Here is a 121896-nt window from a genome sequence, read left to right on the forward strand (position 1 = left end):
TCAATGACAAATTATGCTAACCTGAATACGCGAACACATAAACACATGTGTACACATGTGCAGCCCAGACAGGAAGGACAGGACTAATAAAAACCTGTCCAAGTGCAAGCTCATACATATAGCACTCACAAAGATAAATGATAATCTATAACCCTTTCAGAGCTACCAATCTTAGCAAGAAATGTGCCAAGACATAATAGCCAGTGAATTTTTCTGTGGCCTAGTGACCAATGCAGTGACAGTTTGGGGCCCAGCAGCTGAAATTAGAAAGCAGAAATCAACAAACGGTGTAGTAAAACGCACTTGCTGAAGATATCACCTTGATGTGTAGCAAGCCAAATGAAACATGACAGCCATGCACTGACCGAAAACCTTGGCAAGCTTGTTCTGCCTCGCAAGCTGCAGAGCACAAAGGGCACTCGAATCACAGCCTTTGCAGGGGGGAGGCACTGAGCAAACTTTACTGGGCCATGGCCAGGTCGCGATGCTTGTGTTAGGTATGAGGATTATTGCTTGCTCCCCTGGAACTGTCAGACACATGACCAGAGATATCAAGTGTCAGACTGAAAAGCAAAATAGAAAAATCATTAGCCATGGTGCTACTTCCACAACGCCTGGGCAGGCGTTGAGCTCCTGTGCGCTGCTCCCTATCCTGCAGCCAGCTTGGCTGGCTGGTGCAAGCAGCAGTCATCAAAGCTGTGCACAACAGTCTTTGCTGCCAATTGATTTTCCCCTGGAAGATATGCCTGTTCTTGGTAGAGTACACAGAGGTGCTCCCATACGTTCCCAAAAATATTCCGATCCTGTAGGGCTCCCCAGTTGCCACTGGGCTCTGGCATTATTACAGGAACCCATCACGCCAAAGCCACAGAAAAAGAGAGGGAGGCGAACACAATAAGCTGCATTACTTCAAAATGATGATATTCAGAAATTAGACCGGAGAAAGTGCTGCAACGTTAGTTCAGCTTTATGGAAGAAGATTGGTACCACCCCAAACAAATATGAACGAGATTTCAAAGTCCAGAACAAGGAGGACTTAAAGGAGTTTATCAAGGGAAAAGTGACGGATGCTTGTGGACTGAAAAACAATGGATAAGTAATATTTTCCACATCAATAATAAAGACCTTTCACTCTATGCTTTTACCTGAGCAGATCAATAGAGGTAACAAATGTTCAGAATAAAGCAATATATTCTACCCTAAGTTCACTCTTTAAAATGCCAAGAGTTTAGGCAGAGAGCCAGGTTTAATAAAAATGAAATAGAATCCATGCTTTGAGTAAATCATTTTTTTGAATATCTAGACAACATTATTAAGTGTTAGTGGCTATAGTAAGGAGCACATAGAAGGTATGATTCATAGCTGTTTTACTGCAGTTGTACACTGGCCTAATATCCCTGAACTCAATAAACACTACAGTGAATCAGACATGAAGCTTGTTAAGAAAGAGGAAAGACAAAATGTAGTGATCTTTATCACTAATATGATAATTGCTGTAGTATGTGGATCCTGCAGTACGGGATGAGGGACCTATCTGTCAGGCACATGGTTATCAATCTTGGGAGTTGACTGTGATGTTTGTGTTCTTTGCTGTTCTTCCTGAAGCCTTCCTGTTCCTCTGGTGATTAAATAAGAATTTGTGCATTTAAAAGAAAAAAAGAAAAAAAAAAGAAGTAATCTGGCCCTCATACAGCTGCTGGAAAAACCTGAATAATGAAGTCTTGAACTGCAAGAGACAAATAAAAAGGAAACCATGTTTTTATCATTACTGTTTTAAAACTCTTCTGATTTTAAGCTATGATAATCCTTGGAGGCCTTGATTCACTATTTTATAGAGTCTGGAGTACCCACTGACTTGGCATATGTACGGTCAAGGTTTAGTATTTCACTGTTAGCTCTTGCCTGTTAGACTCTGAAACAGTAAAGTTAAAGGAGCATGACCTAGATAAAGGTAGCAGAGGTCAACACGGAAAACAACAAGACAAACCAGTAGCACAGATCTCTACCTTGATGATTTAAAACCTCACTTTGCCGGATTTATTGCTGTGTCCATTAACTGCTATGGCCAACTACAAAAACTAATGAGACCATTAAGCATAAAACTAAGGAAAGACAGAGATTACTTGACTTCTTTTGTAACCTACTGCTTGTAACCCAATTGTTAAATTGTTAACACTGCCATTTAGTATGCATTTACTGCATTTAGGTAACCTGTTGGCTGGACTTCGGAGCTGTTAATACTATAGAATGGATGGATCTTGAGTTAACACAGAAAAAAAGAGCTTGCTGTGCAAGGAAAAATAACAGCCTGCTTCTCATGATTAGAATCATGCTAAAGGCCCTGACTCCCATGCTGAGAGAAATTATAGGAAACATTCAGCTAATTAATTCCAGATTAGTGAGTTATCAACAGATAGTTTTGGAAGCAGCCTGTTATTAAGGAAAAAACACATCTGACAAATAGTTATCATCAATACTGACTCATGATGCAGTCCACAGCTTGTGACTAAACACTTCTGCTCATACTGTACACAGTCCGCCACCTTCTCCTAGCATAAGATATTCTGATTTTCTGTGATGTTCCGAAGCAGTTTGGTCCAAATTATTGTTTCCAGGGCATGTTCATGCTCAGAAGGTTTTCAGTGATGTTGTTTGTAAGAAGTCTGCTTGGGACATTTGCAGCTCAGGGAGCAAAGTCAGGATGAAGACTCTAAATGTGATATATAGCCTGATAATCCTGAAATGACTTGCAGAATGGGTATTTCAGAAGGTTAACACTAAACTAATGTTTTTTCTTCTGATCCTGAAGTTCTGATCTGAATGGTAACACTCAGATATATACTTAGAGCTCTCTGAACTGTAATATTCCTTGCATGCTGCACACTCAGTGCATACATTTCAAGCTGTGCACGAATCAGGGCATTAGTATTCTCACACAAAGCTAGATATCATTTAATGTCTTCTTATATATTTTTGCAAATGAATTTTAAAGCAAATCTTCAACTCTAACCTGTTCTGAATGCTTCAAGTGACATTTGTTTTGGTCCTGCTGGAAGTAAAAAGGGACAATAAGTAGTGCTGTGCTGGGTTTCCTCTTTTGATAATAGTTTCTAGTAACTTTGGAAATTCTGCAGTAAACATCTATATTTATCTACATCAATATCTACATCATATCCATACTGAAGGATGGAGAAGCAGGCATGCATAAAGCCTCCTTAGCTCATTCAAGTGCACATATTTATCCAGAAGAGTGCAGAATAGATGTTTGCTCAGCAGTGTAGTCGGCAGTGTCATTGCAGGAGAGAATTAAGTAATGCTGGAAATTGCACAGTCTAAGCATGTTCCTCCAAGCAGCTAAACATGTCCATGCTATTCTAGATGTTAAATGCTGCTGAAAGTGGGTATGATATGTCTAATAAAAACAAAATCTTGCCTGTAAAATTTTATCTCCATATGCAACAGCCTTATTTTTTTGGCAAGATGTTTTTAATCTTGCTGGCTGCCATCAGCCACCAAAACTTTGTCTATTAACTCACAGTGTTCAAACACGAAAGCTATTAGAGGAAAAGTAATATAATTTGATGGCTTTCTACTTTGGAGGAGAACAAAGATTTCTATTTTTTCCTGACTATTCCTGCCCTGTTTAATTCTAAGTATACCAAGAAGAAAGATTTAAGTGTACTAAGGAGAAGATTAGCAATGAATACGTCAGACACATTCACCATTTATTCCATTTTTTTGAAGAAATTAACTTCAAGTTTCTGCCTTAATGGCATAAAGGCCTCATTTATAATATCTACAGCATATAAGGGAGAATGTCAATCAAATGGCAAGACTCTGTCAGATGCTTTAGAAGACATCTTTTCTAAATCTTCTTTATAGCCAGCTTCTTACTTTGGTCCTTGATTTGCAGAGAAGATATGAGATGACAGGCGTGGTTGTCACTTTCGGTTGACAGTGCTTTGCCAGGTCAGCAGCTTCACGCTTGCAGGTTTGTAGCCAGAGTGGGCAAGTCAAGACCCTTCGCTGTCTCATTCTATCTCTTCAGGAGGGCAGGGTTCAGCGGCTTGGTGGCACTTTTGCTGTATTTGCATCACTGTTCTCATACTCTTTAAAGTACTTCCAACTCAGGTGGAAGTCTTTTATCAAGGCTCTGAGAAGGCTCCCAGGTAGCCTATAGACCTTCTGTAAACAAAGTGAATACGTTTCTCTGTATTTATAGCTGTAAACAAAGTAGTCATAATTTCTAAGATTTGTATATCACTGATAAAGTTGATGAACCTTCAAAAAGTGGTGTGAGCAAAATGGAAAGCTTGCAAGGTGTTTCTGTTCAGTTCTTGAAGCTTGCAAAAGGCCACTTGGCTTCTTGGTTTCATTAGAAAACAAAGGTCCAGATGTATGTTCTACATATGATTCTTAACAAATTTAGTCTTTATTTCCTTCGTAACAGGAGATAGACAAATCAAGCAACCTTTTACGATCTTGTCTGTTTAAAATGTTTTTCTTTATCTCTACATCATATTTACCTCCTAGTGGTACAGCAACCCTCAAATCAAGGCCTATTTGCTTTCTTAGAGAGCCAAAGATTTTTTTTTTCCCAAGCACTTAATGAAGAGAACATCAATCGGTGATCAAGATGTTCTTTCTGCCAAACAATACCATCTGTCACCATCTTGTTCCTACTGCAGAAGTTGATGATGGAACTGAGATCAATCCATAATGAAATATTTTATTTACATATAAACAGGAATCTTGGAGCATAGGCATAATCCAGGCGCTGACGTTGGGAGGACGCCCTTCTGAGCCGGAGCGGAAAAAGGCTTCACCAGAGGACAACGCAATGCACCTCACAGTGCTCAACTTCCCTTCTGAATTGCTCTCTGTGCATTACCTGCACTCCAAAAAGCTTTCTAGATTTTTTTTTTTATAGAATAGGAATCAAAGCCAAATATCCTCAAGGATCAGCAAAAGAATACAGCATTCCAATACCTATTTATTATTTCTGTCAGAAACAGGGGTTTAAATAAATGAAAATATTCTGAGAAGACTTTTTAATTTCATTGGAATTATAAATTAACAAGCTATCCACAAATTAATTTCTGCAATGTTGAAACAATTCATTTTGACTATTATCATTCCAGCTCTTCTGCTTCACATAACATATATTTTCAAATGTTTTGCTATGTTTGGTTAATTAAAAATGTGGGAACTCCTGCAGAGCAGGACTTCTATATTCCAAATAGTTTTAGAACTAGGTCTCATAGATGTGTAAAATGAGGAGGAAAGCCTCTTCAGAAAGTACTTCTTCGGGGAACAGTGTTTAAACAAAGCAAGCATATTCCCAGAAATGAACTCAAAAAAAAAAAAAAAAAAAAGCCTGGAAGACAATGTTTATGGATTTATTAAATCTGAGTACTGTAACTAGACTGGTGCAAGTTTAAACTCTACCTGAGTGTATGCCGAACATATTTCATGCCCAGCTTTGCAGAAGTGTGCATCTCCCATAAGGCACGAGGCTTTACCTGCATGGACTTTTTCTTAAGTAAAATTTGAAGGCTTTCATGGCCCTGGAAAAGACCACCAAGACCTCTCTGGGCTAGATCCAAACTTTCAAAATGCAGGCATTTATCTGGAAAAAAATCAGTAATGTAGTGTATGCCTTCAGTCGCTGATTCAGAAGAGCACAAGCTCTAGCTCCTGTCCATGCATGCACTAGCAATGCAACTAGCTTTTCTACTGCCCTGAAAGGAAATTCGGGTGGCAGAGCCCCTCTATCACTCTGCATCCTGCACAAAGCTCTCCAGAAACTGCCACTGCTGCCTGCTGCTCTGTGCTGTCCACGTCTGAGGCAGCTCTATAGACATACAACAGAAAGGGAAAACAGGATGTTCTCCATTCAGATCTAGATACCAAAAACCTCTGGTCAGCAGCTAACTCACTCATACAGGTGCATTTGGCCCATTTCAGAGCCACAGGAAATATGCAATTGCTCTCTTAACCAATTCTGAAGAAAACAGAAAATCCAATCCTTATTGTTAGGAAAGGTTGGCATTGTTGAGGGGGTGGTTTATGAATGGCTGCTCTCTCAGAAATTATTACATTATTGTGGAAAACTGCTGGCTGTGTGTGCTGTGCTGTGTACTGAGATGGAAAAAAAAAGATCAGAGTCAGAGCTGGAATGTGTCATAAAGCATTTAATTACAAAATCTCTGACTCTCAGTGTCAGAATTTTGATCAGCTCATCAGAGAAAGAAGTTAATATTATTGCTGTAGAATTAATGCTGTTTTAGTTAGAAATTATGCTTTAATTAAAATGATGATATATTTCTCATTGTACAAGTGCAATGATTTTATGCCCTCAAAATATTTGTGTTGGAAAATAAATAATATTATACTAATATCTGGTTTTTATAAGACACTTTTTTACCAAGAAATCTCATTAGTGTGATGCACTACTAGGGGATACTACTAGGATGAGCTTATAAAAACATTTGAAAGCATTTATTAAATATTAACAAATACTGTACATAACCCTTGGGGGAAGATATGTGCTTTTATCACTATTTAACAGTTGGATAAACTAAGGCAGGTAGTTTATGTAAATTATTAAAAGTCGATAAAAAAAGAAATAGCACCTCTTTCATCTTGAATCTTCATGTCCTCCAATGAATAGCTTCCAGGCCCTTTCTTTGAATTTTTATTTTATCTAAGCGCAGTTAAAAAAAAGACTTTTCTAAAAAGATGCTGTCACTGCTCCAAGCAAGGTACTATCTGGAAAAAATATGCAATACCTTTATTAAATATGAATAGACTCAAACAGCTGAAATACCAGGCAAGCATAACAGTTCTATAGAAAGTCCATCTTCAGAGCAGTGGAGGTGAGGCACAGGTTATAAAGTGGAAAGATGAATTAGCTGGTTATAAGAGAAACTTCAGTTCCACATCCACCTTCTAATTTCATCCTATATTCCTCTTTTTGTTGTTTGCATAAAAAAATCAACATAGTAATGAAAAGAATAGCCTGCTACCCAAGCTTAAACAGAGCTCAAAGAGTGATAATTTGATGTACAATCTATTACATCTGGAATCTGATAATAAATCAGAGGCACTGGCAGTTTTCCCATTCTGACATTGTACAATAATATGGATAGAAAATCCTTTGAGATTATTATTATTTTAATAAATAAGAAGAGGCAGACTGTGTGGATGCCTACGTATTTATCTCACTGGAAAAAATTCTTGCTGTGGAGCAGCCCTTCAGCATCCTGGCACTCACTGCAGAGAGCGCAGAGGGGCTTTGGGCATGGGGAGCACTGAGGGCTCTCTTCACAGCAGAGCTGCAACGCTGCTGGTCTTTCTGAGTGCATCTTATCCAGCCAGACAATTTGTTTAATGATTTATAAAACCACCTTGACAGAATTTTAAAATTTCTTCTGATCTGTAAGTGAAGTTATAATTTCAGAGCCACTTTAATCTGAGATAACAAGCAGCAATGTTATGGGCCAGTCTGTAGGTCTGTTTGACGAGCAGGAATGGTGACATTTTTGAAAGATTGTCACAACATTAGTTATTTAATATTGAACAGAAGTCAAAGACGCTTGCTATGCACGGATACGTTTCTATCACAGATTTGGCATACTAAATAGAGGATATTAAAGGGATTACTAGCAGTGGAAAATAGCAATTAATTTACATTTCAGGCATTGAGCAGGGGTGTAATAAGAAAACCTTGCTGATATTTTATTTGTTGAATATTCAGTTGTAGATGTTAAGATAACCAGCAAGCAATTAAAAAGATGAATCACTCTCTCAGTAGCTATGTTTTCAGGTCATTTTTAAATCAATCTTAGAAGAGTTATTTTTGTGATTTTTAAAACATAACCCAGTTAGTTAAACATAAATTAATGAATTTGTCTTCAAGAAGCTTTAGACAATTGTTTGGAGAAGATGACATATGCATGGAAAGTACTTAGAGGTTTGACAGTCACTGTAATCCCTTTTCTCTGGTAAGAAAAAAAGCAACATTCCCTTCTATGTTGGACAGAACATACCAATAAATAAAAAAACACCCCAAAGTTCATTCATTTTCTGAACTGTGTCTGTATGAAATGGTCGGTAGAAAGTAATCTTGGCTTCTTGAATTCTTGCAGATGCAAGACATTCGTGTCTTTAAATGTAATGTCTCTGTATTTGTGAATTGTTGAGATTTGGTTAAGTCCCAAAGGGTAAGCAAACATGGAAGATAATATAGTCATATTTTAGTGAGGAACTGCCATTTCTCTTGTCTTCAGCAAGCCAAATCTAGCTCTTCAAATCAAAGATACATCTTACCCAAAGTAGCCATATATTACAAAGTAAGCCAGACTGACCACTTGACAAGTAAACTAACAAGTTTACCTACTAGAATAACAATCAAAATGAATATTGTAGAAGAGTAACCTCCAGAAACACCCTTAAGGCATGATGGGATTATTTTACTGGGAACAATATAATTACATAATACCACTATGAGAAAGACAATTGTTTTATTAAAATTATTCTGGCATCTGCCAGATTTGTTACAGTGTCTTTATTAAAGCAATCAAAAATTATATTCCATATCATCTTGAAAGCATACAGTCCAATTCAGCCACGGCTTTCATCCCATCGACATCAAAGGAGTCACTCAGTGAACCTCATCCATGCTATCAATCTCAAAGAAGCAGGAGAAGGGAGAGACAAAAGGCATAAGGTATCTTGGAAGACACAGTGATTTGTTTTTAGGATAAAATCAACAAACATGCCTAAAACTCATTGACTTTCTGTGAACCTACTGTTCCTTAGTGCTTGATACTTTTAAAACAGTAAATAAGTCCTTAGGTGACCTGAAATTTTGAAATATTTACACCTGTCTCCCATTAGCCAAGGAACTCCTTTTTTGCTGCTTTTTGGTTAAATGGGAGAATTGGAGTAGAGAGAAGTAAATATAAGGATTTTTTTTTAAAGACAGAATATCTCACAAAGAAATTCATCTGGCATATAGAACACTGATTATTCAGATATAGATGCATAAAGCATTTTTGACAAATCTACAAGGCCTAGAAAATAATTTTATTATAGATGGAAAGAAAATTATTTTCACAAAGAGAACTAAGCTGGAACAGAGCATACCATAACCTAATGGGTTTTCTTCTTTGCGTTGTGAAACTCAGGTGGCATTGCCCAATGCCACAAAAAAAAAGGAAAAAAAAAAGAAAAAAGCCTGCTCAGACATAAATTCATGTAAACCAGAGACCCATGATAAGGTGCACAAAAGCATGAGAAAGTCCCACTTGTACAAACAACAGCATGAGAAATCAGATGAGATGGCTGAAACAGGGAGAAGAGGGTATCTGAAAACAAAATGTCAGAACCTGCTTCTACCATAGCACAGTTAAATGATATGCCAGGTTTTGAGTTTACACAAGCAACATATTTATCAAAAAGAGCTAAGAACATAAAGCAAGGATGAGAACAGAGGCAGGTGATATTCAAAAGGCAGTCATGCCAAGCCTTGCTAAACCAACAAAATAGCACCCAAGAAAGTTTAAATAAATAAATAAATACTTTCTGGTCCTAAGAGCTTAACATGCAGTCTGAAATTGTTTTAAGGAAATTATGGCAAATGTAAAATCCTTAGTATTTTCAAGCAGTAAAGTGACTATCCTATAGGTTTTTTAGGTCACAGAGCAGCTTGAACCCTCTAGGAGAGGTGGCCAATTCACATTTTCCCATTTCCCTTGTGTTCAACACTTTCAGTGTTTATATTTCAAGTGTTACCATTTATAATTTCTTCAAGTATAAGACTTATAAGACTTATTAATGCCTTTTCTGAAAGAGCACATTCTCTCTAACAGAATAATCACTATTCCATGAAAGAGGAAGCAGGTTAATTACATTCAAAGCTATTTGTATCACATTGTTTTCTGATAGGGTTTTGTGTGTGTGTGTGTGTGTGTGTGTGTGTGAGGCACTTATTCGGTAAAACCATTTCACCTTTCAAAATTTCAGAAAGCAGATCACCAGATATCTAAATGATCTTTGCTTTTTCCCAAAAACTCAAAACGTTTCAACACTGTCCCTATACAAACAGCTCATGAAAGCTGTAGCTATCTACTGAATGTCTCCAGTCTCTGTTGCCCAGTTTTTCTAGCTGCAACACGTAATGAGTCCTATAGCCAGGACCTCATACAGCAATTCGGTAAAAGGAAAAACACCAAGGGAGAAGCAGTTTGTTTAAGAAGCCCACACAACTGAGGACTTTGGAGTATGAAACATGCAGACTACTGCTCTCCTGAGATACTCGAGGTATCAAAACAAATCAATTTTTGAGTGAAAACATGAGTTTCAGTTTTCATCAAAAGACAGGACTTTCATTAAGAAAAATAATTTTCCAGGCAGCTCCAAAAACAACAGTCTGGTGGAGTACACAGTTCAATGGTTTATTAAAACTGAAGTGGGGAATCTGAATGTTACGAAATTGGGGTATGTCCAGGACATTCTCGGAAGAAAAGAACCAGGGGACCTTTGCTAATCTTTAGCACATGGATGCCAGTGATAACATCCCATCCAAAACCTGTTACCTCCGCAGTGCCGCACCTTCCTAGGACTCTCAAGTATGAAATCAGGAAGGATTCAGGGGAAACATAGCAACTAATAAATGGCTATTATTGCCAAAGCTGAGAAAAAACTCTTTCTGCTGCAAATAAACATATGATTCATCATGCATACCTCCTCCTTAATCCATATTAAGGCAGATTAGTTTTTACTATATTTGATTGCTAGTGTCATTAGTAAACACTGAGTCAACAGACAAGGTGCATATTAACAAGAAAAGTGTCCAAAATATACAGCACACACAACTAGAAGCAATTTCCCCAAGCGCATCTTTGAAAACCCAAAAGAGCTGAGTAGAGCAAGTTAAAAAATACATTACAGGCACTATTAAAATGACTTTGTTCCCTGAACATCAGGTACCTGTAGTTGTTTACCACTGAGAGATTTACTGGCAACTGTGAACTTTTAACAGGTCTCAGAAAGTGGGCACTACCTTAGTCTTATATTGCAGCACTTAATGAAGCTTTTCCAGAAGAATATTTCTTTCCTCTCAGCGATTTTTCAGCAGCTTCTGAGTGTTGTCAGGGGTGAGATAGAAGGAAATGACAAAGCCTCCAATAGGATGCCTGTAGTAGTACTACCAGAGGGTGGGAGACGTCTCAAGTGCAGCAAGACTAAAACAAATATGCTAAGTTAGTTCAACCCCCGACTTGTTCCCTGCCCCAGTGCTACATACTGTGAAGTAGTGCAAGGGAAAGGCAACAGGAACATATAGACATGTCGCAATGTGGTCATGGGCTCTGGCTGTGTTTGCTACAAGAGTCCTTATGTTTCAGCAGCCCTGGGATGTTAAAAGGCTGATTGAGGTATGTTGAAGAAGGATTAGATAACCGAAACAGTGGCTTGCCAAGAGTAGAAGCCAAATCCAAAGAGAAAATCCTGTAATAGCTGGTTAAATCTATATAATAGGTCAAAAATCTGCAGGAAAAAAATACCCCATTAAGGGATTACAGCTACAGAGCTGCCTAACAAATTGAGGAATATCTGAACCTTCCTACATAACTTGATATTACTTTGTCTAGGCCCATTCAAATCTCTTATCCTGATATTTTTGCCAAAGTTCTGCACTAGACAAGCAAAAAAGGAATATGAGAAAAGGTGCAAGAATAAGGTTAGAATTATTAATGGTTTGTTTCTAAACTATCTAGTGTTTGGTTAGCTGTACTTTAAACTAGAGTTTATAAAGGGAGCAATGATTTTATATTTAATAATGGTTAGTTCTGTTCATTCCCTCCTTAAGAGATTTGATAGACTCAGACATCTTTCCTAAAAATCCTATACCTCAACAGATTTACCTTTCCAACGTTCCTCCAAGCAAGAGAAACTCCTAAAATACAAACTTATGATGGTCCCCAAGTGCTACATGAGAGCATATCAGTACAGTATTCCCTATAACCCAGCTGTAAATATCCAAACCTTTATTTTTTGTTAACAGAAAAGACAAATATCAAACCCCACATTATCTTTGACTTTCTCAGTTGCTTGGCTACTTGGCCTCTGCTTATGCTGTAAGATCAAGATAGGCTTGCAAACAAGCATAAGGGCATGAAGCCTCATGTCATGCTATCCTTCCATGGATGGATGCTTTCACTGCCTATTATTTTCACTCAAAGGACCCCTGCTTATCGAAATCCAAGAATAAGCTGTGGCTGTAGACTGATCCAGGTAGCATGACCTCCGTTGCGCTCATCTGTTCGGAATACCCAAGAGTGCACAAGGATGAAGGCAATGAACATACTCAAGCTTTCCTCCTAAAATCCACCTAAGCACACAGCAAAACGCATAACTTGGGTCTGCACAACATGGAGGCTGGGCTTGAGCAAGAGCAGGAAACTTAAACAGCAGGTTGCACATGTCAATGATATTCCTTCTACTCCACAGCTTCTGCCACAACAGGGTATATGCACATCACTCATCCATGCCCACAATTACTCAGGGAAGAGCAGAATTCTGCAAAATCTACTCTATTTGCAAATGCATATGAAGAAGCTCAGTGAGGCACAGCAGAAAAAGTATTACTTGGATGGAAATTGTCATGAATTCTTCTATTTGCCTACTGCAACAATAAAAAAAAATGCAACATTTGAGTGAAATTGCTGACTCTCTAGTCTTTTGTTTTTAAAATATAATATTGATATTGACTTTAGATCTTGCCTGATTTACTTTAATTTGAGCAGGATCTCTACAGAAACCTGTTGCCTAGGAAACAAATGCTGTGCACCATAATAAGGAAAATTGCTGTTGAAATAAATAGTAATTATGGGCCTGATTTCAAAAGTATTATCTTTCTCTTTATTTTAAACTATCTTTGGGTAAGTCTGTAAGGGCTAGCTTTGTTCGGTCACATTGTCTCATTACACAGTAGCTGGGGGAAGGAAGATGGTGCATTTACCCTTGCTTCTCCTCTCTACTCCCCTAGCAGCTCCAATTCTGTATATATAGATATTTTCAAAACAATATTTATTTCCTCAAGGGTACATCAATACAAAGTGTAAAATTCCCATCAGGAGAAGGTAAGGGTTAACATTATATCCATTTAGCATCACTTATAAGAATTGCTTACAGAGAAGTGCCTTAAGTAAGCTTTTGCTTACCCAAGATTTCACAATCTTTTTCGTGAACTCGACAGAGTCTTGCCTTGACTTGGGGCCTTACATACCAGGTCATATCCATCAAGCACTGAATTTGTTTAGCCTATATGATTCTCTGTGTATTAGCTCAGTGATTCACAGACAAGTACGAGCTCGAAAGAGGGCAAGGACTGAATAGCGATGTCATGCCTAACATTCATGCATTTTTGTATTCATAAAGCAATTGCACTGGAAAAACAAACATGGGGATGCAATTTGGATGACTACTTTTTCCTTTGTTCACCAGTTTTTACTTGAGTGTGGCTCACCTCTCATAGCACAGGACAAGCTGACACTACTGCTGCTGTGGTGCCTCTGGTCCACTGCTGGAGCAACCAAACCACCAAACCACAAGAGCAGTTTGCAAGGTGTATTTGCCACACATGAGACCTTGTGGTCCCATCACAGATGTATCTGGGCTTACAGGGAACCATCAGCAGCATCAGCTGCGAGGAAGGGGTATAGAGCCTTTCTTCTTACACCTACTGCCAGCCCATCCAACAACTATGCATTCCATGGATTTCAGCTGATGCTCCCAAGGTTTCCATCATCAAGGATTGTGGCAGTGGAAAACAAACCTGCTCTGTAGATGTTCAAGATATCTGTTTGGAAAGAGCTAAGGCAAGTCTGTCCCTAGATATACTTGTTAGCTTCCACTGAGACCAAATTTACTGGACTGCAATTCTGTTTGAACTAAAAAAGACAAGCTGTGTTCTTCCAAGTTTGGTACAGCTCTCAAGTGACAGCACTGTGTTTACAATAGCCTTAATAGTTTAATAGTTTTAATAGTTTTTCTGTGATTTCCCTCATGTTTCCGCCTTTGCCATATTGCTTCCTAGGTTGCTTCCTAGAGCTTACAAACATTCATCCTGATAAACTACCAGAAATTCTAACTTAATGAAACTGATGTTACAGCAGCCAGGGAAGTGAGAGGGTGTTAATAAAAATATTTATTCAGCCACTTTGTTGAGCAAGACAATTTCTTTCCACTAGGAAGCGCTAAATCCTGGGATGAGGGTAGATTTGGCCTTGGGCAGAGGGGTAAGGCAGTTGTCCTTCTTCAGCAGCCTTAAAGGATTCAGTCCCTTGGACAAACCCTTCCATAATCATCTCTCGCATCATTTTTCCAGCATGCCTCAGGCTTGGTCCAGTTCCTTTAAACGGGGCTGTTAGGACATTGTATGTATCACTAGTTCTGGTGAGATTTGCACACATATTCAGAAATTCAGTAGAAGTTTTGAAAGTAAACTGGGCTGGAGCAGTAGGCATTATGGCTCAAACTCTGGGCCACTGTCCAGGCCATGTATGCAGTCAGACTTTAAAAAGGGCCGTGATGAAAACAAAAGGAGCAGTCATGAAAAGTAAATTTTAACAAACTTTGGCTACTTTGTTGAGACTTCCAAAAAATGTTCAGAAAGCAGGTTCACTGTTCCATGCAGAAAGAATGTCCTTCTCTAGAGCTCTCAGCCTGGCATTTTCAATAAGTCCTGAAACCACTTTAAATGTGCTGCTGTGCGTGCACACGCAAGTATGTACTGGGGGGCAGGGAGGCAGAGAAAATCAGAGACATCTTATCAGAAAACATGATCCTCTTCTTGACGCACAGAATTTTAACTAATTATTCAGAACATTTAACATCACCAACTCCAGATAAAAATCTCCCTCCTCCACTGCCCTCTCTTTGATGAAACATAATACACAGAGACTAAAATGGCACAAACCCCTTTCAGTGAGCTTTAAGAAGCAAAACGACAGCTCGTGACCTTTGCCATTGATTGCCAGCCAAGTTACATACATCTAAGGCTCCCCGAGTGCCAACATCTGTCACCGCGCTGACAGTGAAATACAGCCCAGCCCGTTGTTGTGCAGAAGTGTAAAAGTAACCTCATCCTCGGCCCGGGGTGAGGGGGCGGCTGGCAGGGTGTTGTACCGTGTTCCCCAGGAGAGCCTGATGTGCTGTGTACCCGGAATAATCCATTGCATTCAGGAAAGGCCAAAGCAGTTGAAGTGATACAAGAGCCCATCATTTAGTACATCTTTGGAAATAAGGAGTTCCAGCATCACCAGCTGAGAAAAGGTGAACAAGCTTCATGTTTTGAGAAAGACTTTTTTTATAGCCTGGAAGAAAAAAAAAAACTAAAAACAAACATTCTCACTAGAACATGGTATTTCTATAGTCACTGCTGCTCGTGAACCCTGTGCTCTCCACAGTGGGGATTGATACTCTCTCCTATGTATATTTCAGAGGAAAGTAACTGAATCAGATCATGTACATGGGTGTAGCCACTCTTTCACTACTCTGTTGGCCAAATCTGTCTTGTAGGCTTACAAAAATTGCTAAAGGACTAGCAGACTGTTAGGCAGCCATTCTTTACCATTTTGGGGCCACAGCCAAACAGGTACAATTAAGCAGATGTTATGGACTTTGCATTATATGGAACAGGCATGCACATAGTCTAAGCAACTGGATTCTTAATCCAGTTTGTGCAGCATGGCAAAGCTCTTTGCCTCCGATACCTTCATAAAGGGCCTTCAGTTTCCAAACCATCTTTTGAACACCCAGATTATCATCCCTCAAATCTCCGTTTAATTCGGGAGGCACAAACAAAACAAATAAAAAAAATCCTGCCTTTCTTCATTTCTGCTTCTGAGTATCCCTAGAAGCATCTGTTTTAGCAGCACCAAACTGTTTAATCACACATCTTTCATTTACTGTTCTATACCTAGTACCCAAGTGGGTCCCCTAAACAAAGGTTCTCTCCATTCTTCTCACTTGAGGATTCTTCTGATTATACACATAAAAGAGGAGGCAGAGACCATCTCCCCTTCAGCCTATGTGAATGCTGCTGTTGTGGGTCTTACAATGCTAAATATTAAGCAGAGCAGAACAGAGGCAGACATATAACTAGGACAATGGCACCAAGGAAGCACCGAGGAAATGGGAGCTCTAGGTTTCGAGCCTGAACGCTGGTCACCCTCATGCCTGTCAAGTCCTTGGACAGCCAAGTTACCAAACAAAAAGGTGAGGAGAGGTGTCAAGCAGATTGCTGAGAAACAAGGTATAGGGACTCCAGCTCCTAATCGAGCCAAGGTTTCCAGGTTGGCAGGCTACCAGGAAGACACCTTGAAAGTGGGATCTTCCTTTTTTATCATCCCAGGCTGCAAGATTTATTTCATACGCAATTCTATATTTGAAAATGCACAAATGCATATGCTTTGGTAAAAGAATAGAAGTGTTAATTCTAAGTTCAAATATTTGTACTTCTGCTTCTAAGCACTATGGTATTTAACACTGCTCAAATTAAAGCCTTAAACCTTAATCCGAAGCTCTAGTAGCATCTGTATGAATACAAGCTTTCTTTGTTTTCACAGTGACCTTAACCATTCTCTCTCTAGAAGCAAAAAAACTCTATGATGCCTCCATGTTTTCTGACCTATCAAAGGAGTAGTGCTGCAATAAATCCATCAGGAACTGTCTTGTCGCATGTTGCAAAAAAGACTGACCATTTCTCTTTTTTGTGTTTAGCCATATATCATTGCAGGCTAAGGAAGAAAGGGGTTGTGTTTTTCTCTATCTTGGTCACTGTTTTTTTCACTGGAAAATAATGGTGGGTTTTGTAATTCATGTTAGTATTTTTTAACTCTAAAATTAGCTCAGTAAATTACCTGCCCTGAGAGAGAATTCAAGTAATTTCACAATAGAGTAGAAATCAGAAAAATATAATAAATGATGTACTGTGTCAGATGGATAGGTCTACCTACCCCAGCATGCCATCTGAAAACAAGATAATGTCAGATGCCTGTGAAAGGGCTGTTAAAAAGGATCAACACATAGTAATACGTCTTCAGGCTTCACCAGCTTGCAGGTGCTGAGCTTCAGTTTGCATTTAATAGATCTTAGAAGGGTTTTCTTCCGCAAGTTTTTCCAAGACAAAGGTCATTCATTAGACTGGAAAATACATTGAGGAAACTAGACAAATACCAGGACTCTGCTAAACAGATTTAGATTCGAATAAAACTCGAAAAATTCGAGCAAAAGTAAAGATACCTTTTAAAATAGACTATGGAAAGGCAGAAGAAATCATCCTGACTGGAATTAGCAGAAATACAGCACAGTATTGTTTTATCCATCTCCAAGCCTATTTCCAGCCTCAGCACGTAAACTCTGATTACACTGTGCTTCTCTTACATACTGTTAAATAGCTACACTCTTTAATTTGATTCCATTTCAGCAAGTGCTTGGGGTGCTTCTATCACATAAATCCTATGTCGTGTAGCAGTATATTTTGCATCTTTGTTTCTGTTTGGATATCAGCCAATATCTCCTGATTTCTATGTGCATCCTATATAAAAGTGATAATAATAATATTACCATCAATGTACTCTGTGGGTAGGTATGGCAGCAAAAAAAAAAAAAAAAAGGAGAAGTCCAATCATTTCAAAGAAGGCAGCCAGAGGATGTCAACTTCTCACTGTGCACTGAGACGCAGAGATGATGTTCAACACCCCTTGCCAGGCCTGTTGGCCTCATGTGAAGAGAGGGTGCCTGTGGTCACCACCCCATGCAGTCAAATGCTCCCTGGCAAGTGGGGAAGCAGGTAGAGCACCTGGCTTGTAACTCAGCCTTGGGCACACTGCAGAAGTTGAGAGGAGCCAGCAGGAAGCCTGGTAGTCATGGATGGGATAACAGGAAAGTGGCTAGATGGTACTGCACCTGATAGCTAAGTCTGTATCAGCTTTTGTGCCATGAGTGGTGTCAAGCAATAGGACAAGAAGAAACAGGTACAAATTGAAAAAGAGGAAGGTCAATTTGAACATGAAGAAAAACTTCTTTACTGTGAGAGTAAGAGAGAACTGGACCAGTTTGCCTAGTAGGTTATAAAGTCTCCTTTCTCAGAGATATTCAAAAAGCTGTCTGGACGCAATCCTGGGCAATGTGCTCTAGGTGACCCTGCTTGATCAGGCGGATTGGACTAGATGATCTTCAAAGGTCCCTCCACCATTCTGTGATTCTGTGAGTTTCAAAAGGTTCATCTGCAATCTATCTCCTTCTGATGATATCCTGGTTGTTGCCTTACTCTTTCTATTGAGAATTATCCAGTCAGAGCTAAACCAATGAGAAAAGGCTAGAGGATTATGTTACGATAAACATGACACAGTAAGATGTATTTTTATTTTCACGGTGCAAAACTGAACTGTGCTGTTCTCCTAAAACCAGTTATATATTCATGTAAGCAACCTAAAAAGTAACATCTAGAGAAACGGGAATATGTGAGTTCTGAATAGCTTGAGACAATATAATTACTTCTCCACTATATGCACTGTGAGTATTCCCAGGCAAGGTATCCGAGCTGGCTTTGTCTTAGCTATGGTGAGCACTTATAGCAGTAAAATCAAGGAGACATGGACTGTAACAGGTCAAAATGATTAAGGTTCCTGCCGTTTTACAGTTTGTAACGAATCTCATTACATCAAGTTCCCTGCTGCTGGAACACAGATTATCAATTTGCATTGCATAAAACCTGATGAGGCTGGCTACCAGCTAGCTGTAATCAGCTATTAACTGCTGTCTGCTGAAATGATTTCAGGAGTTTTAGCTCAGTTTCAAGTGAACATGTTCAGACCCCAAAAGCGTTGTCACACCTTGTACCTTCTCATGTCTAGAGCAGTTTCAGACGCAGTCGGAAAGAACAGGCCATCCTTGAGAAACAGTTCCTCCATTTGAGCACTACAGCTCATTGGTGCAACAGTGTTAGGAATGGTGTAATTATGTTCTTTAGAAAAAAGAAGAAATCATACTTACAAGGACATTGCTTCAGGGAAAAATATGTGCACCACTCCACCCTGTTTCAAGGCTATAAATAACTTTAAACATTTTTTTCTATGACTGTATAAAGTAATATGTGTCGTTCCTTACAGTAGCAATAATGCTTCTGTGAAAAAGAGGACAGGATATGCAATAGCAGACAAAATGTTGTCCATGGACTTAATTGGGTTCTTACAGCTGAAATATATTCAGAACTTCAGGCGTAGAAAATGCCTCCAAATAATAATTGCATGACTAGATTATGTACAGGTTCCTTACAGGTTCAAACATAGCCAGATTATTTATGTAACTATCTATCTAGAGAAATGAATCTTTTAAAGACTACCTATGCATAAATCTCTTGATGCTGTTTCACAGAAACTCAGGAAGAAAACTCAGGTTCTCTTTAAACTGAGACGTCTCTTCTGCCATAAGGAAAAGACTGGATTCAATCCCCATGAATAAAATGTTGACTCTTCATGCAGGTAGCTAAGAAGAGAGACTTACAGGTAATTAAGTCTGCCAAGACTATAGATAATAAAGTTTAATTGCATACAGCGTATTTTTTTCTGTGCATATTTTCCGGTGTTTTCTGGAATATGAGTCAGAATATGGCATGGAAGGTCATTGTTATAAATAGCTAATGATTACCTGGATCTAGACAGAACATCAAAATGGTAAGATCAGACTTGAAATGAAAGCAGTCATCCTTTTTCAGATACACTTGTAATCATTTCAAGTAATCAGAAATTACCTAATATATAGTCTAATTGAAAAAAAAAATGAGTAATGATAAGCTCAGGGAATCCATCTTTCTAATTCTTGTGTCATCTTTGCAAAAAACAATGCTCTTTACAGAAATTAGGAAAGTTTATTGAGGAGAAGCTGTATTTTCTTCCAGAAAAGAATCTTTTGATTATATGAGAAGACAAATCACAAACATTCGTTAACTCATCCCTCAAAACTCACTTTTCAAAATGAATATACATTTTCCAATTGTCCAGATTTACAAACTTTCCCTCCTAAAATGAAGCTCTACGACGTATAATAAAACTACACAGTTGAATTTCATAAAGCAAGATGATGAAATCACTTCTAATGTCCTTCTAAAACAATTTCCAGGTTTCAAAATATCCTCAAATACTGTTTAAAGATCAGATGTTTATCATGAAAATTTGTCTCTGTTATCAAACTCTGTAACCAATCAGTTTCCTGACTGCCTAATCATTTACAACCTGACAGGTTTTACCCACAGTGTTGTCTCTCTTTGAATAGTTAATTATAACTGTAAGTTTCAAATTCTTGAAGTTTTGTTTCGTTTCGTTTTCACTTCTGTCTGTAGAGTTTTGTCTATTTGTTAATTTATTTTTGCATTTTTTTATGCCACAAGATAAGGTCTCCTTCAGAATTTCCTGGTGTCATCCTGCCTACAAACAGAGCTGCAAAACATCTTTCAACTGCTTGAAGTATTATGGTAGGTACTTCAGTTTAGGAGAAGAGTGGCTCTTTCTATCTTGCAGTATTGGGAGCTGACCTCCAGACCAGAGCCCACATCCTCTGTAGAAGTCAGCCATGTGAAGACTATTTTGTTGGTAGTCTTAACCTGCAGCAGAGCCGTGTAGCTTCTAAGCATCACAGACTAAAGTAGCTTTGGAGTAAGGGAAGTTATCCAAGATGAAGCATCTGCCTTTTGGGGATGCATCTGCCTGAAGGGTATCCAAGAAATAAATTTATGTTCTGCTTCCGAGAAACACCAACATAAGGCTGAAGATGCAAAGTAGTAGAGCTGTATACCACATTTTTTATCTGCTCTTTAAGAACCACAGCTGATTTATTTTTTTAATTTGCATCTTTTTGGGTTTTACCTTTTGTTAAAAACTTAAGTTCTGAGCATGATTCAGTTCCTAGACTTTGCACTTCAGCTGAGGGCTGTTAAAACCAGACTACGGCTACATCAAGGAGAATAATGTGACTGGCCACATCATGTTTCAGATTTCCCCTTAGGTTTCCTGTTTACTGAAGCAGTCCTGGCCCTTAATAGGTAAAATTGTTTTCCAATTGAATATCAGTCCAGTATTAGCTGTCAGGATAGGGTTCACCCAGGATCAGCTCTGTTTTTCTAAATGCAAACTTCACTATTGCTGTCTGGGTACAGACGGCATGTTAAAGCTGAAGTCAGAGATATACTGAATGGTTGGTCTCAAGATGGAGCCACTTCTTTTCACTGACTACAGATGGGATTTGCCTTGTTTATATTGCATGTCAGGCTTTCACACTCCTAAAATTAGGAGAGGTGAATCTCATTTTCAGCAATTACAAGAGCTTCAGCTTTATGTTTTGAATTCTGAGGTGATGAGCTTTATGAAAAACACCTCATCAACAAAATCTGGGGTCCTGTGTCAGCTCAGCATAATCTGTGGAAATCAGCAGAAGCCAGGCCCAAGTACTTGGCTTCTCCTGAAAATCCTGCTCTATACCGAGACAGTGCTTAGCATCTTTTGTCTTTACTCCATCTTCTAATACAAGTCTTTTCTGGACAATCTTCTTTCTATTTCAATAACTATTTCAATAGCTGTTTCAACAAATAGCAAGCATAGTAAGGGTAATAATAGTAGCATTTTCAGAAGGTTAATAAAAATGTTCACCAAAATACCCTATAAAGACACAGCAGAATAGACCAGAGCTCTTATTCAGTGCTATACAAACAAACAAAAAATCCCCCTCATCCCACACTGGAAGTATTCTGAGAATACGTAAGTTCTGCAGACTAAAGTTAGGCACGTATTTTGTCTTAACCTTGCATTTTGCAGCAAGGATGCAGACAAGCTCAGTTGAAAGCTGATATCTGCCAGCACTTTCTTTCCCATAATTTCCCTTGAGGGATAAACAGATTCTCTTCAAATTGAGAAAGCACAAAGGGCTAGGCATTACGCAACCAGATAGATACAACAACTTGTACAAAGAAGAAACAATTAGGCACATATGGGTGTGCAGTTCACACCCAGCTGGCATTAATTTGGATTTCAGACCTGAGTGACAATCTCCAGGGCTAACTTTGAAATGAAAGCAAGAGAAACCTGTATAGTCACAAAAATATGAAACATGTTAAACTAGGAAAGGTCTTTGATTCTTAAAAGATTTTTTTTTTGTGGGCTTTTGGTACCCCTGTTAAATAAAACATAGTAGAGCTAGAAAAGCTTTTGAATAAGGTGACAAGGATGATGAAAGATATGAAAAAAAAAGAAGAAGATTAAAATGACTAGGATGCTCCAGAGTACAAAAGGACGAATGACAGGAAAATACAAGCAGTAAAAAACAATTCTAAGCATCACAGAGAAAAAATGAAGGCAAAATTACTCATTATTTCTCAAAAAAAATGCAGGAATAAGAAGAGATTAAATGAAAATAGGATGCAGAAGCATTAAAATAGACAGGAGGAAGTGTTTGGTTTATTTTTTCTCACACAGATTTTAGTTAAACAGTACAGCTCATTGACATGAGATACTGTGAAGGCCAGAAGTATAAAAGAGTACAAAAGCAATAAGAAAATCTCGTGGAAGAAATAAATGTCCATCAAGAGCAATCAAACAAAGGCTTGAGGAATCAACAGCTGGCTCAGGAAGTCCCCCAGCCACACACTGCTGGAAACTGGGCGTGTGTGCTGGGGAAAGACGTCACTCTGTGTTTGCCTTGCTCGTATGCTTCTTTTCCAGAGATATGCCTCGTGATTGCCAGAAATTTGAGGGGCTTTGGGATTTTTGCTCTGATCCAATGCAGCAATTTTTATGTACTTCAGTAGTCAGTGACTCCTTTTGGCTGTCTCCTTCGTTGCTGTAGTTATAATTGCTTTCTGAAGTTTTCCAGTATAACTTCACCTTCAAAAGTACATTTTGTCAAAGCTGTTGAAATTTCTAATACTTTACAGATTCATTTTTCTAAAGCTATCTATTGGTCTTTGTCTCCACAAATTCACTAATTTTGTCATACTAAGGACTCTGATCTATATTTCTTGATACAAGATTTCAGATGTAATGAGACTTCCTCTTCATATATATTATTTCATAAACCTAATCAAAATAAAATGAATACTTTTTGTGAGAGAAATAGAAAAATATATTTAGTGATATTCCTGCCAATATTAAACAATCAAACTGCAGTAATGAGTAAGCATGTTATGAATACCAAGTAAGACTAAAGCAATGATTAAAATAAATAAACGGAAAACTCCTTTCAGCAAGTTAAGGACCATATTTGATGCAATGCATTATTTTAACTAGCCAGCAGAAGTGTGAGTATGAGTAAGATGCAAGACCTAAAAACAAAACAATAAGTCAGTGTTCTGACCTACAGAAGAAGGAAGCATGAGCAACTTAAAAAGCAACTGAAGGGTAAATAGAGAAAATAATAAATGCAAATAAATCACAGCTGCAGAGGGAATTACAGAAAGTTAAATGTTTGATGATGTGAAATCTAAGTAGTTTAATTTTAAGTGTTAATTATTTCAAGTGCCTTTTGCAGCATGCTGAGTCTAGTGAAACAGTATGAATCACTGTCTAGCCTTAAATATGAACCATAATGCAGTTTATGTCAGTCATGGTGCCTGTTTTCCCATATAATTTTGCATAAAGCAGTCTTCAGGCATGTTTAGTTAAGGGCTTTAAGCCCCTTCCCCTGATTTCTGCTTTGCCTTTATATAGCATAACAGTCCTTCTTTCACAACTGTCTTCATGCCTGATTTTTTAAATAGGAAGAAGTGTTGTTACTCAATCTCCTAACTGGGTGAGCTGTCTCTATACAAATATTAATCTCTCTAGTTTGTTACAGCTATTTTTAATAGTTTGCTCTTGCAACAGATTAATGCTGCAGCAACATTTAATGAGAAACTCTGCTGCAAATACTGACTGCCACAGTTAAGGGATTTTGCCATCCAGGTGTAGTTCCTGGTGAATTCAAAAACCATGAGAGCAGTAAAGTGGTCATTTTTCCCCCATAGGCAGTCACTGGTGATGCACAGAAGGAATGGTGCCAGGCCTTCAGACAGACTCTTTGTTTTTCACTCTTTTCGCTCTTTTTCCTGATTCATTTTCTCCAAGAGAATAATGCATTTCCCAGCCTACATTGTTTATGTACCCATGCCCCATAGGTGAAAGGAATCCGGGTGCACATGTCCCTTTCTTGAGGGTGAATTAGGAAATCCAGTTTATATTACACTAAACAATTACACATGAACAAGACCTTTGCTCCTTGTATTCCTGTAGCCTTCAGTGCTATTTAGAAGAGTTCACAAGAACTCTTCAAGAGTTCACAAGAATTCACAAGAATCTCTATACCTCAGGATACCATTAGCTTTCACTGGTGGTAGCTGAATAGAACTAAGTGACGAGTTTAGACTAATATTGTATTTAAAAGTACTACTTTTATGTAGTATGGGAATATGCCTCTTAACTCTCCAACAGAAAAGAAGCTTCGAGAACTTAACTTGTCTAGTTGCTTATATAAATCACAATAAGGTGTCTGTCCATACCATTAGAAGCTTAAATTTTTCCAAAAGAAAAAAAAAAGAGAGAGAAAGAAAAATAAAAAGGAAAGGCTGCTATGTTAGAAGCTTAATTTTTTCCAAAAGAAAAGAAAAAGAGAGAGAAAGAAAAATAAAAAGGAAAGGCTGCTATGTTGCAAAAATCTGTGGGTAAGAAAACAGCTATTATTTGGCCATGAAATGCCACATGTTTACGTCACTTTGTAAATAATGATGGTCAAACCTTGTCTAGATATTATCCCAGAAGCCACGAGGTGGCAGTGTCATAGTTTTCTTAGTGTTGCAAACTAAAACATCAATTTCCTTTAAAGTATTTAGAGTAGTATTATTAGTAGTATTTATGACCTCAATTTAAAAAAAAAATAGGAAATTGAAATAGGAAAATTTTCAGACTTCATTCTTGAAGTCTGAAAATTTGTTGTTATAAGAAAAGGTAGAAATTGTTTTATAAAGATGAGGAGCCCTGCATCTCTGAGGCATGTGCCATCTTAGTCTCTGTTCAGTGCTGGGAGGTCTAAGCAGGCTTGTGAAGGATGCTGAAGTCAGAGATGATCATATAGTGCCCAGAAGTCAGCCCAGATGCCTTTGTCTCACTCTGAAATCAGCCAGTCTATTTTCTCCATAGTCTATTTTCATTTAAAGTAGTATAAAATAAAATAATTCTGCCAGGTTCTCCCTATTTCAGTTTTATTTCAAAAGCCTTATTCCTCTCTGACTGTGTTACTTAGCAAACCTACTAAATGTTTGACCAACAGTAACTGATATCTGATCTCTTTGATGAAAAGTTTCCCCTTGTCAGAAAAGTGGAATATAAGATATAACTCTGCAAATGTTCTTAAAAAACATATCTGCATTATATTTCTTAGAATTTTAAGAATGAAGAAATACTAAGAAGGTCAAAAGTGAGAGGTACTGTTGCTCTATTGTAGTCTTCCGAAGCATTAAGGGAAAATACAAATCCTTGCTGTAAATAAGGAAGAGGTCATGCAGAATTTAGCAAGTAGTTTCCACTGAATTTCCTAGCTCTTGTTTGGTCTGCAACCACTGAAGTGTGGCACACCAGTGATCCTAATTCAGACATTTTCTCTGTCCCGGGGCTGGGGTTGTGGACATCATTCCTATCGCTGACTTTATGCCAAGGTTGAGTTGTGCGGCCCAAGTGCATTCACCATCACGTTGAAAAGATTACTGCAATTCCATACATCACCTCTGTCAGGGTCTGTTAGAGTCCCAGGAGAATAATTAATTAAAGCAATCTTATTCCAAGACAATATGTCAGCTCCGAATTACTGCATATCCAGTGTGAGCTTTCTTTCCTTATTCTAGCAACCCTTCAATAAATGCTGGGGTTGTGAGACTATGACTACACAGATGGAGCTGTCCTTACCAAAGCTGGCACTGCAATTTTCCTGGCCAGTTCTCAGAGCAGGGATTGCACCTTTGACAATCTCAGCTTGTCAGCTATTCTTAAAATGGCCAGTCAAGCTCCATGGTAGCTACAATCCTCATTTTGAAAATGCATTTTTGTTTCACTTCTCTGATTTTACCTCCTCCCCCTCTTTTGATCATTCCACAGTGTGACCTTTTCCTCTTTCTTCTTCCAGCTCTCCACACAGCTCCATCTCTTGATCTCCTCTCTTAGGGTACTCTCACCCACAAATAAAATCTCAGCTACCATCTCAGCTACCCAGCTATTCCAGACTTCTCGAGTAGAGTTCGGCTCACTAATCAAGATACCCAACTGTAAGTGCCTTCTGCACGTGAGCTGGGTGCTCAGTTCATGTTGTATGAAGATATGATTAATACTGCCAGTTAGCCTTAGAAAGATGAGGACATCTGAAATGATGAATACTACCCCTTCTGTCAAAATTAGTAATGCTTTTTCAAATGTGTCATTTTGGAGCATGAGAAGCACCAGCATCACATGCCTTAAGCAGTCTACATAATGGTCATCATCACTTCAGAGCTGTCTCTAAATGCTCATACCTGGCCTGTCCCTGCATTGCAGATTCAGTCTCAGTAAGATCTCTACAACCTTCAAATTTATCCATACATATATTCAAAGAAATGGATTCTAGCTCTAACTTGAGCAGGAGCACCAGGACAGGTAGAACCAGCACTGAAGCTCTGTGAAAGGCATGGTGACTACTTCCTGCCCCAAAATAACAAATGTGTGTAGTTTACACTCAAGCCAGTGATAAAATACCAGGGTTTGATTAGGAAATCCTTTATGGGAAACGTTCTAACTGAGAAGTGGTGATCCGTTCCACGCAAGGGGAAATACTCTTCAGATTCTTGAAACAACCAGGAGAGGAACAGCGAAAGAGAAACAGTAGAATCAGTAAGCCAGAATCCCTGCTATCTATTAGGGGTGATTTAGGAACGAACTCAGAATCTACTGTAGTAGAAGTAGATCCAAGTGTCTCTCAAGTAGCTCCACATGTATCTTTCTAACCCAGCCTTTAATAAAATTTGCAAATGGAGAAGAATCAGAAGTGGTGAAATTACCCTGTATATTTCCTGGCACCTTTATTCTTAAACAAGAAACAAAACTCTACGGTGAGATCTAAAGTGGCCTGTCATGACCAGAAAAAACAGCAGCAGTCTTGAGCCAAACTGGAGGACTTTATTAGCTCCATTAGGGTTGCTTTTTAATTTTTTTTTTCTGTGCATTTCGTCTGCATTTTCTCCTGAAACAAAAATGAACTGCTTCAAAAACTCTTGGACATCACTGGAGATAAAAAATAAAATAAAATTGCAAGAGTGTTACCAGTGAGACTCAATCTAAATTGTTAGCTTTGAAGTTTGCCCCTCTTCCACCTGCCTCAGTGTATCTCTCCCAGGGTCCAGGCCAAGAGACTGGGTTATTCTCATCTGATTGATGGCAATGAACTGCGATATCCACATTAGATGCATTAGCTGCCTTATATTTTGTATCTAGCAAATGAAGAAAAATAAGGACATTTTAGATTAACCAAATCAGGTTCTCAGACATTTTTCTCTTTCCCGTCATTTCCTATAAAAGGAGGCTAGGTTAGCAAGATTCCCACCCTAAGCATCTCAGTATGTATTGAAGTTAAGCGAGGCAGCTATTGCTGTGGTGACTAACGGGCACCAGGAGCTGGGGAGGGAGAGGGACGCACGTCCTTTGGGGAGCTGCTCCCACGGGGTCAGCACATGTTGGCGAGAGGGCAGTGGGGGCGGGAAGCAGCTTTTCCTCCTTACATCCAGCGACACCCCCGCCCCAGCCGTTCCCCTGGCGTGTTTGCCCAGAGATTAGGCTCCTGCCCTGATTAATGCTCATGGGATGTGTGAGATGAGACTCTTCGCAGGGTGGTGAGATAAACAGCGTTAATAGTTATAACGTCACTAGTGTCACTAAAGAGTGCTAGCATATACTAGCAAAATGTTTACATTTTAGCTCCAAGGAAAGCAGCAATAACTACGTTAAGATTTAAATGATCTAAGCCTACCTGTTCAGTGAAAATTAAAAGCATCTAAACTGAGGAGAATTTGTGCAACTTACTTCCAGTGTAACTTCTGAGGGTTTCACAGGATCCATCCTTTATTTCTCAGCAAGCTGTGGTGCCACCTGAGGCCACCTGGATGCCTCGAGTGATGCCGAGCACCCAGGTTGATCTGGCTGAGAAGACCGAGGTGACCCAGGCACATCTCGTGGCCAGAGGCTCCAAGGCAGGTAAACCAAATAAAGCTGATTTTTTGCCTGTTTTGTAAGAAATGCTTGCATACAAAAATCTCTGCATTTCTAGGCAGTCATGTGAACAGCTGGCTATGCACACAGGCCACTAACGTATACATTAATTAAAAAAAAAATGGCAAAAGGAAATATTCTCAGAAGTAGCTTCATAACTCAAGAGCCCACTTTTCAGGCTGTCATTTAAGTTTTTTTTTTTTTTTTTTTTTTTTTTTGCATGAGGCTTACTTCCCCGACCTATTTCGACACCAATGTTTCATAGAATCACAGAATCCTTAAGGTTGGAAGGGACCTCTAGAGGTCTAGTCCAACCCCCCTGCACACGCAGGGTCACCTAGAGCACGTGGCACAGGACTACATCCAAGCAGGTTTGGAAGATCTCCAGAGAAGGAGACTCCACAACCTCTCTGGGCAGCCTGTTCCAGGGCTCTGTCACCCTCACTGTTAAGAAATTTTTCCTTAAATTCCTGTGGAACTTTTGGTGCTTCAGTTTCTGGCTGTTTCCTCTAGTTCTATCAGTGGCCATCACTGAAAAGAGGCCAGCACCATCCTCCTCACTGCCTCCCTTGAGGTACTCATAAACACCGATCAGATCCCCTCTCAACCTTCTCTTCTCCAGGCTGAACAGGCCCAGCTCCCTCAGCCTCTCCTCATAGGGCAGATGTTCCAGGCCCCTGATCATCCTTGTGGCCCTGCGCTGGACTCTCTCCAGCAGCTCCACATCCCTCTTGTACTGTGGAGCCCAGAACTGGACACAGCACTCCAGATGTGGCCTCTCCAGGGCTGAGTAGAGGGGCAGGATCACCTCCCTCGACCTGCTGGAGACGATCTTCTTAATGCACCCCAGAATCCCATTGGCCTTTCTGGCCACGAGGGCACACTGGTGCTTCATGGTCAACTTGTCCATCCACCCTGATACCCAGGTCCTTCTCTGCAGAGCAAGAGCAATTTCCTTTAGGATTTGAGAACCTTTGGAAAAATAATTCCATGTTAGACCTTCTTTCCTTGCTCAGGTTCTCTAGAGGCTTCCTTCTTATCTTCCCTTAGACAAGACAGTGGTTTTCTCCGTTCCTCAGTCCCATATCAGTAAAATGAGGATAATATCTTCCTATCTCAGCAGTAGCTTTTGGGGAAGATGAAGACAGCAGAGTCTGAGATGTTCTTCAGCATGTTAACAAGGGAGACAGATATAAGGGAGGAAGATGTAAGAAAGAAAGAAGAAAGAAAGGGTAAAATCCTTCTCGTCTCTTCCTCGAGAGCCAAACTTTGGGAGTTAACGTGGGAGTCAATCAGAGCTGGATTTGTCCTGATGGTAATTGCAGCTTTTATAGGATCATTTAAATTGTCTGTCAAATGAAAATATTTCTGTATAATGAGCACGCTATTAAAAACACTCCTGCTAACCTGAGGGCAGGCAGAGTCACCATATCAATGAGGGACTGGAATACACCTACAGCTTCAGCCTCACGCAGTGCACAAGCCGCTGGCCTTCCTGAGCTCGCCATGATGAGGCTGAGCAGGCAGACAGTGCAAACACCTCACTTTAATTTAAAAACACACATCGGTTTCCAGTCCCTCACTCAATATGTAGCTACGTCTTCTGAGTTGGATGGGTTTTGTCCTGATGTTCATCTCTTCCCCCGCTGCCCTCTTGGTCCCATTCTTGGTGTGCTGCTTTTGCTTCTTATTAGAGGCAAAATTAAAACCAAAGTGACCAAAATCAGGAAGATGTCTTAAAAAAAACCCACACATTTTAACTTAGAACTTTGTCTCGAGGCAGAGCTTCTGGATACCGGATACAGGAAAGTGAAACATAAAACTGCAGTGCTGGAGTAACCACTTTTAGTCTGGCCCAGTATTACTTAGAAACTCTTACTTTCTTTTGATTGTTTCTTTGAGAGTGTTCCCAAACACAAAGTTAAACTTTAAACTCACCTGAGCCCTTGCTTGTTAAATTTCTCTTCTCTGTGGATGCTATGCAACAGCATTACTAGCTCCTATAACAGGTAAAAAAAATCGTAATAGTACAAGGACAGTCCATTTTTATGTGAAGAAATATATTGCTATGGTTATGGGTATACTGTTCCGGCACAAATATTTTCTGGCTATATAATATGGGTGTGCTCCTGCCTAATTTAATGTAATAGATTTTTAATATTGACTTAATTCTCAGTAGTATTAGACATATAATCAGCACATGTGTCTAAATTATGAAAGTTACTGAAAAAAAATAATTTCCTATCAAGACTTGTATGAGCTGGGCTGTATTCTAAGCCAGTGTTATGAAATTCATTTTTTGGCAAATATCACATACTTACATCATTACAGAAAAACAGTGTTACTCAAAGTGTTAACTCAAAAATTCAGATTCCTTAATGATAATGGATCAAATCCAGGTTTGGCTTACAAAAAAATAATGGCTTTGTCAGTGAATACATTTTGTTATCTTTCAAAATGTATTAACATAGGTATTGTACATAAAAAGTAACACATCCTAAATGACAGTTGGGAAATAGCTCATATTAATGGTGTCAAGTGGAAAAAAAAGAACTTTTTTAGAACTATGTTCTTTTACACAGCCATGTAGAAGACATTTTTTGGATACAGTCATATGAACATAAAATCCAGATTTTACAAACTAACCAAGAATTCTGTGTAAGCCCCTAGAGATGGGAAAAGATGCTGATGAAGCCTAGATACAGTCCCCCAAAACTGAGCATGCCAGACCAATTTTCACTATAAACTAAATCAGCCTGAGGCATTGCCAAAGATCTCTATTTTCGTTGTTAGGGACAGCTAGGAAGTAAGACCCCAAAAATGCAAACATTTATGTATGCCATTAATTTCATTACTATGCACTGTCTTTAATGCCTTTCCTTTCCTTTGACTTGAAGCCTGGTCGCTGTTAAACAAACAAAATATAAGTAGATATAGGATGTACTTCTCCGTGTGCTTCTTTACATTTAATTGAGGTTTTACATTTATATTTTCTGTTTTTTTAAGTTCTTTGCCCTCTCACATATGTTGGGAGAATGTTAGGAGGAAAAATCATCCAATTAATCTGATAGCTGGCGAAGTGTAAAAATTGCAAGAAATAAGCCAATAGAAGTAAAGCTGGGGGGATGTCCTCCACTGTGTCTCAATTTCACTTCTGAGAAGTACTTCATATGGCAGCATCTCCTTAGGCAGTGGTGCTCTGAGACACTTTCGGATGAAGGAGACATCTGAAGGTGACGGGTCCGCTTTAAACTTAAAGGCACTTCCCCAAAGTTATTAGTTGCAATAACGGCAAGCTGCAGAGCCACGGCAACTCTTAGCACAGAACCAGGTGGCATTTGCCCATGGCACTCTGCATCCCAGAGCTTAGGCAGGTGCCTACCTTCATGCATGCAACCACCTCCAGCGAAGCTGATGCCCTTCAAGAGCAGGCACGTACAGCAGGGCCCTGCCAAATTAGGGCTGTGCTGCTCTCCGATGTGTTGGTACATTCACACCCTTCACCTGCTCACCGTGTGCCCACGTAGCTGGAGGCAGGGTTTGTCCCTGCGCTTTTCAGTAGGCAGATTTTTGATTTCTGACCTGGGGAATGATGTGTCTGCTCTGACCTCTGTAAACACAAACAGCAAACTGAAGGGGGAAAAGGTTGCACCATGAACCACAGGAATCAGACTACGAAGAAACTTCTGGAAATTTTCTAATGGTTGGTCTAAAGATAACCCTGTAAAGCATTATGATGCTTGGATCATAATCATATTTTTTTTTCACGCAAGACAAATACAATATGCTTCTAGTTAAACTAAGGGAGAAATGCATTTAAATTGTACTGAAAAATATGTCAAGAAGCTGTAATAGCTGTCAGACCACTTTAAGGCAAGTGGAATTCGTGTAGAATACCAGTGAATATGTAATATATAGCAAATTCCCCACTTTATAAATATCGTACTTTTAAATATCATGGTGTTTGTTTCCAGTTAGCAAAGTGGCACATGTACGATACTACTTTCATTTTTTGCCAGTGTGCTGCTTTGCAGCATTGCACAATGAGCTAAAGCCCCCTACAATGTTTGCTTAAAAGCCTTTGCTTCTGTTATTTGAAACCATTGAATGCACTGAGGGCTACTGCGGTTGTATCTGCGTGCATGGGTGTACATAAACAGGGATGGGAGCATAAAATCTTAAAGCTCTTACAGTTCTTCATCTGTTAAAGAATGTCTTGGTTTTGCACGTTCTGAGATACTCATTCAGGGATTTAGCATATCTCAATAAATAACGTGAGGAAGGGAGGCGAGGGCTGAGGTGGGGAGCAGTGCTGCGATCCACACCACCTCCTCCCAGTTTCCCCGCTCCTTTCCAAGGGGTGAGGTTCCTCCGCCGGTCAAACTAATGGGAATCGCGGCTGCTGCAGGCCCACCCTCCTCCTCCGGCTCTGACCCTGTGCTTTGCAAGCCCTGGTGCTCATGTTACGGCATAGCAGATGGATTTAAAGGCTGATCTGCCTGAAAACCAATCTTCTGTTCTTTGGGGTGATTATTTTCTGCCTGGAACTTGCTGTAGGGGCATCCCACATGGTCATAGGGATGCTAGGGCTGGCACGGCAGAGGGCACAGACCCAAAGCAATGCAAATTCAGATGTGCCTAACTGCATCCACATGTTCCTCCAGTCACAAGCAATCCAGTTAATTGATGCTTACAGCGTTCCCTCAGGTTTTGAACTCAGTTGTGGAGTTCAGTTACCACATTATAACCGGAAAGACAGATAAGGAGAAAAATGCCGTCAGGTTAACAAAGGACTTCCCTTTGCTCAGTCAATAAATACAGAAATCACCTGGGCCAAGCAGTGCAATTAGTGGAAACATGTCCTAGTTAACGATCTTTGTTTCGAACTGGTGTTTCCATACTAGTGGAGAACTGCCCAGTGTGGCTCAGTGGCTGGAGATAAGGACTTCTACCCGGGCAATTCTATTTCTGGCTTTGTGAGGGCCTTTTGCAATCTCCAGCCACAAGCAGAAATTTCTCCTAGGGCCACTGTTTACCCTCCTACAAACAGGCATAAAGTACCTGTTTAGTTTCAGAATCGAAGAGCTTAGTTAATAAATGCCCACATATTTAATAAATAGCCATAAGTTGCAGTGACAATCCAGTGCAGTTCCTTGGAGCCTACACTTCGAGTCTCAGCTGTGGCGCTTTGCCTGGCTTCCAGAGGGAGAATAACCGTCACAGTTCTGCTTTCCCTGCATGCCCAATCCACCAGTCAGCTGCATCTATTCTTGCCTGCTGGGTGCTTTTTGAGCTCTAGAGAGGCAGAGGTGGGATAGATTACAGCAGAGTTACTTGAAAGGACAAAATAATCACAGGGTGATGGGTTCAGGCACAACCTCTTGCTTGAACTGCCCCTGGCATTTTGCAGCTGGCCAGCCTTTCAGTAAATGAAGATCTGCAGAAATTAATGTTATACATTACCCCAGCAGGTTGCTGTACTGATTCTTTACCTCTGAATCACTAGTTTTCAAGGCAGTTGGGTTGGGTGGCAGCCTCTATGCCCTTTTCTTATGCTCCCACCTCCAGGGAGCCTCAGAACTGAGCTGCTGTCAGTATGGATCAAAGTCCACTGCTGCAGAAGTGGAGGGAGCCAGCACTAAGCTCAGGTCTAGAGATCTTTCTCTCCCATTTTCTTAAGCATTAAATTCAAGACTGTGGGTCTCGTTTCCACTGTCTTTCCCCTTGTGAAATTCCTTTACTTGTGAGCTAAGTCAGAAGCCTCTGGAGTCTCACAATGACAGTGGTATTTTGTGTTCTCTTCCAAAGGTGTGACTGACTGCGGGAGAGGACACAGATCCATTGATGGTGCTATATGGCTACAGTACCATATAGTTTAGTGTGGTGCCACAGGAATGCACAGTTTATGCATTTCTGATTCTGCAGGTTTCTAAAGGTGCTCAAGTCCAGAGTCACAGAGCTATTTAAATATTTTCTCTTTATTGAAAAGGCTTAAAAGTTGGGTACCTTACTGAATCTGTTTTTTAAGACCCAATTCAGCTACTCGTTGTTAGGATAAATAATTCCTCAAGCTGTGAGCATTGCTCGTAATCAAACCAGAATGACTGAACTGGATCCCTTAGGTACCCTTGTAGGTACATCAGCAATAATGCAAAGAAATACTGATGGGTATGGCTTTTCAGTTCTCTTTTTTGCATTTGAAAGATCAACCTAGTCTTGCAATTCATTTCCCTAACTAATCACTTCAGAGAAGTGACTGTGTTGCTCTCTATCTGGAGACAGGTCCAGGCTGGGGAGCACATGACCGGTACTCTCTGCAGGGCACACCAGTTCTCCAGCTAAGTAGGAGAAGATCACTCCGACAGATTCTCCTTTGCCCTTTTGAATTGTTTTTTTGTCCGTCAGCTTTCTGAAATGTGCCATGCTATCATATTTATTCCAGCCTTGCTAACAAAGTGCAGACTAGCAGCTCATCTTGGACAGGAGGCAGGAGCAAAATAAGTTACAAAAAAAAGCCTGGTGGATAGAGAGAGGTAGCAGAGCGGCTGCTTCACCCCTTCCCAGCACCTTGCAGGTGCTGCAGGCCTCAGAAGCTGTTTATGGTGCATGCATGGCACAGCGAGAGCAGTGAAACGAGCATCAGAGGATTACTAAAGCCCTGCTGCGCTGAACTTGTCTTGTACAGCTAACCTAAAAAACATGGCATCAGCATGGTCAAAATGGAAAGGAAACATCTGTTTCTCCTTTTTATGTTAGTGACAATCCATTTGTTAGCTTTAGAATAGCACAGACTGCTCCATTGACAACAGCTCTGCTGCTGGCTATTCAGCCCAAGCAGGTGCATCAGGAGCTGAAGAGCAGAGTAAAAGCAGATAATATGTGGGGCTATCCTTAGGAGGAGGAACACTGGGCTGAAGTCTTTTCTTCTTTCTCATTCCCTCTGAAGAGTGGAAAGAAAGAGTCGCACATTCTGGTGCAACTGTGTGTCCCCGCACAACAACTCATCAAGAAGAGAAGCCCAGTGGCAGGACAGTCTTACCGAGCCTTGTTTTTGTCTCTAAGCAGTAGTACTGTATGTTTTACCTCTCAATCTTCCTTTCCTAAGTATTAGTGAGTATTAATTGAAGTAAAGGTCACTGAAGTAAACGGACAGATTTTCAATGACTTCAAACAGACCAGCCAGAATGCTTGTATTGCTTGTTCTTTTTCAGCAATTTCATCTTTCAGGGAACAGGAGAAGGGATTGTTTTTGTTTTCCCTTTGCGCAATTTTTAGTGTGTTGTTAATATGTATTGTATGAGCAGGCAATAAGTATAGCCTGTCCTGTAACCTTTTCTTATTGAACGGGTTATTTCTCTCTTTTTTTTTCCCCCTTCAATTTATTGTAAGCAAGAAATACTGCAGAGTAAGAATCTCACAAGTTAAACACATAGAAGGTTACACACTGCCTCAATTACACATTGTTTTTGCAGAGAATTATTTTCCATCTAGGTTAGATGTCTTTATCACTGGTGCCAAAAAGTCCATAGGAAAGAGAGACAGATAAACAAATTGTGAAAGTGCTGCTGATGCAGATTAGTGGAAGGTTGGCTAACTGCTTTTAAAAAGCATTTTGCTCTGATGTACAGCTTTGTCTATATACATATCACAGTGACATCCCGGGCCTAGAACAAATACATGCAATACTTTATTTAATTTTCCTTTCAAAATGCTGTGGTGCAAGGTCTGACATTTTTCCCATGGCTAATCATGAAACTGGGCAATGTTTCTTACAGTTCTTCTCACTTCACTCATGCAAAACACTCGTCAGTTTGAATGGTATGATTAAGGGGAGCAGAACTGGGGCCAAAAAAGGAAGCATGCACTGGGAAAATAGATTCTCCAATAACTTCTATCGGACTATATAGCCTTTCACTTGAAATCTGGTTTAAATCAGTAGCTGCTGAAACTCATTACCACCGAGATGGGTCTTCTGGTTCAGAAGACTGTCAGGCTCTGATCAAGCTTCCCAGGGTACATGACCCTGCTCTGTGCCTCAGTTTCCCAGCCCCCTCAACACTTGCAAGGGGGAGGCCCCCAGCGCTTGCTGTTCCGTGCTCAGCGGGAAACACCAAGTGCCACTCTCGATACGTAGCTCTTTGATGGTCTATGTGAAGTGAGCTGGTTTAAACTGAAGCACACGTGGCCACATGGCTCAGAGCACAGCGTGCACTCTAGCAGTGCGACATAGGCAGCATGGGCTCCGCTCATCCTCCTCTACACACCTCGCTGTGTCCAGGGACGAGCCTGGAGGTGCCAAAGTCTTGCGACTGACCCAGGCTGAGACTCCCAGGTCCCCCTGACTCCCAGGGTGAGATTTTAACAGGGCTCAGGCAGGAGCCCCCATCCGTGCCTGAGGAGCAGGGGGAGGCTGAGCCTCACACCGCCGCGTGCCGGGAGCCGTCGAGGGGCCCGGGGCGGGCTCTGCCCTTCCGAGGAGCAGCAGCAATCGCTGGGCGAGAGCCGCCGGGGCAGCCGGCACCGCGTCGGGAGGGACGGAAGAAAGGAGGGATGGAGGGAGGGAAAGAGGGATGGAGGGAAGGAGGGAGCGAGAGGGCGCCTCCTTCCCTCTGCCGCACGCCCGGGCTCCTGTGATGTGGTGAGTCACAGGCAGGTCAGGACCGCGCCGGAGGGGCGGAGGAAGCGCGGGGACCGGCTGATTTACCGCTGGGAGCCGCCAGCAGCGCGGCGGAGCCGCCGGAGGGAAGGGCTCGCCGCGCCGCCCCGCAGCCCAGGTGCCGCCCGGCAGGCGCGGACGGGGCGCGCAGCGCAGCGCAGCGCCGGACCCGCCGCCCCAGGTAGGGACGCGGGGCCGGGCGGGGCCGGCGCCCGCAGCCGCGGCGGGATCGGCGCCCGCGGGCTGGGGCGGGGGGTCTCCGCGCGGGCTCCGGGCTCAGGGAGCGCTGGCTCTGCCGAGGGGGGAGCGGAGCGAGCGGGCGCCGCGCCCGGCAACTTCGCGGAGCCTCCTCGCCGGGCGGCAGCGCGGGGGCGCGCAGCTCCGCGCCCGCGGGGCCCGCGGGGCAGGTGAGCGGCTCGGGGCGCCCCGCGGAGCCGCCGTCCCCGCTGCGCGGCGCTCGCTGGTGGCGGCGGCGCGGGGCAGGCGCGGCCGCTGCGCCCCTGGCCGCCCGCGGGCGCGGAGCCGAGCGGAGCTCCCGCCGGCGCGGCTGGAAGTTCAAACCGCGAGCGGCGGCTGCGGCTGAGGTTTGCGCCGGCGCTGCGCAGCGAGGCCGGGCGCCGCGGGTCGCGGTGCCAGCTCCAACTTCGGCGTTTTGCCCTTGGTGCCTCTTCAGCGTTTATGGCCTCACTTGCAATCATGTTGCCTTTTCCCCATTTTTTTCCTCTTTTTTTTTCTTTTGCATTTTTAAAAACAGATTTTACTTTAAATGATGAATGATTCCCACCATATAGTGACATTCCACCAGTGTTTCTGTGTCAGCGTTAAAGCAGATGGTCTTTGACTTTATAAATATTACATGTCCTCCTTAGGAATTGTAAGTTTCATACATACATCCTAAAATGGGGATTAATAATTGAGTGACAGTAGTGCTTAACAACCTGTGCCTTTGTAACCTGCAGGAGGTTATTCGAGCTACCATGCATTTTTTTTCCTGAAGAACCTTTGCTGTGTGTGGTAGTTCGTTTGCTTTCATCCAAAAGGTATTTCTTGCATTGTCCAATAACAAAAATAGGATGGTGATTTTTTGAGAGAGAGAGATCTGAGAGGTTGAGATTCATAATCTGGCATGATGAAGTGTCTCACATGTTTCTGTAAGAGTTGGTTCAATGTTTACAGACTATACACTGTGAGAGCAAAAAGCTGGCCTTTGGCAGGAGCTGCATATTGAAAACTTAACTTAGAGGGAGAATGACAGTATCACTTGTTCTTTGTGTGCCCAAATCCTCCCTCAGCGATCTATGATTCTTTTCCAACTGACTCCTAATACAATCTGAATCATTTGAAGGAAAAAAAAAAGAATATATTGTAAAACATTCATCTCTATTTCTAGAAAATACAGTCGCTTTCTTTTCCTTGTTGGTGTGATGGAAGTGAATTGTCTTTCTTTATTGTTCTATAGGGTGTTTTCTTTCTCCATAGGATGACCGCTGTAGCCGTTCTTTATCTGTAGACCGAAGTGCCCTTGCTGCGCCTGGGGACTGTTTCCTAGAGGTGATGTTAGCTCGGGACAGATGGCAGTGCTGCCTATGGATGGGTAGGAGACACTCAGGGCAAGGCAGCCAGAAACCCAGAAGTCAGCAGAGCTTCTCTGAACAGCTCACATCTGCAGAGCTGAGTGGCAAATACTTTCCTCCCACAAATGCCTTCCCCATACTGACTTTCCTGCATTTGGAGTGTTTTTGGCTTCTTAGCTGCTGACCTGCAACCCCCTCCTGCCGGTCCAGTGCAATAGAAGGGGCCAACCCACCTATTCTCATACTTTTGTGATCTGCAAGTGCCTGCTCTGTATATTTTTCAATTCACAGGAGAAAGTCTGAGCCCGGTGTCTCCCAAACGTGCCCTCCAGGAGTGGGGTGAGCAGCTCTCACCGTGGGCTGCCGGCAGCAGCAGCGCTCCTGCCTGCACAGCTGCCCAGGGAGCCTGATGGCAGCAGCCACACGCTGCGCTGGGCAGACAGAGCCTGAGCTGTAGCAGGGGGAGCCCCAAGTGATCAGCCTCTGGATCACCGTTTGGTACCAAGATTCCTCCAAGGTGCTGAGGTGTCCAGACTGCCCTCGCTTCAGATAGAAAGTAAGAACAGGGATCATATATTCATACGTATTTCTGCATTATCTAGCATAAGGGAAATCCTGCTTAGGTTCTACAGAAGTGCACATCACTCCTGTTGACTGAGAAAGTAATAGAGTGGAGAGCATTCTCTGAAACTCCCTGAACAGGAACATAAAACACCAGAAAGGAGGTCAGGGACCTCAGTCTCAAGATCTGTTTGGTGCAACAGAGAAGGCATGGCTTGCAGGGTGATACCTCAGTTTTTGGCTTGCACCCACACCTTTGTGGCCAGTCCCTGTGAAAGCCTGACCACCCCATTTCCCACTCCCTCCTCCTCATTATTACCTCTCTGCCTGACCTTGAAGTCACTGCCACAATTGCGTTTTTCATGGCCTGTTACCATCAGTGGAGCCATTGACTGGTGCTTCTTGTCTGCAGTGGCCACAGCCTGTGGTTGCCTCCCACGCAGAGTTCATAGCCAGTAATTAAACCCATGTAACTCATGGCTGCTGGGATTGGCACACCGGCTCCTGCCCCTGGTCCTGAGCCACCAGCAAGGAGATGGACCCACAGCTCCAGGGTGGACCCTACCGCTGGTGTCTCCTCTTTGCTCATTCCTCCCTGCATGACCAAGCCAGGAGGACTGTTCTCACCTTGTAAAAATGTTGTGTTTCTCTTGGCAAGAGTTTTAGCAAACCTCTGTCTCATACATAGCAACTGGTGTAAGCATGTTAGCAGAAGCCATTTTTAAATCAGTTTCCTCACCCAGGGGAAATGTAGTATAGACAGGGCCTTCAGGAAACGAATAATTAGGTGACCTTTTTCCCCCCAGAATATCAGGTCTGTTTTATGTAGAGCTGTTTGAAGTCACACAAATTCTCATTACTCTCAAAATCTCTAACCTTGCCTTGTTTAAGATACCTTTTAGGAAATCAAATCAGTGTTTCAATCTAATTTCTAAAGGCATTCAAACACATGGTATGTGTGCTAACTTGTTTCCCTTAGCATTAACAAATCTAGCAAATTGCCAAGCTATTTGCCTTCAGGAAAACTATTATGTTGTACATGAAGATAAAATATTTTTTCTTCCCATTTTAAATATGAAAAAAAAAAGAAAAGGTGAAGTTATCCGGCCATGTTGTTGTGGGCTATAACTCCTTTGAAGGAAGCAGCATCACCAATAACTGGGAATTTTCAGGTGTCTGATTTATTTATATGATCTGAGATTTTTTAGTTGTGATCTTTTTCAGTCACTTGAGATGACTGAATGGTGACCAAGTCCCTTGGGCTCGAGTGGGCCTTTCTTGTGTTGGTTGCCATTGCCAGCACCAAATGCCAGAGATGAAAACTGAGGTGGGGATTGTCGGTCCCCGAGTTGGTGGTCCCAAAGTCTGGTGCAACAGTGGCATGGACAGAGGAGCGAGGAAGGAGAAGCAACAGCCTTGAGAGCCCTCTCCTCTGCCTCTTGACTCCAGCGTTCCAGTCTCCAGGGACATCAGTGCCTGCAAACATTTCATTTTTCAAGATGTCGATAACATAACATGTTTTGTAAGGCTGAGGTGTATAAAGCTCAAAATACTTAAACAAAAGGCCTTTTTTTTTTTTTTTGGTGATTCCTACAGCCATATGATAGTCTCTTCTGCTTGTCTCAAGAAAATTAACACAAAAGACAGCTTTTGTATGGAAGGTAACAGAAGGGATCTTATTTGAATTCATGATAAATTCCATTGCAAATCACGTGAAAGGAAAATTGCCTAGTGCTTTCAGAAGATTTTCATTTTGTTCAAGTGTTCACACCATGGCCATCACCATGGTATTTGATAGCTATCCATTTTATTGTGCATGCTGCAGCTTTAACCTCTGTTTTAAGGGTCACATTGGCATATTTTTTCCCATAGTCACAGAAGAATAACAATTTCTATGTAAGTTGCTTTTCTTTACCATAGCTCCTTCATTTTGACGTTCATCCAAGTAAACAGTATTAGAATCTTTTTGACATGGACTAGTATCATTTCTGCTAAGGATCAGTGACCTAGCTTGATAAATTTTAAAAATAAGCAATGTAACTAAATATGTGACATTTATTGAAATTCATTCTTTGCCATGGAGCTACTTTCTTTCAAAAATATTGAGAATAGTAAGGGATTGCAGATGCAATTTGATTAAATCTACAGTTGTTACCATTTGCCTTCTGAAAATTGATTCCCTCCCCCCCAGCTTGACAAGCTTATTGATTAAAAACTCTGCCCTGGCCTAAGACAGCGTTTGTTTGTGCTCGGGTGCCTCCTGTGCAAGTTGCAACAGGCTCCCAACTCTCTAAGCTCACGATTCTCCTGAGCTATTGGCATGGCAATGTTACTTAGCAATTGTTTTAAACTATATGATGACACATCTTTGAACCCCATTGTATGAAGGAAAAATACCTTCTGACTGGAGAGAGATTTCCTGTTTATGTGTGTGTTTGCTGGAATTAAGCCTTCCCCTGTGTGTTGGCTGAATATTTTTTGTAATCCAAAATGGTAACAGGGCAAGTTACCTACAGAGTTTATTTTTTGGACAGGATATGGGTCTTTTTTATTTTTATTTTTTCAAAATAGCATTGCTTTAGAGTTGATGATGAGGCATAGGGGCTACTCAAGTACACTTCTGCAAGCACCCCCATTTAAGTGAAGCGTCGTTACCAAGAGAGATTTGGGCAACAAGTAGATATTTTGATATTTCTATGTAACATAAGTTGATCACTTCCCACGCAGAAAGTTTTTGACTGTAGACAGATGTTCTTTCAGCATAAGGATACAAGATTTGCCAAACATATAGTTTATACCATAAAATAATTGCATTCATAGCTTTTGTTGTGACTGAAGAGAATCCTCCCTTACATTCTTTAGGTTCTCTTTTTATATCGAGAAGGGTATCCCAACTGGTGGCCTCTGGGCTAGAGCCGGAGGGCAGGAGGATTGTGTTCAGGATCTGAAATGCTCTCAGCTGTGCAGGATCCTATGGGCAAGTGCCCACAAGGCAGAGCAACTATGACAGTCCTGCAAAGCAGCTGTGACACTCCTGCTGCTTGCTGCAGGGTCCCAAGTTTGGCCGTGACCTTGGCACTCATCCTGGCACCCTAGAGCTCCAGCCAAACCCCCTTGAGATGAGGGGAGAGCTGCTGCCATGGAACTCAAAATGGACCTTACAGTTGTCCATGGTTGGACCACTCTGAATCCAAGCAGTAAAGTTATGGCTATCTATTAACGTCAATTTTAAGATTTCTGGTTTACTTTACGTGATGCCAGTCCAGGACTGGCAGGAACCTGGGCATATGGGCTGATCATGCTGCAGGTTTGTGGGGTCTCAGAGCCACCAGCCTGTCAGGGACACATGGCAGCCCAGGCCATGTTTGTGCCAGCAGAAGTCTGCTCCTTTGCTTCCACTACGGAGGCAAGGACCTGCAACACAGACGTGCTCTCTTTAAGCAACTTATTTTTTATTCTCTATTAGTTACAGCAAGAATCCCAGAATTACTCTGGAATTTTGTTTTTTATTTATTTTAGAAAGTTTTTTTTCTTTGATTTTACTTGTTTGTTTGTTTGTTTAGGTTGAATTAGATATTGAACCTTGCAGTTCATTTGTATTGTTTTTTTCATATTAAAAATATTCTCTTATCTATCTTTCAGCCTTAGTATAGAAGCCTTGCACATTGTGAATTATTAGTGGCATAATCTTTACTTTTTTTTCTTTGCTTTTGTCATGAATAAAGTGTGTTTTGGACTGCTTGGCCTTAAACTAATCACCACAATTTCAAGATCATTAAAAATATTTGCTAAGAAATTGAGATTTACTCTTTCCCCCATGAATGATCCTATGAAGATAAAAGTTGCTCAGCAAGTTTCTGAAGAAAAGTTTCTGACTTTGAGAAAATTCCTATATCTATAGGTTGTCCCAAATGCATGACTAGAGAAGAACATGTTTTGCTCTATTAAGCTGAAGTAACTTCATGAGCTTTCACAGTCTTCAGAGATATGCTGTTGTATCTGAATCTTGGATTCATTTGTATCTTGATGACTGGTTATATAGCTAAAATAGAATTAGGATTTCTGTTACAGAAATTCTGTTTCAGAATTCAAATTTCTGTTGAAATTATTAACACTTTTATCTGTTATTATATGCCACATATAATAACATAAATATGTATACTTTTTGTGTGTATCTTTGTGACATGTATCTGCTCATCTAAAAATATTTTCTATCAGCCACCCCTGAGAAACAGGGATAAAGAACAGAGAGACAGTTTTCTTAAAGACAATGATAGGTGTCACTAGCAGAATTCATGTCAGAAGTAGATTAATTCCTCTTTCATAATGTCATTGAAAATGTTAAATGCATTACTGGACATACATTCAGTTTTCTTGTCTACTTCTAGAAAGTGGTTACTAATCTTAAATATTATAATTTACTGGCCCTGCAAAGCCTTTGTTAAACTTGTTAGGTTCTTTGTTCTTTGGACTAGAGGCTAATATCTTCTTTTGGGAAAGTATTTTTATTAATATGCAGTATTTGATGGCATTCTTACAGATGCCCAAAGCTGTAGTTTAAAGAAAAAAAAAGAAAAAATACAGACAATCAAACTATTAATAATGCTTTAGAAAGTAGGTAGAATGCATGCAATATCGGACTCCAGTCAAGCAGTGAGCCAGTGTGGAGCTCACTACATGATTAAGGACTTCTGCATCAGAGAATATAATTCAAATTTCACCCTTGAAAAATGTGCTTGCCTCTCATCCAAGTCACTGAGACTATGCGTATCTGAGGATGCAATTTAGCACACAAATTTTTTCTTAACTGCTGTTTAACCCTTCTGAGGAAGGCAAAATTTGGAATGTGCTTTCCTGCTACCTTCCTGTGCACATTCACGGACAGTGTTATGTGACAGTGAGTTTTATCCTTGTCTGTACATGCAGTGCTTCAAACTAGTAAATTGGTGTGTTCATCTCACCAGGATGTACGTTTCTTTATTTAAATTTAGGGTGTCTAGATACAAGTTAATCCCATCACTTTCAGTGCAAATTATACAAGTGCTGAGACCAAGTAGAAGACCCACACACTTGTATGAATGCTTTATTTCTACGTATAGTTTTGCTGTTCCTATTTCTATAAGTTTAGGGTTTTTTTCTAGCATTTTTATAGTGAGCATCTGAACTTCCCAAGTGTCTATTTTCCTAGTATCATAAGTACTGGATTTACGCAGGAATTGCCTGAGAAGACCACACATAGATGGCATTTCATGTGTCCTTTTGCTTCCTCAGAGGATCCAGCAGCTCTTCCACAGTGGATGTCCTCTTCCGTGGCATTCCCTCAATCCCACTAGGGCTCCCCCTTGGCTCATCAACCAGATTGCCATGGCAGGAAATGCCTCGTGAAGCTACTCAAAATGAGAATGTTACTAAAGTTGTTTAACTATCCTATAAAATTTAATACTGAAATCCATTCTTGCTTTAGAATTGCAGTAGGACAGAAATCCATTAGATTCTGTGTCCCATTAAATCCCACAATTCTGATCTTACTGTACAAAGGTGACAGATTGCTGGACACATCCAGTTCTGGGAAAGGGATGATTCCTGACACCTTCCAGTGAAATTCAGAAAGACCTGAAAAACAACAGCTATCTTTTTTTCCTGGGTAACTCTGGAGGCCTCCATCAGAAGAGAAGTTCTGGATTCAGAGCATGCTCATGGGAGCTAGGAAAGATGAGAGCCAGACAGGAGGTATGTCAAGTCAGCACAGAGTGCATGAAATCACATAATTCCTAAATGACCTTCTAATTGCAGGACTGAATCCCACGTTTTTCCTGCAGGGCTAAAAAGAAAAAACATGGTGCATTGTCATTATCAGTCCGAAGGACTGTTTCCCAGTTCTGAATGTTCTCAGAGTTTTTGTTCATTCTGAAAACATACTTACAAAAATAAGTATATGTTTGTTCCTTTTAAAATGTAAGCTGCCATGATAAAAACAGCCTGTGGATAGCTCAGCAACATCTTTGCTGCTTCCTGAAAATTATTATATGTTTTTCTGTTTGTTTTCAAAATGAGAGATTTTTGCATAACACGCTTTGAAATAATTACTTTTATGCAAATAATACCACCCTTCTCTTATAAATTAAACCTAAGCTGGGCCAAATTCTGCCTGCAGATAAGCACGCATGGCTTCCAAAGTTCCCCAGACTTCAGCGGGAGCGCTTCCTGCTTATCTGAGGAGAGTATTTAGCCTGAAATCCCTTCAGGGCACAAAAAAAGGTAATACAACCGGTGAATTGTTTTCACAGTACAAAAAGCCTTTCAGGAAACACTGCTGAGCGCTGAGATGACTAAAGAATAAGAAAGTACCTGTGTCCTTTCTGGGATATTGGTGTACTTTTGCATTTTTTTAAGGCAAATCTGAACATATGTTATTTCTTGAGACCCGCATTGCTTGGTATTATGGTGGGTAAAAGTCTATCATCAGTTAAATAGGGCATCATCAAATAGGCAAAACCAGGCATTGTTTACAGGGATTTTAAAGACATATGAAAAGATAGTGCCCCTATCCATTAGCTGGTTACTTGGAAACACTGTGTCTTTTTTTTTTCAGACTTTCTTTAAAGAGTAATGATTTTCTTCATTAACAATATATAAGATTTTTAAAGATTTACTCCTCTGCACCTATCATCCCTGTTAAGTTATGCCTTGTACATCTCAGTATTTATCTTGCATCATCCATTGCTCATTTTAAATTAGGTAATATTGAGATTCTGTCATGTCAACAGTCCTTTGCCTTTCAGGCTGTTTTACGCAACCCTGTTTTCTAGTTCTTACTCAGCTAAACTATCACAGGAATCAATAACAATATTGTTTGCATAGGGACTGTGAAGTCAACTCATTACTACCTGGAAAAGGTGGCAACTTTGCAGTAAGGAATGTATCTTACCCAGACAAACATTAGTTCCAGAAAGAGGCTTTTGTGTGAAAATCTAAGGGCATAACAATTTAGATGGTCCCATCATCACCCCAACAACTGAATTATATTCAGGTTTAAATTGCTCAAGTGAGTAATTCTTCATCTCACGAGTAGCTCAGGTTTTTTGTCTGTACATGGTATACAGGGTACTGTAATATGAACGTCTTAGGTAGGAACAAGGATATAAAAGATAACAATTTTCTTACATGAGAGTGATCTTTGTTCAGTGCCTGAATTTGATGGTGTCAACTGGTTAAGCAAACCTTATGCTCAAGAGTAAATTGCTTTAATATGAAATCCTAAATTAAAAACATGCATTAAAGAACATTCCCAATTTTACCACCACCATTTTATTTCCTTTTGGATAAGCAAACCATTTTTTAAATTATGACAAAGATCCGGAGAGGCTACTTTGGCATCTGATATGGGGTTTCGAGTGAGTTCAGGGCATAAGTCCAAGAATGAGATCCAGAAAACTAATGTGCTGTGGCCACAAAGCTCTCAGGTGCTTACATGAACTGGTGTCTGCACTTTGTTCTGAATATTCCGTAGATTTCACCTGATCTTAAGCTCTGCAGAAGGAAAAAAAATAGCATGTGGAGCAATAAGAGGCCTTGGTCCTGGCCAAGTTACAGCTCCAAGCTGAACTCCTTTACAATCCAGACACAGGCAGACCTTTAAACTGCACGATCAGCTTAAGAGGATTCATGCCTCTGCCTTCCATTTTCTAGATGTCAAACGTGTAAAATAGCAGAAGAATGGGAGAATGAGGGAAACAGAAAGGAAATACATGTGGATTGGTACCTCGCCACTGATGTCTCCCGCCTGCAGGCAGGAATTCACCTCACAGAAGAAGGCACCAGCGCGAAGGGAAGGAACCCGTCTGCACCCCTGTAGTGAGGGCATCTAGCAGAGAACTGGGATAGCTAATTTATATTTAGTCCTAACCTGCTCATGAGGGAGTGAAGATCAAAGTTTTAAACCATACCCTTTACAAAAACTTTCTTGAAGTAAAAACTTTCTTAAAGCTCAGCATTGCTGTCGGTTGTCACAGATAGCCAGGTTTTGCTGTTGCAAACCTTCCTATTTTCAAGCCACTCTGTAAGAATGAGCTAATCTATGCTCATGTCACCCTTATGAGAAAGGTAAATACAACCTGAATTTTGGAAATAGCCTCTTTGCTTATCTTAAAGACTCATGGGACCTGGACCTCTAGCTCTGTATTTCCAGAGGAAACATGCTGGAGTCTAAACAAGAAGTCGGAACGTGTGTGAAACCTGGTACAAGACACTTTATAAATAACCAGTGAGAGCAGTGCATGTATCCAAGCTCCCCAGGTGTCCCCAAAATGAAGGGAGGGGAAGGGATGAAAAAAAGTGAAGCCTCTGAAAAAAAATCCATTCAGCAGAAAGACCCCTTTGGTAAGGAAAAACTCAGACCACAACCATCCTAGAACACCCTCTTCAAACCACTGAGCTTTTCAATATCTTCTGAAGGTCAGCACAGTATTTCAGAATAAAAGCCGTAACGTATGGACCCTCACTGAGGGAGATTTGGAGAGAGGGACTGAGGTTGCTCCAGATCAGCCACTCTACTGATTGCAGCTGTGACGCTATTGCCTCTGGTGGGAGTTGGTGTGTCAGATTGGCTGGTGCCAGGCCATTTTGGGATTTATGAATACCAGTACTGTGAAGTCCTTGGAAGCAGCTCATGAATCACAGGTTCACAGCAAGGCAGCGGTCTAGCCAATAAGCTACCATTAACTCAGTTTCTAAACTGAGTGAAAGTAGGGCATCAGTTAAAGTGCATTGCAATAACATAATCTTACAGTGACAAAAGCGAGGTCAGCATTAAAAAGAAAGGGTCATAACCTCCTAACCAAACGCAGATGTGAAATGAACACTACCCCTGACATTGCTCCTGCTTGATTATCAAAAAACTGCTAGGAAGATAAGTAGACCATCAAATTATTAACTTTGGTATCAGATAAAGGATGTGCTTTGGTAAGTTAAGACATAAATATAGACTTTATTACTTCCATTGGCTGTTTTACAAATATAGTCAATTCAGCTTTATCTGTAGTGTTCCATCACATTTTTGCATGGGATAAACACCACAAAGCTAATTTTGCATAGAGGCAGTTTGTGTTTGGCAGGGCTACTTATCGCAGATGCAGCATTGCATTACCGTAGCTATACTGCTTTTAGAGCCAGCTTGAGCATCAATGGAGGTCAATCTACTTTATAGCACTGTGATAAATATAATAGATATGATATCAGCAGAAGAGGCTGTGCCAGACCAGACTGGTGTCTGGAGTCTTGCAAAAATTCCCAGAACCAAGGAGCAGGCTTAGAAGCACCTGAAGGTGCCTGTGCAGCACCGGGACAGGACCATAAGCAGTGTTTTTTTTTTTTTTTTTTCTTTTTTTTTCCATGGTCAAATAGCCCAGCCCCTGGTAGGCTAGGTAAAGGAAATCTGACTGTATCATTTCAGCCCTTAGGCAAGCTATCTGAATCGGGTCACCAGCTCATTCTTTGAGATGCACTGATCTCACTGGGACCCTGAACAAAACTTGACCATGACATCTTGGCTTACTGAGGCATGTATTAAGCAGGATGTCAGCAACCTTGATCCTAGGTTTTGTCTATAATTCACCTCATGGTTCCGTGAGACCCATTGACTGAGACCCATTGACTGAGAATGTGAAGTCATGGTACCCAGTGGCATGCTTTATGGGAGCCTATAGAGCAGAAAAGCAGCTGCCTGACATTATTCTGACAATTCTTTCAGGGAAAACAACAGAGCCAGCACAATTTCTCTTGCTTTGTATCCTAGATATTTGTATCACACCTTGGAGGAATTCAGGGAGTTGTGGGGTTTTGTTGCTATTATTATTATTATACTTTCTGTGACATCAAAAGTAAACATGGTTATTTGATATGCATGTAGTACGCTCTTCAGTTATGATCACTCTTTAGTGATGCAGATAACTTCTTTTTCTTTTTTAGAGATTAATATTGTCTACAAAAATTTATGTCTCAGGGACTGCTAAGAACCATTAGCACCAAATGACAACTAAACTGCAGGAAATGCCCTGAATCAAGATCATTTATAATTGCTGTTAGAACATTTAGATCAAATCTGTATGCTGTCTTGGTTACTCACAGATATCTGCCTTTTAATCTTTTTTCATTTTATGACCCATGCCATTCTTTTAATTATCACAGTATGGAAGGCTGTTAGCTTTACTACAAGATAGGAAAAGCTTCCAAAATCTGCTCTGCATTTCAATCCAAGAATTCAGGTAGATGTTATACCATAAAGTAAAAAATCTAAATAAGTGCTCAGAGTAGTTAAATGAATAAAGATAAAACTGTGCTAACAGCCAGGTTTGCCAACTTGGCTCTTTAAGAAAGGAGGAACTACATTCCAGGAAAATTACACTGTCCCCATTCTTTACAGACAACCACAAAATGTTTAGACTCATGCAAAAAGTTGATCAGCAGCTCAGAAGTACAAGGAAACTGCTTTCTCCTACTGTAAGATGTTTTTATATGTACCAAAAGAGGTCTTAAATTTTTATCTCATGTTGTATGACTTCCTTAGTAACCAGGGCATATGTCTGTATTTATGTTCACTGCTGGGAGTCAGAAAACATCTTTGTTTTGCTTACACAGTAAAAAGACACCAAGAGGTGAATTAATCTATCCAAGCATATGAAAAATTGGGCATGAAACCCCAATTTCTCTCTACTCACTCACCTGAAACTGAAGACCAAGCTTACTATGCATCATTATCTACGACACATAAAATAAGGAGCATGACTTGCTGTGCTGTCTCTCATAGTAGCAGCTCCTTTTCTGCTGGAACTGAACACTTAGACTGAATAAGATATCCACATGTCAGTTGTCTCACTGAATTATTTGCTGCAGAGGCAGTTTAAGTCTGTGTTTAGAGCTGTATTTATTTTACTGCTGATGGAAATGGTAGAGCCACAATAGCACCACAGGTATTTTCTTAATGAATGTCCATGAATGCTGACTCGCATTTCAAATGGATTGAGTGGATCAATAGTGTTATGCTGTTCAAAGTCTACCTTCTGTTTTCCCACTACTGCTGAACAGTAACATCTTTTTAAAAAATCCTCCCATCCTTATGCATCCAGAGGTGGAAAGCTGCTCACCTTTATTTACAAAGCCAGATTCATCTGGAAACATAAGCATAAGCAAACAGTGAAGAACAACCTTATTATGCGTATTTCCACACAGATTTTCAATTATTTTTGTATATTTTGAACTTCTTTTCTAGTCCCTGTTCTTTATGGAACTAATTTATCAGCCTTTAGAATGAGTGACACTTCTTCATATGATAAAGTCATTGAACTCCAACAAATGCTGTGTACCACCTTTTAAATTAAACTTTTTGAGCAACCTATAGCTCTTGATCTCCTCCTCTTATTTGTAATCAGAATTTGTAATGTATCAGTGAGTGTTTGCTGAGGTTCATTACGAAAGCCTGTAGTGCCATTGTAGCCTATCACAACAAAAAGCAATTAAATAAATCCAAATGTGCTACAGACCCAAGACACGAGTTGGCTTGAGGATGTCAGGATCTGCAGCAGGTTTCAAAGAAAACACTGCACTGTGTTTCACTGCAGGACACTTACAGGAAATTAATGCTAAATGCGTATAAGAATAACATTTTCTCCATTGCAAAGGATACACTAATGTTTTTCTGTTTTAATGCCTGTTAAAAATAACCCTGGCAGACAAAAAAATGCTTCTATTGTAAGCTGATGTGAATCACAATAGTATATTGGACCTAAGGATGGGTGTGCATATTAAAGAGTATTCTTTAGGCACTGAGATTTTAGATTCTTTTTTTATGTTTGAACATGGTAAGAAAGAGCATACAGATCAGCTGAGCATGTTAATGAAAGCAGTTTCTACTGATACAGGCTGCTGCACTGGGGACGTAGACTATTTATTTATCAGTAGATCCTCCATCAATTGCCCAGGCTATGCCCTGCTCACCAGTTCTTCACTGTAATATATACCTTGCCCCATAATCATGCATCTGCATGCTTGCACACACTGTAACTGTTTCTTAGCATACCATTCCCTTACAAACATATTTACTATCAAAATGAATGAGATGATACATCTTGGTAGTGTGTGTATTATACTGCAGAAAAGTTATGTTCCTATCCTACTCAGGATGAGTGACCTAAATTGGGAAATATAGGTTAGAATAGTTCAGAAGACAAGGGACCATGTGTTTTAACTCACATTAGCCATTTGAATTCAATCCAAAGATCCCTTCTATGTTTGATCGTGACTTACAGACCTCACAAATTTCCTTCTTCTTTTTGTGTTTTAACACCAGACAGACAATTTGGGTTAGCAATCCCAAATTAAGAATATTTTTAATTTTGTGGACATAGCTCTGGAAAATAGGTTAACCTCAGTAAGCGTTTTAAATATAACTGATCTTGTCTACAGATGCAATCAGGTAATTGAAAAGCCTGATGAAAACAAGTCCACTGTGAGCTCAGTCTGTTGAAGCTGATGCCAAGGCTGTGACAGGCTTGCGAGAACAGATTCAAATCGAATGGCTGAAGCTGTTATCATCTTCTCCCTCCATTTGGCCTCTTCTGTTAAATGGCCCTGCTGTCTCCATGACAGGGTGTCTGATCTACAGAGAATTAGGCCCTGAATTGGCATAGTTTTCAGTCCAGGATAGTAAGGCAAACTGAAGTCTCCAGAGCAGTAATTGCTATGGCTATCCTATTCAAATCTGCCCTACAAGTCTGTCAGCGGCCGTGGTAATGAGAAGACATACCAGTGTATTGGGAAAAAAAGTACAGAACTGCACTATCATGTGTTTCCTAGAGAAATGGGAAAAGCTACCACTTGCTGATCAAAGGGTTTGTGAACTATGAAGTAACATCGCTTTATTGTATCTAACCTGAAGTGACCAATCTGAAGCCTAAATATATTCTTGTATAAACATGCTGCTGTATACTGTATATAGTAACACACAGGACTCTAACATATCCTTTTAGATAATAAAGCAAGGAAAAAGGAGATTTGCCAGACAACCTGCCAGAGCATTTCTTTTGTGTCTGTGTGCTCTCTTAACCTGTGCTGTTCCGTGGCAGGCTTTGTGGTCAGGCCTTAAGGAAGGACCCATGTTGTCAAACAAGGGCTAGGAAAACAACCATAACTGTATTTTTTGGCTTCCTTGCAAGAACATCTTGAACATCATTCCACAATGGGTCCAGGCCTGACTTGTCAGTGCAGTGACAAGCAACAGCATGGAGTGACATGATCTACAAATTGTTGTCCAGGCCACAATTAGGAGAGTGAAACTTGATTAAAATTGAAAGTTGCCATTAGGAAGTCATTAAGGGTTGTTAGCCACTGGTACACAAACACTTAAGAAGAAACCTGATGGGCAAGTATCAATCATAACACTTGAGGCTTCTTGGCATACTAGATTGACACTTGCAATGGTTGACCAATATCCATTTTCTTATTATGCAAGGTAGGGTCTGCTGAGTAATGGAAAAATGAGTGCATTGTGATACAGGCTTTGAAAATATCTCAACAAAAGACCATCCATCTACAGCTATAGCTTGATAATAGTCATTACAGACCAAAGCTCACAGATCTTCATTAGATACATGAAAAAGATAAAGACACACAAGTCAGGAAGGTCACAAAACCACGAACAGCATCCATCATTCAAATCAAGTAAAGAAACAAAGACATTACTTGTTTTTCTTTAGAAACTGAAAGCTAGCAACTAGTTCTTTGACCTGTGTTCGAAAAGAAAAATGTAGTTATAGCTGAAGTGTTTTGATTCTAAGTCAGCAAAACTCTTAAGAGCTTAAGTTCAACTGAAATTATGTTTGAGTGTGTGCTTACTAGAACTGTGGCTATGGGACTTCTGAAGAGACATGGGATTGAATTTTTTATTCTCTGAAGTTTTCAAATGCTTCTTCAAGATACATTCAAGTGAAGTGCTTTGCAATGACCTGGTTTGGAGGTTGCAAAAAAGCAACTTTGTGCTGGAGGCTGCAGCAGTGAAAGAGAGAAAGACTCTGGGTCAAATGCAGATAAAACGAAGCACTGAATGCCACTGGCATCTCACTGGGCAGTAGTGGTGCTTATATGATTTGAGGACAGTGAAAAAATGAACACCTCAAAAAAGGAGGAGCACACTGTACTTTTCCAGTAACTGCTATGTCCTCCCTAAGTTATAACCCTACACTATATATGTCTCCCAGCAGAGCACATCTTCTGATTCCAGACACAGTGAGGAAGGGTTCCCAGCATGGTGGAGACATGCACTGTGGGGAACCACCTTCCATAGCAGCCATCCATAAACACTGAGCCTGAGGTTCACATAGGTGGGAATCAGTGGGTTTCTGTTCAGACAGCTGCTTGACGCACATCAAATGCGTACAATGGGAGGCACAATGTTGTACCACTGGTATGACAGCTGAGTTGACTTGGTTTTCATTTACGACCCTTTTTTAAAACTTTCTCTGAAAAGTGCCATGTGCATATTATTCTGGGCATCTGTTGCATTATACTGAGTCCTCCCTTGGTCTTGGTGTTGATCCAAAACTCTTCGCTTTGGATTTCATTTGTTTAAACAGTAGGGAGGATTTTTTTCTGTCTCAAGAGCCCAGATTCAAATAAGTGCTGTCTCACCAAATGAATGCGAGCAGAGTAGTCTACCTGAGGATACTGGCCTCACATCCCAAGCTATCAATTGTTGCAAAGAATAAGTCAGTCTCTATTTATGGCTCTGAATTCCTCTGAAGTTCCCACTGGTGTTTAGTCTTGGACAACTAGGGAATCCGACTGTCAAGTAACCTTGCATCTTTATTCCTGTAATGGTGGTCGATCGTCCTTATCTTCATCTAACTATTGTCCCACTTGTTATTTTATCTCTTGATTCTAAAGTTCCTCCGTCATTTGGATTTAAACTCATTGCAGCAGAGAATATACCTGCCTCTATGTTGTGTCAGAAATAGGGCACTTTGGGAATTCTGTGCATAAACTAGTATTTGTCAGAACATGTTGACTTGTCAGAGCTGATTCTTGCAAGAACGTATCAGTTTTAACACAGCTTCTCAGGATGGAAGTGCTGGCTGCAGGGAGGCTGAGAGGCTGACTCGCTTTGCACTCCTCAGTGGTGGGACACTCAACTCAGCTCACTTGAACCTGCTTGAGCAGGGATTTGAGAACCTTAGTTCTTGGGTGGAGGTGTCTTTTGGGTGCTTCACTCAAACTTCACTAAGTGTTGGGTTCATCTCAGTACAGAGTGGAAAAACCTTTGTAAAAGCAAATTTCTTGGGATGAGAAAACTGTCTCCACTCCTATAAGATACAGAAACATTTATTCTATGCTGCAGCTGTTTTATGATTGTAACAATAGCTCTGTTTGTTTGGGTTTTGTGTGTGTGTGTGTGTGTTTGCTTTTTGGACTTAAATCCATGTTCTTACTAGCTAATACCTGCAAACAGCCTGTGTTCTGATTTTTATCCCTCAGTCTTGTTCATGATTCTTATCAGGTAACTGGAAGACCAGCACTTTGTTTCCAAAATCTGTTCTTTTGTGTAGATTACAGAAGTGAGCCACAGAAAGAATTCAGTAGACACTGAAATAAGAAGTCATTAGGAATATAGGAGATTTATTGATGTATTGTTTTAAAATAAATCACTGAGAATTTTGAATTTACATACAGCTGAAATAGTTCTGGTTTGCAGTCATCCTTTCATGTTGCCTAAAATCTTGATTATATAAAATGTTAAAATAGAGTTCCTGATTACTGTTATTCATTTGCATTTTTCAAGGTTGTTTATTTTAAATCTATATGTGAGTGATCATAAGCATTTCTCTATTAGCAAAAAATTCTTAAATATAGTCAAACTATTAAGTGGTTTCCCAATGTGATCATATTGCTGTTTGACTGTATAATTATTTTCTCTGTGAAGAAGCTAAATTTAACCTAACAATGACTGTGTCATGGCATTAACAGAAAATGTGTCCTGTGATAGGGCACTGTGTAGACACTGCACCAAAATACAACCACAGTTCATTTAATTCATCTTCCAAGAGGGGTTAAATATCACACTAGTCATTTGCCCTTGATTTTTAAAGCCACATCAAACAATTGTGTGGAAAGGAAAAAAAGGAAAGTGCTAGGTTTTTTGATTTCATCAGTTGATGACTTGAGGTCACTTGATATCCCTTTGTTTATAGTACAGTGATATGTCTGTATCTTCTAAAGGTTCACCAGAGTGACTTATTGCTGTGGTACAAGGTCTAAATTTAAACTTGCCAGGCACATGCCAGGCACCACATGATGCATAAAATATTCTAGCAATATATTACAAAACTTGTCAACACTGGAGAAAATGACTATTCCAAGAACTGGAGCTGGCCGAAAAAAAAAAAAAAAAATTCTTATTCCAAAATGGGCACTCATGAGGAATAGTGATTCCAGGAGCTAGAGAAAGAGAAAGAGGGGTTTATTCCATCGTTCTTATGGAGGAAAAAGATCTTCCTTGGTTAATGAAGAAAAGTCAGCAGAATAGAGACATAGAAAGGAGAAGCCAATTTTCAGTTGGAATATTCACTTTTTTCATGTCTTTTCTATTTCTCATTTCTGAACATCTATGCTAAGAACCATCCCAGCCCCCTAAAGTGCCTGTCAATTATATTATATCTGGGCTCTAAAGTGCTATAATTGTTTTGGTTGTGTTGTGAGAGTGTCCTGAGCAGACTTGCTTTCAGCTACCCATGCATGATCTTGTTCTAAACCCAGATCAGCCTGAGTGCCTATGGAAGTAGTCTGAAACAGTCTCACTACTACTATTGTACAATAAACCAAGGGGCCTTGCAAAATTCATCATAATAAAATCCTTTTGTGAGATGTTCTCCAATCAGGGAAATCAAAACCCACAAAGAACAGTAATAGTAGCAATTTTTAGCACGAGACTATTAAGGACACCAAGCAAGATTACAACACTCCTTAAGCCGAAAAAGTTTAGCTAACACATGCAGCCTAGAAGCAGATATTTGTTGACTGATAAAGTGATGCTTTTCTGTCTGAAATATAATAACTCTTTATCTGTATTTTGACAGGTTCAGTCTATGACAATGAAGCCTGTAACTGCATGTCCTTCTGGGATTATCATATTCTTATTTGCATTGTTGCAGAGGAGCCATGGACAATGCAAAGAAGCAGCTAAAAAGTCAGAGATGAATCTGAGTATAAAATACGATCTTCCTAGCTTCACCGCAGAAACACCGATTCAGAATGTAGTTTTATATAACCATCATGTTTATATTGGAGCAGTCAATAAAATATACGTATTAAATGAAGCACTTCAGAACATTTCTGTGTACAAGACTGGGCCTGTTTTGGAGAACCCTGGCTGCACACCATGTGAAGATTGCAAAGATAAAGCCAATTTATCTAACAGCATATGGAAGGATAATGTCAACATGGCGCTGCTCGTAGAAACCTACTATGATGATCAGCTCATCAGCTGTGGTAGCGTGTCTGGAGGCATTTGCCATCGTCACATCATTCATCCTGACAACCCTGCTGATATAGAAAGTGAGGTGCACTGCATGTACTCTACACAGATGGATGGAGAAGCAAATAATTGTCCTGACTGTGTTGTAAGCACTTTAGGAACTAAAGTCTTAGTGACAGAAAAGGACAGGTTTGTCAACTTCTTTGTTGGAAATACTGTGACATCTGCAATTCAACCACCATATGTACTGCATTCAATATCAGTTAGAAGGTTAAAAGAAACACAGGATGGTTTTGAATTTCTCATGGATCAGTCGTACATTGATGTTCTCCCTCAGTTTCGTGATTCTTATCCAATTAGGTATGTCCATGCCTTTGAAAATAATCAGTTTGTCTATTTTCTGACTGTCCAGAGAGAATCTCTCGACTCCCAGACTTTTCACACCAGAATTATCCGGTTCTGCACCGTAGGTTCAGGGATGCGCTCTTACATGGAAATGCCTCTTGAGTGTATTTTCACTGAGAAGCGGAGGAAGAGGTCCATTCGGAAGGAGGTGTTCAACATCTTGCAAGCTGCCTACGTGAGCAAGCCAGGCGCAGCCCTCGCCCACGAAATGGGCCTTGGGTTGAACGATGATATTCTCTATGGCATTTTTGCACAAAGTAAACCAGATTCTTCTGAGCCAACAAACAGGTCTGCTGTCTGTGCTGTCTCTGTGCGAACCATCAATGAGTTCTTCAACAAGATTGTCGACAAGCAAAACATGAAATGTCTTCAGCACTTTTATGGAAAAGATAGCAAATACTGTGTGAACAGGGTAAGTGACAATTATTTCTGTGATATTTGAGGGTGACCTCTGCAGTTTTTTCTTTGCCTACTCCACTGTCATGTAGCTATCCCCTCAATTACAGTTATGAAATGTAAGTAAGTCCCTAATCATTTCAGATTATTTAGCATTGCTGATGATTCATCTTTGTAAGAACTAGTTCCTGTAAATTGACTGTGAAAATCACTAATGTCCTTATGGTAATAAGAAAGTACTAACAGAACTGGAAAAAAAATCCATATTTTTTAACAAATAATTGTTTTTCTTTTCTCTTGAGAAGCTGTGATGCAGATAAATGGAACATTTAGCAAGTTATTTCTTTCAATAACATAAAAAAGTTCATTAACATTTGTATCTTTGTGCACAGAGGAGTCCCTGAAAATATCACTCATATTTTAAACTGTTAATGCTGAATCACTGTCCTCTTTAGAAAAATGAAAGAGCTACTTTGGAGCATGCCATGAAGAGCCAGATTGTAATACAATTACTCATGCTTAACACATAAACGGCCCCACTGAAACCAGTTCTCTTAATGAAAGAGCATCTATTAAAAGTGTCCTGTGAATTAGAGTAATGGAAGTTTCAAATGAGAAGAGTTGCTTTTCTGTACACCAAGCGTTCAGGTGATAGCTGTTTTGCAGCCATCTGGAATTCTGCTGAGTGGAGGAAGCACAGAGATTATTTCTTCCCTCCTGCTCAGTGCCTGTGCTCATGTCAGCTCTTGTAAAAAGAATACAGAATCTGGGAAAGAAGTACTTTCCTAATTTGTTTTGGAATATAAGATAGTATAAGTTTGAAGTGCACCTGCTTTTGCCTCAAGGCCTAAGTGGAGCCTTTTCTGTTTTTTTTTGAATAAGGGAAAGCTTATTGGGAGATGGCACACTGCACTGACCACAGGGCAGGGCCAGAGCAGCAGCTCCCCTAGCTTTTCAACTGGAGGGGACCTGATGTGTCCTGATTGTTTTGGATGTGGAAAGGGCAACTTTCAGGAACGAAAATAAAATTACAAAACACTCATAAAGTAACTTCTTCATATCTTTTCTCACTGCATTATTGTTCTCTTAATTTTTCATTTCAAGCCTCAAGGCTTTTTTTTTCCCCCGTTTTTATTTTGTTTTTCACAGCGAACACTGTTTTTCTCTGAAAGTGTTTTTCTTTTCCTTGTTTTTTTTTTTTGTATTTCGTTTGTGAGTGAATATGTTTAAAGCTTGTGGCCTTAACTTATCTCATGCTGTTCTTGCTTATATACCTATTTCATAAGTAGATCTTTTCATAGCAAAGTATACTATTAAAATATTGACAGAATAATTTGCCACTTTTCACATGCTGGGAAGTGCTTTCCTCTTGCAAAAGCTTTTCCAGAGTCTGCTGCTGCTTTGCATATCAGAACTGAATGTCTTACACTGCAGAAGGTTTACTATAGCTGCCCATTTTCAAGAAATGTCATCAGAACTCTGATTTCTGCTACATTGAATGCATAAAGAGAAAACATATTTCTGTGATTTTTTTTGTGTGTGCTTCCTTTAAATGCCATAAACACAGTCAGAAATTTTGTCGCGATTGTTTGCTTCACACCAAAATATCCAGACTGTCAAGCTTTGCTATTCCATTTTCTTTGCTTTATTCCAGAGGAGTTGTGAAGACTCCTATGAAGTGTCTTGAAAGCCTTTTCTGCTTTCAGCTGGCCAAATAGATTGGCAAGAATTTGTCAGGCCTTCTTTATACACCTGTTTTTTTTTTCAGATGTGCAAAATAGACCTGCAAGTTTGGGGGACAGAGGGAGCAAAAGAGCAGGCAAGCAGAAATATATTATTTCTTCTGCTTATACTTGTGTCAGGGATGTCAAATCCAATCTTCTTTGGTATTGCTGGAGATTGAAAATAAAATTTCAGCTCCCTGAAGTCTTCTTGTGCCCTTTTTTGTGCGTATTAAAATGTACCTAAGGTCATGACCCATTTTTTCCTCTTTGTAACTCACCTTCAGCTTGGAAGAAAACTTTCTATGAATGGCTAGAGTTTGTCACAGTTTATTTTGGCAAAATTCAGAAGTTGATTTTCATAAGGTAGCCAAGATGATCTTTCTCTTTGTTGTTATGAGGGAATGAAACCACAGATCACTGATGCAAGTGAAAGCTACTGACGACCATTAAGTCATAGGAACTATCCTATGAAACAGGATACATACTATCCTATGAAACAAGTGAAAACAGTCCAGCAGTGAATATGACATGTCAGTAACTTCCTTTTTTTCCTTTTTCGTTTTTTTTAATGAGCCTTAAGCAGTATTTCAAGGGAGTGCTATGCTATCTGAAATTTTTTCAGATTGATGAAGGCCATTCCATGTTATCAAAGAGTCACATGGACTAAATTGTTGCATAATTTTCTTCAACTTCAGTGTAGTCTATCTTTTTTTGAGTGAGTGTCCCTCTGTGCTCTGTTTACTCTAAGGCTGCTAAAGTTAGAAACAGACCAAAATAAACCAGAATAACCCCCCCAAAACATCAGCCACTCCATGTCAGATTTTGAGCATGGGCATTAAATAAAAATACTTCATCTCAGCTTGATGCAGTTGACAAAATTTATTAGTTTTCAGCCTTATTTTTAGAGGAATTGGGTTTATATGGTTGTGCTGTTGACTACCTATCTTTCTGTTAGCCTTTCTAATAACCTCAGCAATGAGAGAGATATATGTGAATCCAGATGTGAATCTAGAGACAGCTCCAATATGTGCTCAGGCTGTGCAAACTGATGAAGTATAAGAATGCTCTTTATAATCTTCAGAGAATCCACATGGGCTAAAGCAGAGTCCGCAGTTACCCATGGGAAAAGTCTTTGTCAAAACTTAACTTGGACAGCTAAGTCAATCAAACACAACATATAAATCTCAACAATGCTGTGTTTCACTCATTCCAGTGCTTGTGCAAAGCCTTATAAAGTCAAAATAAAATATTTCCAGTTGTGTTTAAGTGAAACACTGTAGAAGCCAAAGCTTGGACTCATTGAAGCCAGGGTTAGGAAAAGTCAATCAAATGGTACATCTGATTGATTTCAGATGTACTTCAGTGGAGCTGTGCCCAGTTAGCACTTCCTGAGAATTTTCTTCAGTGAAGCGCTGGCTGTCACTTCAATGGCAATAAGGAGAAAACAGATCTTGCTTTAAATTAAAAGAAAAAATGTGGAGTAATAGTGTTTTATTGCCCAAGTCAGGACAAAGAGGTGGCTGCTGTGGAGGGTTTCGAATCACTGTTCAGGAATCTCCTCACCCGCAACAAAGTGGGAACTGGATATAGGCTCTTAGCAAATTTTATTTGGTGGCAATTAGTCACTTTCAGGCATCGTGTTAGAATGGAGAAATACTTAAAGAGGCAAATGCAGCAAAGCTCATTTGCAGAAGTGGTCTAAATAGGATTTTTGAAGCGAGCAAGGTAGGTTGAGTTTAGCTTTGACAATCTCAACTATGCAGGGCAACCATCTTTAGTTAGATTGTGGTCTTATGGGAGTTGTTTGCTCTCTTCCTAAATCTATGGCCCTTATGCAGCAAACTGTGAGGCAATTTCTCCTTTGATACCCAGCTACAATCCCCATGGATTTCCATGGAGGGGTATCTCTAGAACAACTCTATTGTTTTAGAGTTCCTCTAAAGCTCTAGAGTTTCTCTAAAGTTTCTGTGGTTTGGTTGCTTCTATGCGAAAGTTCATAAGGACTCCTTTCCATTTACAGGAAAATGGAGAAACCACAGGCAGGCCTTTGCTACTATATTCCCAGTAAGTGTCTTAAGGCAAGACAAACTGGTCACCAATCCTGTCAAATGAAAGGCACAAACAGATGAAAATCAGATTGGAAGACTGTGAAATGAAAACAGAAGATCACCAAAACAAAAGATAAAGTGACACTAGAATAAACACATGGTGATGCTTCTTTATTACCATTACATAGATGATAGATGGGTAAAATTGGGTTATGCTTATATTGTAATGGAAGAAAATAATTGCTGCCTTCTATTAGGAAACCACAAAAGCCCTTATTGATCTGTCATCCTAAGGGTATGTCTAGGAATATTTAATAAAATAAACAGAGACAAGTAATTCTTTTGAGGCCCTGTAACCATAATCTCCAACACCATTTGCCTTAAAAAAATTGGCAAGATTAAAAATAACACTGCAACTCCTCTGATTGTGAAGGTTTGATGTGGTTCATTTAGATAATCTTGCAGCATGGAAGAAATGTTTTTTATACTGTGAGTATAATATGCCTGAATATTTTCCCTAAAACTCAGGCACCAGAAACCATCTGATTGGTTCAGTCATTTCCTCTGGAAATAGTATATCAAATGGCATAAAGTACTCTGCCTGGGCATGAAGCCTGCTCCTGTCCATGCAGATTTTCTGGAAGCTTTTCCATGGGCTCTGACATCTCAGAAGAATGCACAGGCAGGAACTGGTCAAGGGAGAACGTGCACCAACTGATTGTAGAGCACTCTAAAATAGGCTTGAACCATAGCAGTAAGGCAATAGACTGCAGCTACACTCCTGTTCAACGCCCACTGCCTGTTCTTACTGCAGTCTGAACTCCTGGGAAGCCTCATGGGAGGAAAAGCTGGGTGTAGGTTCAGCAATACCTGTGGATGTGGGACCAGGTTGGACCATGTTCGGCAGGGAGCTATAGCAGCAAGGTCTGCCTTCTGGCCCTGGGATTCACCACCGGGCATGGTCACAAGGAAGTTCCCAAGACAAGGGAAAAAAAGACAGGTTAGGAGGGTTCTTTAGCTATTACCACATTGCCCTTAATGGGAGGTATCTTCAGAGACTCCTCTGAGCCCTAAGAGCTATAGGGCTTCGGGACTAACCTATTGCTCTCTGAGTTCTGCAAGAAACAGAGGCAGTTTTCCATCACCTGAACTCCTGCTAGGGGCATGTCTCTGTCTTCCACTTGTGCTTATTGATGCTTTATCATTTTCTCGATGAAAGCTGTATTTCTCCGTGAAAAAGTGGTACCGTTAAACTACCATTTTCTGGAAAGGGCACTGCTTTATCAGCAAAAGCTACTAATAATGATCCATTTCCAGACTTTTAAATCAAATTCTTCTATTTAAGACAGGATTCCCTATTGGTTATTAGTCTGAGAGACTGACTGTCTGTATTCTCTGGAATTGCACAGAAATCATTTCATGCAGAAAATATTTCTTATTTCTTTATTATTAATAGCTGGATTCTCTGGTCATGTGTATTTTATTTCTCAAAATTTCTCAAGACCCTTAAGTTACTCCAAGTACTAGAACTGGACAGAGAGTATTTTTCTCATCCTGTGCAAGTTTGCAAAATTTGAAAAACTTTACTGTCCCAAAATAAGACAGCTGCAAAATGTAAGCTAGCGGATTTGCAGCTGTGAGAATTTTCATTCACAGATGTATAAGGTTCATGTCTGTGACACTTTTCCTGGGTTCAAACTGAAGTGTAAGTGTCCTTTCACCCCAGTTTAGATTTTGCTCTACTCTACTCATGGTTTTGTGCAATGGGACTTAGACCCTCTTGAGAGAACTGTTCAGATTGTTTTTATATATATAATTCCATTCTCCAAAGAAAAAGAAGCTAATTTTTTTAGTGCATTCCATGCAGATCTTGCTAGCTTTAGTAGAGAGTTAAGACATCTAAGTTAGGAACTGATTTCCCTCAGGTTCTGGTATGAAATTATAGAGATACCTCCAGAGGGTCTCTATCTCAGATACTGCATTATTTTCAGAGTCCTACAGGCTTTCCATTTTTGTCTGTCCATGACTCCTTTTTACCCTTTTTTTACCCCTGACGTAAATCCTGACAAAAGATATGACTGCCTTTCAGCTCACTCAACACCAGCCTAACCTCAGCAGTTTCTTTGCTTAGTCTGATCTGGCTCAGGTTCCTGTCCCACCTTCCTTATTGCTCACTAAAACAACAGTAGGTAATTAGTATCCAAGAGACAGTTGTGCTACTTGCACTTTCTAGGTGGCATGTGGGTTTCTGATCTCATGCTGCTTTTACATCAAAGTTGAATTACTCCCGATTTCCATGGACAGAATTAAATCCTGAGTCAAATCACATGCTAAATAAAAAGTGTCATTAAGAAAGAAGATTTGTAGCATAAATGGTTCAGCAAGTAAATGTAGGTAACAAAGAAATATAAGTAGAGCAACATATGCAATGAGGAAAGTAATGAAAAGGAGGAATGATCTTGGGGAAAGCGAGTAACACCTTAAGCAAACGTCATTCAGCTTGTATATAAAATGGTGTAAATTAAGGCAAATTACATGATTCCCTCCTACCTTCTGGCCTCCTTTCTATCTCACATATCTCTTGCACCACTGTTTTGGCTAGACATGCAGCTGTTGTGCAATGTTATCCTGGAATAAGAGTCTCCACACTTGGCATTATGACACAGCCTCTCTTTTCCACCACAACTTCCATGCAAACAAGGACTTCTGAGGAAAAAAAGGATTTCATGTACAGTACAACTGTACAGCAAAATTGTTTTATCAGCATCTCCCACGCCTTATTTTATTTCATCAAACTGAATAATTAATCAACACCTCTCCTTTGATAACCTGTACACTAAGTTAAATGTTAAATTAATATAAAGGAAATGGGGAAAATACAAAGATTACTTAGGTCCATTTTATCTGCTAAATCAATAGGATTTACTTAGTGCTAATGCACTAACCAGATTATGAAAACTAATGCACCAATGTTCAATGACAAAAGCAAATAACTCTTTGAATCATCTTGACAATAGAACATGTAATCATTTTAATTTGTATTACCTAATTACATTTAACATGGATGTCTTTTTACCTTATTACCTTAAGTGAAGCTCGCTCCAGGAACCTCCTTCCCCACCTCATTGGGGCAGTTAAGTAGATCAAAGCAACAATTATTAGGAGTAAGTGGGATGACACTGTGTAAATTTTTACATCAGTGGAATTCCTTAAAAGAATTCTGTTTCTCTGGAGGTCAGAATTTCTCATGGAATCTTTCCATTGACTTCAGTGAGTTTTGGGCCAAGTCCTTAAAGCTGAAAGTGTAGCTTAAAGCTATTTTTTTTCCTCAATAATTTCATCTTTTTCCTTATTTTGCAACACATACTGTTTTGAAGGGTTGGTTTTCCTATGTGCAGGCAGTAGCAACATCTAGTAGTGGCTACTGTGCAGTTATGATGGTCTCTGAGCGTTTCCATCTGAACGGACTCTTTCCGCTTGCTTGTTTTTTCTTCAAGTCTTTTACTTTGCAGCTGAGATGTGGAAAGTTGTTTTTGATTGTTTTTGTTTTTTTGTTTGTTTGTTTTTCTCAAGAGAAAGAGATCTAATTCCTCACTTTCACCCAACAGGACACACTCAAGAAAAATGTAGTTTATTATTAATACCAGTTCAGATCAATATCTCTGCAACAGTAGAAGTTTAAAAAAAAAAAAACCCCACTGTTCTGGAGATTGCCTAAATGTCTTCTACATTTTAAATTGGCTTGGAAACCAATCTGGTATGTAGAATCGGCTGTTCATTCACCGTGTGCCACTATCATTCTTTGAAAATGGACGTTTGTCATTTGCCAATTTCCAAAACCAGCCCGTCTGGCATTAGCTCATTCCCATGGTACATTTTATGCCATAGAAATGCTCGAAGAAGTGTTCTGTGATCTCCTTTTGGATGCCCATTTGTCTTGAGGGAGTCATGTCTTTGAGCTAGATCCAGGATCTGTAACAGAAAACAAGAGATGATACTTAGGAATATGATTCCTGAAAACCAGCAAGTCATATAAGCTAAGAAGAGCATATAACCTGTAAGAAATGAGACCCCTACCTATTCTAATTTTTACTTCAGTTCTCCCTCCAAAATGGAATATTCTGTACTTGATATTAGTAAATTCTATCTAGTCTATTCAGTCTGTTTCTTCAATTTGTCAAATTAATTTTAAAATCTAATGCTGTCCTCCAAATTGCTTGCAGGACAGCATAAGATGTAGTACAGCAATAAAAAGTCATTAATCGCTAGTTTATTTAAGGCATTAAACTTAATTTCACTTTCTAATTGAGCATGGCACTTAATTAGGAAGAGTAGTTTTTGGCCAGCTCTGGAAAAAAAAAAGACGTGGAGGAATGCTTACTGAACTGTTTCTTCCAATTGCAGGCACTTCAAATATCAGAAAAATCTCACAAAAAAAAAAATCTGTAGTTGAAATTTCTGATTTTTCCCCAGTGTCTAGTTATTCATACCAGCTATTTTCAGTTCTGACACTTACCTAACTTGATTTCATTTGAGGCTTTTGTTTTGCATCAAGATTTGCTCCCTGCTTTGCACTTTTGATTTCGACTGTGCAAATCCTATTTTTATGCCAACTAAATATGATGCATAAATCATCAGTTAACTGCCAAGCCATGACAGCTCCTGATAGCCAGCTCAGAGATACCTAAAATCTTTTTTTTTTTTTTTTTTTTTTTTGGTATGTTTGTCTTCCATGGACTGGATCCAGGCTAAATTCCCAAGCACCACAACTTCCCCTATGAACAAATATGATAGCATGTGTTATCTCCTGCCGTTTCTGGGCACGGGCAGCCCGTGCCCACACCTCGCTGCATTCCTACACCGAGCACCGAGCCTCCTCGGTGAATCACCCATGCAACTGGCACCTCCAATCGCGCCAGAGCACCCAGCCCTATCACTTACCGTCCTCTCATTGTCCATTTCAATATTTGTGTGATTTGTCACTGGAACTTGGCGTAATATCCAGCCTGCATCATCTGACATCAGTTATTTTTCCACTTTGACAGCCAAATGGATACTTATATGTGTACTGGGGTGGAGGGAAGAGGGGGAGAGAGAGACTCAGACTTCAAAGAGTTAATTTAAAGCAGCTTCTTTTCCCAACTGCTTTCTGTGTTATCAATCTTTCTTTAGTTTTCTGAGTAGCCTTTTAATCTCTGTATTCTTTCCCCTAGATCAAAGCATTCATATTTCTGAGATAACTAACCTTACATTATAGTTAATCCATGAAGCACCAGGTTTTGTAAGAAAGCCATATGTGGAACAGTTTGCAGGTCCTTGGGCAGACACCCAAAATTACAGCATCTCTGAGGAAGGCTGCCCTGACTTTGAGGAAGCTGGGAAAGGTGTCAGGGCAAGGAAGAAAATCGAGCCACTTGCTAAAAAGAGATTGAACGGAGATTCATGATGACTATGAGGATGTTCAAACCGTTGTAACATGACCACATATGAGAAAGTACTTTTTTTTTTTTTTTTTGAAGTTAAACACACAGAAACATGTTTGCTTTTTGGAGAAAAGACCTTATAGTGAAGAGCAGAGGTCCCAGGTTGGGGGAGGGAGAAATGAGAGCTCTGCCTCATTTCAAAAAGAATGAAAACTGTATATCTTTCTGCACTTGAACTGTGCATACTCACTGTATGAGTAATCTTTGTGCAGATGTTTCACAAATACTTTTAGACTGGATAGGATATGAGTGTGAAAGAATAATGCTTTGAGCTTGTTTGGTGGCCAAAATGAAGAAAGGCTAAATTTGTCCCCTGTTTATGTGTTAGTCAAATACTGGGCTAAGAATATTTCAAGTATATTCAATGATTATTAGTGGGCCTTCTGTATGGCACCATGTCAGTTCCTGCCAAGCAAGACATACCATACAGTAACAGTTAATATCAAAACTAATACAGCAACACTTAAGCATATAGCTAATCACACCATTAAGTCCCTGCTATATCAGATCTAATATAGTACCTCTCTTTTTTAATATCAGTAGATCATGTAAAGAGATCTCAGCTGTTCTTCTTAGATCTTATTCTGCATTTTACCTAAATGACACAGTTGAAACACTTGGACAGGGCATCAGGAGAAAAGCTGGCACCACTGCTGACTTCTAAGGAGCACTTGGCAGTGCTGCTGCTGTGCTCAGTTCAGAAGCATTATAATTCAAGAGATTGAGATATTAGATTGAATATTTTGTTAATAGCATTTTCAATGTCTTTTGTTTTTTTTTCCAAAGTTCACCAGAATTAAAACGGCAAGAAATTCTTTATTTATTTGCTTTATTGCTTTCTTTCTCATACTACTTTGATTATAAGTCATAGAAGGAAAACCAAATCCAGAAAATAAGAAAATAAAAATTTAGTCCTGCTTATTCTTTAAGAGCATGATCCAGATCTAATGAGTTTAGTGGAAAGACTATGATTAACTTCAAAAGGCTTGATTCAAGCTTTTAAAAAGACTTTTAAAAATATATTTGTAAAAACCGTCAATAAAAAGGTAGGAAAAAATCAACCTCTGTATTGATTTTGCCAGAGGAAACCATCAAAAGATCCCTTATACCCTCCCTTATATGTTTATTTATAGATTATGTTACAGGGGAGCATACTAGATGACTTCCAAATTTAAACTGGTTAGAGATCCTTTAGGTGGTTCCTGGTTATTATCTGTGCAATCCCACCAAAACGGATGATGTAGTATCAGCGGTAATGGAATTATTGATTAATAGATTACTATTGAATCACCAGGACAGCAGTCATAATCTTCTCTAGAGATAACTTAAAGTGCATTGTTTAAGAATTATTCCAATGAAAATTAAAAACGTGTATTTTCTATTCCCAAAATGAAAGAGGAGAACCTGCAAAAACAGCAAATATTAGCACGCACTCAAGATACATACAGATTGGTCAAAATAGTGCATAAGCAATAGCTGATCCATATAACAGCCTAAGAAATTGTAAAGACACAATAGTGTCATTAAAATACACAATCAGAAACATATTTTTTCTCGTTTTATCTCCCTCTTCTCTTTATCCACCATTTTTTTCCTCTTTTCTATACCCTCACTGAAAAAAAAAGAGTGGTGAAAAACAATAGAAAGAAAAGAGGATTGGAAAATGATATTTTTATGCAAAGAAGCTGAGGGGGGAATAAAACATGTTTAGAGAATTGCTTTTCTAAGCATAGGAACAAATAGATTGCTATGCAAGCTTTGAGGTTAAAGAATTCTGAGACCCTTGGAAGCAAAGCAGTATGGAAGTTACTAAAAATCCCTTATAGGTATATCCTTTGGTTAAGTAAGTTGTTATAGTCTCATTCCTAATGACAGAATATAAAAGGAAAAAGAAAACATTCCTATAACATTAAGAAGTCATTGCTTTCCTTTTGGAATATTATAACTGATGAAACAATTAAGTTTGAAACATTTAAAAATACTTTTGGCCAAATGCATTTGTACTAAATGACTTCACTCTGACAAAGATCTATTCCTACTCATAAAGAGAGCACTCATCTGTACTTCATTTTCAAACAGGCTTTTTCAAGAAATGCTTCGTACTGCAGAGCACAAGATGATGAATATCGCTTAGAAGTCACAACTCCTTTGCAGAGGGTCGACTTGTTCATGGGCCAGTTCAACAATGTCCTGTTAACTTCGATATCTGTCTTCACCAAAGGGAACCTTACTGTTGCTAACTTGGGAACATCAGAGGGCCGCTTCATGCAGGTAAATGTTACTTGCAATCAGAAACACGCTGTATTTCAGCAGAAGAGTGAAAAATGAGGGGCAATATAACCTCAGTATAACCTCAGTATAACCTCAGATTAACAGGGCATTATAAAACTGGAATTGCTGAGGACCACTGTGCATTTGGTATTCTAGATGTTTGCATGAACCTTGTGTTTTGGAACAAATTCTGTGATCACCACTCACTTCAGGCTGGTTCTGCTCGTAGAGCAGTTTTGGTGAATACAACCAAGATTGCTTGCAAAGGAAACAAAACTGAAAGCTCCATCCTGAGTAAGAAAGCTCCATCCATCCAGCTCCATCCTATCAGACATGCACCAAACACCAGCTGGGGCAGAAGGGTGACTGCTTCCTCAAACAGCTTCAAATATGAGCTTGCTATGGTCATTTGGTAATGGTCAAATGACTTGAGAATAATGACTTGGGAACCAGATGAAAGCTAGTCCAAAGTCAAATGTCCAGACAGGTTATAGTGAAGATGCAGAAGCCTCAGCATGAGTTGTTTCTGTCTGCTGATCCATTCCTGTGGTACCAAATTATTTGCTAACATACCCCTGTTAAACTGTGAAACTGAGATTATCTCCTCCTTTGTTTTCTTTTGAATTACTCTGAGTGCATCTTCTTATATTCTAGGGCTTTTGCTCATTCTTCTCTCTGTCCTTTCAGACGGCAACACATTCCGTCCTCAGACAAGATTTCTGTAGGTGGATAAATCACACTCTGGAGAAGTTTGTCTCCCTACACTGAGTACACTACTAACTTATTTAGATTATACTAGATGCTTTCTTTACAGGAGACTAAAGAAATACATCCAACCCATAAGGCCAACAGTCTTTTGAAAATTAAACAGGCAAAATACAGCATTTGAAGACAAAATATTTTGAAGGCAACAGGGGATCTTTCTAACCATCTATCTTATTTCAAGGACTGTCATCCAGCAGTAACCTCCTTGGAGGTCTTGGCTTCTCCAGCTGCTGCAGTGACTGGCCTTGGTACATGTCTCAGCCTGGATCCCTTGTGCACCCAAGGACATCTTTGTCTTTTTTTCTGTCAGTGGGTTCTCTTGAGTGTTGGCCAATCCTTGACCCTTCTTGGTCTGAAGGCTGCAGAGAGTTATGAAAATTAGCAGTGTTATCCCTTAACCATCATTAGGTGGAACCTGCTCAAAAGGCCATCATGAGTTGCTGTGCCCTTCCAGGTTTTCCATTTCTGGTAATCCTCCATTGAAAAACACTTGGGCACATGTATCTTTTCATAGGCATCTTTTTTCACCTTTTGTGTTTTGTACCTCATCAGATAGGATTAGAAAACAAGCTTTCTTTTTTTTCTTTTCTTTTCTTACTTCCATTGTCTGTATGCAGGGTATGGGAGCATACTGCTGAGCATAGGAGCAACCAATTCTTTGTTCTTAAAGGTAGCTACTGGTTCACACAGTCAATATGAGCAAGGTGTTTAATCCTTCTAAAGCCATTTCCTTATCTATGAAATGCAGTTAATAACAGTTGCTGTCTTTTTCATAGCATTTGTTCTGGGCTTGGACAAAGCTTTTAGAGAACTTTGGTAGAAAGAGCAAGGCAGCATTATTTTTGTAAGTAACTTTCTTTGAATTATTCATTCAAGTCCTGCACCAGACATTTCATTCAGACTTTTGTCCAACTCTTGGAACAATTAAAATATTTCCAGGATACATTTCCCATTCTAGGCTCAGTTACAGATCAAAAGAAAGGCTATTGTGTGAATTGCACATTGCCATTAGCAGAAATATTCTCATCATTGAATTAGATTGGCTTGAGTTACAGAGGGAAGTTAGCATTGGGCTCATATTGTAATAAGTATGAGCTCTTGCTTGGAGGGCTGAGTGCAACCGGCAAGAAAATAAGCACATAGACTACCTAAAATGACACTATTTCCAACCAAAAAAAGTTACAACGGGGGATTTTTTCCCTTTTTTTCCTTTTCCTTTTCCCCTCAAAATCACCTTGGAAAAGATCCTGGGTCTCCAGGGTAGAGATGACTGACTTTCCCGAATTTAATATTCACTTACATTAAATCTTCTTTTTTTGCACTCGTACTTATCTAGGAAGTGCTTTCAAACATGTTCATTAGCAAATGCCCAACTAAAGCAGATTTGCAATAGAGTTTCTATGGAAATACAGCTATTAACTGCAATGAGATGTAGATCATTAAAGACGAAGCTAGTAAATTAGCATTACTGAGTTATAATGGTTTTAAAAAAAGCAGGATAATCTAACGATGACTTAATTCATCAAACCAATATCCCCAACCCCTTCCACATATTTCTTAACAAAGACATGTAATAATGTTTTTATTTGTTTTATTCACAAATTTACTACAACATAATGAAAAGGAATCTCAATTTTTATCTTTTTTAATGCCCAAGTTTTGCAGAATTTTTTTACACTCATATTTTTAGCTTATTGTTATTTACACATGGAAAAGGTTGAGTTTTTATGTGCAATCTACTTGCAACTATCCACAGTTGATTATTTCCCTTCAGTGATAGAATTGCTTTCAGAGGTAATTAGTAGCAAAATTCTATCCCTCAGGGGCTCTCTTTTAAATCCTGTTATATTGTGTTAATATCTTTAAAAGACCATATTTTCATAGCAATTATTTAAAAGCAAAATAACAAAATATTCACATATAGATGCCTAAAGTTAGAAACTCAGTTTGACTCTTGAAGTGTATCTAGGTGCCTATTTCCTCTTGTATTTAGACCCCCAGATAGGTGTATTTGAAAATGCTTCTCATATTCTGCCTCTATACTTGCTTATACTTGTCTAGCAACCAGATACTTGGTTCTTTCTTTCCTTATTCTTGCTTTCTTTCCATCTACTTTTTCTTCTGCTCATTAATTGCTGCGTTCCTACCAATGTCTGGTCTCTGATTCCATCTATTTTCCTCTGTAAATTACACAGTTACAGCACAGCATTACTGCAAAACAGAAAATTTAATCTGTAGTTTTTAAGACCAGAATTTTTATTCTTTAAATGACAGATAAATGATTCTGGCTTTCGATGTATCTAGAAGTGGATCACAATGAATAGTCCCTATATTTACAAGTGATTTCATTGAAGCTCATGGCATTACCCATCACAACTGTGATAATGACCCAAATCATATTTGAATATAGCCTGTATTTTGCTTCTTTAATAAAAGCATTTGAGATGACAATATTTGGAATGCAAAAGCAGGTATCTTTTATCTGCCCAGTGAATAAAACACCTGTCATTTACTGATAGTTCTTTTAGTTAGAATAAACAGAATTATTCATTTTAACGGGTCTGGAAAGCACTAACACAGGAAAGAAAACACAACCTGCCTCACTAAGAACATATATTTTTCAGCCAAAATCTAAAACTAAAATCATACTGATCTGGATGGTCCAAATACAGAAGATTCATGAGCTCTTTTAAAGACGATAATTGGGGCCAGGAGGTAAATTTCAGAGATCTGGAGAGTAGTTTCAGCACATTGACATACTGAGCATGTTTTGGCTGAATTAGAAGTGTTAAACCTGTATTTGGCCATGAAAAGATTGAAGTTTGTAGTATATTAAATACTGTGGAGTTTCTGTTACAGAAAGGAGCAAGTAATCATTTTTCTAAGACAGCTGACATGCATGAGTCGGATAAGAAAAATGGTTTTACTTCCTTCCTAACCTGGAGTCTGACAACAAGTTTTTCTCTCTCCCTTTCTTTTTTTTCTGTTGAGAAGTTGCAGCTGTTTCAACCCTTCTTATTGCGCTTGTTTTCAGAGTGTGAGTGGGAACGTAGGCTAGAAGTACAGCTGTTGGGTGCAAAGTGAATCAGGTATTTCACAGTAATTATTTGACTAGAAAATAGCACACAGTCACACTGCTATAGTTGTGGAGTCAGGTTTTCAGTTAGTGTAAATCAGTGTTACTCCACTGAAGTCAAAAAGGCTGCTCTGAGAATATTATTCATTACTGGTAAAGACACTTTCGTTACCAGACATTATTTTGGGGAAACTCTAGTTTATCGCAAAAGCCCCAGAAAATATTGAGCTAGAATACTTTCTACTTTTGCTGAGTTCCAATGTGAAATTTTCTTTCCCTGAAGTTTTTTTCAGAGAGTGATTTCTGGGTAATTAAGAAAATGGCAGTGTTCTTCAGGAAGGAGCAATCTTTGTGATAGCTCTGAAAAGAGTGGGAAAACAAGATTTGTTCTGAAAAGCTCACATTTGTTTTTCTCTCTATAAGCAAGACATTGATGCCTCTAGTGTAAGCAGAAGCTAGGTTTTGGTATGATATTACCAAAATGTTTGCAAATAAGAGTATTGTACATGCTCTCATGACTGAAGATGGCCTCAGTAAGACAAAGTCCAAGCAAGTATGTTGCTTGTTGGTGACCTACCTTAGGACAAAGGAAATAGGAAAGTTTTCATCGTAAGTTTTACAGTTATTTTGGCAGATGCTTTCTTCAGATGAAATTTTGGCATGAGAGTTGGATCACTCAGGGACTTTCTGATTATACCAGTGAAACTGAGTGTGCAGCAGGGCAATGGGAGCCCTAGCAGCGCTGTTCTGGGAGCTGCCCATGGAGTAAGAAGCGGCCCCATGGACCCGCTCATCTTCATGGTGCAGGAGGAGGTCCATTCTGTTGCTCCTAGACAATAGGAAAGTCTTGTCCCTGGCAAGACATAGGCACTCTGAGGTAGAGTCAGCCACATGCTGGCTTCAGCCCTGTCCCATGTGCCTGTGAGCTAGCTCTAGCCGGGAAGCCAAGAGTTAGCAGAACATGGTCACACACTGTCTTGTCTGAGCTGCTCCTGGACTAAAAATTGCTTGGAGCACAAGGACCGAAGCATGAGCAGGGACACATGATGGCACAGATATGCCTTGCTCCCTTGAGGCATGTCTCACTCAGTGGGGCACTCACCCTTCTTGGGGCCTCTCTGCACATCTTTGCCCAAAGCTTTATTCATAGTGCTCATTCTATCCCAACGTTTTTAATCAGATTTTTCACATGAAAAGGTGTGCATGGGGTTAGAATTAAGGTTCAAGGAGCCGAATGTGCTATCTCTGGGGGGGGCAGGGTGGTTAAGGGAGGAACATGAGGCAGGCAAACACAGAGACACTTCTCCCAGTGCCCTCCTGCTTCCGGCACTGTGCAGCCCAGAGATTTCCTGAGCTGGACATTGTATCCACATCTGGTGTTTAATAGACCTTGATGGACTTCATTTCCATGGATTTTGCTTACTGCTTTTTGAAATTATTTGTTCTTTTGTCCTCCACAATATCCTGTGACAATGAGTCCTATAATTTCATTATGCTCTGAATGATGAAGAGCTTCCTTGGGGGTTTTCTTAACCTACTGCCTTATCATTTCATTTGGTCCCCCTACTTCTTTATGACAATATAGGTATAGGGACTGGAATCTCCCAAATCTGTGATCTGGGAAATATTCACAGGCAGAACACAAATCTATCAGCTTTCATATCCGAATGGACCACACGCTTAATAGCCACACTGATTTTCCAGGAATACTTATGATTAAAAACAAACAAAAGCAAGACCAAACTGTAAGACATACATCTCATTTCCCTGACAAGGGATAAATTAGCATGTGTCATAGCTGCTTTCAGAGGTTAGATTCCAGGGAATATAATACATGTTGCTGAAATGAGTATGGACAAAGATAATCACATCTGCTTTTTATTTGGTAACTGCACTCAGAGCCTGGCAAGCTGTGTCCCAGAATTCAGTAAGAAGAGTGCCAACTCTTCAGTTGCGCTCTCCTCTTGCAAACAGCTAAGTGGCAAGGCCTTGCTGCTTCAGGAGTGCTTCAGGAGCTTGTGCCCACAGTGACTATTAACACCATGAGTTGACTCAGTGGAAAGGAGCACTGAGCTTTGCATCTTTCAGCACAGTAATTCTAACTGAGTTCATACCCCTGCATACTGGAAGTCATTTCTGCCTTCAGATTGATCAGACTCCTTTTGATCTAGTTCATTTCCTACTAGACAAATATAGCCATAACAAAACCCACTGGTGTAAACGGCAAGCCACACTGGAAGCAAGCGTGGGGAAGCCAAGAAATAAATGAGCATGGGGCTTCATTCTGACAGGGCTGGAAGGAGGAAAGGGCAATGGGGTAACAGTGAAGTCATCGAAAAGGCTTGCAGTGCCTGTTTCTGTTTCTCAGTGGACCAGTTACCAACCTGGCTTTTCAGTACTGGCAATCTGAGCTATTTATGGCTAAATGCAAAATACAAACACATGATTTACAGGAATGTGCAATTCTTTCCCCTTTACTATTTTAAACCATCAGATATCAGTGTCAAAATCTACATAAATAACATTTCTGTACATAAGGTTCACTATCTAACATGCTTTATAATAGCAGTTCTTGCCTTTGTGGTGAAGAACATGCCTTCACGCTCCCAGAATAAAATATCCAATATTCCTTATTGCTAAATCTATAGAGTCAAATTAAAATTAACACCTGGTGCTGAATAACTGTTTTGAAAGCACACGTTTTAATATTCAGTTCCAGTAGAAAAGCCTACACCCTTCAGAGCAGATCCCTTGTACTCTCGATGGATTAGGATGATATACAGTGTTCAGCAAGCTACATATGTGCCCTTTGCAAGGCTATGCTGCATATCCTGAGGCGTTTGAGGCGTTACACAATAAAGTTAACCCTGAGTCTATCTCTACTGGGTAATAGCCTCCACCTGCCAGACATCTAGGGAAAAAATAACAATATGATACTTAGATGGAACTGTTTTAAGAAGGCCTATCATTTTTGCAGAAGATATTTCAACATGCACACGCTAACACTTGTAATTCAATCCTGATGACTAGCAGGACTGAGCATCAGAATGATTTTTAAAAAAAGCAAAAAAAAAGAGCTGTTGCATGCCGCTTTTTAACTGAAATTATTACGGTCTTGATTTGCAAAATTATCTATAAATCAACCTACAGTCAAGGCTTCTGACTTAAGATTGATGATAATGAAAGAATATTTAAATTAATTAATGTGACGTTCATGGACATCACATGTGATGACAGACTTCCATTATAAAGTATAGATTAATTTGTTTATCTCTGTGGAAGTGCTCTAAGCTACACTAAACGATTATATATATTTGACATATATGAAAGATATATATGTGTATATATGTGTGTTTATGTATATATATGTTTTAGTGCCTATTACGTGCCTTTTTGAAGCATCAAGAGTAAACATATGCTAGTAAGTTAAGTCATCTTCTTAGTGTTTTACTTGAGTACCTACATTCTTCTTAGACAGAAGATTTAAATATTTTCTTGCTTTGGGAATGATGTGTGGGGTTGTAGTTACTGATCTTGAATACACTTTTCAGCAAGGTTATTTATAAGAATATAAGAGCCACACTGATTCAGATCATGGGTCCATCCAGCTCAATGCTTTGTCTCCAGCTGTGGTGACAAGTGGATGCCTAGGGATGAGGGAAAACATATGTAATACCTCCTACTCCAAACCTCCAACTATTTTCAGATCTGGGGATTTCCTGAGCTATGGGGCATTGTCAGTTTTGTAAACTCCAGTGGAACTCTTCTCCATTTGTGGAGTTTCTCTTGAATATACAATGGCCTCACATTCACATCCTTTGACAAGGATTTCCATAGGTCCAGGACATACTGCCAAGGAGTCTTCCCTTTCTGTTTTTAACTTGACTCTCACTTTTGTCTTTTGATGATGTTTATGGGTTTATTATTATTTATTAGATGAGACAGTAGATAGCCAGTCTGTCTACTACCTCTTGGCAGGGAGGTTCTATATGCTTTTACCAATAAAGTCAACTCTCCTACTCAGTCATTCTTCATAAGGCATCCATTTCAGCATTTCGATAACCACTGTTGCCCTACTCTGAACATTTTCCTGTTTTAACATGCTCTTTGGGTGATGGAGCAACCAAAAAATTCCAAGAGTGGGCCAGACATAGGTTTATATAATGACACAAGAAATTTTCTGTTTTATTCTGTAATTCTTTTCTAATAACACCGAATTTTTGATTTGCCTTTTTTTTTTTTTTTTTGGTCTGCTGCTGAACAGTGAGATGATACTTTCATGGAACTATCTATCATGAATCGCCTTAAATTTATCTTCTCCATTGTATTTCATCGCCATTTTCTTGCCTTGACACTCTGTCTTGTAAAGAAGTCCTTTTCCCATTCTTCATAGTTTGTCCTCCTCACCTTGAATATCTTCAGATTATCAACAAACTTTGTTGTTGGATAGCTCACTCACTTTTCCAACTCAGTTATGAATATGTTTAATAGCACAGATCCCAGCACCGACCATTGCAGAAAACACCTCTGGCAACTTGTAACTTGTTTCTTCTCTTTTAGTCAATTATTTATCTCCACAAGACCTTACCTCTTTCCTGTCTCCTAGAGTTCAGACACACAGATATCCTTTAAATGATTATATGCCCTGGAGAGATGCTTGAATTCTCACTAACCTGTAAAAAAGCAATAATAATAAAAAAGAACGATTAGCTTTATAGTTTTTGTAAAGAGAAATTCCATGGAATTCCACTTCCATTAACTCCATAGAGTCACGTCACACAGTAGGCATGCCAGCCCAGCCCCCCGTAAATAACACAGGTTTCTGACCTGTCTTAAAATTGTCTTTTCTTCAGAATTATGTCAGATAAAAATACAGAATTACAAGGACTAGTCTGATGCATGCAAAAGCTGCAAAGGTTAAATAGGCCAGAAAGAGGATTTCTGCATCTTGGGTGTTTTGCTGCAACACTGCAGACTAGTGTATCAGTTCTAAGCAAACTGTAAAGTCTTTTATTCCATAGTTCCAACTGAGTTAGGAGTTGTAATTCAAGCTTCCTGTATGTCACGAGGTCAAAGTCTATTCCCTTGGGCTTTGAGCAGGTGACTTTACTATCAGCCTCAGTAAAATAAAGGTCAGGCAGTGCTTAAAGCTCCAAATAATTCTCCAAGATTGTAGAAGTGACATCCAAATTTTCAAGTATTGTTCTGAGGTTGCAACTAAGGCAGGTTTAAAGGGTTAACTCTGTGGCTCAATCAGAAAGAATGTTTGGCAACAAGAGGAAGCCTGGATTAATGATAGAAAAGAATTCTTAGCATTTTATAGCAGTGGGTATTTGAGATGAGACATAGCTAATGATCAACTAAAAAGGTATTTGCAGCTGTGGTACTACCTCTCTCCATAATGCCAACATTAATCAAGCTTTTTTCATGCAGCTTTGCAGTTCATTTTATTTTACATTGTCCTGAATATAAAAACTCATGCCCTAATACTCTGTGTCAGAGACCATTCCTCTGTGTCATCAAAAATGATCAGACCTTATTGATTTTTAAAAACTCTTATTTTCTATAATGTAAGACAAACCTAGAGTAAATTCTTTTACATGTCTAGCTTCATCTTAAAGGAAAGCTTTCTGTAACTCCAAAGTGCAAATACCTCTGAGATGCGAAGCACTTATCACCATGAATTACCTGCTCATATATTTTATTTAAGTTTTGAATTACAGCAAAACATCAGCTGTAATTTCAGCATCCTTAAATCTAGTTTTGGAGTCAGCCATCTTGTTGAAAGACCTTGGCAGTGTGGAAAGCCAGTGAAACTGTGTAAGTCAATGTCCTGGCTGTTCTATATGCTAGTTTAGGAGACAGAAGAAAAGCTTCATTATAGTAAAAAATTAAATATCATGCAAGTTATTTCCAGAATGACTTCTATCTTTTTAAATAATGAACTCCATTGAATTTCAACTTCTCAACAAATGTTGATTATCTAAATTCCTTGAGTAAACTACACGTGGTGCAGCTTTTGAAACATGAACATGATCTTCCCTTATGTAAACAATCCTCTGCCTTTGTTGCCTGACGCTATCACATTTGGGTGCACATCCTCCTGGATCACAGACCCAAGCCTATAAAATCTTGCTATCAAATATCCACCCCAATCTGCAGATGCTTTATGCCTGTGCTTAACAGCCATGACTCATCCCATTAAAGTCAACAAAGTTACAGTAGTAAAGTTAAGCATGTGTTCGCAGGAATAGGCCCAAATTCTCAGAAGTATTTAGGTAACTCAAGATGCAGAGAGATGAGTAGTGGGGGATTTTCATACTAGTGTGACTAATCTTCCTAAGATCTCTTAAAATCAATGGACAGAGAGAGGGCATTTGTGAGGGAGCTTCAGGACAACTAAATTAGGCTTCTGTTTTGGAATGTGTCCTGGGGGAGCCTCTGGCTCTCCCTGGTTTTGAAGGAACCCCTGGATGCCCGGCTCTACAGAATTCAGGAAGAGCATGATCTAGAACAGCAAGTTTGCTGTGTTGTAATACTACCAGCAGCCAAAACCTGCACCTCCCAACAACCAAAACTTTGCGCTCTGGTGGCCTCCCCCACTTGGGATTGGGACCATATGGACACAGAGGTGGGGAGGAAGAACAGGGAAGGAAGCAGGAAGCAGGTCTTAACCTCAGATACATACATAGGCTTTCTCTGGGGCATCAGATTTGTCTCTGAAAGATCAAACTTTCCTAAGTTTCCAAAGACCAAAGAGGTTCTGTCTCCTTCATACATATTAGCAATTCCCTTGGAGCTTGTCCTACCAATTAAGCCTCTTTGACTTCACACATGCTATAGACTGTATTGTATTAAATCCACAAGAGTGCCTTATTCTCTCTGGTAGATGCTGTTTGGTATCCTAAAAACGGAGATGATACTGGCAACTCCTAAGTCTTCTTTTTTTTTTTCCTTACTGCTTAAATGTTCATTCCAAAAGCAACATCACGCTGTAAAATACATAGCAATATAACATTGCAGCAAGTCTAGTGGGTACTCCACCCTCCTTCCCTTTCCCCACCTTAAAATTCATAAGTATCAAATACACAAGGCAAATTTTACTTTCCAGACTGAAGGATCAACATGAAAATAAATGGAAATATCTTTAACCTTCTAAGGCCTGGAGTTTAAGATTCTTTAAAATAAACACTGTAGATAAAATTGTTTTTCTCTTAAATGTAGCAAGGTTAACTAAATGACCCAGCTTTATTTTTCACAGATGATTTATAAATACTTGAAAGTAAAAGACTAGAAAGCATGCAATGATTCCTTCCATATTTTTTAAGTATGATGTATTTTGAGATCCTCCAACAGACATGATTTTGCTGCGTTAAATAAAGTGGATTTTATAAAGGTTTAATCAGATCATGATGGAAAATTATGCAAAATATTATGCAATGTAATGCAAAGTAATTAATGCAAGCAGAAAAGTAGCAGGAATATGAGAATGCTGAACAGTACACAGTTGATTTTAAGGGCTTCTTTCTTTTTTAGATAGTGATTTCCCGTTCAGAAGCCACAGCTCCACATGTCAATTTTCAGCTAGATTCCCACCCCGTCTCTCCCCAAGTCGTTGTCGAGCAATCGTTAGTAGCAGATGGGTACACGCTGGTAGTGACTGGAAAAAAGGTGAGTGGTTCATAATCTAATCATTTTGTGCGCGATGTAAAGCCCCATTCAGAGCAGCAACTTTCAATAATAGCAACTATTCAGAAGGTTGCTTTATGTTCCACAACCTCTCAGCCTTACCATTCCCTTGGGAACACTGGAGGGATTTTCCTTGGACAAACCTACAGATTAATACTAAACAAACCAACAGATAATGTTGAGAAATGTTTAAATAATGCGTGAACAATGATATAAACCAACAAAAGCCAGGAAATGCAAATATAAGGCTGAAACCCTGTCCTTAATTCAAGTGCTTGCAAAGAAAAGCACACAGTGGCGTAAGGAAAGAATGGTGTTCAGCATTTCCTGGCTTTTGTCAGTTTGTGTCATGATGTTATAACTATTTAAATAGGGATGTGTGTGTGCAAGTCTATTTGAAGCTGCAGTTCATAGTTTTAAGATTACTTTAACATCTAGTTTACAAAGAACTAATAAAAGATGAAGAGATGTCATAAATATGCTGCTGTCATGCAGGCTGTACATTATAGATGCTTAGAACATGATTGCATTAGCAGATAATATTATAGATAATCCTGAACTATAACTGTAAGCAATAATTGGACCCCTTGAGTTCTATAAGAATTTATAGAAATACATCAGGCTTCAGTAAAGACAGCTTTTAATCATTTACTAGAAATGTAGGAGCTATTTATCAGAATAATCTTGAAGCACATTCAAAATAAATTTAAGAATGGTATTGATGTATAAAGAAGTATGATATACTTGCATAGTAACGTAACTAATATTAAAATTCTGAGTAAAATAATTATCACATTTTGAGGGTAACTATTACAATCATTATTTCAATACTTTTAAGTAATTATTAAATAATAAGGTTACTGATTAGGGTAGTTGTTAAAGAACAGCACTTGCAGTCATGTGCTCTAAGTGTGTCATAGACACTAACACTGCTTCTCCGCAGCTCAAATAGCCATCATGCTTATTTTACAGATGCATGAACAAAGAGACACTGAGATACACTGTTTGTCCAAGAATTAGTGCAGAATTGGGAGGTGCACACTGCTCTTTTCATTTCCCATCAGCCAAAAATGCGATCTTGCTGTAAACACCAGATGCTGGTAGTAACTGTATATAACATTAAGATGCCTTTAGGGTTTCTCCCAAGAGAATTTTAAATCATGTCAGTTAAATTACTTACGAGATCTTGTAATTACTAGCTAAGGAGAAGGAGAACCGCGACCTGCACATTTCAAATCTGAGCAGTATCACAGCATGTTGCATAAATAGAGACTCTCCTTGTCATTTTGTGTGTGCGTTATCTATGCATCCTTTCTTTCCATCAATAGATAACTAAGATCCCACTGAACGGACCAGGCTGTGAGCATTTCAAGTCCTGCAGCCAGTGCCTTCTGGCGCCTCCCTTCATGCAGTGTGGCTGGTGCAGCAAGCGGTGTGCAAGGTCTCAAGAGTGTGTTGAAGGCACATGGACCCAGGAGACATGCTTGCCTAGAATTTATGAGGTAAAATGATGTGTTTCTCACATTTGTCTCAGACATACGAATGCGCAGATGATTTCATATATATACTATGCTGGAGACTGTAGCAATGCCTCCTGTACCTGCTGAAGGTGTGTGGAGGTCCTCCTGGGAACTGGAGGACCTCTGCAGTCTGCTTTCTTCCCCTCATAAACCCTGAGGTTGGAAAGCCTGTCGTGACAAGCAGGGCTCATGTTGTGGTTGTTTGGATTGCTGCTTTAATCTTGCATTGTGACACTACTGAGATGGGAGAGAGCCAATCTCTCAAGGAAAAGGTGACCTCAGATATTGTCAGTCAACAAGCATAAATGACATATGGGAAGCAAAGGAGAGGAATGTCCACATGTTTTCTGTTCATTTTTATGCAATTGAGATAAATTATGTGTTCCCTCATCTTCCCTTCGGCTTCACTGTCCATAAGTAGATGCTGGTCTCACCTGAGACCTGCCCTGAGGGGTATCACCACCACCATATGGGATGCCAGCCCAGGTACGTGCTACAGACTAGTCCAGCTAACCATTACCCCAGCACTCTGCGGGAAAACCCAGCTCTGCAAAAACTCTGCAGTGTGAAAACATGCTGGGTCAGAGCCAGCCGGGCTAGAGGAAGAGCAGAGCGACAAGAAGGAGCATCCTCCCCCTCAGTCCCCTCTCGCCGGGGAGGATCCTTGCGCCTGTGCCAGGCTAACCTGGTGCTGCTTCCTGCAGGAGGGGAAGGAATCCTATTTAACTGTGTGGGAGAGCGCCTCTCTCGCTTACCCAAGCTCTACAACAGAGCTGTCAACCAAAATGTTGCCCTGTTGGACGTGGCGTTTCCCCCAGTTTGACTCCCTGTTCCTGTGGGCTTCTCAGTTGGTGAAAGCCCCTAAAGGATGAAAAGCGTGCGAGAAAAAAAAAAGTACATGGATGAGCAAAGACCCAGACTAGCTCATTGCTGTTTTCATTTAGCTATGGTTAATGCAAGATTTGTCCTGCCTGACTGTGCATTTAACCAGATCATTTTGTGTTAAGTGTGACATAATGATGAAGGCCTAGCTTTATGGAATGGTTTGTGGATTGGTAAACAGTGAGAAGAACAAACATAAAACTTTCTGGTAGCACTTGTATGCATTTACTTTTCTTAATGTATTTAAACTATACTGTGTAGTTTAAAATGCATTTACTCTTTATGGGTATCCATCTTATAAACAGATGAAACTTTGAATGCTAACCTCTAGGAGAGAGCCTGAGACAGAAATTCCTTTGAAATAAAATAATGTTTTCCTTAAATGAGGCACATGATTTTATGTACAACAACTTTTTAAACAATAGCCAAGCAGAACTGCTGAAAGACATTCAAATTATGTTAGTAATCAAGAAACATATGTTAACAGGATTTTGTTTTTTTTTCTTTTCATATTCATGCTTCAGATACAAAATTTAGGGCCAACACAGGCCAACTGCAATGAACAAACAATGAAACATTAATAGGAATCAAATCAAAACCTAATCAAACCCAAAATGGATGTAAAGATGTGAGTGTGTGCATGTGTATGTGTGTGTGTTCATCTTGCTTTCTGTTGTCATTTACAGCTGGCCAAAGGACATAAAAATTACTAAATCAGAAAGAGTTGGCATTTACTTTATGCAAGAACACAGTTATTCCAAAAAGGCTATAATAGCAAAGTAGTCCTTTCTGCTCTTAACTTTTATGAATCAGTGAGTCTAAAATACAAAGGTCCTATTTCACTGTCCAGAAATATTTTTCCCCCTATTTCTGTAAGACCAAACTACTCACAACTCTATTTCATAGTTTATTCTATTTTCCCTAGAGCATGAGCAGCATCCCTTAACATTTTTCCTTGGCAAAGCTTCAGTGCTGTGGTTATATGTTGCTGTGCATCCAAAAAGATTTCCAAGGCTCTGCTTATTTTCTCATTTTCAGATGTGCTAAGCTCTTGTAGTCCTCTCTAATTTCAATGAGAGGGGTGTGTGTGCGTGTGTGTGTGTGTGCTCAGCAGTTTAACGAAGCAAATGTCTGGAGTCCACGTGAGATGCTTGCATCAAGTGATGCCGTCTCGAGGCAGTTGTCCCTCCAAAGTGTCTGGAAGGTCTTGTCTGAGGGACCTGTGTCCATGTCCCCAGTATTGGGGAGCAGTGCAGAGCAAGGGGCTGCATCTCCTGGGCCTCCCCTTGCCGTGTGCAGCTCAGCCAATCTTGCTCGGGCGCATATGCCTCCTGCCCCTGGAACAAATATGAAGCTGTGGCTCTGGCAGATCTCAAAGAGAATCTCCTGCAGTTTTGAATTACAGCATGCCCACGTTTCTGAAAGTTGTTTCTAGAAGGTCTGTAAGAAAAAAAAATGCAGCTGAGTACTTAAATCCCTTTGGATTGCTAGCTGTTAAGACAGATTTCATGCTCTGCTGGACCATGACATTTAACATTATTACTGAAAAAAATATAAAACAGATTATTCATCATCTTCTGATCTGTCTTTAAACCCATATGCATAAAATATGAGAAACAAGCCTGTTTTGTTTCCAACAAACAGAGGATGACCTGCTTCACTGGTGTCTGAAATTCAGCCCTAAACCCCCTAAATACGCTGTAGATTTCAGAGGGCCAGATTATTTAATATATGTCATATGATAGCTTTAACCTGAAGGGGACACATGGATTCTCTGAGGGTCTTCAATAGGGTTCCTCAAGGTCTTCAACAGAGTTTTCCCAGACTATTACATGGAGTAGTGTTTACAGTGGGGAAAAAAAAAAAAAAAGAGGAGAGAGATTTCCTTCTTAAGGGGATTGCTGTAGAAATCCAGCATTTTTCGTTGGAGCCCTGTTGATCCTTCAATCCTTTCACCTGCTTCAAGCACCCTGGAGCCTTGGTCATGGCTGCTTGCCTCCTCATAGCACTCTGCAGGGCATCCATTTGCTCAAGGCCCCACGTCCATCTGAGTGCCGGCACCGTCCCCCCTATTCTGCAGGCGATGTGGCACTTCAGGACCATGTCTCCAAGGCCAAGAGGCCTCATTCCCACAGAGAGACTCCTGTCCTGTTCTCAACCCTGCCCACTTGGCACGGCGGCCCTCTCCAAATGCTTCGCAATTACGGCCTGCGCCAGCAGCGCCGTGCGTTTTGTCAGCCCGAGCAGGCAGCGCTGAAGGGAGCCGGGGACTTGGATGAGTCTCGTCAGAGCTCACACAGTAATGAAACAAATTGCAGTCATCTGTATGCGGAATTCAGGTCACTCCGAAAGGTGAACTGCATAAAAGCGAAAATAAATTGCTCTGCCTTTTGATACTTTATTGTGGTGTTAAAACCTGACATAGTTTGTTGTTGTTTTTAAAAGTGAGTCATTTTAGCTAGCTTTTATCTGAGAAATATCAAGAACATCAGGCGTTCTGCTGCTTGTTTAGATTGGAGGTTTTGCTGGAAATTTCAAGTGTGGCCTGAACATGTTCTTGCTTCTTAATTAAAATGAATGGGCTGTCGAAACTTTAATAAATAGATACTTTCTTCCAACAATTTATAAAGTATGTGAGTAGATGTTAACATAAAAGCTGTCAACATAAACAAAGCAAAAACACATCGTTTTAATTTTTTTTTAAAAGATGATGACAGTTTTGCTTCCTTTAACCTAAAGTCCAGAAAACACAAAGGTCAGACAGAACTTCAGGTCTTGCAAAGGGACTTACTCCGTGTTATCAGGGGAGATTCCCTGCTGTAGAGAATTTTCAAGAAAGTTGCAATTTACAGTTCTTGAATTTCGGAGCATTTATAACTGAGTCAGGTCTTGTTTATCCTCTGTTACTAGCTGTGCCATGTGCACACTCTATAAAAGACGTGCGCAGAGATGATGGCTAGGAACACTTCAGTTCACAGTCTAGGCTGTTCACTATTCATTCTTGCTCAGTCTTCCATGATAAAGTCTGGGAAACCAGATTCGACTTTTGGTAGTTTCATGGTACAGAACAAATGTAACAAAAATAAGAAAATGAATGAAAACATGAGCAGGGACTCTTTGTAGAGCTTAAAAACAACAATATAAGGTCTGGTTTATTTTTTGCTATCTGCTTGGAAGTCTTACCGCCTACATTTGCTGGCAGAATGCAATAAATGCATTCATTCTCCTTCAGCTAAGGCACATGGGCTGCTATCACAAGTCTCTTTTGGCAGATAAGATCATTCAAAACCAGTTTAGTCCCTCGGTTTACAATTCTGCATGGCATTGTAAGGCCTGATGTTAATGCCCCTGTTTTGCTAAAGCAGGGACTAAGACTCGGACTCTTCAAACGCCACAGATTAGAGTATTATTGTACAAACTGAGACAGCTTGTGCCCCCACAGAGCAGCTTCAGTTTCTGTTTGGATGTTGTTACTCCAAAAATAGATGCTGCCTTACTAAATAGAGTGGCAAACTGAAATCTGAAAGTCAATGCAGACTTTGAAGATATAGAAATACAGAAATGCAAACTTGGGAACAAGACAGTTTCCACACAAGGCAGTGAAGCTCCCCACTGCTGGCCTCAGTGTTGCGTGGCAGCAGGCTGGGGGGCATCTCTCCATTTTATTACAGGATTTGTGCAAAAAGGACTATTTCTGCATATGTTCCCTCTTCTTTGCTGGAGACCTGTTTCAGAGCTCATTAAAGTAGGAAAGATTCCTACTGACTTCAGTACACTTTAGATCAGATCCTTTGTCTGGTATCTAACGGGGGTAGTAAATTTTCCCATATAGAATATATGGCATAATTCTTTTGAAGTATTCTTCAACTGCCTTTCTATCCACAATAGTTCATTTGTGAAAGTCTTCAAGTATAGCCACAGTGAGTTGAAAAGAAATGTGCCTGTCTTACTGGATTTCCAGATGAAATAATAGCCAAGGATCTCTCAAATACTTTCCTTTCAGCTTGAAAAGGAAGTAGGGTCCTTTGAAAAGCACAGCTGTATTGCATTTTAGGGGCAAAATTATTATCACTAAAGCATTAATTCCAAGACACCGAGACAGTATGATCACAAACATAAATTGTCTTCATTCTCTGCTGTTTGTCCAGTAGTACTAATATTTTTGCAAATTTGTGCAGTCTTAAAGTCTTAAAAGTCCCCATAAACTGTGTGCCAATGTCTTTTGATTTTTTTACTGGCAGCACTGACCAGTACTTTTGCTGAGTTTTGTGAGACCTCTATAGTGTTCCTACATTTTTCCCACCATTGTTATATTTTACAGCACCATTTACAATATACAGAAAAAAAAAAGCATTTCCTTTGTAGATTGTCTCTGTGTTTCTGGGGGATGTTTTATTTTTAACTCAGTATTAGAGGTGGCCAAATGTGAAAGATTTAAGGAAAGAATAGCAGAAGTCATATTAACTTTATCACAGCTGATGCAATATCTGATTCTAGTGTCTTTGAAGCTTCTTCACTCTGAACCCGACTTTCATCAAGCTGACAAAAAATGGTCATTTTGGAGTTCTTTTGTGTCCAGTGTTCAGTTTCTAACAAAATAAGCACATTGTATGTTTAACATGCTAGAAATAAGATGTGAATGACAAAAACAGCAGGATTTAAAAGACAATTACAATGCACAGCTCGTTCAGTGCCCCTAAACACTATCCTTCAAAGCTTTCAAGTATGGGTTTTGTTATTTATTGCTACTGTCAGAGAAAGCTCATAATGTGACAAATGAAAGGTGAAGAACAATTAAGATGAATGGTAGGATATACTATACCAGAAGAAATGCTTTTTAAAAATTATTCCTTTGCACATTCTTTAGCTCCGTTTGAAGTTCTAGAAAAGCTACTGAAACCAACACAATGTTTCCTAACAGATTCTCCCAAGCAGCGCTCCATTAGAAGGAGGGACAAAACTGACAGTGTGTGGATGGGACTTTGGATTCAGCAAAAATAATAGATTTGAATTAAAAAACACAATAGTCCATATTGGAGGACAAACTTGTGCCCTGGAAGCAAAATCTAGCAACAAAAACAAGTAAGAAACTTAAAGTTTGAAGTTACTTTGTACAGATATTCTTTATGTGCTCTGGATTTTTTAATGATATAAAAAGTTGGTCAGTAAATATCCTTTAATTCTTAAATTTCAGACAGAGATAGGTGAGGAGCTAACTTCTGGTATAAGACCCCCCAGGACAGGTCTTTTGTCATCAGGAGGCCCCTCAGCTCCGCCTCTCCTTCTCCTCAGAAATATGTGTATAAGACAAATGAATAATAGCTTAAATGACTATTTAAGCTGAGATGACTATCCAGTAGCAAAGCAATGTATGAGTCATGACCATGGTCACTCTTCATTTGTAGCAGCAAAAATGTCACCGTCCATAAGCAGTGAGCTGACTCTTAGCAGCTGCTCTGAACAGTTTTGATTCAAGCAAATGACTTAAGGAGAACAGCTCATATATGAGACTATATACAGGCAATGTAATTCACTGACACATTATAAACATCAGTTTTGGTAATATTTAAATTTATACATTTTTTGTATGACACTTTTTCCCTTATCCTGTTTTTTTGTGAAATTTGGCACTTAAAGAAAATTCCAAAAAACAAGTCAACCATTATATGAATGTGAGGTATTTATTTTGTTTAGAATGATTCTTTTTTTCAAAAATACATTTGATACATCAAAATTATTTTCTCTGGCTAAATATAAGTGCTTTAGTGTTTATATTTGGTATGATAGTAGAAGATCACAGTTCTTTTAGCTGTTATTTCTGAAGTGCCTATGACGCGCACAGATTGATGATATGTTTAGCATGGATCCTTTGTTATTATGAGTTAATGTGGTTTTATTTTATCACAAAATAACTGAGGCAGAAAAAAAATTTAAACACATTTTTTCTTTGTTTTTCAAAGGCTGGAGTGTACTGTTCCTGCTGCAAAAAACACAAGTTTTAATATATCCAGTAGTGTTTCTGTTGGACATGGCAAAACATTATTCAATACCTTTTCTTATGTGGTAAGCACTATCATTAAAACTTTAATATCAAAATTAGCTTCATTATTTATTAGGAGAAGATACAGAATAAGTTCCTCATGAGCCTAAACCAGAATGGTAATATTTTGTGCTGTTGTTTGCTTTACTATTACTTCATCAAAGTGTAGCAAGTGCATTAGAATTTTTCTTCTTCGTGTTTTGAAAATATGGAAATGTAATTTAGCAATCCACTGTTCTTATTTTTACTCCCTCTAGAATCCTATAATAACAAGTATTTCTCCCACGTATGGCCCCAAGTCTGGTGGAACATTACTAACTTTAACTGGAAAATATCTTAACAGTGGAAAATCTCGAAGGATTTTTGTGGGCGAGAAGCCATGCACCTTGAAAAGGTAAGGTGGTCACAAAAACTGTTTCTATCTTCAGTACTGAAAGAGCTTGATTAAATGTCTTGTGCAAAAGAAAAAAAAGAGAAAACAGTACAAACCAGAGGGGTTCTTCTTCATGGTATGTATAATGTATTTTGAAAATTAGTTATTTGATTTCTGTACTGACCTCAGCAGACATAGTAGCTCATTTAGGAATCCTCAACGTGCTCTGTGCGGTCATACCTTGATTCTTGCCTGAGTATAAATGTTAAACAATAGGCACAGATTCTCTGTTCAGTGCACAGAAATGTTCAGAATTTGCTAACCGTTTTCCCACAATGCAAATCCTTCCTGGGCCTGGTCTTGGTTACAACAGGATGACACGGGTTCCCCACTGCCTGCCCCTCGGCAGGTGCAGAATGCATCCCAAACGCCAGCGCATCTCCACCAGCCCCTTTCCCTGAGCTTTGCAATGCAGGGAAACAGCCTGGGTTGTAGGAAGAGGAGTTACCCTTGGCAGCTAGGGCAAAAAAAGCCAATTCCTAAGCACGCAGCCGCTCTCATCCTTGCTGGCTGGCAGCTCCCTTTGCTCTATACTGGGGCCAAGGCGGCCAGCATGGGAGAAACACCTGGCAAGGTGTGAACAACACAGATAGATAAGATGAATGCTGAGCCTGAGCAGCGTCCTCACTGCTTCTGCATGGTGCCGTGCTTGTTTTGTTCTGTGTATGAGTAAATAACGTGGGACCTGATGACATTTTTCACAAGGGAGTCCGTGCGCGGGGCTGGGGCTTGCTGAAAAGCTGGCATTTTGACGGGAGCGCGTGCTTGCCGTGCTGAGCTCTCCTGTGTGCTTGCAGCGTGTCGGCGAGCTCCGTGCAGTGCTACACGCCGGCGCAGCGCATCCCGCAGGAGTACCGCGTGCGTGTGGCCATCGACGAAGCCGTTCGAGACGCAAAAGGTCATTTCACATATAGAGAAGACCCTGTTGTTTTAAAAATCCACCCAGCCAAATCTTTTCTTAGGTGAGTAGAGGTTTCTCACGGGAATAAAAAAGCGGTAGATGAAGGAAGAGCGGCTACGCTGCACAGCAATCTACTGAAAGAAATTGCATTTTTATCACTATCTGCTGTGGCAATTGCTTCTATTATGGTGGAGTTGCAGAGGGCAGATCATTTCCTTTCAAAAGTAAGGGGGAAGGAGGCCTCTTTATTTTATGTGATTTAACTCCTAGCTGCTGCTGAGTGTACCTGCAATGTCCTGCTGAGATCTACCTACTGTAGCGCTAAGTGTGTCTCTGCTACTGTGTCCGGACGTTACACTGATTTGTGAGGAAAATCATTTAGCATGACAAGGCTGCAGTACTCAGGAGAGCAAATGGATTTTAAAACAGCCTAAATCCAGCATACATAAATATTATGAATATATATGTATGGTCGTATATATATGTGGTGTGTTTTTAAGTGACATATTTATGATCTTATTAGCTTTAATCCAAACCATCTGCCTTTGCCAAAAAAATGTCAACAGTAAAAAAGACACCTTTTTTCAGTACCAGTGAAAGCAAGAAGTTAAGTAAGTTAGCAAATGCTGAGGACAAGTATACGTCATTCTTTAAAAAGTACTCCTTTATATCCAACATGCCATATTTCTTTAATTTTATTACATGATTGGTTGTTCAAGTATGAAGTTTTTTTCCAAGAAAAAAATCGGAAAAAAAAATCCCATTGCTCAGAACAATGCATTTGGCATTCACCCTATCTATCCCCAATTTTGCTTTTATATTATATTTTATTTTAAAATATTATTTGAAATACTGTTTGTAATTAAGCTTATTAGGGAAGCGGTATTATTATCCTACACTTTTTGGTTTTATTTTTAATTTTTCCTAGTGGCGGAAGTACAATCACAGCTCAGGGAATCAACTTGAATTCAGTGTGCTTTCCTCAGATGGTGATTACTGTACCTAAACTGGGAATGAACTTCTCTGTGGTGAGTCAGTCTTGGAGAAGACAATCTGTTATCTTGTCATCTTTGTGTCCAGAATGGCACAGAAGTTTTTGTGAAATCATTTTGGTTTTGCCTGGAACTTAGAGTCTTCCACAGACATTTTGCTATTTTCTTCACAGGCTGTTTCACAGCACAGGCAAAACTCAACAATGAATTGGAAATCACATTTTACCTGTTGGAGTCTATTCCAAGGAAAACAAGCTTTCACAGAATCAGATAACAATATAGGAATTGAAATACAATGTGTAAACAAAGAACAATGCAACATACATGTGCCAGATTTGCCAGACGTGCTAAATTCAAGTGGAATATATGTAGTAGGAAATACATGTTGATGGTGACTGTGGATACAGAAAGAAAATGGAATAAACATCAAAGAGGAAAAGTATTATGCAAAATTGGGAGCAAGTTTTATCTTAAAGAATTGTTTGTTATTAAACTACCTGCTAGGGCAAATTCTTCCTAACTTAGCAAAGTGCAGCTACTAAATTTTAGGAAAGGTTTGGGCACTTGCTGCTGGGAATCTTTGGGTAAACATAGACTCATGGGACAGATGGGAAACTGTCAGACATCTACTGTAATGTTTATAGGGCAAAGATTACATTTATTGGCTACTTGGTGCTGGAATTTTTTCAGCTTTTGCCTACACCTTTGTCGTGCCTCTGACATTTCCTGTAAGGTCCATTTAGTTTACCTGAAGCTAAATTTACCTACACTCCTTATAACGTGCTATGCTACTGCTCATGTTCTTAGCTAATTACTAATGATATTCGTGCACTATTTCCTGTATTATTAAATTCTAAGCAATCTTGTATAGCTTCAAGGTCATAATATTCTTCATAATCCTATTTTTATTATAAGTGGTAGGACCTGATTTTCAGATGGATCTGATCGTGGCTTGTAATTTAAAGGGTACAGATTTTAGTTTGAAAATCAGTGCCCTGCAATCGATTGTGGTGTTCAATGTTACAGCTAGGAAGCAAAGCATTTTAGTGAAGTCAACTAAGCACAGAATTTATTAGGATTTCAGCACTACTGACATGGTACGAAACAAAGTGAAAGATTATTGTTAAAATCAGCTCTCTAGATTTTGTTTTGCCTAGATTTGAGCTTTCTTTCAAGGACTGTTCACTTGCTTTGCTTTTTGCCCTGGAAGAACATGCAGAATTTCTTCTCTTCAGGTCCTGACTGTTTGCTTAGCAAATGCCTTGTCGGTGAATGCAGACAATATTTGGTACTTACAGAAATTCACAACTTAGAATTTGACTTTTATGAATACATACTAGAGAAAATCTAATAACGTCATAATTTTCAAATTCAATGAAGACATTTCGTGCAGAGGCTTCCTCAAGATTTTCACAGATCAGAAAGGATCTGAATTTTTACAGAACTAAGTGTGCTGCCCAGAAGGGTTGGAACATCCAGTCAATGCATACTGTAGAATTTTCTCTCTCCCATCAAGTTCTTGCTCCCCAAATACTGGGGAGCAGCCTTTCCTTCTAACAGTGATTTGTTGTCATCCTGCCTTCTAATTTGTTCTTGAAAAGTGACATGCACATAGATAATCAGAATTATCTTCCTAACTGTTCTTCGTTTGCATTTCATAGTACCTTGCAGTGTGCATGATGCTTGCCAGTACTCCAGAAGAGGCAGGTCTGACCCTCGATTGCCATAAAGATATTGGGTCGCTATATTCCACCAAGATATCACTGTCGCTCTCCCATCTGTAAGAATCTGCTCTGGTGTAAAAGTACCTGTACACATGTTCATTTCTCCTTGTGAAGAGATAGAATATAACCTCAAATAGATGATAAACAGAACGATTTTATACTTTAATGCTGCCCAACTAATGTATTTGCTGTATTGAAGTGTGCCACTGACACTCGGTGGCTTTCCCTACCTCTGTGGCAGCCCAGATCTACTTGCCATTTTTTTCTGCCATTAGTCTTGACCTCAGGCTTATTTCTCAAGGAAAATTATTTGCTTTGAGAGAGAAGGGGAGGATTCAATAGTGACAAAACAAGATTACACCGTGTTCCTGAAAAAATTGCCGGTGGAGGCCTGTGAAGCAGAATTCCTCATCCTGCACTGGTGAGACTGGTACCTATATGCTAGCACCCCCAAAAATCAGATTTTCTTCCCATCATTACAAAAACAAACAGTGATGAGGAACTGTTGCTCTTCTGTCAGTGCAGATCCAGAGCACTGCAATGCTCAGCCATCATATGAGCAAAGGAGACAAGAGGCTGGGGCCTGAACAGACCAAACGCAGACGAACAAAGCAGTGCAACATGATTAAGTTTTGCAGCTGAAGTTACATACCCTTCTCACCTCCTTAGTTTGGGACAGGAGAGTTAGCTGAGTCATATTTTACTGTAATTTAAAGCCCTTTTTCATAGTTTTCTCTCACCAGCCTCATCTAAGAAGCTGCTTTTGTCAGCATTCAGAAACTCTGGCTCTTGGGAAAGTTGAGGCCAGCACTGAAGCACATCCAGAGCATCAAAGGGGAGTGCAGCTGGGAGGAGCACAAAGATCTCGCCGGGCCAGCTTCCCTGTGGCAGGACCAATTGCGCCCAGACCATTGCCTGGCAGATATTTGTCTAGGGAGTTTTTACATGTTTTTAAAGCTTGTTGTGAAAGAATTTTCACAGCGTCCCTTAAATAAGCTTTGGAGAGAGCTGCTCTACCTGCTTACCTAGTGGTTTGGAAAGATTTCTTTTTAATAATTAACCCAAATCCCAGCTGCTAATTAGCCATTTTGTTGTTTAACTTTCGCTAGACTCAACAAACTGATCACCCAACTCTCCTGTTAATTTTACGTACTTGCACTAAGTTGTGATTCAGCCTTTCTCATTTCCAGTTAAAACAAAACTCCCCATGTGTTCTTTCCTAGAGGTCTACCCATTCTTCCCGTTGCCTCCATGATCTTCTCTCATCTGTCTAACCTGAAGTGATGTAAAAGAGCTGACTTCTTTTCCTGTCATCTCAGTCTCCAAGTCCCTAATTAGTAATGCCAGGCTTAACTGGGGCACAGAGCCATGTGAGGGTCTCACTGCAAGCAAGGGCTGCTCTCCCAAGCGGTGGGATCCCAACAGGCTTACAAGCTTTGAAGGGGCTTGCTCTTCTCAGCCTCCTTTCTTCCCATCCTTATAAAAAAGGTTAATGGCAGAATGGGCAAAAGATGTTCTATGGAATGACTCCTCATGAAAAATGTACTTGCAATGAAATTGAAGATTTTGGTCAACATGCCAGTTTTGTATAGGACAAATGTTTAAACTGATCTTTTCCATTTTCTTGCTTCAAATTCAGTATTTCTGATTTTTTCTTTTCAATAAGGTAAAAATATCTTGCTTCCACTTCAGCATTTTTAGTTCATATTACTTAAATTTCATCAGAATAGTAATTTAATGCTGTGCACACATTAATTATATTTATATTGCATTCTGTGTTAGCACTAGCAAAATAATATATTTTGCCTTATTAAAATTCAGTGGATCAAACATGAGTGAAGCAAGATACCCTGAAGTTACTGAACCATATGTTTCAATATTTGCCATGTATTTCTTTTTAATTATTTTGTGAGTTCTTCTGACTTTTTTTTCTGACTATGAACAAAAAGTATGAATGTAGGGAATACTGCACAAGTTCTACTTCCTGACAGCTCTTGATACTGCCTACAGATATACTAACCCTATCAATTCCACTCACATGGCCAGTTCTTGTGTGCAGCGCACAAGGAGGGAAGCAGCTCTTTTCATCTTTTCACTTTGTATTGTGCTTGTATTAAAGCTTTGCACAACTTGGATTAGTATTTGAGTGCAACTGCCTGTTTACAAAATAAGTATTTTCTAATCTGTGGTGTAAATCCTGATAGATGTCTTCTGTTCCCATAGCACTAGAGGTCTTTGGAAGCCTATACTTTTCATTGATTCCAAAATAGCAAACAGGTGGTCGTTTGGAGATCATTTGTTGCAGCTATGTAAATATTCTAACTATTAATTTGGATATATACTTCCATTGCTTAACTGTGCATGTCCCAAATTGTCCAAGGTTCAAAATTAGGGAGAAGCACCTTTTACTGTATATCCTCCAACAACTGACCCTATAACTTTGCAAGATCTCTTTCCACCAACTTTAAATTCTCTATTCAATACATAGTCACATGAATAATCCTTAGTATTTTTTTTAATTCTTCAAATGTCGCAATTGATTAATTCCTTACTAGATGCCATTTACTGCTGTATGCGGAGAGATTTTTTAAATATATCAATGTTCTATCAAGATTTGAATTCTGTGAACAATCTATATACATGATACCCTGATACCCACTAAACTGCTGAGAATTCACTTACCAGTGTCTAACTTCAGTTTATTAAATAACAATGAAATAAATTCCCTAGGAATGGTGAATGGTGAGTGTGTGATTGTGAAAGATTTTCCTGACTACGCCTCTGAAGGCACTCAGAGTCAGATCCTCTAGCTGAGCTGTCACAGTAGCATAAAGCTGGAACCAAAGCCCTGCAAAGAGTTTGGGTCATGAAGGGAAACTGTCGGCCTTTCCTTCTGTGCTGAATTTGAACATCTGTGGCCAAGAAAGGAGTGCTCTGGGTGGTGATCAGGGAGGGCTCACGCTGCTAAATAACCGGTACCACATACTGCCTGCACGGCAATTAATACTATTTGTTGCATCACCTGAAATGGTAGCAAAAGCCAGTTGTGTAACCAAGTCTTTCTTTCTCACCTACACTGAAAAGCCTTCTGAATGGGCTTTCCTCAATAGGGATTGAATTCTTATATTTTTCTAGAGAGAAATCATTCTTTGGCAAAGATGCTTAGAAAGTTTCCCAGTCTGCCTTAGAGCTCATCCATCTTTCATTCCTCACAGGAACTCCAAAAGTTTAGACTTTGTATGAAGGATTAATTGGCTCTTTTCTCCCATCTGACTGCTACAGATCCTGTAATACACATCAAACTGCCCCCGTCTTATCTGGGTCAGCTGCTGGGGGACCTTTGGAGCTCAGAGATCCTCCCTCCTACTTTTCCTGTTGTTGTGCCACATGATATAAAAAAATTGAATTGGGCACCAAAGTTCAGATTCTGTAGGTCAAGTTTGAATTAATTGCCTCAAGGGTCATATTTTACAAATGAAACAAGAACGCATACCTTTAAGTGATGAGTCATATGCATTGTGCAATGGACTTTTATTCCCTATGGGATATATTATTTATTTATGCTCGTGAAATGCTCCATAATTTTGACATCTTTTCTTACTTATTGTCCTCAGATGTAGATTATAGTCAAAAAAAAAAGCAGGTTAAACTTTTAAAATGAATATATTTTAAAGCCTAATTAAATAAAAGTTAAAGGTGCTGGTTGATAGGCAGTATCTTAATTGAGTAGGCAATAGATTAAATTAGTTTTTTTTCTCCTATAGATCCTCAATCCAATATTTCTTGAAAACTAAACCATCATATTCTTCAATTGCTAAAACCAATTTCAAGGTAAAAATGTCATGTCAAATCATGTACCAATAAGGGCATTGCAAATAAGATTTCTCTTGACCTTACCAATCAGTCACATTGCATCCCCTCCAAAGAGTATTATTAGATTTTTATCATTCTCTGAGAGCATCCTCTTCAGAAACCAGCCTGATAAAGTAAACTATCTGATTCTAATAGATAGCCACAAACGAAGTTATGAATACCACTGCTATTCATTTAAGGGACATCACTACAGTAGATAAAACGTCTAATGAATTTACATTAATCAAATAAATATAATGATTGCTTAGGACATACTTGGTTTTATAATTAGATATGTTTTATGATCCCTTTTTAGAATCAACACAGTGTTATAGATATCTTTGCATGAAAATTCATATAGCATTGAAAACTATGGCTTGATCATATATTAGACTAATGATGCATCTTATTATTACTATAAATATTCAAATGAATTTCTAGATCCATGTGATATAGGAAAGCTTAAGATATGATAAATGCCCTGTAAAAAGATATTCAAAAGAGCAAGAACAATAACAGTTTAATACTAGAGTCTCGCAAAGGCAAATTCTGCCTTGCCTTGTGCTCTGTGCCACGTTGTTGTCATCGGGGATGCTCAGATACTCCCAGATTTGTGCCAGGACTTAACAGGCTGTTAGTTTCAGGGGTGCACCCTGCATTGGCATCACAGAGAGCTGCGCCCATTTAGCTGAGCACAGACCTTGGCTCATAGCTCACAGATGAGCCAACCTTGTAGTAGAGCTCTAAAACTCTAATGTTCAGTTTCAGAGCCTTAAAAGTGTTTTTACTGGCAGATTTAAGACTTTATAATATTATGTATGAAAGCATGATTTGCTGTGATGATTAGAAAAAGTGCTGATTTGGAGATAGATAATTTAATCTCTCTTTTCAAGCTAATGTGACTGGATAGCATATATAACTTGAACCATTATGTTACTGATTTGAAATACAGCATAATACATTGAAGCAATTATTAATGTATTAGAGACAAATGTAAAGTATTTTCACAGCTCCTTCCAACAGCATTTTAAAATCAGAACCAATTTAATTTGAAAAGAAAAAAAAGGAAACAAAAAATATTTTGGCCCTCTCGAGGTGCACAAAGGTATTCACTTCAAGCACTATTGGTTTTCCAGGGAAACTGGAAGCTAGCTAAAACAATGGGAGCTAGCTAGAAGCTAAGCCCCATTCTTACTGTGAGATGTCAGCCACCTTAATAAAAAAAAAAGTAATAAATATTGTCAAAGATTTGCTATATACAGGGAACAACTAAGAGAAATTTTAGAGAACTGGAAGAGAAGTGCTTTTCTGGAATTGAAGCAACTTGATTTGGAACAGCAGTCCTTCAACCATGTCCACTGTAAGGGGACCATGTCCGCTACAGCCGTGTCTACAATTAAGGAACTACAGAGCAAAAATCAAAAAATGAGCTGCTCTGCCATTCTTCTGATGCTGCACCCATCATTCCTACCATGCGTGCTTGTAGATGTGCTGTTAGCTTCTGCAGTCAAAATTAGTCATTTAGAAACCTTTATAGTAAGCAGAGAGAAGTAGAGACTCCTGGAACACCATAAATCTAATCAAGGCTGAAGTCTGAAACAAGTCAGATGAGTCTCACTTCAGGTGAACCTGTTTCCTTCTTTCAACTATGAAGAGAGTTTAGACAACTAACACAAGATGTGGGTGTCAAAACTTAGGTTAAATGGATTTCTTCTATGAGAATTCATATTATCTGAAGCCTAAACTTTGGATTAGGCTGCCTGTAAATCCCAGCTGACCTTGTGCTTGCAGCACAGGAAGACTTTTAGAGGGGGGGTCTATCTTGCCTGTCTCATCCTTGACACAAGGTCAGATGAGTAGATGGAGGCACCCTGCCCAGAAGTTGCATATGGGCTCCCAGCCTTGCAGCACAGAAGCATGTCCCAGCAGGTCTTCTGGAGGGTGAGGGGTGCTGGGGCCCCTCTTGGTACAGGGTAGGCCCTGGGAGAGGATAAAGGTGAAGTGAGGGGCAAAACTGGTTATATGCCTGTTGAACTTAATATGCCTGTTGAACTGGTCCCAAGAGATCCAAGTGGGATGTAATGCAGCACACACACCCAAGATGTGCTTCTGTTGCATCAGTGTACCTAAGCACTCAGTACCATGTGCCTGGGACTTGCCCATATGGTTTCAAAGAGAAGCCACGCATTGCTGAGCTCTCGTGGCCCAGTGTCCTATAGTGACTTTGACTTCAAGGTGCTATTTCCCTCTGTAGATTCCGTATTCCATTCCTGGAAACATACTGGCTTAGCCACGTTGTGGGTAAATGGTGTTTTTCTTTTGCTTTCCTCTATTTTTAGTTAGATTCATTAGCCCTAGTTTTCACTTATCCTTTGATCCTTTGCTATTGCCTTGGTAGTATGAAATGAAAAGAAATGCATGTGGCAGTTGCATAGGCTGAATTATGGCTGCTTTGTGTCACAGTACAGGCCAGCCAAAGGATAGTATCCTGATGGTCCTTGGCTTTGGAAACAATTTTCCATTAATTATCTGCAAAATATTTACTTTAAAGCTGCCGTGAACAATCAGGCCAGGAAGCTTGTTTACTAGAACATTTCCTTAACAAGAGTGCAAACACCATTGACATGAAGTTTTTACACTTTTCTCCCAGCTCTAAATAAATGTTGTATAGCACTGATGGGGATTTTGCTTTGGTTAAAGAAGAACAAGACCTCTGGTGTTTATTTTCTCATAATATGTGTATTGTTAAAGAACAGCTATATTCATCAGTTACTTCCTATGCACATACTTACCCAAATTACCTCTTTCTTTCTCTTACAGGCATGTAGCCACCGCTCTAGCTCAGAAATAATCTGCTGTACAACTCCTTCACTGAAAGTTTTCAATCTCCATCCACCCTTTGTAACCAAAGTGTTCTTTGTTTTTGATGGCGTAAGCTCCTTGTACTTTGATTTTGATTATGTAAATAATCCTGTATTTAAGCATTTTGAAAAGCCAGTGTTCATCTCAAGAGGCAACCAAAACGTTCTGGAAATTAAGGTAAGAAATGCTGAAATATATTTTTAAATCATTTTCATTTAATATGCTGTACATCAATTAAGCAGAAAAAAGAATATTCATAAATGCACTGCAAGCTACCTTAGCAAATAGGCTGTGAAGCACACATCTACAGTCAAACTCTTAAATGTAGGCTGGAACAGGCTTTTTTTTGAAAGAATAAAGACATAAAAAGGAAACCTCATGGTAACAGAGGCAGAAAAAGAGACAGCACTAATGTTAAATAACGTGTCTTTCTGCGGCCCCAGTTGTCATGACTTAAAGATGAAGAGCTGAAATCGAAGATATACCAGGGCAGCTGTTGGCATCAGCTGGGATCAAACAGGGGCTTCTTCCTTCTCTCACAAGTCAATATGGGGACTATGCTGCTCCAGCTTTTATCTAGCTGCTACAAGCTGCTTTGTCAGTTTAGGATTAAACATGGCCAACAGCCTAGAATCGAAAAGATGTAATCTGCATGAGTGCTCCATCTCTTTCTGTCATATGGTTTTGTGTGCTTTTGTATGCAAGAAGTGGAAACGTCTTTCAAAAGTGGCCTAGTGGCTTTGGCTCTCTAGAGCAGGGTGAAATTCTGGTCTGTGCACAAAGTAAGTCACTCAAGAGGATCAGTGACCACTGTAGCCTAAAAACTTATGGATCCATGAAAAATGCAAAGCTGATGCTGAGTGCTCCTTAAAAGAGCACTGAGAATAACTTACACAGCGCAGAGAAACACCCTGCAGAAATGGAGGGCCTTTACAGGCACAGTCTGTTTTGTATAAAAGTGCTACAAAGAAAAGTAAATCCATTTTGCAAAACACTAATTTTCTGAAATTTACTGCTGCATTGGTTTAGATCATGCAGTAGAAAAAGTATATATACACACATATTCATAATTTATAATGAATATTCATGACAATTTATTCTGCATGTGTAATTCATACAGAATGTTTATAATTTCTATAGAGTATAACACATAGAAAAAAAGTATTTACAGAAGAAAATCAGCCTTAAAGCTGGGATCATCTTCTTACTGCTGCTCCATACAGACCTGTAAGCCAAAAGTCTTTTACCCTAAGAAAGTGATGAAATCTGGAAGTCCTGAGATCTTTGACTCCAAGATGATCTAGAGGGTCAGCTCCCGAGGCTAGCAGAAAATGGGATAGGATTCCCTCAGAGCTTCCCTCTGTCAGTCATGCTGGCTTTCAGTCAAACTCCCTGAAAATTGCACTGCTTCCACAAATGTTTTTGTCAAATTTCAAAGAATAATCAGTCTGTTTTTTTTTCTTCCTACTTGAAACTCCTTGTCCCACAATCACCCCATTCTCAAAGTAGAGCAAACCTTCTCCTGTTTAACTGTGGAAAAATGCTAGATAGAGTTCAGGCGTGCAAACCAATGGGAAGCTGGGTATCTCTACATAGCTTCCGTATGGCTTGGTACCTCTGCGCAGTGACAGCAGTGGTTTTCCACTATTTCCTACTATTTTCTTTCATATCAACCTGTCAGAAATAAGGAAGACTAATTTCATAGGAATTATAGATTGGAAGGAGCCTCTGAAGATAAGTGCAGACTACTAAACCCCTCACTTAAAAGCAGAGCTAACTTAAAGACTAGGTCAAGCTGCTTATGGGCTTGTCCAGATGACCTTGGAAATTCTGCAGGGATTAAGATTTCCCAATCTGAACAAATTCAGACCCCCATCCTATCACTATGCATCATGTGCTTCAGCTCCTGTCCCATCTCAGTGGGACTCTGATGTATTTTTTCCAGTTTGTCACCATCTGAATTGTACTAGGGACCCCAAAACTTGACACTTGACACCAAATCTGGCCTGAGAAGTGCTGAGCAGAGGACAATAATCACCTCCTTCAAACTGCTGTCAATGCTGTTGCGTGTGGTTGGCCCTCCACACCACCACGGCACACTGTTGCCTCATTTCACCTTATAGTCCCCCAGACCCCCAAATCCTTTTCTACAGAGTTATTTTCTACCCTGCTGTCCCCAGCCTGTGTTGCAGCATGGAGTTGTTCTATCCCAAGTGCAGGACTTTGCATTTGTCTTGTTGAATTTATGAAGCTCTGATGGCCTTCTCCTCTGGCTTATCATGGTCCCTCTGAACATCAGACAAACCTTCCAATATATGTCTTTTCCCCAAATTTGATGTCACCTGAAAATCCGATGACAGCACATTCTGTCCCATCATCCAGGTTGTTGATGAAGATTTTAAACAGTATTGGTTCCAGTATCAGAACTTGAAGAATGCCACTTCTTAGACTTCTGTCCCTTTAACTGATGGCCCAACTGTTTCAACTACCTTACAGTCCACCCATTCGGTCCATATCTTCCCAGTTTGTCTACAAAGATGCTGGGACAGACTGTGTTGCAAGCCTTGCTAATATCAAGATAAATGTTGTCCATTGCTCTTCCCCTCATTTACAGAGCAAATCATCATAAAAGGCAATCACGTTGCTTGGGCAAAATTTGTCTATAGGAAACCTGTGCTGGATGTTCCCAATCACTTTGTTATGCTTCATGTTCCTGGAAATGGTTTTTCTAAGAACTTCCTCCATAACCTTCCCAGAGGGATGGGAAGGATGAGGTCAAAAACTAAGTGCTTTCCAGTCACTCATCTTTCTTTTATTCACCATTAAGGAGATGTTCCTAGTGCCATGTATTTATGTGAAACAACACAGATGAGAAGAAGCCGTTCAGGTAGCGAAGTCTGGCTGAGGACCATCCCACTAAAGACTGACCATAGTGATAACTTTGTAGCTTTGGTGTCACTTGTAGTCATGGCACCCATGGTATATGTCTACCCAAGCCCTGATTATTTCCTGGCAACCAACCAATGACATTAGCGAAAGCTGGTCTCTTAGAACAAAGCATGAACAAGCACCAATTTAACATCTTTTTCTAAATAGAATTAATTATAGTGGATGCTTCTATCTAAACAGTGTGGCAACTTTCAGAAATTATATTCGTAGCCAAAAGATCATTACAAGCCATATTGGCAACACTTTTCCCTGACCCCATACAAAAACATATGCACACAAGTTTACATGCCTCATGGTCATATTCTGTGCAGTAATTAAGCAAGACCAGCATGAAATTAAATGGCAACTTGCTTCAGTGAACAAACTGTTCTACCAAACCAAAGTTCTTTTATCTTTCTCTTAATTAGTTTTAGAGGGGTGGAGGGAGCTTTTATCACAAGTTTTTCAGTCAAACTAATCTAGTGTGACATATTTGGCTACATTAAATTACAGTGGGTACTGATTGAAAGGTTCTGTTTGGTTTTGCCTGATGACCACAACATGTTTTTATAAGAAAATGTTACACACAAAAAAACATTAGGTCTTCTATCTAAAACACAGTCAGGGCACTGTGTGCCAGGAATGCCAGTCTCTCTTGTCTTCAGTGACATCCTTGTTGTCTTCCACACTATTGAGTCTGTCAAGGTCCCACATCATCACTGTCTTCCTTTGCCAAGTATGTGACTCTTTGAAGTCTCTCAGTGCCCACCATCACCAGTCAGAGGGGTCACAGCAGTGACTTGCTGCACTTTCCTCCTCCAGCACCACAAAGACACCACTTCAGAAGTGCTCCCATCTCCTGCCAACTTTGGAAGCACTCAGGGTATGGGAAATTCTGGCCTTTCACAGTTAGAGACAACCAGATAATTCAGTCTGCTCAAGAGAACATAACTATTCCCTGTATCTCATAGGAGCCTGTGACCAGTACCTGTAAACTGACTCACTAGTGGCCCAACAGCTATCCTAGATTTTCCCATCCTAAATGGAGAAAAAGAAGTAGCCTCTAACCTCAGTCTGCCCATAATATTCCCAAACTACAGAAGAAATGGATAGTTTGTCCGTAGGATTAGCTTGTTTTTTGAATTCTTCTGTACTCAGAAGACTGAAATATTATTTCCAAAATGGAAATAATATTTCCTGGCAAAAGATGTTCTGTCTTCCTGGAAGTGCCACTGTGGTATCAGCTATAATCTGGGATATTCATAGAGAATTCATGGACAGGTTTCCTTTAGAGCCTCAGTCCGGCCACTTCACATAATTGGGAACTTTCACTGCAGCTTAGGTCAAGGAAACAGTCTGTCCTTCAGCATGGCAAGTTATTACACGCTCAGGGACAGGATTACCCATATCAGAAACACTTGGCCTGTACTTGCAGTGAGGGTGCTTGTCTTACCCTGCTGTGACCATCACTTTGGAGGCTCTTGAAAATGCCCTTCCCTGCCTTCTTGGTGCAGAACAGCTCTTTGAAGTGCAGCGGCATCTCTGTTTTGGGACTCTGCACCAGGCTGGCTGCTAGACTCTCTGGGAAGCTTCCAGCATCTTCTTTCTATGACTCAGAAAGAAGGTCATTACTTTACTCCTGTTATGTCTTTTTTCTTTTTCTTCTCTAGAGAAGCAATCCTCTACTTTGCAAAGATAACATACTGCTGGTGGTGTCCTCTGGCGTAAACCCTTCTTACACTATCCATGGACTGCTTCCAGTCATTTCCTAAGTGGAGATACAACTGCATCACCTACAGAGGCTTTGTCTGATCAGTGGTTGTACACCAGTTGTTTGGTAGTACACCAAACCTGTACTAAATTTCTGCACATTCTTCAAGAAGAGACACAAGTATGAACCTCTGTTTGACTTAAATGTATTTATAAATATAAGTCCTTTCACTAGAGAAATAAATTATTCCATGTCACACACATTTGGATCTTCACTGTTCTATGAAATATCTGTCCCAAAACTAAAAGATAAGACTTAAACCTATTAAGCAAGACAAGACAAGCCTGGTTCTAAAGCAGAAAACTACATTCTTTATAAAATAATCTTAAGTAACTCTTCATGTCTATTTATAATTTTTTTCATCTTTTCCACATTACATAGAAAAACATATTTACCTTAGCATCTGGGCCCAGATAGTGCCATAGAGAAACCCTAATAGCTCTGAGCAAACTAAACTGGAATGTGTAACTCCTCATTCTTTCCAGGTTAATCTCTTTAGGCATCTCAGAAATTCTCTCTCCTAGGCCAAAATTATTTTGATCTCTCTATAGCTGTGAGGAAGTTGGTCTTTAATAAGTGGCTAAGGACCAGCTTTTGATGACATAATTATTATTTTTTCCTTTGGGGAAGCATCAAGTTGGTGGAAAAAAAAATCTGAAATTTGTTGTAGGAGAAAGGCATTCACGCACAGTTCCCTGGGCAACATATTTATCTTGGAGATGGGAGACACAAGTTCAAGTTTTTGAAGATAGATGCTTCAAAGGAAAGATTTGAACATGACTGTCTCACAGTCTCCAGCAAATCTTCATACTAATGAGTAAGAGTAAGTCACATGCTCTCTTGCCCGTTGACTATTTACTTAATATTAAACAGAATGGCTCCAAGAAGAAAGAGCAGAGGGGGCAACACGGACTTTGTTGGCCAGTGATTAAAAGTCACTCCCCAGGGATGCAGGTTTGCTAGGGTTATGATAGGACATTAAACGGACTCTCCCATGTTTTTATGCACATTTTCCCAGGGTTCAGTTTAATTCTGCAGCAAGCCTAAAATGTATTCCAAAGTAACATTTTTCCTTCAAAAGGGATTCTTGTTTTCTTTTCAGCACGCTGTGCCTCACTGCAATGTCAGGCGTTATGTGTTCTTCTGTCCTCCCTTCTCATGAAAAACTCCCAGATCAAGAGCACATGAGGAGATTGTAGCACTGTGGCACCATCACTCCCCCTCCTCCTTTCTTTCTTTTCTCCCTGCTTAATATGCTCGCACTTTCATCTTATCTTGTGCGAGGCTGAACACTCCTCAGGGCAGAACCGCAGCTCCTACAATACTGATACATCCCTAGCACAAGCGAACCTGAACTTGGCCTTTGGACTCTACTCACACGATACCACTAGGAATAATATTTCATCCAAGCCTGCAATGTGAAGGCAGGTTTCTGAGTAAGTAGTGCCCTTCTAATGCTGTCATCTTTACAAGGGCTTCTTCCTCTTTGATCTCAACAACGTGATTCCATTTAACAGATCTGTCTGTTTTTACGATTACAGTTCACTTGTTCTCTTTTCAAAGCTTCTCTCCTTGCACCACAAACACTTGCAAAACAAAATGTTTGAGATGCCTGTATTTTGTGGGTAACATAATGCCAGTTCTGTACAAACTACAGGGTTGTATAATGCTTCCTTTCTCATGCAAATTATGCAAAAATTTAAACAAAATCAACAAAATTTATTCCTTGAACATCTACAGTTTTAGAAGACTTTATGGGCTGTAGTAGTGCTAGTGAGTGTTCATGACAGCAGACTTTATCCTTAAACATTATAATCCACTCCGACCTTTCTGTCAAACTTCCATTTAAAAGAATAAATAAAAGGATATGCATTGACAGGGCAACATAATCTTGGGTTATTTCTTGTCTTATTTCACAACTGTTTTTCCATTAAGATAATATTTTCCAAGGTAATAAAAGGACTTCTCCTTAACTTTTATGAGTCGGTTATGTAATATAAAATTGATTTTTTTTTCCAAGGGAAATTATATTGATTCAGAAGCTGTTAAAGGAGAGGTGCTAAAAGTTGGAAATAAAAGCTGCGAAAACCTGCTCTTGCAGTCAGAATCAATTCTGTGTACGGTTCCAAGAGATCTGCTGAAATCCAACGGGGAGCTAAATATAGAGGTGAGGTGGCTACTCTGCACTCTGATATTAATGTGATTTTTAGTATCAATCCCAGTGTCACTATGGAACCTACAAACCTTAAATATAAGCCTAAATCTGTGTTTACATGGATTCTTATATCCCTGTTTGTTTGGGATTGATATTCAAAATAATACTGATTATTAACAAGTAACGTCGTTGTGATTGTTGTTGCTGTCGTTGTTGTTATTGTCATCTCTGTGTGTGGAGACTTTGTGGAGCCTTAAACACAGAGTAGGACCTAAACTAAGTACAAAAATAAAAAGATATTACTTAACCCAAATACAAGAGGCAACATACAGGGAAGAATGTGAACTATAATGAGGTAGCTTTGCTTTGAGCTCACAGCTCCTTGTTTCTGAAAAAAAAATATCCGCCAAGGTCAGTAGGTTCTGATCCTTTCTGATCCTCCACTTTTTTTCATGCGTGTATGTTTTTGTTTTTTTCTTTCCTTTGAAATCAGATGCTTCGGACAAATATTTGAGATTTATTATCTATTGTCCTAAACATGATTTCAGTAGAATCATTTGGAATGCTCCTGCAGATTAAATGGCAAACAATTTTGACCAACCAATTCATAAAATATGACAGAAGTCTTTCAAAATCTTTACATCTTTTAATATATAAGTATAGAAAACCACAGAAGGTTGAAAGTTTTTTATGGTTAAACTAAATTTGCTGATTACGGACTCTGAGTCTGTAATATTGGTAATTTTGCCAGGCATCTAAGTGTGAATAGGATCAAAGTTTGTGTAATGATTTTCATTCAGACTGTAAACTCTTTGGAGCAGAGACCATCTTTTTTTTCTATATATTTATGACTCATCTGAGCAGGATCCTGGGCCATAAATGTCCTTTCTATGTGCTGCTGCAGTCTAGTGAAATAATAATGACTAATTAACTTTATTCATACAGTAAATATTATTTTAATAATTTATGTAAAATAGAATTAATTTGCTATAAGTAGTACAATTTCCATTTCTTGGATGTGTAACTATAAAATTAGACTTATCCCTGTACATCTCCTTCTGGCAAATCTGTTTCCCAAATCCCTAAAACATAGTTTCATATAAAATTTGTGCATGCATTACATTTATACTGGCTAATATTTTTAAATAAGCATGTGGGAGTTGAATTTTATTGAATCAGCTCTACTATGTGCTATTGCCTTAACCTCTAAGAAAGATATATTTATAGCTATTTCATACAATAGGAGAGAACAAAGGGGTTAAACAAGGTTGCTGCTTGTTTACTGGCAAGGAATCTCAGAAAATGCAGTGTGCCCAGCAAGGAAGAAAATTTGCTCTTTTGACGGGCAAATCCATCATTACAGTACCCAAAGGAATTAATTCCATGGAAAGAAGAGAAAAGATGGCCAAAAGCATTCCGGCTCTCTGAGTTGGGCCCACGTGACCCAAAAGAGCTTTTTCCCCATTAGCTGCTCAGTGTTTGTTTCGCTGTTGGGTTTGGGGGAGTTTTGTTATGTTTTGTTTCTTTAAACTGTCGACAAGCGAGCAACTGGCAAGGGACGGCGTCACGTGAGCTTGGGAACCAAACCGCAGGCACGCTGTCAACAGAAAGGGAGTCTGACATTGCAGCCTATTTATGCCAAACGGACGCATGTTAAAAATATTTGGGCTATTTTTTTAGGCAAAGCCTCAGCCCCATGCATTTGCCTGCATGATTTGAGTAGAAGCTTGAATTTAGCCCTTTGAATTAGAGTGTTGTAGCAGCGGGACCCTGTTTTCCAAAGCATGTGCGAGTGACTGGTGTGAGCAGGGTGTACGTGTGTGTAGCTGTGTCACTACCAGCACTCTTGAAAGCATGTAATGACCCAGTCAAAGGTAGATCTGATTTCATATGGAGCAGTATAATCATTGCTCCACTCCAAATTTTGTCTCCCAGTGGAGCATTTAGAAATCAAGATTAATTCACATGGGGCATTTCCAGCTCATTCTTTAGTGCTAATAGTGCAATTCTTGTTTGCCTTCGCGATATCTACTTTTTCTTTATTTTTTCCAGTGGAAGCAAGAAGTTTTGTCAACGGTTATTGGAAAAGTGCTGATTCGGCAAGATCAGAATTTCACAGGACTGATTGCTGGAGTTGTTTCAACATCAATTTTAATTTTGGTCTGCTTGGTGATTTTCCTCTGGAGGAGGAAGAAGAAGCAAATTAAAGGTTCATCATAGTCAATTCAATCAAATAATTTAGTTATTATAGCTTATAGTGTAAAACCTTATTTTAATTTATGCTGTGCTAAAATTCCATGCAACGCTCTTCTGCAATCTATTAGCAGAAGTTTCACAATCTGGTCCAATTTTTAGTCACGTTTCAGCAACTTTGCTGCCTGGCTGGGTGAAGGGCCACAGTAGATATAAACGAAAAGGAGGAGGAGCTCTGAACCATTACAGAAACTTAATAACTTCTCTTCCCCAAGCAGCCTTGGAAGAGGAGATTAGTAAATTATGAACCCGGAACCAAACATTTCTCAGCTTCATCCAGTTGCCCTGCAATCCTTTGGGCTGTACCCGGACTATGCAAGATGCAGAGCCCTGTGATGCCCCCATCTCATGCTCCCTCTGGCACCAGGTCTGGGTTTCCTCTGTGTAGGAACCATGCACCAAGCAAGGAAGATGGAAAAGGGGAACTAGCATAAAACTAGTTGTTTTATGAAGTGGTATCATGTTCAGGTCATCAACCTGGCTCCAGAAGCTTTGAAGCTTTCTTATATCTTCCCACACAGCCATAGCCCAGGAGCTTGGACAGGGCTTTACCATGAGTTACAGCAAGTCTCCTGCTGTCTCCTCCGAATTGCTAAAGCTCAGATCTTGTGCATGTCTGTCTGAGCAACAACCTGACCCTTTCCTTGGCAGAGCAGAAAAGCCTAACGTAAATGAATTCTGCAGGAGGGTTTCCTAATACTTCTTTCTCATCCCTGCTCAGACCTGGGAAGCGATCTGGTGCGCTATGACGGCAGAGTACACACTCCTCATCTGGACAGGCTGGTGAGCGCCCGGAGCGTAAGTCCAACCACAGAAATGGTTTCAAGTGAATCTGTTGACTACAGATCAACTTTCCTAGAAGGTTAGTGCCTTTTATGAATCTAGACAGATGATGCCTTTTTATACACCCTGCTTTTCAGCTGTCATCAGGTAGTAGCTATTTTGACTAAAACTTGATTACAATTTTTTATCTGTGTATCCACTGTTTGGGACATTCATGCTCATAGAACAGAGCTTCACAGGTGCTTCCCAAGATCAGGATGCAAAGGAATTTTTTAAACTTTTTTTTCTGTTGGAGGAGCTGGTGGATGTCAGGATTTTGTGTTATCTTGAGGTCCATACTATGGGCAAATCCAGCCTGCAGAAGTGATTTTAAGGATGACAAGAAGTGGCTCCAGATTTAGTGTGTCTCTGCGAGTTCATATATAGTCATTATAAATCCATTCTGTCAGCCCTGCATGAGAAATGAATTTCTGTAAATGGCTACTCTTTCTTCTGTTCGTGCCTCTCCTATAAAGGCAGCAAAGTGGCATCTGTATGACCCAGAAATATTCATTTTAAAAATTAAACTACCGGGGCTATAAAAACTGTCCCAGTTTGGCTGAGGTTCATGTGTCCTGGGAGGCCAGCTCAGAAAACACATTGTTTCACTTTCAGGTCTTTGAGCATGAGGGAAGAATACTTTTCTGCTGAATGTATTTTTATGGCTTATAGCACCATTCTTCTTAGTCTTGGTGTAGGTATAGTCTGTACTATGTCAGGTGCTGCTGTATGCAACTTAATAGAAACCACCCAAATCAGGCCAGTTCCCAGTTTCCTCTATGATTCTTTAATTGCAGCAGTCAGCTTGCACAGGATGTTTCTTGATTGAAGGATTCCCAATGGAAAAGGGAAGCCTGTGCCAGCGGTTAGAAGGGAAAGTGGTTGAGAAGTTGCAACAGAGACAAAACTATGCTAAAATCCTTAGTGGAGGGCAAGTCTCCAGTGATCCTGAGGCCACCATGCACTGCCAAAGTACAGCAGGGAATGCACCAGAGAAGTGGATTCATTTACTGAATATTCCTGAATGAATATTCAGTTAAATTACTGTAAAAGAATAAAATGTTAGAAACATTAGAAAGCATGCAGGCTTACATGTAGCAACTATAAAAACTGCTTTGAAATCCTGGCTAAAGTATTTTGCCATACTTATTAAATAGATATTCGCCTTTGATAACACAAATATGCCGTGGTAAATGGAAGAATTTGTATTTTTGCTTCTAGATAGAGCAACACTGAGTTTTTCTCAGCACCTGGAGCAATAACATTAATGTTATATAAAAACTTTCCAGGTTTTGTTCATAAATATATAAAGCATGTCAGTGCAACAACTCTCTGATAAAATATGTGATAATTGATGTTGTTAAATTGTTGTTAAATTAAATCCTCTCACACTTTTTTTTTCTGTCCTTCGGCAAAATTCTGCCTATTGACTCCACTGTAATGATTCTAGATTAAAATTGTGCTAATATAAATTTAGCTTCTTAATTCTACTACAAGTTATTATGAAGAGCTTTTAAATAAAAGCAATTTAAAATACCTGAAAAACATGTTGTTGATAAAAATAATTTTTTCGGATAAATACTCCTTGCTTAACAGAAATGGTTTAATTTCTGCTATTTTAAATTAGCTGGCTTATGTTATTTGCATGTGTAGCACCAACTGTATTATCTTCAGCAGTTACAGGATATGAATCACCTCTAGGCATTTCCCTGGTTGAATATTTACCATTGGATAAATATAGCTAGTCACCAGCAGTTAGGAAATCTTCATGAAATGTAAGGTTCCTTACCAAATTAGAACCTACCAATAATAAAAGTTTCATATTTTTAATTGTTTACTATTTCCTCCGCTCATTTTACTGTCATCTTCCATTTGACTCTTGATACTCCCAATCACTAGAAATCCCACAGGCTGCACTTGGCAAGAAACATCAAGGCCTCATTCCATCCCCTCAGAAAAGCAGAAGTTTTGCCACTTACTTCTATAAAATCAGGGCTGAGATTAGCATAAGTTTCTAGTGACATGGTTTCCCTGGAGTTTGGCAGATCAGCAATGCATTTTTTCATTTTCCCTTTGTGACTGAAACTTCTGCAAAGCCAAGCCACTTCCACACTGCTAAACTCAAACACTTGATCACCAATGAAATAAAGCTGTCTGTTTTCCAAGGAGCATTCTGTCTGGCAGGATTGTAACCGTTTCTGTTTGCCTCGCAGACCAGTTTCCGAGCATGTCGCAGAATGGCTCATGCCGACCGGCGCAGTATCCTCATTCTGACCTCTCCCCAATTCTGTCCAGTGGGGACTCAGATTTAGCCAGTCCGCTGCTCCAAACTAATGTCCACATTGATATCAGTGCCTTAAATCCAGACCTGGTCAAGGAAGTCCAGCATGTGGTCATCGGTGCTGACAGCCTGATCGTGCACTTCAGTGAAGTAATAGGACGAGGTGGGTACCAGGACTCTCACCTAGCAAATATGGGTTCCTTCCACATGGCCGTTATAAAATGGTCTGAATATGGTGACTATCTGCAGGTTTATCGTTTTTACCTCTTTCAGTACTGCATCCCTTCCACCAAATCAAGGGGAGAGTAAAGGGCATGAGGCCTTCTAAGGCAGATGAAGGGTTGTGTTGGAGACAACAGCAGATAGGAGAAGGAGTCTGCTATTTATTGGGACTCCTTTGAACTGAGAGACCTGCAGGTCCCTCTAAGCTGCCTCGCTCGCATTTCATAGTCGTGTCATTCACTGGAGAGGACGGCCAGGGCCACCACTCCTGGGGTGCTGGGGAGACTACAGCAGCCTCACAGGAGCCTAAGGCACAAGCCTTTGGGGCAGAGGATGCTGAGGCAGAGACTTCCTAAACTGTACACATGAGAGTTGAGATTGCTACATGACATTGAAACCTCTGCAGTCTCCAGCCGCACTCCGTAAACGTCAACGTGAGGCAGCTGAAGGGCACATGCCCATTCTTCTCTGCAGGTTCCTTCTGTGCTGCTTTGCCCCACTTCAAGGTCAGGAATTTCCTTCGCTACCTGCTTCTTCATATCACAAGCGCTCTGGTGCCTCTCATTCCTCTCTGCAGCTCAAGAACAGCCCCGTGTAACTCCCAATTCTCTTCCCTTTGCTCTTGTCCCTGGCATACCAAGTCCCCTTTTTCTTGACCTTATCATCATCCTTATTCCTTTACCTCTCCTTCAGCAGGTTCCTTTCTTCTTTCACAACCCAAACAAATATTCTCTCAGTGACATTTTCTAAAAGCTATGTGAAGAACCTATCATAACTCAAGTGGAAGCTGAATTTTCAGTACTTCTACAGATTACACAGAAGAGGTGTCCTGTTGAATGTCAGAAAAATGATTTAAAAATTGGCTGTAAATGATATTCCTAATGCATCTTCTTCAGGAAAAGAGCCACGAATCAAATAAACAATCACTGTTTCCCGTCCACATATTACACTTCTTCATCCCCAAAGCAAGGGTGGGCCCTTTTCTTTTCTTTCTTGTTTCAGAGAAAGCCAAGCTATTCCCATTTTAAATGCTGAAAAATATGACACCAATATAATTAACCTTTTTTAATTTTCTCCTAGAAACTAGGAATGAACCAAAATCAAAAATATTGCAGACACACCCGATTTAGGATTTGTGCCCAGGTTCCAAATGATCTGTGCTCTGAAGGGATTTTAGCTGCTTTTATAAAACAAACATTGTGTTAATTTTACCCCAAGCCAAAATCAAAGCCAACTGGGCTCTGACCAGCGCTTATGACTGGAACCTAAGTAGGATGATTGAAATAGACTTGTTCTCTGTGCTGAGCTCATACTTGACAAAATTATTTTGCTAACTGCATATATTTATATTTTTAAATGCCCAGTAAATGATCCATTTATGAAGAAAAACAAAATTACATGTAAATAATTTGATCTGGATAATTTAGTGCCTATGCCTGGAGTTCAGATTTCTCTGTGTTTCCCAAATGGGCCAAAGTAAGTTCTAATATGGAGCTTCCCCACTCTGCCACCTACTCCAATTCCGTGACAGGAAAGCACAGGATCAGTAAGGATTTCTGTGTCCCCAACAGTTTATTTCTATCAGCATGAAGGCAAGTTATGCTCAGCATTTTTAATGTTATTTCCCACTAGGAAGAGGAGCATAGCAGAAATCATAGACTCACTGATACCACAAACTGCCTCTTAGTGATGTGGTCAGCAGCAGTGGTTCCCAAAGTTTTATGACCAGCACACCACTCAACACTCCATAGCAGAACAAGGAAGACCATAAGCCCACTCTGACTTCCTTGTACAGCTGAAGACCGATAAAGGCTGTGCAGTTTTGAGAACCGTGTAGTGGAGGCTTGGAAACCATTGGTCCAGTAGTCACAATCAGTTCCTTATAACTCCTCCTTTGGGCCTTCCCATGCCCTCCTGTGACCTATAACCAAGAAAAGAGTATGCTGGGAAGAGGCTAATATGTTTTTTGTGTGCATGGTCATTATAAGAATATGAAGCAGTTGTGGCGCCAGCCTTCTCATTATTTATACTTTCCACCTAGTCAGGATATCTCAATTATGCTGCAAATAAATAGAGTTTTCATTTTATGTAATTCTGCTTTTATGTGTTATATACTTGCAAGTGTTGGGAATTGGACAACAGTGGAGTGTGATCACTTTGTTAAAGCATAATCATTAGACAGTGGAAAATACCAGAAAGCTAATTTTACTCAATAATCTTACTCATTTTTTACACAGGACATTTTGGGTGTGTGTACCATGGGACATTGCTGGATAACGATGGCAGGAAAATTCATTGTGCCGTGAAGTCACTGAATAGTGAGTTACATGTTTAATAGTGAGACATTACCATAACTCCAGAAATAACCAGAGTGCCTTATTAATTACAGTAAAGTGTACTTTCAAAAATAAAAATTCATAGTTGCAGATGGATTTATCTCTGGAGCAACTGACTTTAGATTGCCATGAGGCATTGCTATGTATTTGTTCATCAAATGAAATGTCTATGTCTTCTCTACAAAGAAAGAGATAGAATAAAATTAGGGAAAGGCAGTGTAAGAAAATAAAGGAAAGGCAGTGTCATTTCCTATTTTACTGAAGGCAGCATCATTTCCTATTCTACCAATTATTTAAGATTGTTTTTGCAAGTAGAATTGCTAAACATTAGGCAAAACTGCTGGAAAAGCAGGAGCATACTATATCAGAATTTATTCCAAGCTTTTCTTAAGTTTGCTTTTCAATTCTAAATAATTTACACTAAGAAAAGGAGAAAGGGAATTAACATTACTAACAACCAGTGTATTTGGTCATTGTAAGAAAACCTATGCACAGACCCTAGTTGTAACCAGGGAATTGGGGAGTATATTTGTAGTTTATCATTACCACTTCTGCTACACTATGATTTACTCTAAAGAAATGAACTGCAGTTCGATTTTTTTTTTAATTTTACTTCATTTTATTATTGAATTTCTCAGGGATTACAGACCTGGAAGAAGTAGCTCAGTTTCTGAAAGAAGGAATAATCATGAAAGATTTCACTCATCCCAATGTCCTGTCCCTCCTGGGAATATGCTTGCCCAATGAAGGATCCCCCCTAGTCGTCCTTCCATACATGAAACACGGTGATCTCCGAAACTTCATTAGGAATGAGACGCATGTAAGTACACACTGAGGTCTACCAAATGCTAATGTAAGTCGAGCCACTCCCTGTTCCAACACCACATGCTATAAACTCTGATAATTACATTATATATATAACATGTTGCTCTTACTCTGCCTTAACCTTGGGCACTTGCTCGGTTGGCCCTGAGCCAGGCCACAGCACTGCCACTCCTTCCCTTCCCCCTCCAAATTCCTTTCTAGAATGTTTCCCAGAAATTATCAGCAATAAGTATTTTTCATTTCCCATCCCTAAACCTCTTTATAAACAAATGTGTTTATTAGATTTAAGTCAAGGGGCCCAACCATCTGCTGGTGTAAACTGGCATCTCTCTGTTGACTCCAGTACAGCTGTGCCAGTCATCACCATCTGCTCTTCTGTCTCTATACGTCGCCTAGATAAGAGATCTTAATGTCCAGATAAATACTGCTACAACTCCTGTTACTATCAATATTTTTCTTATTATCTTAACAAAGAAAAACAGCAATGGCTGTACAAATTATGAGTACTCTCTTATCAGTGATTTTCCCACTTTCATTAAAAGACTCTAAAAGGCTACAGATTTCTCAAATATGCCTCACTGCTTCTCCCAAGTATGTAACCACAAGTCTTGCCTCATGTAGTTGCCTGAGCCCATTTTATGGTATAGACTTTCACCCATTTTGCAGTGTTGTGATAAAGACTTGTGAGTCACTGCGATTTGGCTCCTATCTCTATGGCAGTCAACAGTAGCAGCAAAGTAGAAACAAAAGATATGCATGTGTCTAACAAACTGTTGGGGGAGTTGAGCTTTCTGACCGCTCAGGGACCTCTTCCCTTTTCTGTTTGTTCCACTCCACAAGCACCAAGTACCTTGTCTGCAACTAGTGCCAATGGGCTTTCCTCTAATACGTAGAATAATAACCTCAGTTGAAGAAGATTGTTTCACTGAAAAAAAATTATATGGAGCATGTGAACAACACAAAAATCTGTGGAACCTTACTGTTGCATAACAGGTCATGCTGCTGTATAAAAGACTCACGGGTTTATATTTAAGAATTTCAGTAAGATCTCGCCAGTACCTTGAAAGACAGCTAATCAGTTGCCAACATCTGTGGAAAATCTACCTTCTTGGGTGACTGTTAAGGTTTCAGTTGTCTTTTCCATGACAAAATATTGATGGTAGCTCATACCCATTTTGCTTCAAATAAAGTTTATTTCTTTATTGGTCATTTTCAGCTGATGAGCTCCATAGTTAGCATCTTCTACTGACTTACTCTAGGTTCACAAATGATGAGAGATTCCAATTTACCGTTCCACCTCCCAGGCCAGCTCATACTGGTTATGTTACAAACTCCACAATTCTAGAGTCTGTTAGTTTTGTTGTTTTTTAAGGTGTGTTTTCTCACTGGAGGAGAGAACTTGACCTAAATTTATGCCAGTTTTATTATGAGCACTGACCTGTCTTGATCATTCTGGTGGCAAAACAGGTGGGTCAAAAGCTGAAAATTGTAGCAAAAAAAGAAAGCTATTTGTCCTTCTGCATTCACTATATCACTGAAAGTATTACAATTGTGAAACATTTATTTTTTACAGAATCCAACAGTAAAAGATTTAATTGGATTTGGCCTCCAAGTTGCAAAAGGGATGAAATACCTTGCAAGCAAAAAGTTTGTCCATAGAGACTTGGCAGCACGAAACTGTATGTAAGTACATACATACATCTAATTCCAGCACATTATCACATTCATTTGTGTAAGACAGTAAACAGGTAAATGCAAGCTTCCAGGGCTCTCTTTTTTTAGTCAAAATAGGTTTTTTTTTCATTGTTCGGCAATTACACTGATGTTTGAGTTGCATACTCATGAGCTACTTAGCTTGCTAAAGGCTCACTTCTTACACATAAGCTTTTGTAAGTGTGGGAAATAAGAACAGATGAGGTGAAAGTGTAGGCTCTCAAAATCGTTGGTTAGAGAATTTAAAAGGAATCTCCTCAAGGGAAGTTAAGCTGCTGTTGTCTCAACTTGCAGTGCTTCCACCAGCTCTTCAGAAGCCGCACGTCTCGGCTGCCGCACCTAGCAGTGGGGAGAGGAACACGGTGGAACTCTGTGAGAAAAATGGGAACACAAAGAAATAACAAGTCCTCCTGACAGCAATCTTTCATTACATGAGTATGAGCTTAGTTTGGCTCCATTCTACATAAAAGCTAACGCTGAAAAAGAAGAGTATGCAAAGAATCTGACTAGTTATCTGTATGGCCAGACAGTGCAGTTCACACATTTACTTATACAGTAGTTGCTGATACTACTATGTTGATTCACCATCTATGTTGTGAACTAATAGGATACAGTATTAAATTTAGAGCTTATTTTTAGCATGTGATAATTTGGAACTCCAAACATCTGTAAAAAGATTGTTCACCTGTCATGATAGACTCCTGTCATCTTTGTCTGTGTTTTCGTTTTCAAAGTGTGCATATTTGTGCAGTTTCACAACCTCTGGAAAAAAAAACATTTACTTGCAGCTGTTGTTTTCTTGAGGTAGGGAAAAAAAAGTAATGAGAAATGCATTTTCTAGGTTTCCTAAGAAAAAATGAATTGGCTTACTAGATAAAAGGCCCAACTCATCCAATCCAAGTCCTAGCAGTGACCACAAGACCGTCTTTTCTTTGGTAGAGAGGCTAACAGCTCTTGGGAGATCTTACTGCAACATGGTTTGCCAGAGAGGTTATGGACTCTCCATCCTTGGAGATAAATTCAAAACCCATCTGGACATGCCTCAGAGAAACTTGCTCTTGTTGATCCTGTTCTGTGCAGGGGGTTGGACAAGGTGATCTCCAGAGGTCCCTGCCAACCTAGAGCAACCTAAACATAGAGATGTCTCCAAGTAAAATGGACGGTAGTCTTAAGTATACCAAGGCTCATGCTCTATTTTCTGCCAATGATACCGCTTGTTAGTATAAACACTGAGCTTAGGAAGAGCAAAACCAGGGAGATCCTCTGGTATGTTTGAGCTATAACCAGTTCAGAATTCTTACGCCTTTCCAACCTTGCCCAGTAACCATTTCACTGTGGACACACAACACTTTCTTAGTTAGGAGACTAAGTTATTAGATATGGACAGTCATTGGGATAATGACAGGTCCTTCCTCATCCAAATTGAGAATAAATAGGAAAGTGATACCTTGATTTGTAAATAAAAATGAGAGCTTTCTAAGGATAAGGAAGAAGGAACAACTGTGGAAGTAATGATGCAGCACTCAGTATCAAGATGTATAGGCCATTAGCAAAGATCTTTTTCTACAGAGCTGTTGTTTTAAGAGAACCGTAATTTGAACTGCATTATCAAAACAATATCAGTAATTTCCTGAGTTCATTCACTGTGTTAAATGGGTATCAAATATATTTACTGCACTGTCTCTTTTACCATGGCATTAGTTAATAGATGCAAGATAAAGGACTGTCTTCCAAAGTCACAGCCTCAAAAATGCGAGTCAGTCATTATAAGCCACCATCATTGTAAATCCCATCTGCTCAGCTACAGCTAATAACTTTCTGTTGTTTCTGTAGGTTGGATGAAAAATTCACTGTCAAGGTTGCTGATTTTGGTCTTGCTAGAGATGTCTATGACAAAGAATACTACAGCGTGCACAATAAAACAGGAGCAAAACTGCCAGTGAAATGGATGGCTTTAGAAAGTTTACAAACTCAGAAGTTCACAACAAAGTCAGATGTGGTAATGTACAAACATATTTGTATCATCTGATAATTTCTCTCCTATTGCCAAAGGCATCTTTCTAGCATTTGATGAATGGACTAATTCCAAAACAGAACTTGTGTTTGCATACAACTTTAATTCACCTAAGAATAAGAGACTGTTTTCATATCCAGAAAGGGTATTTGCCCCAGCCACAGAGCAACACCTCATTACCTGTTAATGCTCAGGAAAGCATTAGGAGTTAAATCCAAGGGAAACTAAGGATGCGCTAAGAAACCAGGCTGGAGCTGAATCCTGCTATAGGAAGGGCTCTGGAAAGCTTGACAAAACAGGTTAACTTTGATACTCTTAAAATTTAATAGGTCTCAAAAAGACTTTATTTGCTTTATAAATTGCTGCCTACAGCAATTTAAATATTACCTGGCCATTTATGAAGGAAAATATATATATATATAAACTGAAATTATTAGTTGGCTGGATCACTTTGTGTTTTAGCCATCAGATTTAGCCAGATTCAAATTAGCTTGTGATGCATAGAATTTTCACCAGGTATATTTGCTTCAGTATGTATTTACACAGAGTTAATCAGATCATCAGCTCATGTAAACTGGCAGAGCTGCATTAACCTCAAAAGAGGCCAGCCAATTTATACCAGTTAAGTAGCAGGACTATAGGCTTTTATTTTGCTTTCATTTACTTAGCTGAGTTTCTCTGGCTCTAATTTAAGTGGTTCCCCAAGTCCCTACAGCATTTATTAGTCCACTTAAAAGAAAACTGAATGCAGTAAAGTAACTTTTCAAAGGGAGAATCCATGCATTTGAATGCTTAAATCTGTCAAACCATGTTCTAAAAGTGGAGTGTAAAGCTCTCCAACCCAATGATTTATTATTTTTTCTTTGTTTTCTAGTGGTCCTTTGGTGTGTTGTTATGGGAACTTATGACAAGAGGGGCACCACCTTATCCTGATGTAAATTCTTTTGATATAACTGTTTACTTATTACAAGGAAGAAGGCTACTACAACCTGAATACTGCCCTGACCCACTGTAAGTAAATAGGTGCAAAATCTTCTGCAAATGCTGCTGATTTGATGTCCCTTTTTTACATGATTTCATAATCTTTCACTTTTATTTGAATTGCAGGTATGAAGTCATGCTGAAGTGCTGGCATCCAAAACCTGAATTGCGGCCTGCATTTTCTGAACTGGTTTCAAAAATATCTACCATCTTCTCCACTTTTGTTGGGGAACACTACGTTCATGTCAATGCTACTTATGTCAACGTGAAGTGCATTGCGCCCTATCCTTCTCTTTTATCATCACAAGACAACACAGACACAGATGTAGACACATGACGGGTATGTCTGAAACAGAGGAAAATCCATTCTTAGTAGTATGAACAAAAAGCAAAATATTTTGTCCACTACTTTTCACTGCCCAGTCTTTGTGAGAACACCATTGCACATGTTTATGTTGTTGCCCAGGTTGCACTAGTACAAGGTCATGATACTGTGTTGTTAAAGTCTATTGGATTCTATAAACCATCACAGCAATTTTCAACTGTTTGGACAACTGCATCACTTTACCAAATGGAAATCCTTGTGTGCTACCATCCAGTGCTAGTGCCCACAGTCCTCATTAATTTGTGCTCAGACCCAAGCACAGGATTTGTCATCAGTACCATGAAGGAGAATGTAGCATATCAATCACTAAGGCTGGAAGGACTGTTATGGTTGCACGTGCTTTAGGAAAATGAGCAGTGCAGACAGAAATGGTTTTCACACAAAAGGCCAAGACAAACAATAAGAGCTACAAGACTGCAAAACATATTTTTCTCCTGCACAGTCCAAAATTTGGCGCTTTTTTTTTTTTTTTTTTGCACTATATCAACCAGAATTCTTGGAAGACAGGCAGCCACGAGAGCCAGCCTCATGGCAAATGTCTAACTACAGAAGTCAGCATTAAAAAATGGCATGCCATAACATATGCATGGCAGCCTTGCCAATCCTCTGCTGTAGCCAGGCGGTACATAGCATGAAACAAAAAGCACCTAGCTTAAAGCATCCCTAGTGCCAACCTTATTCGAAACATTCTTCTATTTATTTTAGTAGCACTCTGTATTGACAGATGTCTTATTGAAAAACTTGAAGCCTCCGTTTCTTTCAGTAATGAATTAACTTCTCTCTGAGAAAGAAAACATGAAGGCATCCAAATTAAGTACCCAGTAGAGGCCGCACCGTTGTAGGGAGCAGGAGGAGCGGGGCAGGTTGGCGGCCCTCGGCGCTGCCGGCTGAGTCGCGCGACGCGGAGCTGAGGCCCTGCCGCCCGCCCTGCCGCGGGGCGGCCCACGGCGGGGACGAAGGACCACGAGCCGCAGCCAGCTCCAGCGGCCAGCGCCGCCCGGGCCCTAGCAGGAGTGTGAACAGCTCCTCATGCCAGCCCCAAGGACCTGAGGGGGGTGATCAAAAGGAGAAACAGTGTTAGGCCCCCTAGCCTCTCCGCGGCTCATACCATCCAGTGGACTATGACATCCGTTTTAACTTCCAAATTAGGACCAAAACAACAATGTTGAAAAGAGAGAGTAAGTAAAACTTGCATTCGTTAGGGAAGTGTACTGTAGCTTTAGGGCAAGCATCACATGTCATTTCTGTTCCTGTGGAATTCTGTGCATACTACTGTATAGCTCCTTTAGTATAGGATAGAACTGGGTTTGTTGGTGTAAACACATAAAGTATTCTATTTTTATATTAAAAATACTTTATTTTTAATGACATTTACAAGGTTTGGTTAGGCCACAAAAATACTGCACTGTGAACATTTCAGAAAATGTATGTCAACATACATGATTCATAAATTGTAGCAACCTTTAAAAAATACTGTGTAAATATTAAGAAGGAAAAGAACTGACTGCAAACGCACTCC

General features: G+C 39.7%; 1 protein-coding gene across 1 annotated transcript; it reads left to right on the plus strand.

Moving 5' to 3' along the window:
- Positions 1 to 56233: 56233 nt before the first annotated feature.
- On the plus strand, positions 56234 to 120843 carry MET (MET proto-oncogene, receptor tyrosine kinase). Its single transcript, XM_010220918.2, has 20 exons — positions 56234 to 57445; positions 68764 to 68955; positions 80333 to 80467; positions 81814 to 81987; positions 87809 to 87969; positions 88848 to 88950; positions 89185 to 89321; positions 90158 to 90322; positions 91190 to 91289; positions 99650 to 99868; positions 106411 to 106557; positions 108598 to 108754; positions 109520 to 109660; positions 111834 to 112064; positions 114361 to 114441; positions 115098 to 115279; positions 116858 to 116967; positions 118831 to 118996; positions 119886 to 120022; positions 120119 to 120843. The coding sequence occupies exons 1-20, from the start codon at positions 56240 to 56242 to the stop codon at positions 120327 to 120329; spliced, it is 4155 nt and encodes a 1384-aa protein (XP_010219220.2). The 5' UTR covers positions 56234 to 56239; the 3' UTR covers positions 120330 to 120843.
- The last annotated feature ends 1053 nt before the right edge of the window (positions 120844 to 121896 follow it).

This window comes from Tinamus guttatus, unplaced genomic scaffold, assembly GCF_059628265.1.
Source record: "Tinamus guttatus ecotype Peru unplaced genomic scaffold, ASM5962826v1 Tinamus_guttatus_pri_ptg000018l, whole genome shotgun sequence".
In the NCBI taxonomy this organism is placed as follows: domain Eukaryota; kingdom Metazoa; phylum Chordata; class Aves; order Tinamiformes; family Tinamidae; genus Tinamus; species Tinamus guttatus.

Coding starts and splice junctions, on each gene's coding strand:
- MET (XM_010220918.2), top strand. CDS start 56,240: ATGACAATGAAGCCTGTAACTGCATGTCCTTCTGGGATTATCATATTC. Junction 89,322..90,157: donor AAGCCATGCACCTTGAAAAG/GTAAGGTGGTCA, acceptor GTGTGCTTGCAG/CGTGTCGGCGAGCTCCGTGC. Junction 90,323..91,189: donor CCAGCCAAATCTTTTCTTAG/GTGAGTAGAGGT, acceptor AATTTTTCCTAG/TGGCGGAAGTACAATCACAG.